The 143367-nt window shown below is 48.8% G+C and overlaps 1 protein-coding gene and 1 pseudogene across 3 annotated transcripts; one reads left to right on the forward strand and one right to left on the reverse strand.

Moving 5' to 3' along the window:
* Positions 1 to 6287: 6287 nt before the first annotated feature.
* On the reverse strand, positions 6288 to 62436 carry SEMA6C (semaphorin 6C). 3 transcript variants are annotated; one of them, XM_028709527.2, is made up of 18 exons: positions 62251 to 62436; positions 61679 to 61793; positions 60623 to 60680; positions 59838 to 59894; positions 58423 to 58524; positions 57414 to 57504; positions 55110 to 55232; positions 54563 to 54651; positions 52224 to 52441; positions 49125 to 49256; positions 45188 to 45343; positions 44489 to 44662; positions 41304 to 41441; positions 37364 to 37441; positions 34482 to 34537; positions 33699 to 33749; positions 29152 to 29310; positions 6288 to 9800 (listed from the first exon to the last, which is right to left on the reverse strand). In XM_028709527.2, exons 1-18 carry the CDS (start codon positions 62348 to 62350, stop codon positions 8563 to 8565), a joined length of 3135 nt encoding a protein of 1044 aa, XP_028565360.2. In that variant the 5' UTR covers positions 62351 to 62436; the 3' UTR covers positions 6288 to 8562. The 3 variants fall into 3 exon arrangements, with proteins under 3 accessions (XP_028565360.2, XP_028565361.2, XP_077776924.1); XM_028709528.2 differs by lacking the exon at positions 29152 to 29310; XM_077920798.1 differs by lacking the exons at positions 29152 to 29310; positions 33699 to 33749.
* On the forward strand, positions 46154 to 47472 carry LOC144325848 (small nuclear ribonucleoprotein E pseudogene; annotated as a pseudogene).
* Positions 62437 to 143367: the final 80931 nt, after the last annotated feature.

The raw sequence follows: 143367 nt of genomic DNA on the forward strand, positions 1-143367 counted from the left end.
GTACCAACCAAACACAAACATAGATATGTGGACCACATGTCTGGAGCAGCACAGGAAGACCGTCCTGAAACCATTTTGACTCCCAAACTGACCAAATGTTTTCTCTGCAAGGAGGGAGGGGGTCAGGAAACCTTTCCATTGTCTCAGGGATTGGGAAATCACCATCTCAAAGGAATGGCCAGACTACCAGGAAAGGCAATCAGATAAGGCATTATCAGATAACCTGGCAAACAGGGGGAAAAACAGCAACATTCAAATTTCTGTTGTAGACCACCTTTTCTGTGGTGTAGGTATGATGTTTGGGGTGGTGGTCTTGGGTTACAACCCTTCTGTGATGCATGTATGATGTATGGAGGGGTGGTCTTGAGCTCCAGGGTAGGAAATTTAAAATGGCTATATAAGGGTAGGCACACCTTGGCTCTGGGTCCTTCTCCTTTTCTGCGTTTTGGGGGAGCAACCTGTTGCAACAGATCAATAAAGTTCAGGCTTACAAGCTGCTTTGCTTCTCAATATTCTCTGCTTATTCTCTGAATGTAATGCTTATTCTCTGAATGTAATGTGTTAGGTCCCATCTTAAAAAGCAGACATCACCTTGCCGACAAAGGTCTGTATAGTTAAAGCTATGGCTTTCCCAGTAGTGATGTATGGAAGTGAGAGCTGGACCATAAAGAAGGCTGATCGCCAAAGAATGGATGCTTTTGAATTCTGGTGCTGGAGGAGACTCTTGAGAGTCCCATGGACTGCAAGAAGATCAAACCTCTCCATTCTGAAGGAAACCAGCCCTGAGTGCTCCCTGGAAGGACAGATCCTGAAGCTGAGGCTCCAAGACTTTGGCCGCCTCATGAGAAGAGAAGACTCCCTGGAAAAGACCCTGATGTTGGGAAAGATGGAGGGCGCAAGGAGAAGGGGATGACAGAGGACGAGATGGTGGGACAGTGTTCTCGAAGCGACCAGGATGAGTTTGGCTGAACTGCGGGAGGCAGTGGAAGACAGGAGTGCCTGGCGTGCTCTGGTCCAGGGGGTCACGAAGAGGCGGACACGACTAAATGACTAAACAACAACAACAACAACAGCAACTGTAAAAGTATGTACAAGACAAATAATAATATTTTATTTAAAAGAATCTTCCAGCGTCCAGTTTCACCTGATGTCCTGAATTCAAGTGTTAACACATCGGGGCATCTGCAGGGACCGCCGAGTGAGCTGCGAGGATGCCGGATTTGAGAGGTTTTGGGCCTGATCCGGCACATGACGCCCTTTCGATAAATTTTATTAAAGTGTGGCAGAAAGCATGCAAAGGTCTCCCCTCTGTTTTGTGTTTCCAGTGAGATCGGTTTCTTTTTATCTTTGATAACAATGATATTGAGTATTTAATATTAACAGGCACGGCCGTTATCCACCCGAGTTTGCCTGAATCTCCCCGTTTTTTCCGAAGGGAATGAGGCCATCAGAGTAAATAAACAAAGAAAACGATGAGAGGAGGAGGAGGAGGAGGAGGAGTGGTCACCAATGGCATTGGGCACCCATCGCTTTCTGCCCTGCCTTAGGAAATTAATTGAAAAATCCACTTGCCGTGGAACGGTGGGAGATTGGATTGTCGAGGGGGGGGGCGGGCAGAGATGGAACGCTTCGCGTCCCCCGCTGGAAGGTAATCACTGAGCAGAGAAAATCTCTGCTGGGTAATTTTCTGCTAAATCCTCCAAAAAGCCGAGGAGAATTACATATCCCGTCTCCTTTATTATGTGTGTAGACACACACACACACACACAGGCGCGAACACAGGCGCTTGCCTAGGCCAGATATTTATATACACCTATCTTTCTATATATGGGGTTTTTAAAGGTGTTGTTGCTCCTTAAAAGTTATTTCCAAAGGAAAGATCTCCGGAGGATCATCTCGGCTAAGTGCCGTGTATCATCTTGTAATGGGATTGGCAGATCACCCAGAACTCTCGCTGGAGGGGAAAAAGCAATTTCGCAAACATCGGCGTAAACATTGGCGTCAGGATGGCATTTTGAGAGAGAGAGGAGGGAGGAGAGGGGGGAGTTTGGATTAAAGCCCCCTTTCAGGTTTATTTTTTTGGGGGGGCACTGAGACCCCAACAGTTTATTTTATAAATTGCATTTATACCTCCCCTCCCAAGTGTGGTTCTCCCTCTTATTTAACCCTCTCTACAACCCTGTGAGGTAGGCTGAGAGAGGCAGGGACTGGCTGAAGGTCACACCCTATGAACTCGGATGGCTGTGTCAGGATTTGAACCTGAGTCACTCCCAGGTCCTAGTCCGGCACTTTCTAACTGCTACACCACGCTAGTAAAGGTAAAGGGACCCCTGACCATTAGGTCCAGTTGTGGCCGACTCTGGGGTTGCAGCGCTCATCTCGCTTTACTGGCCGAGGGAGCCGGCGTATAGCTTCCGGGTCATGTGGCCAGCATGACTAAGCCGCTTCTGGCGAACCAGAGCAGCACACAGAAACACCATTTACCTTCCCACCGGAGTGGTACCTATTTATCTACAGTCACAACTCTGGTTACAGATGCTTCAGGTTGCGTTTTTTCAGGTTACGGACTGCCAAAACCCAGAAGTACCAGAACGGGTTACTTCCAGGTTTCGGCGGTCGCGCATGCGCAGAAGTGCTAAACCATGCTTTGCGCATGCACAGAAGCACAAAATCGTAACCTGCACGTGCGCAGACACACAACTGCGGGTTGCGAATGTTCATCCCACACGGATCATGTTCACAACCCGAGCGTTCACTATAATTGCACTTTGACGTGCTTTCGAACTGCTAGGTGGGCAGGAGCTGGGACCGAGCAACGGGAGCTCACCCCGTCGTGGGGATTCGAACCGCCGACCTTCTGATCGGCAAGCCCTAGGCTCTGTGGTTTAACCCACAGCACCACCCGCATCCCTCACACCACACTGGCCCTCATTTAAAGTAGTTGCCCTGCCAGCCCCAAGGGGACGGGATTGTGCCGCGTGACCTGCCACGGCCAACCCCAATGTGAAAAACCTTAGACCAGGCATATCCTTTCCCCCTTCTCAAACCTCTCTGTCTTCCTTCTGCTCACTCGATAGCCAGAGAGGCAAGCTGGTGGAGTAAACGAGGGAGTCAGCCTAGACTACTGCAATGGCATTGACATGGGGCTGCCCTTGGAAGCCGCACTGGGAGACCCGGGTTCGAATCTTGCACACAGTGATGAAAGCTCAGCAGATGTGACCTTGGGCCACACGCCTCTCAGCCTAACCTACCTCATAGGGATGTCGTCGGGATTATTTGAGGAGGGGCAGAACCACCTACACCCCTTGGAGGGGGATAGAAATACAGGAAATAATTATTTTGTAAAAAATACGCAAAGGGCCTTTGTGATTTATTATGGCATCGGCTTTCGGGAAGCACGGCCATGGGTGATAAACTGTAATAAATCTGTTACGGTCAAGCGATAAACAAATTATATTGCGTTCTAATAAACCTGTCTGATTTCCGGACGGGCTGGTTTCCCAAGCCTGCTGCGTTCTCAGCCTTTTCCACCTGCAAAAATAACACCCCCCCCTTTAACTAATTCAAACAATGAGTTCATCAATGGCCGGGAGATCAGGTGTTTCCTTGGTGGGTCGGGGGTCCTTCCTTACCCACCGGCCACCTGGGACGGTGTGGGGAGAAAGAGAGAGACAGACAGAGTGTGTGTGTGTGGGGAAAGCCATCTGTCAGTGGGAAACAGGAAGGAACAGCAGCCACCCCCCCAAAAAAACCCCCATGGAGTCTCCGGCTCACAGCCATCAATTCTTCTTGCAGTCAACGAAAGTCAAGGGGGAGGAAAGGAGAGAGAAAATCTCGCCCAGACGTCTAGCAGGCGGCCCGATCAAACGGCATGGTGGTTGTGGAGGTCGTAGCAATCCACCAGATGTTCAGCGAAGAGTTGGAACTCGCAAGGAGAGTGTAGATTCCCCAAGAGCATCCGGACCGAATTTTGCAAAAGGACCACAGTTCCCAAACAAGACAACTTGCATCGCCCCTGCTAATTGCATTATTATTAGGCTAACCTGCAAAGCTGTCAACTTTTCCCCTTTTCTTGCGAGGAATCCTATTCGGAATAAGGGAAAGGGTGGGTGGGAAATCCCATCAATAAAAGAATGGCAAATTCGACTTTGTGAATATATAAATTTGGCAAGATTTGCAGAATTCTTAAGGGGAAATTCGGACCAAAAATTAGCAGAAGAATGGGGCTGTGTCAGCAAACTTTTTCAGCAGGGGGCCGGTCCACTGTCCCTCAGAGTTTGCGGGGGCTGGACTATTTTTTTTTTGGGGGGGGGAATGAACGAATTCCTATGCCCCACAAATAACCCAGAGATGCATTTTAAATAAAAGGACACCTTCTACTCCTGTAAAAACACGCTGATTCCTGTACCGTCCGCGGGCCGGATTGAGAACGTGATTGGGCCGGATCCGGCCCCCGGGCCTTAGTTTGCCTACCCATGTTCTATAGTAAGTACCGTATTTTTCGCACCATAGGGCGCACTGGACCATAGGGCGCACCCAGTTTTTTGGGGGGGAAATAAAGGGGAAAAAATTATTTCCCCCCCCAGGCGCGGGCTGGGGAAGCTCGAGCTTCCCCCAACCCCAGCCCCCAAACAGGTAGCTCTCTGCAAGCCGTGGGAGCCCAGCGCTGGCTCCCGCTGCTTGTGGAGAGGTCTGCGAAGCCTGGACGCGCTGAGCTCAGCGCGCGCAGGCTTCGGCATGCTGGCAACCCTGCGCAAACAGCGGGAGCGCTCCCGCTGCTTGCGGGGAGGTCCGGGAAGCCTGGATGGGCTGAGCTCAGCGCGCGCAGGCTTCGGCATGCTGGCAACCCTGCGCAAACAGCGGGAGCGCTCCCGCTGTTTGCGGGGAGGTCCGCGAAGCCTGGACGCGCTAAGCTCAGCGCGCGCAGGCTTCGGCATGCTGGCAACCCTGCGCAAACAGCGGGAGCGCTCCCGCTGTTTGCGGGGAGGTCCGGGAAGCCTGGACGCGCTAAGCTCAGCGCGCGCAGGCTTCGGCATGCTGGCAACCCTGCGCAAACAGCGGGAGCGCTCCTGCTGTTTGCGGGGAGGTCCGCGAAGCCTGGACGCGCTGAGCTCAGCGCGCGCAGGCTTCGGCATGCTGGCAACCCTGTGCAAACAGCGGGAGCGCTCCCGCTGCTTGCGGGGAGGTCCGGGAAGCCTGGACGCGCTGAGCTTAGCGCGCGCACGCTTCGGCATGCTGGCAACCCTGCACAAACAGTGGGAGCCCTCCCGCTGCTTGCGGGGAGGTCCGGGAAGCCTGGACGCGCTGAGCTCAGCGCGCGCAGGCTTCGGCATGCTGGCAACCCAGCCCTCTCACTCTCCAGGCTTCAGCGAAAGCCTGCATTCGCACCATAGGACGCACACACATTTTCCCTTCATTTTTGGAGGGGGAAAAGTGCGTCCTATGGTGCGAAAAATACGGTATATTGGTATGTAACTAATGAAGCTGTGTAGGGTTAAAGAAATGGAAAAACGGTGCAAAAGGTATAAAGATCGAGGTAATTTACATTAGACGCAACAATTCAGAAAGATTAAAAACTTTGAGGTCTCAAAACAGAGGAAGGAAGTCAATGTGTACGTGTATTTGTACGTAAAATTTGTTAAGATAATATGGTTTTCTTTGTAGGTTTGTTTTTTGTCCTTTTTGTTTCATTCCCCCCTTCCTTTTTTGGGGATTTTATGTTTGTAATTTTTGTTGTAATTTCGCTTCTAAAATAAATAAAAATAAAAATAAAAAAGGAGGGGAGGGTTGATCCTGTGTTCGAATCCTGCTTGTAGGTTTTCCACAGGCATTTGGTTGGCTGCTGTGAGAAAGAAATGCTGGACTGGATGGGCCCCCTCTGGCCTGATCCAGCAGGGCTTTCCTTATGGAATCAAATAAGCAAGGAGAGTTGAGAGCCCACCAACTGCTTTATAGATTTCTGTGCAATTCTAGCCAGAGGGGCGTGTATATTAAGGGTGCAGTTTTATGTACCAGAGACTGGGAGTATCTGTCCCCCCCCCCCTTTCAGGTGCTGCTGGTCTCCCTCCTCCTTTGCTCATCCCCTGTGGTCAGCATGACCAATGGTTAGAGCTGATGGTGGGAGCCGGGAGTCTTTCAATATCTGGAGGTTCCCCCCCCCCCCAAAACCAAGATATAACCCAAACTGGCAACTCCGGAGAAAACTCGCAAAACAGGGTCTCCACAGACGTCCCCGTTTCCAAAATCCCGCGAGCAAAGAACGCAAAGAAACGGTTCTTCAAGACACAAAGAGATTATACATATATTTCAAGCATCGACTTGGGACAGATAATTCTGGATACCAAATGTACAGGTCCTCAGCTCTGCCGGACAGGGCCTCCGGATTGGTGTTCCTACACAGTAGGATAAATTTATTGTCTCTGTTCTTTTCATATATGAAGTTAAACAAGGAAATATACACATCTATGAATACCTATGTACAACGCTTTTTAAAAAGACCTTCCGAGAGCAGTGTGCCAAACCAACCACCCTCCGTGCGTGTGTTTCCCCCCTCCTTTTTTTGGAAAAAAGATTTGGAACGGAGGTTTTCGACCTCGCCTGACACCCGCTCGGTTTGTATTCGTGGCAGGATCAAGTGTCCTTTCCAAGGCTGCGGAAGCAGACGACGGCTGCTGAATCCCTTCCAAAGGACAGATTTCTCCCTGTTCTGCTTCTTGAATTGCTATCAGACCCAGGAAGAATGCAGCCAACAGTTTTAGGGACTGATGTAAACATCTGCAGAGATTCAAACTGGGGTCTATATTTTTAAAAAGAGAACCCCCCCTGCTTTTTTATATCGTATATATATTTTTAATATGGTTGCATCTAATCAATAAGGGAAATGGGGCTTTAGCCAGGCTTTCCTTGATCGCCTCTGGCGAGTCAGAAATGTTTCCAGGTGACCAAGCTGAACTTTTTGTAAACTGGGGAGCTAGCCTGTCCTTCCTGTGTTTTGCTTGCTAGTCACCAACCCATGCATGTTCTTATACGCGGGGCAAATTCCTCGGAAACGAGGCCGCCAGAGGTCTTGAGGACTAGCGACTTGTGCGAACTTGGTTTGCAAAGCCGGCTTAATTCGGGGAGCTAAAAATGAAAGGAATACAAAAGGAGGGGTTGAGGGCCAAGGGAATAAATGGACGATCTTAACTCCGGTTGGGAAGGTGGCGGTGAAAAGTCGGTGAAGGAAAGATACGAGGTTTAAGGGGATCTCAAATGCTACATTCTGCTCTCCAGAAGGAGGTGGGATCCGCACGGTCCAGAATATTCTTTCCGAAGAAGTAACTCAGAAGCAACTCTTCAAGAGTGAGCCACAAGCTTGTCCCTGTTCCGGCTCCACCTTCGTTCCAAAAGCCAAGCCCAATAACTTGGAATAGTTCTGGAAACTATTTCTCCAGGGAGGCTGTCCCCACCTTTCAGAGTCCGCGACTTCACATTCCCAGGATGGCCGCACCAAAAGAAATAAAATAAACGGACACCATGTTCTGGTCTCGAAGAAAGAAAAGTGCTACAATTTTGGTTTGGGGGACAAGGTCTTCCCTCAATGGGGGGCACCCAACATGCTACATTCTAGACCCAAGGAAGGGTGCCGATAGAATGGCTCCAAAGGCAGGTTTTGTGCCGGAGGCGGCCGTGGCCACGTCAGAGTCTCGTTTCCAAAAGCAATCCTCCTGTGTGTGTATAGGGTAGCTAGCCCCAAAGCTAGCAAGGCCTGGGCCATTGTGGCTTTGCAGCCTGCTCTGAGAATATGGTGAACCTCAAACGAAGATCGGAAGCCAATTCAAGGTGAAAATAGCCTAAATTGGCCAAAGTTGTGAGCCTACCGTAATTTTTGCCTGGAGGCTGCAGAAACCCAACATTCTAGAAAGCTCAAGAGTTTGCGTTCTGCTCTAGCAAGCTTCTAGCCCTCAAGTCCTCAAACGGGGGCGATCTGGACACAGAAGTCGCCTGGACTTCTTCTACAACAACCAATTGCTACTTTCCTTCTCCCTTTATGAACCCCATCTCGGCCATCTACTTCCTGCCCCCCAAACCAGCCTGCCCGAATTTTCAGAAGCAGAATTGCACGAAGGCGAGGCGAAAAGAGCTGCGGTAACCCCTATTGGTGCATCAATTGCGGGTGCCCGGGATTCAGGAATGGCCTTTGCCCCTCAAAGCCACCTGTCTGTGAATGCCTTCGAAGACAGGAAAAAGGACGGAATCTGCTTATTTTGGCAACTCGGCTCAGTGGTCACGGGGAGGACCGGATAGGTCAAAAGAACTGCCCGCAGCAGGAGGCAGCCAATGGGGAGAGAGGAAAACCCAGCGCTTCCCCTCCCACCATTTCCCGTATGCAAACGCCTCCCCCCCGGCGAACCGCTGCAAGGCACGCTGGGAGTTGTAGTCCAGTTGTAGGCAGGTTGGCAGAAGCGGGTCCCTCTGCTTGCCTTCCATCTTGAAACGGCTACGGCGGCAGGGGGCCCCCACTTTAGGCCTCGTTCGCCCCCCAGCACAGCTCCGGGCGACCGCAAAACAAACCCTGGAGGCTCAGTAACTGAACTGCCTGGAGGATTGGGCTGGGGGCGAGGACGGCATGAAAAGCCCCTGGGCGCCCGCTCCTGGCTTGACCAGGGAGACTGAGCGCTTGATGCCCCCGTGGCCGGCCAGCGGGACCTGGTCGCCGTAGCTGTGCTGCCGGGAGAGGAAGATGGCAGGATGGGTTCCCTCGTGGGGCACCGAGGTCCCCGTGGAGTGCATGCGGGTCAGGAGAGACGAGGGCGGCCGGCCCGCCTGGCCCAGGCTGTGGTGGCGCGACAGCACGCCCCCGCCAACGTTCACCAGCTTGGGGGCGGCGCAGAGCGAGTGTCTGTGCAGCCGGGTGCCCGCTTTCTCGCCGGCCGCGGGCGGGTCCGGCGGCACGTCCAGCCTCCGCGGCAGGCTGTCCCTGGGCAGTGTGGAGGAGCTGTAGTACGGGGCGCTCTCCACGTCCGGGATCTGGGGCTGCACCCGGTTGGCGAAGGAAACGGCCGCGGGGGCAAAGCGGGGGCAGGCCAGGCCCTTTGCCGAGGAGCCCTCGGCTTCGTGGAGGTGTTTGAGAAGTTCCTCTAGGGCGGCCACCTCCACCCCTTTGGGCAGGTAGCACTGGGAGTGCCGCACCAGGACCCGTTCTGGGTTCGGGATCTTCTTCTCGTCCAGGTAGCCCGCCAGGGGGGCCTCGTAGCCGCGCAGGTGCCCGGGCCCTGCCACGGCGCTGGCGAACGGGAAAGGGTGGGCGTTGGAGACGGGGGTGTGGAACAAGGGCACCTTCCCCTGCGACTCCTTGGCGTTGTTGAAATTCTGGTTCTTCTCCCACTGGTTGCGAATGGCTTTCATGTTCTTGACGGGAAGCTCCGGGGTGGATTCCGGGGTGGGCAAACCGGACAGCTCCGGGTGGTGGTCCTTGACGCCCGCCTTGGCCGCGACGGAGGTGGCCGGCGGTTCCTTCTCGCTGGGCAGCAAGGTGGTGTACAGCTTGGTGGCGGCGCCTTCGGCCAAGGCGTCTTTGGCCTGCGCCTCCAGCAACCCGTTCATCTTGGCCAGGCTCCGCAGCGAGAGCGGGCGCTGGAGGCCGCCCTCAGAGTCCTTCCCTGCCCTCTTGGCCTTCTGGAAGCTGTGGTTGCAGTAGCAGGAGACCAGCAGCCCTGAGAGGAAAGCCCCCAAGACGAAGGCCACGAAGATGCATCCGATCAGGAAGGTGAAGTGGACCGTCGGGGCGTCCTCGCGACCGCCCGACTCCTGACGCACGCCTGGAGCCAGAGAAACAGAGGGTTAGGGGGCTGGACACCAACGTGGCCGCCTCGCTTTACCTGGCAGGTGTGAGGGCGTCTCTGGCCCTCCAGGTTGGGACAGCCACCTGACCTGCCAGTGATTATTGAGACGTGATCTCTGTGGGTTGGGCTAGATGACCCTTGGAACCCTTTCCAGTTGCCCAATTTTATGATTCGATGTGGCCCAACTACAACTCCCATCAGCCCCAGCATGCATAAGGAAGGATGATGGGAGTTGTAGTTCAACAACATCTGGTGAGGGGACAGCAAATTTGCCTCATTCGTATTATACTGGGTTGTGGCCAATGCAAGTCTTACTCAGAGGAGACCCACTGGAATGACTAAGACTAGAAGTAGAATTGTAGAGCTGAAAGGGTCGATGGTCAACGCAGGAAATGTTTGTCCAACAAGGGACTTGAACCCACAGCCCTGAGATTAAGACTATCCCATGTTCATTAACTTCTATGGGTCTACGCTGAGTAGGGCTTGCGTTGCGTACAGCCCACCGCTCAGGTCCTTCCGAATATTAGGGAAGACTGGGAAGAATTTCAAGGAAGGGGTAGAAATTGTGGACTTGTTCCAAAGTCTTTCCTACTTTCCAGCAGTTGCAGCCAATTTTTTTAAAAATAGAGTTACTACCGAAATTTCACCTCAAGCAGACTTGAAAAAAAGAGCAGAAGAAACAAACCCTCAATGTGGAAGAATCTCATATGAGAAATTTGGAGATCAGCCCAAATGAGAAGAAGGTTTTGCTGTAAAGATTAGCAGAACATCACAGCTAGAAAAAGAGCCGTGGGCGTGTGACTAGCCAAATATCTCAATCTGTCTTGGATTTTTTTCTGTCTATGCATCAAAACAAAACCCACAGGTCACATCCACACCATACATTGAAGGCACATGACCTCCACCAAAGAATTCTGGGAACTGTAGTTTACCCCCTGCAGCGCTACAATTCCCGGCACCCTGAACAAACTATGTTTCCCAGGATTCTTTGGGAGAAGCCAGGTGTGTTAAATGCGCTTCAAACGCGCGGTGTGGGTGCGCCTGCTATTTCTCCTCCGTGGAGAGACAGAACGGCGATGAGGTGGGATGAGGAAGGTTGAGATGGCTGATGGAAAATGGAAATGGCGTCTGGTGGTTCAGCCGGGTGGATTTTGCAGGCGTGGGGAGACGGTGCCCCTCTTTACCCAGCCGTCACAAAGCTTCAAGGCTTCTCCTCCTCCTCTCTGTGTGTCCATGAAAAGAGCCGCTACGATTCACAATGCGGCCCTCTACGGGTCTACTGATGGTGACAGCAGCAACGAAATTAAAAGACGCTTGCTTCTTGGGAGAAAAGCAATGACAAACCTAGACAGCATCTTAAAAAGCAGAGACATCACCTTGCTGATAAAGGTCCGTAGAGTCTAAGCTATGGTTTTCCCAGTCATGATGTATGGAAGTGAGAGCTGGACCATAAAGAAGGCTGATCGCCAAAGAATGGATGCTTTTGACTTCTGGTGCTGGAGGAGACTCTTGAGAGTCCCATGGACTGCAAGAAGATCAAACCTCTCCATTCTGAAGGAAATCAGCCCTGAGTGCTCACTGGAAGGACAGATCCTGAAGCTGAGGCTCCAAGACTTTGGCCACCTCATGAGAAGAGAAGACTCCCTGGAAAAGACCCTGATGTTGGGAAAGATGGAGGGCACGAGGAGAAGGGGACGACGGAGGATGAGATGGTTGGACAGTGTTCTCGAAGCTGCCAACATGAGTTTGACCAAACTGTGGGAGGCAGTGGAAGACAGGAGTGCCTGGCGTGCTCTGGTCCAGGGGGTCACGAAGAGGTGGACACGGCTAAACGACTAAACAACAACAACAGGTCTACTCAGAAGTCAGTCCTGCAGAGCTCCATGGGGCTGACCCCTAGGAAGTGGGGGGCTGGAGCAGGTTGGAGGAATTTCAGTCTATTTCTGGTTTGTGCCAATGTTGCATTGCCCACCCACCCGCAATCTGTGGCCTGATTCGCCCCAGCAACCAGCCTAATCAATAGCTAGAGAAGTTGGGAGTTATAGTTTGGCAGCGCTTGGAGGGCGCAAGGCTCCCAATGGCTGTGTTAATCGAGATCGCCTTCCTTTCCTGCAGAAGGTCCTGGGTTCAGGTCCTGAAATCTCCCGGTGGGTCCGGGGACAGACTGTCTGCTTGAAACGCTGGGCAGCTGCTGCCGGTCTGTGTAGACAATATTAGGCAGACCAGCAGCTCTGACTCAGCGCTTCCAGGCTTTTCGTATGCTCAAAGGTTCACAGAGGCCTTGGCCCTGGACGCACAGCCGCAAAACCTTAACGCAGATTCAAAATGCCTTATGCCTTTTTAAACATTCTTATTTTAAGATACCCTTTAACGAGCCCTTTTAATGAGCTCAAACGGTACAATTAAAAGAAAATGGATCATTTAATATGGCTTTAAAAGGCGCTAATGTGAAATTTCCATTTATACCACACTTTTAATGGACCAGAATAATATATATATTGCTATTTTATAATAATACTAATACTAATAATCTTTATGCTATGGAAGATTGTGTCTCACTTACCCAGGGCACGGGAAAAGTCTAGAGTTTTAAAATACAATATTAATCTCAATTATTTTTAATCTTGCTGCTGCTTTCTTTTTTTTACAGAAAAAGATCTTTAGTGTTGTGTCTCTACTGCAATTTTGCCAGGGAGGAAAAGGCAGAACACTATATGTATTTTAGTAATGAAGTTCATTTATTTTACTGGATTCCTGCTCCCCCCCCCCTCCCCTCGTGCGCTCGGTTAATTATCTTTGATGCTTTCACTTTGGGCTTTTAGAAGTCTGAACGCCCTGATTTAATTAATTTCAGTATTCGAACCCGATTCTGCCTTCCCCTGTGTAAATAACGATCATTGAGGGAAAAGACTTTCGAAAGGCAGAAAATATGCTCTCATTTAATATGGGAGGAGGGGACCCTCAGGGCATTGCTCACAAGCGGCCCTCCACACCTCTCTTCTCTGGCCCTCAGAACTCTTCCATCCTCCTTGAGTGCTTTCGCCTGCCTAGAAGGAGACCTTGAAATACAATCACCTCTCTCTCTATCTGCAAATATCGTGACGGTTTTGTGGGCGGAGCCTACTATGCAACAGGGGAGTGGCCTCTTTGGCCACGCCCACTTTGGCCCTTGACCCCGCCCACCGGATTCGGGGAGTGTGTGCGATGGAGAAAAGAGCACAAAAGCTCAGGAGAGCGAGAGATGGGCATTCTGCACATGCTCAGAGGCTTTTCATGATTCGGCCTTCTATTTTCCTAGAATTCCCTTTTAACTGTTCTGCTACTTTAATGGGTTGCGTTGCGCTTTTTTAAATAGCAGACGCTCATTTCCCTGTTTCAATGCAATGGTTTGATTGTGTGTTTTAAATGCGTGGCTTATATTTTTGGGGGCAGGTGATTTTCCGCTTGCAAACGACTTGGGAGTCACCTTGACAATTAAACGGTAATATAATATATGATTATTAATGATGGTGATGATAATACTACTACTAATTACATTTATGTACTGTTCAATTATTAGGGTGACTTCCAAGCAAATAATAATAATAATGATGATGATGTTTAGATTGAAATAATAATAATAATAATAATAATAATAATAATAATAATAATAATAATAATAATTAGATTGATATCTGGCACTGCCAGCAAGTTCAGAAACAATAGTTTGTCTCCAACTGAGTTTTACTCAGAGTAGAACCTATTGGAACCAATGCACGAAAGGGAGCAATGTCAATTCACCTCAAGGGCTCTACTCTTAAGTAGGACTAGCAATGGATCTAACACTCTGGTCCAGTGGGAGCCTAGAACATTAATGGAGTGTTAGGAGAAATTTTTTTTTAAATGTTCTTTTTTTTGAGCGGGATAAGTTAGGGGTGTGTGTGTGTAAAGAATCCACATGCTTTAAATTAATTCAGAACCAGAGGCAAAGACTCAGCCAAATGACTCTGGGATGAGTTTGCTCCTCACAGACCTTGATGATCAGGAAAAGCCATCAAGGAGCTGACCGTTTCGTTGTTAAAAATGTGGAAAAAGAATAAGACTGGGGTTTTTTTTAGGGGGGGGGAGAAGGCGAATAGGGGGGAAAGGAATAAAAGAAAAAACAGATGGCAGGAGGGGGGGAAGGGACAAAGGAAGGCCTAAAAAGCAAAACTCTGTATGTAAAAAAAGGAAAATACTAGGGGAAGATGAGAAGGGAAATGATGGCTGCTGTGTTTTTCTCCCTGAGAGGGTTAGTTCCACCCTGAATTGCGCCCGACAGTTTCTCTCCTTCCCACTTTTGGAAGAGAGGAGAAACGGGCGCTTCAAACTGGCTCAAACTCTGCAAACTGTGTAAGCACCCAGGTTTCACAGAGTTCTGCGTCTCATGAGACAAAGAGCTCTGTGTTACCCAGAAGATTGCATTCAGCGACAGAGGTCCGCATGGTTTTGACCTCACCGCTTTTAGAGGATGGGATCCAGCTGCCTGAGGGGTTGCTGCTTCTGACAAGCCACATGCGCAAGCCTCGGCTGTGACCTTTGCCGACAAGGTGGACCTCAACCGAACGCATATTTCTTCCTTGTTTAGCCTCCCTGCCCCTTCTCCTCCCCTCTCCTCTCTAACATCTCATGTGTGGGTCAATTTCGCCTGCGCAGGCCTGGCCACAACCTGCCGAAATTGGGGGTCCCATTTCGGAATGGAGGCTCCTAGGGGCCAGAGACCTACCTGCCTTGACAAACAACCTTCCTTTAACTATGAATATTTATGCCGTTAAAGGGGAAGGATCTTAGAAGAGGGAAGGTATTCGGGACACACAGCGAGGAGGAGGAGAAACCACGAAGCTTAGGGGCCCAATAATAGTCAAAAGTGATCAGCTTAGGGGGCGGGATTGGGCCCCCCTCTTCTTCCCTCCCCTCCCAATCCTGTGCTCCTTTTTCAGAAGTCTTGATGGTGGCCAGGAAGACACACACAAAAAGAATTAAGCCCGCTATTCACTTGAACCAGACTTATCGGCTGCCGGGGAGAGGGCTGGCTCCAAAATTGAGCCCATCCACGTGGCACCTGGTCTCCTCTGCTCCTCGCGTGAGCAGAAAAGTTGGGGGATTTTTTTGTGATCATGTAAAGGCCACGGAAACCTCTGGACCATGGCAGTTCCAGACACAAAGGCACGTCCGGTGGGTGCCAAAAGAGGGGCCCGCCCCCTCCCTCCCTCCTTGCAAACCACATTTTTTCGTACGATGCACAAGCTGGGATGGGAAGAACAGGGTGAAATATTTTGCGGAATGGGCCAGCCTCTCCTCTCGAGGGTGCGATAAACCATGCGGTTAGTAACCGGGAAAATCTCTTTCAGGAGAAGCGCAGACTCTTAGCCCCTGCTTTTCACCTCCTCCCCCCCCCCTCAAGGTTACCCGGAGCAAACGTGCACAAGTGTGTTAACACGAGGGTCGTGAGACACGTGCGGAAAAGGGGACCCGTTCCACGGGGAAGCTGCCAGGCTGTTAGAGGAGGGTGCAAGGAGCTGAGAGGAAACACGGAGCCACGTCAGACCGGCTGCCACGCATAACCAGACCACGCGCCGCAGGGGCTCACGTTCACCAGCCAGCGGTGTCGCACGATGGTGCTACGGAGAGTCCGTATTATCCAAACAGATCCCATCTCTTCTGCTCATCTCAGCAAATTTCTCTTTCTGGGCCTCCATCTGGGGACGGCCGAATTCGAACCCGGTGCCTTTGTCCCCTATTGCCTTCCCGGCACCAGTCGGATAAACACTACTCAGATAGATGCTTCTAGCATAAAGTCACGCCTGTTAATTGCAAGGGAGCTACCCTCGCACAACGCAGTGCTTCATCCTCTAAACCGGCCTTTCTCAACCTGTGGGTCCCCAGATGTTGTTGGACTACAACTCCCATCACCCCTAGCTAGCAAGGCCAGAGCTCAGGGATGATGGGAGTTGTAGTCCAACAACATCTGGGGACCCACCGGTGGAGAACCGCTGCCTAAACTCTCTTTGAAAACCTCTCCCGCCTTCAATGCTGGAACCTAGAGGGTGATCGGAAGAGTCTTTTCAGACTCAGGAGCGGCTTGGTGATGGAATGCCTAGCAGGATGGAATAAACCTGCGGAACTCCAGGCCACAAGATCCGGCAGTGGCCGAGGGCTTAGAGGGCTGGGGAAAGGATGAAGAGAGGTCGTAAGAACCTAAGAAAAACTGTAATGAATCAGGCCAGTGGCCCATTTAGTCCAGCCAAAACGATGCCGCAATGGGAAGCGAGGGCGAATCTCCCCATTTATGACCCCCAGCAACTGGTATTCAGTGGAGGCCTTCCATGAGCTTGTGTAGTTAAAGCCATCTAAGTTGGTGGCTTCCTGTAGCGGTGAGTTCCACAGTTTTATCCATGCTCTGCGCATGAAGAACTCCTTCCTGAGTCTCCCAAACTTCGGCCTCCTTGGATAACCCTGTGATGGGTGATGATGGGGAGAAAAGCGTCCCTCTGGTCCCTTCCTCAGTACCGCAAATAATTTGAGACGCCCCTTATAGCGTCCCCCTCTCCCTGGATTTATCTTTCGAGATCTCTTCCCCTCCTCTACGTTCATTTGCAGCTTAATAGCCCTAAAGTACGTCAGCCGGCGCAGCAGAGATGATCTCGCCTTCGGATTTTCCCCGCGGACAGACAGACTCTCCCACTGTCTCTGCCCGGCAATTTCTATCTTCTGGACAAAAGGATGCGTCCCCCCCATCGCATTATCCGTGCCTCAATTCCCGCCCCCCCTCCCAGTCCACAGAACAAAGTATGAGGTGCGCAGGTTGGGGGCCCGAATTTTGTTAGCTTTTGGGAGTTGCAAAAATCCCATCATTTGGTCGGAAAGAAAGAAAGGCAAACCATTTCCCAGGGAGAAAACAATGAAGCTCAGAAAAAAAGGGCCTCCATGGAAACTCAATTTCTTTCTTTGCTTTTTTATATTATTATTTTTTTTGTAAAAAGGAAAAACACTGGGCGAGCGGAGGAGAGAGGGACAGAAATAAACAAGGCGGCTTTAAAACCCAATGAATGTCAAGGGCTATATAGCTAGCTAGTACTCCAGCTTTTTCAAAAGAGGGCATTAAAAAAAAACACTACAAGAAAAGGTGCCGCTGCTTTAAAGGAGTAGATTAACCAACTATTTGTCGAGTTGATTAATCTGTCAAGACCAATTGGAAGCATGTGGGCAGGAGAGTTTGAAGGACAAAGCTGTCTGGGTTTTTCAGAGGCGGCTTGGGCTTTGTTAACAGGGGAAAAGAGGAATGAACAATATGTCCAGCCAGGCAGCCCTTTTTCTGCTAACAGCCGCCGTTGACCTCATCGTGGGCTGCCCAAAAAGGTCTGGATCGAGCCTTGCTTACTGTCCTGCTTCTCCAGCAGAGGCCAGGTTTGATGCCTTGGGGGGGCGGGGGCTCCAAAAAACAAGAGATGGAAAACACCAGCCCTCTGCTGTTGTTACACCTGCTATACTGCTCCTGGATCTGGAGGCTCCATTTACTGTATTTTTCGCTCCATAGGACGCACTTTCCCCCTCAAAAAACTAAGGGGAAAAGTCTGTGCCCTATGGAGCGAATGCAGGGGGGAGGCAGGCAGGAAAAGCCCCCAAGAGCTGCACACAAGCTTCACGCGGCTCTTGCGGGCTTTTCCCCAGGAGGGAGAAAGGACCGCCGCTCCCCGACCTGTTCTGGGGGCTCGGGCTTTGCCCCGCCCCCAGCCCCACAAGCTCCGAGAGCGGAGGCAAGGCTGCCTGAAACCCCCTGAGTGCACCAGCAGTTTGTGCTGCGCTCCGGGGGCTTCAGGCAGCTATCCGCAAGCCTTTGGAGCGCAGTGGGAGTTCCCCCGCGCTCTGAAGGCTTGCGGATAGCAGCCTGAAGCCCGGGGAGCGCAGTGCCAACTCCTGCTGCACTCCCTGGGCTTTAGGCAGCTATCCGCAAGCTCCGGGAGTGGCGGCAAGGCTGCGCGCAACCTTGCCACCACTCCCGGATCTGTTCTGGGGGCTGGGGTCAGGGGAAGTTTGGGCTTCCCTCGCCCCAGCCCCGCGGCTAAAAACGAAGCCAAGACAGCGAGCGGGATCCATACCTTTTTTTTCTTTATCCCCCCCCCCCCCAAATCCCTAGGTGCGCCCTATGGTCCAGTGCGTCCTATGGAGTGAAAAATACGGTAAGTTCTCAATCCTCTGATTGGCCAACCTGACCTTTCCCTGCTGTTATATCCCTTCAGAAAACCTGAGCGATGCCCCTTGTCTAACTCACTTCCAACCCCCTCCTTGATACCTTGTCTTTTCTGCAACCCTTTCGGCAGAATCCCCTGGTCTCTGCACCCTGCTTTAAAACCAATACCAGTATCTTGGTTCTCAAACTTAATCCGTTCCGGAAGCCAGTTCCAAATCCAAAGCGTTCCAAAGCCAAGGCGCGCTTTCCCATAGAAAGTAACGCAAAATGGATTCATCCGTTCCAGACTTTGAAAAACAACCCCTGAAACAGTAATTTAACATGAATTTTACTATCTAACGAGACCATTGATCCAGAAAAGGAAAGCAATGAACAATGTCCCTCAATCAATCAATCAATCAATCAATCAGTCAGTCGCTGAACTGGGTTCCACGCAGTCACAAAAACAAAACGAAGAAAAGCTGCAAAAACAAAAACCGCAAAATAAATAGCAAAAACAGGCAGACCTCAATGTAACACTCAAAACGGAAGTGTGGCACTCAAATCGGAAGCGTAAATCTCAAAACGGAGCACGTTCGGCTTCTGAAAAAAGTTCGCAAACCGGAACACTTACTTCTGGGTTTGTCGTGTTTGGGCTCCAAGTTGTTTGAGTACCAAGGCGTTTGAGAACCAAGGGACCACTGTATAGCAGAATAGTTGATCCTGGACTTAACCCTGACTCCCTTCCCTTCGCTTTGCACCACCGCATGATATACAGTCGTACCTCGGAAGTCGAACGGAAACCGTTCTGAAAGTCCGCTCGACTTCTGAAACGTTCAACTTCCTAAGCACGACTTCTGATTGGCTGCAGGAAGCTCCTTGTTCGGCTTCCAAAAGAACGTTCAAAAACCGGAACACTCACTTCCGGTTTTCGATCGTTCGGGAGCCGAAACATATGAGTTCTGGGGTGTTCGGTAACTGAGGTACGACTACACAACTGTAAGCCCTTTGGGGCAGGGGTCTACAGGGTTCCCCATTGTAACGCCACCGTGTGCAGAGACCGTGCTACGTAAGCAAGTAAAAATATATATTTTTCTAGCTTTGCGTATATATATTTTGTGGTGTATCATCCTCTCCCCTAAATCTGGATGGGCGTGGGGTTTAAGCCCTACTGAAACCTTGCGACAGGAACATAATATTGCTAACTATTATTTCTCGACTATTTGAATTAACAAACAGGACTAGCCTGTTGAATTGAATTAACAAACAGGACTAGCCTCTTTGGATTCTGCAAACAAAATCCAGCTGTTGGGCTGGTGGGAGTGGGGTTTGAGGAAGAATATCTAACCATGGGACGCGGGTGGCGCTGTGGGTTAAAATGGGACGTGGGTGGCGCTGTGGGTTAAAGCCTCAGTGCCTAGGACTTGCCGATCGAAAGGTCGGCGGTTCGAATCCCCGCGGCGGGGTGTGCTCCTGTCGCTCGGTCCCAGCGCCTGCCAACCTAGCAGTTCGAAAGCACCCCCGGGTGCAAGTAGATAAATAGGGACCGCTTACTAGCGGGAAGGTAAACGGCGTTCCGTGTGCTGTGCTGGCTCGCCAGATGCAGCTTGTCACGCTGGCCACGTGACCCGGAAGTGTCTTCGGACAGCGCTGGCCCCTGGCCTCTTGAGTGAGATGGGCGCACAACACTAGAGTCTGTCAAGACTGGCCCGTACGGGCAGGGGTACCTTTACCTTTTTTTATCTAACCACCACCCTCCTGGGAAAGTCTGATTTCTCTCTCCCCCCCCGTACTTCAGTCCACCACTTCCTGTATAAAAATGGATTTTTTTACTCCACGGTTTTCCTGGGACACCCCCCCCAAAAAAACCCCTCAAATTTTGGAGGAATTTAGCAAGCAAAGCCCAGAATCCATTCAGATGCTGCAAGGTCCACAAGCGGTTTTACAGGCAAGGTGGGTGGAATCTGTGGCCCTCCAGATGTGGCCGGAATCTCAACACCAGTCCTGACCATTGGTCATGCTCAGGGACGCGGACTTATAAAAAATATTGGGGGGGCCCGGGAAAGCTCATGAATAATAAATAAGCTCATGAATATGCAAATAAAGTGGCACCGCCTCCTCGTGAGCGAATAGGGGAGAGCGTGCTGCGCCTATTAATCAGCTCCAAAGGAAATTGGGTGGAGCTTTTGCTCGGGAGGGAGGGCAGGAGGCATGCAGCCCGCCCCTCCCTGTGCATTTTGGGATGGGGGAGGGGCGGCGATGGCGCTCTGCTGGAGGGGCGCTGGAGATTATTGGGGGGGCGGAGCCCCCCCAAACGAATTTTTGAGGGGGCTCGGGCCCCCTCAAGCCCCATGGAGTCGGCGCCTATGGTCATGCTGGCTGCTATGAGCTGGACCACAGCAGCAACATCTGGAATGCCACAGATGTTCCCCAACTCTGCTCATTCATAAAACCCTGGGTGAATTTATTTTGTTGACTATTATGGCTCTGCACTAATTCCAAACCACTCCCCCCTTCTAAGGTCCTAATTAGAGTCTGGTTTCTGGATGAGGCCAGATCAATCAAGTTCAGTATCCTATTCTCACATTGGCCAATCAGACATCTCTTTCGGGAAACTCAACATTTTGTTCGTCTTTTTCGGGCAAAGGGGAGAATGTCATCGCAAAATTCGGAGAGGTGTGAATTTCAAACCTGCCGTGTTATTATTGAATTCTTTCTGGGAGAGCGAATTACCGTATTTTTCGCCCTATAGGACGCACTTTTCCCCCTCCAAAAATGAAGGGGAAATGTGTGTGCGTCCTATGGGGCGAATGCAGGCTTTCGCTGAAGCCTGGAGAGCGAGAGGGGTCGGTGCACACTCCAGGCTTCAGGAAGCTATCCACAAGCCTGCAGAGCCCGGCGGGAACTCCCGTGGGCTCCGAAGGCTTGCGGATAGCTGCCTGCAGCCCGAAGCCCGGGGAGCGCGGCACTGTGCACCCCGGGCTTAGGGTAGCTATCTGCAGGCTTGCGGATAGCTGCCCTAAGCCCGGGGTGTGCAGCGGGCTACAGCGCCGTGCTCCCTGGACTTCGGATAGCAGCAAGCTCCGGGAGCGATGGCGAGGTTGAGCGCAACCTCGCCATCGTTCCCAGACCCGTTCTGGGGTTTGGGGAAGCTCGGGCTTCCCCCGCCCCCAGCCCCGCAAGCTCTGGGAGCGATGGCGAGGTTGAATGCAACCTCGCCATCGCTCCAGGACCCGTTCTGGGGGCTTCCCCCAGCTCGGGCTTCCCCCACCCCCAGCCCAGCAAGCTCGGGGGGGTGGGGATAATTTTTTTCCCTTTATCCCCCCCCCCCCAAATAAGTGCGCCCTATGGGCCGGTGCGCCCTATAGGGCGAAAAATACGGTACTTTTAAACACAGAATTAACTGAATTCTTTCCCCATCACTAAGCCCTGCCTTGTTTTATAACGGGAACAACCTGGTGCTCTTTGGAATGCTAAAATTATTTCGGAGGTGCTTTTGAACGCAGCCCTCGCTTTTGAAAGAAGATTGACAAGCCAGCGGTTCCTTCGATAAATACTCTCTCTCTCGGAGACCCCTTTTCTTTCTCCTTAACCCCCTTCATGGAAAACAGGAAGTCTCAAGTCTGGCTTATTTTTCCTGCCTTTTCAAAACTTCACAATAAAAGTCTCCCTGGCTACAAGCCCAGATAGCAGCAACCAGCGGTCTTATTTTACTGCCTCCAAGTCGCAATGTGTTTCTCGAGCCGTAATTTAAACCAGAGAGGCTTTTGCCTGGCTAAGCTCTACTCAGAGTAGACAAGTTGAAATTAATAATAATAATAATAATAAATTTAATTTATACCCCGCCCTCCCTGGCCAAAGTCAGGCTCAGGGTGGCTAACAACAGTAAAAATACAGTAAAAACATAATGGGGGGGGGGGAACCAATTTAAAATACAGGTTAAAATGCAATTTAAAATGCAGCCGCATCAAAACCATAAGGCGAGGGAAACATAAGGGTCAGACTGAGTCTGAACTGAAGGCCTGGTGGAACAGCTCTGTCTTGCAGGCCCTGCGGAAAGATGTCAAGTTCCGCAGGGCCCTGGTCTCTTGTGACAGAGAGTTCCACCAAGTCGGGGCCAGTACTGAAAAGGCCCTGACCCTAGTTGAGACCAATCTAACCACTTTGCAACCTGGGACCTCCAAAATGTTGTCATTTGTGGACCTTAAGGTCCTCCACGGGGCAGACCGGAGAGGCGGTCCCGTAGGTACGAGGGTCCTAGGTCGCATAGAGCTTTAAAGGTCAAAACCAGCACCTTAAACCTGATCCTGTACTCCACCAGGAGCCAGTGCAGTTGGTAAAGCACTGGATGAATGTGATCCCATGGCAAGGACCCCATAAGGAGTCTTGCCGCGGCATTCTCCACCCGCTGGAGTTTCTGGGTCAGCTTCAAGGGCAGCCCCACGTAGAGCGAGTTACAATAATCCAGTCTGGAGGTGACCGTCGCGTGGATCACTGTGGCCAGATCAGGGCGAGAAAGGTAAGGGACCAACTGCTTAATACAGCAGAGATGGAAAAAGGACTTTTGTTTGTCATGCCTGCTAATTTCAATGGGGCTACCCTGAGTAGGGCCCTTGTGGGACGCAACCCTCCAAAATTCTCTTTGCAAAAATCTCTCCCTTAGAGGATACTAGAACTTGCGGATTGTCTTGGAGAAACTGTTTTGCAGCATATTTGGGAGTGGCAAAAAAGGGGAAAGGCTTCATTGTGGAATGCGTAGTAAGATAGAACAAACCTGTGGAACTTCTGGCTACAAGATCCAGCCGTGGCCAGGGGCTTAAAGGGCTGGAAAGAGGAGGAAGAGAGTTCATAACCTAAGAAGAGCCAGCCACCCATTGAGTAGTTCAGCATCTTCCTCCTCCATGATTTATCTAATCCTCTTTCAAAGCCCTCTGAATTGGTGGCCATTACCGTCTCCTGTGGCAGGGAGTTCCACACGGTAACGATGTGCTGCATCTATGGAAACGGAAACTAGAGAGGTGCCGGGATACATTTAGCATTGTAATTGTACAGGCCGCAGAAAACCGCTTTCCTCAGCTCAGGATTTCATTGTTTGGGAGCTTTTTTTGTTTTTTTAAAGTGGTGTGGGGTCAAATAATTAAAATAACGCCGAACAAGAAGAGCATCTGAAAACGGCATACACAAACACCGTCCCGTTCACACGTCCCAACGAGATCAGCTGAACTGCCTCGGCAAAGGCAGGCCAAATGGAAGGTTTAATGCTGAACAGCTGATCTCCAGAAATAAAAAAAAGGGAGAGCGTCCCTTTTAAAAATAAAATAAAAGACACGTTTGCCCCTTGGCAAGAAGATTGCAAGCTAATTAGCGGCGGGCCTCTGCCAAGACGGCCTTCCTCTCCCCGCCCCAGTCAGGGCTGTGCAACGGTTTGATGTTTTGTTCCTTGAAAGCTGTTCTGTGGGTTGATGTGCTTTCCTTTGCTCTGAATAGGAGGAAGCCCGCGTTTCGTTCAGAGGTTTCCCCCCTCTAACTGCATCCCTGTTTCCTCGAGTGTCGTGGGGGCCTGCGTGTTTGGATCCGCACGCCAGGTCAATAAATTAAGCAGAACCCAGAGCTAAGGGTTTGGCAGCTCCAGGGCGGCTGCCTGACCCTTGGAACTACATCCAGGCCATTCGCTTTCTCTCTCTCAACCACACCCTATTTGCACCCCAAATATTATTTGCCTTTCTGGGACACGTCCCTGCACTCTGAGCAACGCCTCTGGCCTGCCTGGGTGGAAGGCGGAGGGCGGGCAGGAGCTAGCCTGCAAAACACTACTAAACCTTAGGTAAAGGTAAAGGGACCCCTGACCGTTGGGTCCAGTCGTGGTCAACTCTAGGGTTGTGGCGCTCATCTCGCTTTACTGGCCAAGGGAGCCGGCGTACAGCTTCCAGGTCATGTGGCCAGCAGGACTAAGCCGCTTCTGGCGAACCAGAGCAGTGCACAGAAATACCGTTTACCTTCCTGCCGGAGCGGTACCTATTTATCTACTTGTACTTTGACGTGCTTTTGAACTGCTAGGTTGGCAGGAGCAGGGACCGAGCAACCGGAGCTCACCCCATCATGGGGATTCGAACCGCCGACCTTCTGATTGGCAAGTGCTAGGCTCTGTGGTTTAACCCACAGCGCCACCTGCGTCCCTACTACTAAACCTTAGGTTACGTAAATACAATCCTGGTAAGAACACATACAACATAGAAGGCCGTTTTTGACTATGTAACTTCTATTTCAAACACAATTCAACCTATAATATCTCACAAAGTGTAATTCCATAGACCAGCACATCATGCAAACAGAGACCATCCATTGGACTTTAATTTCACTCAACATGTTCTGCTTGCATGATGTCTTGGTCTATGGAATTATACTTTGTGAGATATATAATAATAATAATAATAATAATAATAATAATAATAATAATAATAATTTATTTATACCCCGCCCATCTGGCTGGACTTCCCCAGCCACTCTGGGCGGTTTCCAACAAAATATTAAAATACAGTGGTGCCTCGCATGACGAAATTAATTCGTTCCGCAAGTCTCTTCGTCTTGCGAGTTTTTCGTCTTGCGATGCACGGTTTCCCATAGGAATGCATTGAAAATCAATTAATGCGTTCCTAGGGAAACCGCCTTCAGACCAGGTCCGGGGACAGTCTGTCACCGGACCTCTTCTGAAGGCTGGGGGGGGGGGCAAGGGCTTTTCTTCCCACCCCCAGCATTTTAAAAAACCCCGGGACAGCGGAGGGCTTCTCCGCTGTCCGGGGCAATCTTAAAATGCTGGCAGGCAGCATTTTAAAATCGCCCCGGGACAGCGGAGGACTTCTTCGCTGTCCGGGGCGATTTAAAAGCCCCTGGGAAGGCAGGCAGGGGGGACAAAGACTTTTGCCCACCGCCAGCCTTCAGAAGAGGTCCTGGACCTCTTCTGAAGGCGGGCGGGGGGCGAAAGTCTTTGCTCCCCCCCGCCTGCCTTCAAAAGCCCTCCAGGACAGGCAGGCAGGGGGGAGCAAAGACTTTCGCCCTCCACCCGCCTTCAGAAGAGGTCCAGGACCTCTTCTGAAGGCGGGCAGGGGGCGAAAGTCTTTGCTCCCCCCCGCCTGCCTTCAAAAGCCGTCCGGGACAGCGGAGAAACACGCTGTGTTTCTCCGCTCTCCCGGGAAGGCAGGCGGGGGGGAGCAAAGACTTTCGCCCCCCGCCCGCCTTCAGAAGGTGTTCCCTCCCCGCCGCCCAGCTTCGGAGCATCGTTCCGAAGCCCGGCGGCGGGAGGAGGTGTTCCCGCCCCGCCGCCCGGCTTCGGAGCATCGTTCCGAAGCCCGGCGGCGGCGGGAGGAGGTGTTCCCGCCCCACCGCCCGGCTTCGGAGGAGCCTTCCGAAGCCCGGCAGCGGCGGGAGGAGGTGTTCCCGCCCCGCCGCCAGGCTTCGGAGGAGGTCCGAGGACAGTGGGGAAGACGCGCTGCGCTTCCCCGCTGTCCCGGATATTTCCCTATGGGCTGTCGTCTTGCGAAGCAAGCCCATAGGGAAATTCGTCTTGCGAAGCGCCTCCAAAACGGAAAACCCTTTCGTCTAGCGGGTTTTCCGTCTTGCGAGGCGTTCGTCTTGCGAGGTACCACTGTACAGTAATGCATCAAACATTAAAAGCTTTCCTAAACAAGGCTGCCTTCAGATGTCTTCTAAAAATCTGATAGTTGTTGTTCTCCCTGACATCTTATGGGAGGGCGCTCCACAGGGCAGGCGCCACCACCGAGAAGGCCCTCTGTTGAATTGTGCTTGAAACAGAAGTTACATAGTCAAAAACAGCCTGTTATGTTGTGTGTGTCGTTACCAGGAGGTAGCCGGCGGCAAGAAAGTAACCTCTCCATTAACTGGACCACTCCCTTTTGCCTCTGGATCCATCCCCCATCAGAATGCGGCCCACAGGAGGTTTCAAAGAAGGGAAAGTGGCTCTTGGAGCAGTGTCAGCCGTCAAAACGTTTCGACAAGCCAGAAATTGCTTTTGCTTCCAAGGGTCTGGAAACCATACCGGATGAGGAACGGTTGAAGGAGCTGGGTTTGTTTAGCCTGGAAAAGTGGAGAGTGAGAGGAGATACAACAGCCATCTTCAAATATCTCAAGGGTCTTCATCTTGTTTTCTCCTGCTCCAAAGGATAGGGCTTGCAAGAAAGGAGGAGAGGGCCTTCTCGGTGGTGGCGCCCACCCTGTGGAACGCCCTCCCACCAGATGTCAAGGAGATAAACAACTATCTGACATTTAGAAGATAACTGAAGGCATGTGGGTTGTTTTATGAATGCCACAAAACCCCTGGGCCTGTTCAGTCGGGTGAGCGTATGGCTCTCACCACTCCAAACCGAGGATTTTCCTGGCAACCAGAGAAACGCTGCCCTATTTTCACAAGACCCAGACATGTGGGCAGGTGCGAGGGTGAGAGAAGCTAAAACTGGCTGACCCAGTTTTGCCTTCCCAAAATAAGGATCTAGTCCTCATGGTGTTGAGGAGAAGTAAATGGCTGCCATTTATGGCGACGGGACAAAAAGCTGGAACAAGCCAGTGAGATCTCTCTCGTTATATATACATATAAAGGAAGATGAGCTATGTCCCAAATGCCTTACAGGCTGTGTGTCCCGTCCCCCATTCTGCTTTATTTAGGATTACCGGAACGTATACTGACTCAGGCACTTAGGCCTGTCTAGATCAATATAGCCCACACTGACTGGCAGGAGCTCTCTAGGTTTTCAGACATTCTCAGCCCATCCAGAGAGGATGGCGATTGAACCCCTGTTCTGCTGCTGAACTAGGTCCCTTTCCTCCTTGCAGAGATATAGCAAGGCCATATTTCTGCTAGAGGCGAAGCCTGCAGATTCACACCAAACGGATCAATCCATTTTATTTAATCCTTATTTTAAAAAGCCCTTTAAAGTGGTGGTCATTACCATTTCATGTGGGAGGGAGTTTCACCGTTTAACTATGCACCATGTGAATAAATCCTTTCTTTTATCGGTCCTGAGTCTTCCAAAGTTCAGCTTCGCTGTACATGCCCAAGTTCCAGTGCTTGGAGGGAGCAGGAGACAAAATTTCCCCCTCGCCACTCACTCTGTGCCATGCATAACTTTATAATTTTACAAAATGGAGATTACCACGTGAGCTTCCTTCAGGCGGTTTGCAGCACGTCTGCCTTAAATACCGATAACTGCAACCCTCATCCTAGTCTCTGCTAGACCAACCCTCTGCGATTCTTCTCTGGTTCAAAAATGAAGAGACATACAGACCCATATAATCATAGCAATGGCTCCCACTGCCCTGCCGTGTGGGAAGGGAACCTCTGAGCATGTACAGAGAAGGACCTGGACTCAGAAGAGGAAACCACTCCAAAATCAGATTCTGCCTGGGGTTTGGGAGGAGAGAATGCTCACAAACCACCTTCCCAGGAGACCTGCTTCTCCCTAAATTGAAAAACAAAATCCAGCTTATTTTTGGCGGCTGTTCTCTCCCCTCGCACACCTTTATCTTCCCTGCCAGCTTAATTCTCTCATTTCTACACAGCTGTCTGGGGGCATTTTGTTTGCAATTTGAGGGCTATTTTCTCCCCCCTGCCAAAAACCCATCTCCTCACATTTTGCTTCGGAGTGGGGGCAGAAATATATTGTGTTGTGTTCAGGAGAGAGCGTGTTTGCAATACGCATTACGCCTAATTCTCCCAAAATGGATCAGCTCTTAAGAGCTATTTCCGCTGGGGGCCGTTTCTCTGTTTTTTCTCTCCTGCTTCATCAGGGTTATTTCCCCCACCCTGACGTACAGAAAGCTGGCGGTTCCCTTCCTCTCCATCCCATCAAGTCCTCCTCAAACTCTGCCTGCCAGCCAGGCGATAGTGCCCACCACACAGCAACCCTGAGAGGCGGGACACACCGATCGCCCCAATTTAATGTATTTTTAATCTTTTGTTGGAAGCCGCCCAGAGTGGGAAACCCAGCCAGATGGGCAGGGTATAAATAAATTATTATTATTATTATTATTATTATTATTATTATTGTCATACCTCTTGTTACGTTTGCTTCAGGTTAAATCTTTTCAGGTTGCGTCCTGCGGCAACCTAGAAGTACCAGAAAGGGTTACTTCCGGGTTTCGCCACTCGCGCATGAGCAAACACACAAAATGACATCATGCGCATGCACAGAAGCGGTGAATCGTGACCCGCGCACACGCAGACGTGGGTTGCGTTCTGCTCATGTTGCGAACGGGGCTCCAGAATGGATCCCGTTCGCAATCAGGGGTACCACTGTATCATTATTATTGTTGTTATTATTATTATTATTTACAGATGGGAAGACTGCAGACGGGACTCATTCAAAGCCTCCCCATGCCTCGCTTTATTGGCCGAGGGAGCCGGCGTACAGCTTCCGGGTCATGTGGCCAGCATGACTAAGCCGCTTCTGGCGAACCAGAGCAGCACACGGAAACGCCGTTTACCTTCCCGCCGGAGTGGTACCTATTTATCTACTTGCACTTTGACGTGCTTTCGAAGTGCTAGGTTGACAGGAGCAGGGACCGAGCAACGGGAGCTCACCCCATCGCGGAGATTCGAACCGCCGACCTTCCGATCGACAAATCCTAGGCTCTGTGGTTTAACCCACAGCGCCACCCGCGTCCCTTTTTGCATCCTAATGTCTCAACAAATGAAACTGACCTATGGAAAATGTAACTTGAAAAAAGAGACGTTGCGCGCATACCTTTGTAGACCAAGAAAACGTAAATGAAATATTATGGAAAAAATAATAACAGAGAGACAAAGCTTTCGCTTCCGGTGAGCGCAATCGCATCTCCCACCCAGGATCCTAAATAAGACTCTTTGTCCTTTGCTCAGAGAGAGGCGACCGTGCGCGGCTTGCGCAACCCCTGCTCCCCGACGTGCAAGACACAGCGACGCAACCATTTCGCATGCCTCTGCATTCCACCGCCAGGCCCTCCCCGCACCAGTTAGTGGTTCTTGCACAGCTTGCTGTTATCACGGGGGTGCCATACTGCGGGGACGGGTCGTGGGGACACGGCGCATGTGTCTGTTTGTGCGCATGCGGGCAGAGAGGGTCGGGGGTCAGGTGATCGGCCCCTTCTTACCCTGCTTGCTCACAGCCACGTGGAGGGTGGAGCGTGGCCCTCCTGCGCCCGGGGCCAGGCGGGCGTCGGGAGCCAAGCTAGCGGGAGGAGACCCAGTGGGCGCTTCTGGGAAGGGAGAGGAGAGAGTGGTGGTGGCGGCGGCGGAGGTCTGCGTCTTTCCTGCGTTGCCGGTGATAAAGACAGTGTCAGGAGGAGGAAGCAATAAAATGATGACATTTTGGGGGGGGGTGGCCAGTTGGGGGGTAATGGGAGGAGGGCCCCCTCTAAAGAGCCACAGCGAAGGCTGCAGACCCAGGAAAGGTCTCCGCAAACACTGTACAATCACACCTTATGCAGGGGATCAGTTCCAAGGTTTCCTCAAAAACACCACACCGTATTTTTCCGTGTATAAGACGCCCCCCATGTATAAGACGCCCCCTACTTTTTTTTGAGCCCCAAATTAAGAAACAAATAAATGCAACATTCCGTGTATAAGGCGACCTCCAATTTCAAACTTTAATATTTTTTTTTGGGGGGGGGGAGAAATATAGTCTTATGCACGGGAAAATGCATATTTAAGCCACTCCTTTGGTTTGTGCCACCATGCAAGGATTTCTAGACTTCCATAGTTGGCACGCTAAGCGGGCCTCGCAAGGCCGAGAGCTCAAAAGCTGTTCTTTTTGCGCAGAGTAACTCATAGGGATCAGGTGTGGAAAGAGCTTTTATCCCTCACCTGCCAAGGCATATGGGGAAACCGTTCTGAAAGGGTTGGTTGGTACCCAACTCAGTTCTACTCAAGAGTAAACCCACTGAAATGAATGGGCCGAAGTTAGTTGTATTCATTCATTCCATGGAGTCTGCTCCGGCCATGACTAATGTTGGGTAGTATCGCTGAGAGGAGCCCCACTGAAAATAAATCAACACGACTAAGTTCCATTCATTCCAGTGGGTCTACTCTGAGTAGGGCACACACCCTATGTTTAGGCACTCTGATATGGCTTTAAATCAGCCTTTCTCAACCTGTGGGTCCCCAGATGTTGTTGAACTACAACTCCCATCACCCCTTGCTAGCAAGGCCAGAGCTCAGGGATGATGGGAGTTGTAGTCCAACAACATCTGGGGACCCACAGGTTGAGAACCGCTGCTTTAGATGGTCAGGGCCTCCCCCAGAGAATTCTGGGAGCTGCAGTTTGTTGAGGGTGCAGAGAGACCCCTATTTCCCCTCCCGGCGCTACAGATCCCAGAGGGGTTTAGTGATTTCCCCGGAAGAGGGATCGCGCTGGGAATTGTAGCGCCGGGAGAGGAAATGGTGAGCAGCCCTTAACCAGCACCCTTAACCAACTACAGCTGCCAGAATTCTATAGGGGAAGCCATGATGGTCGAACGTGGAATTATTGCGCTTTAAACATAGGCTGCGAATACGGCCTTCGTCAGATATCACCCAAAAAATGTCCCCGTGTCTCTCTCTCTCCTTCCTCAAATGTGTCCTGGGCTTTATGTAGGCGATTAAGCCGCCCCCCCCAAAAAAAAAACTGATCGGCAGAGTTTGTGCAACTGTTTTGCAATCCGCAGAGCCTCCGTCTGCTTGCGTGTCAGCCCCCCCAAAAAACGCCGAGCCAGCCAAGTTGCCTAATGAATCCCAGACACGTGTCCCCCCCCCCACGTCCCCCGCCGGCCCCACAGTCCTCGCAGGAAGTGGCGAGTGGAAGCGGCCAAGATTTGCAGCGAGACAGGGATAAGAAGCGGGGAGGAAGGGGGAGGCCTGTTGCTCCAGAAGACCACCCCCCCAACAAAAATCACCTTCAGCTGACCCCGGAGCCCTACTCAGAGCAGACCTGAGTCAACCACGTCTGTTGCATTTCAATGGGTCTACTCTAAGTAGGACTGAGATCTGAGACGAGCCCGGAAAAGGACCGGTCTCAGGTCAGGAGAAAGGGGAGGCTTGAGAGGGGCCAGGAAATATGTGCGCACCCCCAAATTTTGCCCTCATCCCCCCCACAAGCGATGCTCACGGAACACAACAGCCTCCTGTTCCTCCTTCTTCCCGCTCCTTCCTCCCCCCACCCATTAAATCAAGAGATTTCTCCCCTGCTGGGTAATTAATGGAGTCGCTTCGGTTTTAATTTCCTTCCAGGCGCCGGATTGGCTCTGGAGCTCTCTTGCTTGGGGGAGCTGGACTCAGGGGGTGAGGTGGGGAGGGCAGGGAAGCAGGGCCTCCTGCAGGGAGCTGATTGCCTGCGCAGAGAGCTTCATCGCCAGAGCTGCTCGCCCCATCTAAGCTCTGGAGTGTGTGCTTGTCGGCATGCCAGGACGCCTGGGTTCCACATAGCCCGGATGCCTGGGTCCTGTATTCCCCAGGTGTCTGGATTCCCTACCCCCCAGACACCTGGGTCCCATATTCTCCAGGTGCCTGGGTTCCTCACACCCCAGATGCCTGGGTCCCATATTCCCCAGGTGTCTGGGTTCCTCACACCCCGGACGCCTGGGTCCTGTATTCCCCAGGTGTCTGGGTTCCTCACACCCCGGATGCCTGGGTCCCATATTCCCCAGGTGTCTGGGTTCCTCACACCCCAGACGCCTGGGTCCTGTATTCCCCAAGTGTCTGAGTTCCTCACACCTCGGACACCTGGGTCCCGTATTCCCCAGATGTCTGAGTTCGTTACCCTCCGGACGCCTGGGTCCCGTGTTCCCCAAGTTTCTGAGTTCCTCACCCCCCAGACACCTGGGTCCTGTATTCTCTAGACACCTGGGTTTTGTATGCCCTGGACTTACTTATTTAACTAGAAGGTGTGCTTGTGTGTGTATGAAAAGGTCTTTTCTACCCTACAAGCTCAAATATGAGATAAGAGGGGAAAATACGCTTTTTTAAAAGGTTCTGAGATATGGGGCACTTAGGTGACATCACCAACCCATCCGATTTCAAGTTACGTAAGTGATGAGGAAAGGATTGAGGGGAGATATTTAGAGACCTCCTGTATCCGTTCCATCCTTGACTTTGGCATCTTTTACCCCTCCGGAAAAACCCTTCGCTTAGAGTAGAGGGAGCCTGTGGAGATCAAGTTCCTATTGGTCTCCCCTCAGGCCTGGGATTATTGAGAGGACCATGGCTGAAGATCTAGGAGGACCATGGCTGAAGCTGCAGAAATTGCTCCCTCATCAAATAAACAGAAGCCACGTTTCCACCATGCATCTTGCTTTGAACGGTCATGGCTCCCCACCCAAAGAATTATGGGAACTGTAGTATGTTTTAGGGTGCTGAGAGGTGGAAGAAGGACCCCCCCCCGTATTCCCCTCCCAGAACTACGATTCTCAGAGTGGTTTAATGGCCAATCCCTCTTCACGGGGAACCTTGGGAACCGTAGCTCTGCGAGGGCAAACATGGGTCTCAGCACCCGTATCGAACAACCCGTTCCCAGAATCCTTTGGGAGAAGCCATGACAGTTCAAAGTTGCGTTATAGAGCTTTAAATGGCACAGTGGGAACGTGGTTCAATTTCAACCCTTCGGGCTCGACATAAAAACCGTAGCTGCGTTTGTTAAGGGAGGGTCAAATTCTGCCCCTGGAGAATGACACACGCACATAAAAAAAGAGGAAAGTTTCTTGGTTCGCACGGAGACCATCCCTCTCAAAAGCCATAAAGGGGAGAGTGGGTTTTATACACAGTTTCTGGAAATAATACAAAGAGAGCGGCAGGGGGTTGGTTAACCGTAACAAGACCTTCCGCCGCCCACCTCTGCAGTAAATGATGGGAGTGGGATGTTGGTGGGATGGATGAGGAAATGGCGCTTGACATGACAGGAAGTGAGCAGTGATTTGTCCCTTGTTAGTTTTGAAAGCCAGTTTGTGGGAATTCCCGCGTTCCCCAGACGACAGAAGCGGAGGGTGTGGGGTTCCGCTCTTCCTCCTCCTCCTGTTGCTTTTGAGGAAAGCGTTTAAGAGAATAAACCTTCAATGGACTTGGCCAGCAGCCATCTTGGGCCTAAGCAACAGGAGGCTGGTAACCGTGGCAACGGGGAAAGGCCTTGGACGGAGGCGGCTTTGTCCCAAGGCGGTCTTTTGAGACCCTCGCGATGGAGAAAATAGGAACATCCTGTCATCAGTTCACATACCAGTAGCCTTTTTGCTAAAAAAAAACCAACACCACTGGAAGTTGACTGGATCCTCTCAAGATGGCGCCCTCAATTGGACGTCAACGCGGAGGATCCCAAGATCCAATGGCTTGGTCCTGCTTGGGGCAGACGCGTTGAAATTGACATAGACATGGCTAACACAGAGGTCTATTAATTTCAACGCCTCCACTAGGAGCAGAGCTGAGCTGGCTCTAACCCAACAAATCCAACGTTGAACCGCCATGATAGTCCCATCCAATATGGCGGCCTTCCTCCATTTGAACCTCAATGGCCAAGATGGGCTTTTGAGTGTTGACAAGGCTGACCTCTACGCCACCGCTAGAGCATGGGGCAGCGGGTGATTGGGTTTTTGGGGGCGGAATAAGCGGCGGAAGGAGACTGGAGGGGTAGGAAAGACAATGAGCTTGGGGAAGGAGGGAGGGAGACGAACGTACTGACCATATGCAGAGTCGCTGGTGCCATCGCGGCTCCCGGGGGCCGTTACGACATCTAAAAAGCGAAGGGGGAGACAAGAGACTGGGTAGGGGGAAAAGGCAGAGGAACAGGGTGCTCCTAGGTAGCTAAGCATGGGGCAATCTGGAAAGGAAGAAGCCATTTGCTCGTGGGTGGAGACATCAGCCCTGGCCCTCCAGGTCTCTCCATCTGGCCCTTGGAAGCCTCCTCAGACTACTCGTGGCCCCTAATTCGCGCCCCGGGTGTCTTCTCTGCCCTCGAACCCAAGATAGTGCCTTTTGCCAAGAAACGAGTCCGCTGTGCAACCACTTTTTGCCTACGGACCCGTCCGCCCCAGAATGTGGCCCTCGGGACAGTTGCTTGGAAGGAGATGTGGCCCTCAGGAATTGGTGAAAAGGGCCGGAGAGGCATTTCACCGGAGCGTCAAAAACAAGCTGACTCGGTGGTCAACGTCTCGGAGCTGGGCTTAGTGGAGAAATCTGGAGTGCCGCCAACTCAAGGCAAAAAGGGAGAAAAATCCTCTTTAGGGGATGAGCCGTTATTTCCTACACAAAACGGCTTTTCAGACGCCCGCCAACGGAGCCGATGTTTCTGTGCGCGAGCAACAGGAAAAGGACACACGCCCAGCCATTTTCGTTCGGCTCAGTGAGTTTTATAGCAGGATCGGAACTCGGAGCGAGCGTCGGTTCTCCGTGCGAAAACAGCAACGTGGCTTCCTGGCCGGTCCGGCTGTGCAAAAGACCCCCCTTGCCCCCAGAAGACTCTCACCTTGGCAGTTCCCCACGTACTTGACGGAGCCTTCGACGTCTTGCTCAAAGCCGCCTCTGTGGATGGAGGTGGGGGAGACAAGGGTGGAAGAGAGAAATCTCATTAAAACCGAGCTTGCCGGCTTGATTAAATCCTCCGCTAATTAATCAATTGGCTGGCACTCAGGAAAAAAAAAAAAAAACGAGGTGGGAAATTAAAGAAAGCAGAACCCGACAAGTTACGAGCCCCCCAAAGAGTCAGACAATTCACCCTCCTGTTCCCTTCCTTCGCCAGTCAGAGATGTTTGAGGAAACACGCTGGCATGGAATGGCTGTGGGTCAAGGAGAATATTTAGAAAATGGAGTGTTGTGGGGGGCTGGGGGTTTGCGGAGAGGGAGGAGGGATGGGATAATAATAATAATAATAATAATAATAATAATAATAATAATAATAATGTAGTATTTGTACCCCGCTCATCTGGCTGGGTTTCCCCAGCCACTCTGGGCGGCTTCCATAGAAACCAAAAATACAATAATCTATTAAACATTAAAAGCTTCCCTAAACAGGGCTGCCTTAAGATGTCTTCTAAAAGTCTGGTAGTTGTTGTTCTCTTTGACATCTGGTGGGAGGGCGTTCCACAGGGCGGGTGCCACTACCGAGAAGGCCCTCTGTCTGGTTCCCTGTAGCTTTGCTTCTCGCAGTGAGGGAACCGCCAGAAGGCCCCCGGCGCTGGACCTCAGCGTCTGGGCAGAACAATGGGGGTGGAGACGCTCCTTCAGATATACTGGACCGAGGCCGTTTAGGGCTTTAAAGGTCAACACCAGCCCTTTGAATTGTGCTCGGAAACGTACTGGGATTCGGGGTGAGGGGCAAAACGAAGCTCTTTGCAAAATCAGCCAAGTCCTTCGGTGACCCAAAAGGCCCCTTTGGTTCATTGTTTCCAAGCAACAGAAAGTCGAGTTTCTAGTCCTCATGGTGATTCAGAAAGGACGCTGGGACAGAGACAGTTGAGGATGCTCAAACTGACCGGGCAGGGGGTGTCTTGGGGGTTCTAGGAAGCACCGTCAGATCCAAAAGTGGGGGTAGAAGAAGTGAGAAGGAATTTGGCTTTATCTGTTAAATAAATCTTTACGTAGCCTGCTTCCCCAAGTGCGCATTCAAAATGGTTCGCAACAGAGGGAACAGCAAACTTGCATGTACATCAGCTACCGAGATAGGAAATCATTAAATGCAGGAGGGGAAAAAAGCGAAAGGATATATAGTATTAAAAAAAAAACCTTAAGAAAATGCATCTGTCAGCTGGAAGAGAATCTCTTCAGGAGGAGTTTGGTTCAATTGAGAGAAATAGGATGCTTTTACAGCCCTTATTTATTTAACAGAATGTGTAAGGCCACTGAATCGTAAAAACTTCTAAGCGGCTTGCGCAAAATATGAAATATACATTAAGGCGATCATAAAAGATTCATTAAAATGATTGATAAAGAGTCACAAACAAGTTCACCCAAAAGCAAATTATAAATGTAACCAGTAGTTGAAATGTACATCGTAAAATGAAATTACGTATTAAAATGCGCAGTCCTGACATATCTAAATAGGTTATGCTAAATCATAAGTTTTTAGTAGGCGCTGAAAACAATGGAGTGAAGGCTGGTGTCAATTGGCAGGGAGTTCCAAAGTCTAGCAGATACCACACTGAAGAAGAAGAAAAGATCTCTGGAAGCAGGTGTGGGAACTGTCGTCCTTCCCTATGTGGCCGAACTACAGCTCCCATCATCATCCCTGGCTGCTGGCCATGCTTGCTAAGGCTGATGGGAGACGTAGTTCAAAATATCTGGAGGGCAGAAGGTTGCAGGCGGTGTAAGAAAGAGGGAAGAGGGAGTCGGAAGCCAAAGAAAGAATGAGAAAACAGGATGTTAGAAAAGGAAGGAACGAAAGGAAAAGGGGTGTCAGAGGGATAGATGTAAGATATATGTTCAAAAATACAGTAAAGGTTCGCTATCTATGCTAGCATCCGATTGACGTTGGAGAGGAATTGAGTTGAGAAATAAGATTAAGGGTACATATTGTTATGGGAATGTATTAGATAAAATGTAAAGAAATATACAATAATAAGAGTACATTCATTTGTAAAAAAGGAATATACAACAGGTTTGTCAGGAAGTCCAAAGTGTTGGTACATATATGATTTTGGAATACCTTTTTGTCTCCCCCCCCCCCTTTTCTTTCTTTCTTTCTTCAGGTATATAAATTTTGTATATAAACTTTGTATGCATTTTGGAAATTATATTATAATAAGCTCTGTAATGTAATATGACAAATGTATGCAATATGTAACGTAAGAATGTTAATAAATAAATAAAATGGAAACGAAACAAACAAAAAAGGAAATATATGATTTTGGAATAGCTTTTTGTCTTTCTTTTTCCTTTCTTTAGGTATATAAATTTTGTATATAAACTTTGTATACACGTTGGAAATTATATTATAATAAGTCCTGTAATGTAATATGACAATGTATGCAATATGTAATGTAAGAACGTCAATAAATAAATAAAATGGAAACAAAAACAAAACAAAAGGAAAAGCGGTGTCAGAAAGAGTGAGGAAAGAAAGAAAGAGAGAAAGAGAGAAAGAGAGAAAGAGAGAAAGAGAGAGAAAGAGAGGAAGGAAGGAAGGAAGGAAGGAAGGAAGGAAGGAAGGAAGGAAGGAAGGAAGGAAGGAAAGGGGTATCGGGAAGAGTAAGAAAAGGGAGGTGTTAGAAAAGGAGGAGGAGAGAGAGGAAGAGGGGTGGTAGAAAAAGAGAGAGAAAACAGGGCAATTCAGGAAAAAATTTGGAGGGCCAAAGATCCTTGCCCACCTGCTGTGTAAGAACAGGGATGGCTGCCCCCCCCAAACCACCTCACCTGATCTCGCTGCTGAACGCAACACAGGCCCCTGTGCTCAGCCAAACGCAGTACGGATCGCAGGATCCCAGGCAGCTCCTGCAAACGGAGAAGGAAATAAACGTTTTCGCTCGGAAAGCTGGAAGGTCAAAGGCCTCTGCCGACCCTCCCCTTAAATGAGTTGGAGTTCTTGTTATTAAATATACCAAGGAAAAAAACACACCATGCAATTATTATTAATACTGATCATTTTCAGATGTTATACCTGAGAAACGTAGAAAATAACAGGATATATCTATCCGAAAGTCTTCAAACATAAAGGAAAAGGTAAAGGGATCCTTAAAGGACACGGGTGGCGCTGTGGGTTAAACCGCAGAGCCTAGGGCTTGCTGATCAGAAGGTCGGCGGTTTGAATCCCCGCGACGGGGTGAGCTCCCGTTGCTCGGTCCCTGCTCCTGCCAACCTAGCAGTTCAAAAGCACGTCAGAGTGCAAGTAGATAAATAGGCAGGAAGTAGATAAATAGGCACTGCTCTGGCGGGAAGGTAAACGGCATTTCCGTGCGCTGCTCTGGTTTGCCAGAAGTGGCTTAGTCATGCTGGCCACATGACCTGGAAGCTGAAGGCCGGCTCCCTCGGCCAGTAAAGCGAGATGACCGCTGCAACCCCAGAGTTGTCCGCGACTAGACTTAAGGGTCCCTTGACCATTAGGTCCAGTCACAGACGACTCTGGGGTTGCGGCACTCATCTCGCTTTACTGGCTGAGGGAGCCGGCCTTCAGCTTCCGGGTCGTGACTAAGCTGCTTTTGGTGAACCAGAGCAGCGCACGGAAACGCCGTTTACCTTCCCGCCAGAGCGGTGCCTATTTATCTACTTGCACTTTGATGTGCTTTCAAACTGCTAGGTTGGCAGGAGCAGGGAGAAGCAGAAATACGCTTGAAAATTGGCCCCAGAAGCCCCCGGCCACTGGGAAGTGGAGCGGATTCCTGAGCCGGACTGGAGACTTTTTTTTTAAAAAAAAATTATTTGGTGTGCGTTGGAAGAGGGGCAGTCTTATACGGCGAGTATATCCCAAACACTATATTTTAACTGGAAAAGTTGGGGGGATGTCTTATACGCCCAGTCGTCTTATACGTCGGAAAATACGGTATTTGTGTGTGTTTGTCAGGGGAAGTGGGATATGAATGCAAGAAACACACACACACAGGCCAGCTTCCGTTTTGCTCTAGCCACTAGTCACCGCTTCCCTGCCCCGATTTCTGCAGAGCTGACGGGAAGGCAAGCCAGGATGCCGCCCTCTGTTGGCGCAGAGGCTGCTTCTCTCCCTCCCTCTCCACCCCTAGAGATCTTTGGGTCCCTGCCACGCTGGGATTTAGAAAGGGGGACGTGGCCTTTAGGAGAGCGAGATCGCAGCTGGCTCAGTTGACCATTAAAGGAAGTGGGCAGCTGCGGCCAGAATATCACGGCGCGCGGCATTTCCTGGAAGCGGCAAGGTCCGGCACCCCACACCTGTTCGGGGCAGGAGGGGGTGGGTGGGACGGGTCACGCAAGGTGAATCAGGGGGCCGTAGGCAGCCCCTTGTAAGGACCTTACAAACACACACACACACAACACACACACACAACACACACACACAACACACATAGCCTCTGTTGCCCTGTCGCAGCGTGTCGAATGTTTCAGCTATCAAATTCCAAAAAGGAGGGGTGCTAAAAAAATTGTAGCATGCCTTGGGAATTCAAAAGACATTTCGGTTGAATATATATATATTCAACCGAATATATATTGCCCCTCTTCCAACGCTCTGTTCCAGTAACAAGAAGCCGAAAGCACCAGCCTGAAGATGACGAGTGAGACCTCGTCGAAACGTCGCCTAGACACCCCATCTTTTACACGGGAAGACACCCGAGGACACCAAAACCTGCATTCCTGTACCCGTGAAAATCTACGAAAGCAAATATATATATATATATATATATATATATATATATATATATATATATATATATAAATTTATTAGTATTTTCCACACAGCAGCAACAAAAAAAATAATGAAAAATAACAATACACAAAACACAAAAACAAGCATACAAACACACACACACACAAATCCAAATCTTACAAATTAATAATATAAACACGAAAAAGAAAAACAAACGTTGACTTCCACCAATCCCTCCTTGACCTCTCATTGTGTCTTCCTGTTTTCCTGATCATCTCCACGCTAACATCTAGATATAAATCCCTCTTTCTTATCCTTTCACTTCACAAGGTTATTCCAGACTCAGCCAGATTTCTGTCCTCGAACCTTGGCTTTTAAGGTATTCATTTAGACACTCCCATTCCTTTTTCACTTCGCTTTTTGGGTTTTGGTCTTATTATATCTGCCAATTTGGCTAATTCTAAATATTCTGAAAGCTTACATAATATAATTCCGTTTCGCTTGTTAAGATTGCACAGAAGTCATTAAAGAGGATTGCCAATGATAACTGCAGTCAACTTCCATGCAAAAAAAAAAAAAAAAAAAAGCCTGCAAACACTCTCTAAAACTTTAGAAACCCTTGCAAAACCCAAATTACACCAGAGAGGGATGCTGGACTAATCGGCCTCCCCCCTTTGGCTGGTTTTTAGGAAGCCTTGGAGAGCCGGGTAGCATACAGACAAACAGGCTGATTTGGTGTAAGAGACCTCCCTAGGCTCCTGTTTCAAATGAGCCCATCACTTGGAATCCTGAGGACCAGAAACTTGACTTTATTTTTAGGGAGAGCACCTGCTTTGCTGGGGGCGGGGAGAGGCTCCAGGTTCAATCTGCAGGTATTGGGCTGGGAGAAAGCGTCCTCTATTGTATAATAATAATAATAATAATAATAATAATAATAATTTTATTTATATCCCGCCCTCCCCAGCCAAAGCCGGGCTCAGAGCGGCTAACCACAATAACACCCTCCAATCAGATGTCAAAGAGGAAAATAACTACCAAACTTTTAGAAGACATCTGAAGGCAGCCCTGTTTAGGGAAGCTTTGAATGTTTAATAGACTATTGCATTTTAGTGTTTTGTTGGAAGCTGCCCAGAGTGGCTGGGGAAACCCAGCCAGATGGGCGGGGTATAAATAATAAAAAAACTTCTTCTTCTTCTTCTTCTTCTTCTTCTTCTTCTTCTTCTTCTTCTTCTTCTTCTTCTTCTTCTTCTTCTTTTCTTCTCATCATCATCATTATTATCATCATCATTATTAAAAAAGTAACACAGCATTCTAAAATCAATTCATTCTAAAATCAATTCAGAAATTCAGAATCAAATTAATGGCAACCATTGGGCTAGAGTGCTATGAGGATTACAGAAGGAGAGAGGGGGTCAGGCTGTGCCTTGGCCAAAGCAGCTCCATCTTGCAGTCCCCGCGGAAAGATGTCAAGTCCCACAGGGCCCTAGTCTCTTGTGACAGAGCGTTCCACCAGATCGGGGCCACAACCGAAAAAGCCCTGGCTCTGGTCGAGGCCAGCCTAACCTCCCTGTGGATCTCCAAGACGTTTTTGTTTGAAGACTGTAAAGTCCTCCGTGGGACATACCAGGAGAGGCGGTCCCATAGGTACGAGGGTCCTAGGCCATATAGGGCTCTAAAGGTTAAAACCAGCACCTTAAACCTGATCCTGTACCCCACCGGGAGCCAGTGCAGCTGGTATAGCACCGGGTGAATGTGATCTCGCAGCGAGGACCCCGTAAGGAGTCTCGCTGCAGCATTCTGCACCCGCTGGAGTTTCTGGGTCAGTCTCAAGGGCAGCCCCACGTAGAGCGAGTTACAATAATCCAGTCTGGAGGTGACCATCGCGTGGATCACTGTGGCCAGATCAGAGCGAGAGAGGTAAGGAGCCAACTGCTTAGTGAGTTGCGGCCAGTCAGTGTAGACAGGCAGAGTTAGGAAAGAAGGAAGTGGCAGAAAGCAAAAAAGTTAGGTCATCCCACTAACCTGCGGCAGGTGCTGTAGGCAGCGCAGCGACTGAGAGGGACTCGCACCACGCACCCAGAGAAGGCCACGTAAACGGCGTGGTTGGCTTTGTCAAGTTCGAGCCCCAGGACGCGCCGGTCTTCCCTCCTGACGCTACACCTGGGATGGGGGCGGAGAGGGGAAGAGAACATCAAAGAAACGCAAGATTATAGAAATCCAATCAAGCATTGCAGCAGGTTGGGCTGGGTGACCCCTGGGGTCCCTTCCAACTGCACAGTTTGATACGATAATCTTTATTGTTATTGTCCCATACAGAACAACGAAATTGAAAAAATCTACATCAGACATTCAAAAACCAACAAGCCTGCTATCCCAGCTATCCCAGCCTGGTTGGCCCCCTAAAAACTCTGATACCCCACAATTAAATACAATATACTCCCATAGAGACTCCTTACACTGCGATTAAAACCAAAATCGCATTTGCATAGAAACTGTTTCTCAGGCGGCTAGTCCTGGTCTTTATAACCCTGGACCTTCTTCCAGAAGGCAGAGGCTGAAAGAGATCATTTCTGGGGTGCGCACTATCCTGCGCTATCTCTGCCTCTTTCTTATGGCACCTGACAGCATAGATTTGATCTAAGGTGGGAAGAGTGCACCCAATTATTCTCTCCGCAGTTTTACAGCCCTGGACGGCATTGTTTTTTCCCTGACCATGAAGTTCCCAAACCTGTGTTATGTGATTCTCAGTCCATCTCTCTACCAGGTGTCCAGTCAGAAAATTTCCCCTACGGGAAATTTCCCAAGACATCTGGAGGGCCAAGTTTGGGTTAGGTCCGCAGCCTTTCTCAACCTGTGGGTCCCCAGATGTTGTTGAACTACAACTCCCATCACCCCTAGCTAGCAAGGCCAGAGCTCAGGGATGATGGGAGTTGTAGTCCAACAACATCTGGGGGCCCACAGGTGGAGATCCGCTGGGTTAGGGTCTGTAGAGTTTGCCACGTAAGAGGAAATGGTCATGTTTTATTAGGCATTTTAGCTGCGGTTTCAGAAAATTCAGGGAATGTGGGGGTCGGGTGACTGGGGTCGTGAATGGGTGGGCAGGGGGCACCCCGGGGAGATAAGGAAATGGCGACAGGAAGTTGCGCAGAAGGGGGGTAGGAAACGGCTCTCCTCTCAAAACTCCTTGAAGCGCAAAGAAATTTAAAATGCTAAGACAGAACCCTTCCCCCCCTCCAAACTCCGATAAGATAAGGATGTTATTGCCAATTAAACTAGCTGTTCTATTTTTGCCTCGGTGGCTCCTGCCGATAATATTTAGAAGGCTAAAAACAGCACAATTAAGGGGAGTTTGTTTAATACGTGTGTGTGTGTATCTGGAAGCGTTGGGGGTAACACCCCCCCAAAAAAAACTACCCTCCATGCCCCTTTGCTGAGACGGGAACCCGAAAGAGACCTTTTACGCCTCCTCAGATGCAGTAAATTTTCCCATGCTGGAACACCTGCAAATGTGGTTAGTAAGGCTGGGGAGAAGGTTTCAAATTCAAAATAAAACAGGTTCCTGCTGCGAGAAGAAGCAGCCTAATTGAAAAGATAGTGTGGGTGGGGAAGGGCAGAGTTGAGCTTGCAGGAGGCGGGGAGGTTCTGCCAGGCTTTTAAAAATATTTTTTAAGAGAAAGACTTGAAAGCCATGCGATGAAAGCCACCATTTGCTGGGACATGCCCAGGTTATTATTTTCCCCTGTCTTGGTCAAACAGGTCCAGCTGGCTTCTGAGAAGCACGACAAAAACCTGCTGGACCTGATGTAGTAGGAAAACAAAACTCGGGAGGTGGACAGGTTGCTGTTCCCTTTCAGTCGCTCTCACATTTCTCATTGTTTCCTTGTTTTTAAGTTCAGTTTGCTACAATTTTTCTCTCCCAAAAGTCCTTACAAAAAAACATCAGTGGTTTAGTTTGTGCATGGTGCAACGGACAGTTTTTTTTGCAATCAGTTTCGCCCCCTCCTCACTGTAATGTGTGGGTTTTCTTTGTTTTTTTCATGACCAATGCATTTTTAATGCTCCCTCTTCCCCAAGCTGAGCAGTTTTGTACGCATTTTTCCCCAGAGTTGGCGAAACTCTATTGCAAAATTCAGAGAAGCGTGGATTTCAAAGGATAGCTGTGCCACAGTTCACATATTGCTGTGAATTGGGCAAAGGCACATTAATATACCAAGCAAATAGAAATGTGCATTCAATTCCACATTACACTTCGCATTGAATGTGCATTCAATTCCACATTACGTTTTGCATCGAAATGTGCATTCAATTCCACATTACGTTTTGCATCGAAATGTGCATTCAATTCCACATTATGTTTCGCATTGAAATGTGCATTCAATTCCACATTACGTGTCGTATTGAAATGTGCATTCAATTCCACATTATGTTTCGTATTGAAATGTGCATTCAATTCCACATTATGTTTTGCATTGAAATGTGCATTCAATTCCACATTAAGTTTTGCATTGAAATGTGCATTCAATTCCACATTGTTTTGCATTGAAATCTGCATTCAATTCCACATTAAGTTTCGCATTGACATCTGCATTCAATTCCACATTAAGTTTTGCATTGAATGTGCATTCAATTCCACATTATGTTTCGCATCGAAATGTGCATTCAATTCCACATTAGGTTTTGCATCGAAATGTGCATTCAATTCCACATTATGTTTTGTATCGAAATGTGCATTCAATTCCACATTACGTTTCGCATCGAAATGTGCATTCAATTCCACATTATGTTTCGCATTGAAATGTGCATTCAATTCCACATTATGTTTTGCATTGAAATGTGCATTCAATTCCACATTAAGTTTTGCATTGAAATCTGCATTCAATTCCACATTAAGTTTCGCATTGACATCTGCATTCAATTCCACATTAAGTTTCACATTTCTCTAATTAAATGGGCATTAAAATTCACATTAAGATCGGCACTTCACACTGAGATATGCATTGGATTTGGCTTTAAGATTTGCAATTTGCCTTCAAATGTGCATCAAATTTTGCAATAGAATGCAGACCAAACCAAATTCTGCCCCCATCCCAACTGTTGACGCTCTGGAAGGAAACAGTGGCTGAGCTCCAATCCTGCAAGCTGAAGGCCTCAGGTTCAGCCCCATATATCTCCAAATTAAAGGATCGAAATAAAAGAGCAGGACTCACAGTGATGGGTTGTAGACGGACATCTCCTCCAGCAGCAAAGTCTCGACCGTGGAATTCTCAGTGGCGGCGGAAAGGACCTTCAGCACCGTGCCATCTTCTGAGCCCAGAAAGAGGACCGTGTAATTTCGAAAGGGGCCGGCCGTTGTGTCCACAGCCAGACGGGTCAGCTTGTACCTGGGAGGGGAATGGAAGGAGCCAGGAGAAAAGGCCACACTTTGTAGATTTTGCAAGGTGTTGCAAGGCTTGTTTTAAAGAACTTGCAAAGGGGACAAGGCTTTCAAAAGCTAGCAGTTCAGGTTGTACGATGCTTCATTAAAAAGAAGGTTTCGCATGAGAATTTTCCCAGCCGCTAGCTAGCAGCTCAGGTTCTGCAAAGCTTTTTTTAAAGGCGCTGGTTCACAAGGGGAGATTTCTGCCTAGCTAGCAGCTCAGGTTCTGCAAGGCTTGTTTTCAGGTGACCTCTTCCCTTCAACTAGCAGCTCAGGTTCTGCGCAGGTTGTCTTCCAAGAAAAGGAAAGCTCAGGTCTTGCAAAGCTTCCCCCAAAATGGCTACTATCAAGTGGAAAGCCAACCTCATTGGAAACAGAGCTAACTCAAGAGAAAGGAATTCAAAAGTATACCAGGAGCAGAGGGGGAAATTCAGCAGAACGGCACATGAGCTCCCAAACCTGGCTGTATCCATGACTGGCAAACATTTACCTGCTGGTGGTCTTCGTAAACCAGGGCTGCTCCATGACCGAGGGCACAGCTTCATCAAGGAGAGGAAAGGACTTGATGAAGCCAAGCATCTCGTCCGGGAAGCTGTTGGAGGTTTTGAAGCCCGACGCTTTTCCGATACCAGCACAGCAGCCCGGTCTGGAAGGGAAGTGCATTGGGAGATCAGGAGCCAAGACGGGGTGGGTGTTGTAGGAAAAAACAGATAAATTGAAGAACCACACACATATCTAACCTCCAAGCCCAACTCCTGCTTCTGCACACGGCAGATTTATACACACCCTGCCTACATGTTTGGACAATGAGGACTAGAATCTTGCTGTTTTATTTTAAATTGTGATGTGTGTGCAGGCCTGCGTGCATGTTTATGTGTGTGAGAGTGTCAACAACTATTTGAAATTTTGAGAGACAAGACTGATGGTGCATGTTCAGTTCTGGGCATGGCTGATTTCTTTACACTCCCTGCCTTCCGAACATTTATTTACAGTGGTACCTCGGGTTACATACGCTTCAGATTACAGATGCTTCAGGTTACAGACTCCGCTAACCCAGAAATACCACCTCGGGTTAAGAACTTTGCTTCAGGATGAGAACAGAAATCGTGCTCCAGCAGCGCGGCAGCAGCGGGAGGCCCCATTAGCTAAAGTGGTGCTTCAGGTTAAGAACAGTTTCAGGTTAAGAATGGACCTCCGGAACGAATTAAGTTCTTAACCTGAGGTACCACTGTACTTGTACCATGCAGCTTAAAAAAACTAACAAAAAACCCTGATCTTTGGGGGAATATATACAGTCATACCTCGGGTTGCGAACGCTGCGGGTTGCGAGTTTTCGGGTTACGGATGTGCCGAACCCAGAAGTACCGGAGTGGGTTACTTCCGGGTTTCGGCGCTTGTGCATGAGCAGAAGCACTAAATTGCGCTTTGTGCATGCGCAGAAGCTCTGAATCACATCATGCGTGTGAGCAGATGCGGCACTGCGGGTTGCGAACGTGCTTCCCACACGGATCACGTTCGCAACCCGAGGTTCCACTATATATATTCTCCTAGTAATGAAGTTCTGTAAACCAGAAAGTGAACAGCGCTGCTTACAATTATTTAAAAGAGTGGGAGAGGAGGTTAGCGACGGCTGAGGATGCAGTTTCAAAAACAGGTGCCATCTGCTCCTCAAATTCAATTTAAAAAAAAGGAAAAAAGGCCACGTGTACCAGAGAGAAATCTCTCTCTCTGCATTGCATGACAATCTGCACTACTCCGCCCCCACCCTAAAATTAAAGTTTGCTGCCCAGGTGACCGAAACTCTGCATGCTCTGCCCAAATGATGTGAAGAATTGCTACTGCTGCTTCTGCGACTCTGAGCAGCTAAGGACGTCAGGAGAGCTTGCGGGATCAGGCCCCTTCGAGTCCAGCATCCTGTTATCACAGTGGCCAAGAGGATGCCTTTTTGGGAGGAAACCTGCAAGGCAGGATTCGAACACAAGACCACTCTTGCCTCCTGCGGTTTCCAGCCACTGGTATTTAGAAGCAATTGCTGCTTCGACCGTTGAGTCAGACCATAGCCATGGAGGCTAGTAGCCATACCGGTAGCCTTCTCCTCCTCCCTGAATTTGTCCAATCCTCTTTTAAAGCCGTCCAATTTGGCTGCCATCACTGCCTGCCTCCTGTAGCAGCGAGTTCCACAGTTTAACGGCAAAGATTTCTGCAAGGGCTCCGGCTAATTTCGACCCCCAGCCCCTAGAAAACCTTATTTGCACCCTGCTCTACGCTTCTCAAATTTCGGCAGGCCTTCAAGCCTCCTTTCCCCCCGAACGACACGGCCAGGAGCTAGATGTTAGGGACTAGAAACCTGATCTGTTATTTTTAAAGATGAAAGCAGGGCGGTTGGCTGCCCTGTCCTGCCTAAGTCGGCTCGTCCTGTCAGGGTCGTTCCCAGCCCAGCTGCCGGCCCTGGCAAGGCCAGAAGGTGCAGAAAGTGACGGTGCAGCCCATCAACCTCACCTTCAGACACCTACAGAATAGGTCCAGAATTCAGGTGTGGCTGTACAAACAGGTGAACATGAGTACAGAAGGCTGTATTATTAGATTTGATGAATATATGGACTTGGTTCTGGATGATGCTGAGGAGATTCACTCCAAGACAAAATCAAGGGAACAGCTGGGTCGAATCATGTTAAAAGGAGACAATATTACTCTTCTACAGAGTGTTTCTAACTAGAAATAGCTATTGAGTCTGTTTTGCTTATTATTTTAATCTTTAAACCTATGGAAGAAAATATGCAGCGCTTTAATGGTATCACTCCCAATTCTACCGTTGGTGTCTGAAGAGTGTAGAATGAAGCCAGTTAATTAATTTGTGCTTGCATAATTTTGAATAACTTTTCTACATTGGTGCTGAATTGTAAGGTAAAGGTAAAGGCACCCCTGACCATTAGGTCCAGTCGTGACCGACTAGGGTTGCGGCGCTCATCTCACTTTATTGGGCAAGGGAGCCGGCGTACAGCTTCCGGGTCATGTGGCCAGCAGGACTAAGCCGCTTCTGGCGAACCAGAGCAGCGCACGGAAACGCCGTTTACCTTCCCGCCGGAGCGGTACCTATTTATCTACTTGCACTTTGACGTGCTTTTGAACTGCTAGGTTGGCAGGAGCTGGGACCGAGCAACGGGAGCTCAAACCGTAGCGGGGATTCGAACCGCCGACCTTCCGATCGGCAAGTCCTAGGCTCTGTGGTTTAACCCACAGTGCCACCCAGTTCTTTATAAATAAACCTTTTTGTTAGTACAAAAATTAATAATAATAAAGATGTAAGCAGGGTTTCTCAGAAAGGAGGAGAGGCAGAAAGGGAGAGAGGAGTGAAAGGGGGAGTGACCACCTTCCTTTGGCTCTCACCAGGGCCGTCTTAACCCGTAGGTGCTAGGGGTGCGGGGCACCCGGGCGCCGGGCTCTCGGGGGCGCCAGGCCGAGAGTCCGGGGCCCGAGAGTTCAGTTCAGGGAAGAGCCCGGCCGTCGGTCAGAGCGCCGCGACGGCCTCTTCTACTGCAGGCGGCTCTGCGGCGCGAGTTCGGGGGTGACCGAGCCAGCGAGACGCTGAGGTGGGCAGCTGGTTCCACCCTCCTGCGTGCCTGGGACTGGGCAACCGGGGGGGGGGGGCGCTGAGCAGATCTTTGCACCCCGAGCAACATGGTCCAGCTCCAGTCCCGAATCCAAGGGTTCTGCGAGGAGTCAGTCCAACAGGGCTGAGACAGGAAACCAGGCAAGGTCAGGCAAAGGATCACAGGCAGGTTTGGGCAAACAGCAACGTTGCTCCCACAACCTGGGGCGGGGTCCGACAGCCTTTTATCTCTGTCGGGGTAACGGCCAGTCCTGATCCCCTGGCGACTCACCTCCCTGTCTCGCTCAAAGGCGAGCACTCCTCCTGCAAGTACTCAGGTCCCTCCTTCTCTCAGACCTCAGTCTCTGCGGCTCAGGAGACGTTGGTGGGTTACTAGACCCAGAGGCCGCCTCAGCTTCTCCTGACCCAACCGGTAGTGGAGCAGCTGTAAGTGACGGCCCAGCTGGACGCAATGAGGTCATCCCTGCATCTGGAGCCAGGGCAGGATCAGGCCCCTGACTCGGCCCAGCTGGTGCTTGTTGCAGGGGAACCTGTGCAGACTGGGGCTCTTCAGAATCAGGCCCCAGGCTCGGTTCAGCTGCTGCCTGAGGCAAAGGATCCGGTGCGGACCGAGACTCCTCTGGTTCCGAGTCCGAACCCGAGTCCCAGGCCATCACACCAGCACTGCATATGCCTAAACCCTGCTCACATCTGGCATGAGGCCTGACAGAGATTAACCCCTGTGGGAATGCCACCCTTGACAAGGAAAAAGAGCTTCTCTGCCCCTGATCAGTCAGTTCCAGGGGTGGGTGGGCGGGTGGGCAGGGGTCTTTCCTACCTGGGCTGTGGTACTTTCTCCTCTGGGATGGGGGTCCAAGCCGCATCCACGTTCCTCTGCTCCTTGAACTTGCCGTTGAAGACCCTCTCTATTTCATCCATGTAGAAGGCGCAGACAGCTGAGCCCGTGATGCTGGATGCAGAGGAGAGAGCAAGAACAGGGCAATCGGTGAGGACTAGCAACTTGCGACGTCTTCCCCCCCCCCCATTTATATTTTACTACATTTCAAAAATTTCACATATGCACACAATAATGATTTCTTTTGTTTTGTCGACTTCCCACCCCGTTTTCCATGGTGTTTTGTTTTTTTAAAATTCCTCCCCCTTGCTTCACCCTGTCTTCTCTCTATCATAACCACAATACAATAACAATAATGTTTTAGGGAAGTTTTTAATGTCTGATGCTGTATTGTTTTTAGTATTCAGTTGGAAGCCGCCCAGAGTGGCTGGGGAAACCCAGCCAGATGGGTGGGGTATAAATAATTTATTATTATTATTATTATTATTATTATTATTATTATTATTATCATCATCATCATCATCATCATCATCATCATCTCTAACGCCTTCTGTAGCTCAGAGTTCGAATCCTGCTTGTGAATTCATCATGCTATAATGTTTCTTTAAATATTAAAAAAAGGAAAAAAGCTTCCAGTCTTCCACAATTAATCTTCATTAGGTTCTCTTATTTTGGCTAACTTTGCCAATTCTGCATAGCTCATCTCTCTAATTATCCATTCTTCTTCGGTGGAAATTTCTCCTTCCTTCCATTTTTGTGCATAAAGGATCCTAGCTGCTGTCGTTGCATGCATAAACCATCTGCCGTCTTTAGGAGGAAAAGCTCTCGGTCACAAATTCAATTTCCAGGAATGACCTGGGAACATCCCCTGGACAGCTGCTGCCAGTCAGTGTGGACAATATTGTTGTGATGGCCTGGGATTCCAATTCAGAGAGTGAACCGGAGGAATCCCAGCCGGCACAGGAGTCCCCGCCTCCAGGGCCGGCTGAACTGGGGCAGGGCCTTGATTCTGAGGAGCCTGCACCTGTGCCGGATCCTCAGGAGCAGGCACCAGGTGAATCCATTCTGGCTCCAGAGGTGGTTGAGGACTCAGTGCCTACAGGTGAGTCTCCCCCTGGGCCCAGTAACCCTTCAGCCTCTCCTGAACTGCAGAGGCTCAGGGCAGAGAGGCGAAGGGAACTGGTTTCTCCCAGGAGGAGTGCTCGCCTTAAGGCCAGGAGAGGCGGGGCTCCTGGGGGCCGGGACCGCCCCTGGCCTTAGAGAAGATAAAGGCCAGTCAGCCCGGTCCCAGGTTGCGGGAGCAACGTCGTCGCTGAGTACCTGCTCCTGTCCGGACCCAGACCTGACCCTCCAGTGTTCCTGTTCCCCGCCCGGCTTCCTGCTTCTGATCTTCGAGTGTCCCTGTCCCCGCCCGGCTTCCTGCTTCGGACCTCGCCTCGCACCTTGTGGACTATTTCCAGGCTAGTGACTCAGGACTGAACTTTGACTACAATAACAGTAACCTTCCCCCCGGGACCAGCACAATTGTGCTAGATGAACCAACGGTCCGTCTCCCTCTAAGGCAGCTCCCTATATCTCTCCGAAGCAAAGCAGCCTCATCTTGTCGCGTGTTACAGCCGCTAGGATGCAAACCTGCAGCTCAGGTCCTGCCAGAAAGACGAGATTTGCTACTGACGAAAGAAGAATGGAGGATGAAACTGATGGACTATGCAGAATTAGATAAGCTAACAGGAAGGATTTGAAGCCTGCGGGACCAGAGATTCTCATAGACTGGAGTAAATTTACGGACTATTTGAAAAGTACCGTATTTTTTGCTCTATAAGACTCACTTTTTCCCTCCTAAAAAGTAAGGGGAAATGTGTGTGCGTCTTATGGAGCGAATGCAGGCTGCGCAGCTATCCCAGAAGCCAGAACAGCAAGAGGGATTGCTGCTTTCACTGCGCAGCGATCCGTCTTGCTGTTCTGGCTTCTGAGATTCAGAATATTTTTTTTCTTGTTTTCCTCCTCCAAAAACTAGGTGCGTCTTGTGGTCTGGTGCATCTTATAGAGCGAAAAATACGGTAATTGTGATGAACAGATTACGCTAGTAAGTTTGCAAGAAGTTTGGTAAGGTGAATTATTTGAAATATTGCAAAAAAGACAATGAGATGAATTATTAGTTAAGGATAATCAAATGTAATATGGAAATTAAGAAATGCATAATAAGTGACAAAGAACGGAAAATTGTCAGAGGCGGTGATGGAAGTCCAAAATATTGCATAAGATGAGAAGTTAAGCTGTATGAATGTTGGAATTAATATGTTAAATTTTTTAAATAAAAATGTATATATAAAAAAAGAAAGACAAAATTTGCACAAGCCAGCGGCTCAGCAAAACTTACTGACCACCTGTCACATTTGTACCCTTCCTTTCCACCAAATGGTGGCTAATAGCGAGGAAGCCTATGTAAAAACAACGATCAGCTCAGGTTCTGCAAGGCTTATTTTAAGGCTGCTGGAAAAGAAGCAAGACTCATGCAAGCTAACAGCTCAGGTTCTGCAAGGCCCGTTTTAACCGCCTGAGCTCAGCGCAAGGCCCTTTAATTCCTTCTTGCCAAAAGAGAGAAGCGCTCAGGTTGGGCAAAGGGCATTTTAAGGACCCGGACAAGCTAGCAGCTCAGGTTCGGCAAAGTTTGGGGGAAGGCAAGGCTTTGCAGGGACGCGGGTGACGCTGTGGGTAAAAGCCTCAGCGCCTAGGACTTGCCGATCGAAAGGTCGGTGGTTCGAATCCCCGCGGCGGGGTGAGCTCCCGTTGCTCAGTCCCAGCGCCTGCTAACCTAGCAGTTCGAAAGCACCCCCGGGTGCAAGTAGATAAATAGGGACCGCTTACTAGCGGGAAGGTAAACGGCGTTTCCGTGTGCTGTGCTGGCTCGCCAGATGCAGTTTTGTCACGCTGGCCACGTGACCCGGAAGTGTCTGCGGACAGCGCTGGCCCTCGGCCTCTTAAGTGAGATGGGCGCACAACCCTAGAGTCTGTCAAGACTGGCCCGTACGGGCAGGGGTACCTTTACCTTTACCTTTAAGGCTTTGCAGCAGCGGTTACCTGTTGGACTGAGTGGCAAAGACCCCGAAGATGGCCGGCCGGCCGTTCACCTGCATCACGTCCGTCACAGCCTGAAGGACGTCGAAGTAGAAAAAGGAATCTCCAGGGACGGAGCAGTTGAGGCGAGCTTTGAGGAAGGAGGTCCAGTATTTTTCCAGCACTCGGGGAGAGCCCCCCATGTCGTTCTTGCACACCCGCCCCACCCGGGAGAAGATAACCTGGAATCGGAGACGGAGGGGAGAGAGATCAGGGCGGGTTGTTTTCCCAGAGGGATAAAATATATCTCTGCTGGAATAGCTAAACAATGAACCTTTGGATATTTAATAATGTTATCAAGTAGCTATTGCTGCTCATTAGGCTTCATTCGTCCCGTGTGCTATCATATCACAATCAAACAGCGTCATCATAAATTTGCTTTGATTTTATACTGTCATGATCCACCTTGTAATAAAGAACGCCCTCCCCCCCAATTTAATAGTCTATACATTTAATAAGGGGACGCGGGTGGCGCTGTGGGTTAAACCACAGAGCCTAGGACTTGCCAATCAGAAGGACGGCGGTTCGAATCCCCACGACGGGGTGAGCTCCCGTTGCTCGGTCCCTGCTCCTGCCAACCTAGCAGTTCAAAAGCACGTCAAAGTGCAAGTAGATAAATAGGTACCACTCCGGCGGGCAGGTAAATGGCATTTCCGTGCGCTGCTCTGGTTTCACCAGAAGCGGCTTAGTCATGCTGGCCACATGACCCGGAAGCTGTACGCCGGCTTCCTCGGCCAATAAAGCAAGATGAGCACCGCAACCCCAGAGTCAGCCACGACTGGACCTAATGATTTTTAACACTGGACCTAATGATTTTTAACACTGATTGGGAGCCGCCCAGAGTGGCTGGGGAAACTCAGCCAGATGGGCGGGGTATAAATAATAAATTATTATTATTATTATTATAATGGTTAGGGGTCCCTTTACCTTTTACATTTAATAAGCTACTGTATAAGACACACTTTTTTCTTCCTAAAAAGTAAGGGGAAATGTCTGTGCATCTTATGGAGCAAATGCGTGGTCCCTGGAGCTGAATTGTCCAGGGGCAAAAAGCAGATCATGCTTTTTTTTTTTTTTTGAAAGAGGGAAGGGGGTGTTGAAACAAAGCCACTGATCGTTTGCCGATCGGGGAGAGAGATAAGGGACGCTAGAGATAAAGGAGGCTGCCTGGGAGGGGGGAGGTAAAGACAGCAAACTTGCAAAGGGGGGAAACAGGAAGACTAAAGCAATAAGGAGAGAAATTAGAAGAAAAGGAGGAGCAAAAAACTGCTCCAGCTAAGGAGAAGACACTAAGGCGAACAAGGGAGCGTTGAAAGGAAACAGCTGATCGGTGGGATCGGAAGAGAGATAAGGGACGCTAGTGGAGGCTGCCTGGGAGGGGGGAGGTAAAAGCCCATGGATCCTCAGGATTTTTGCATTGGGTCACCCCAAATTCACCATCAGATCACATGTCTGTGGCCACAGCATGAACCACAAAAATCATACATCCACTGTTTCGTTCAGAATATTTTTTTTCTTGTTTTCCTCCTCTAAAACGGTCGGGTGCGTCTTATGGAGCGAAAAATACAGTAACACACCAATGCTCCCAGTTACAGGAACAGACTATTTCTCCCAACCAAATCTCCTAAAAATGCAGTAAGGTTCCAGACCTCATGGTCAGAATAAGAGAGGAAGCCACCTTATTTTGCATAATTACAGAGTTGGAAGAGACCCCAAGGGGGAATTTTTAAAATATTTAATTTTTTTTATTTGCTGCTTTTATATCCCACCCTTCCCCCCCCAAGAATTTTCTGTCTCCCCGCTTTATCCCCAAAACATCCCTGCTAGGTCGTCCTGCCCCAAAGTAACCCAGGGAGTGTCATGTCTGAATGGGGATATGAACCCGGGTTTCTCTCCCAGGTCTGACATCACAATAGTCTTACGGCAAAGCTACGCAATTCCCCCAGAGAGAAGAAGCCACGGCTGTTAAAAGCCACTCGAGGTTGGGGCCCGAGCATGTGGCCCTGTCGAACGCGCACACTCGAAACCCAGAAAACTCAAGCGCACTGTCTGCCATCTTGGATACTCCAGAAAACTCAAGCGCACTGTCCACCATCTTGGATACCCCAGAAAACTCATGCGCACTGTCTGCCATCTTGGATACCCCAGAAAACTCATGCGCGCTGTCCGCCATCTTGGATACCCCAGAAAACTCATGCGCGCTGTCCGCCATCTTGGATACCCCAGAAAACTCATGCGTGCAGTCCGCCATCTTGGATACCCCAGAAAACTCATGCGCGCTATCCACCATCTTGAATACTCACCCGTCCCAAAGTCGTGTATTCCATGGAGATCTCCCGGAAGAAGAAATAGACGTAATTGCCGTACTCGAGCGCATGCAGGAAATGTGGTTCTGGAGGGGGGAAAGTTGTTTTTAAAAACGTGGGCGCCTGGTGGTTTCTCAGTAGCGCCGGGCCGTCCCGCCAGACACCATTTCGTTTATCAAGGAAAAGGGAGCAGAAACCGAGCCGTTACCCCTGTTCTTCCCGCAGGAGACTTCGTTCATTTCCCCCTCCACCGCGCCATCTCCCCGCATATGCGCTGAGCGGCGCATGTTTCCCTCGCAGACGCATTTCCGCCAGAGAACCGCACTGCAAAATTTGGGATTTTTGGCCTTCCGGTTGGCAGACTGCTTCGGAAAGCGGAACTTGGGTCGGTTCCCCTTCCGTTGGCGAACCGAATCGAGCTCTTCCCCGTCACCTGAACTCGCTCCCCCTTTCGCCGTCTCCGGAACGAAAAAAGAGGACTCACTAATCGTATCTGTTGGTCACACTCTGCCACCAACAGTTCTCGCTGCACACACCCCCTCACCTCTCAGCCATTTGGAGTCGTATTTGACGGTCCTCAGCACCGGACTCCTCTCGCCCAGACTTCGGTAGATGACGGTGTCGCTGGCTTGGAAGTCTGCCACCGTGGCGGAATAGAGATTCCCTTCTGCGAAGGAGAGGAAAAAGAGGGAGGGGCACACCCCCAAATTTCCCATGAAGAAGAAGAAGAAGAGTTTGGATTTGATAGCCTGCTTTATCACTACCCTAAGGAGTCTCAAAGCAGCTAAAAATCTCCTTTCCCTTCCTCCCCCCCCCCCCCAACAAACACTCTGTGAGGTGAGTGGGGCTGAGAGACTTCAGAGAAGTGTGACCGGCCCAAGGTCACCCAGCAGCTGCAGGTGGAGGAGCAGGGATGCGAACCCGGTTCCCCAGATTACGAGTCCACCGCTCTTAACCACTACACCACACTGATTCCCATGAGGCTGCATTCAACCGTGCCATAACCCCAAGTTATTAACTCCTGTTATTAACTTCTTTCATAATATCAAAACAGAAGTGGGAACTTCAGCAAAGACGTTCAAAGGCACACAACATCACAAGCATGGGACCAAGCGGGAGCTGCAACCGAGTGTTGCAGCATAGAGAGAGCTTTTGTTCAGATGCTCCATTCAGATGCCACCTTGAGCTGCCTGAACATCATGTCAATGTAATGTTCTTTTTCAGGGTGGGGAGGAGACTTTTATTCCAAACCATGAGGACTAGAATCTTGCTTTTAGGGAATCTTTTTGGCCTGCCGGGCCAGATATTTTACCCTACACCCCACACCCCACCACGGACCAACTTTGACAGGTAGGTGGGACCACCACCCCTGTCCGTCACCTGCTGTCAGAATGATGCCAGGTGATTGACACCTGTCAAAGCACAAAAAGAGGTCGCTAAAAATGGAGTGTTTTCCCCCTTCGCAGAAAAAGCAGCTTGTATTCAAATGGAGCATCTTTTCCCTTTTTAAAAAAAATATGTATCTTTATTGACTTAAAATAAATAGATTTATGAAAAAACAGATGGACAAACGAGTAAACAAACAAACAAACAAAAACAAATAACAGAAGAAGCAAACAAACCACCACACTGTAAGATACAACAAGATTAATATAACTGTCATCGTATATACTCCTGGTACTGAAAGCAATTATAAAACTTATAAAGAAGAAAACTAAAAATGACTTCCACTTAATCTCACTGTTCTTTATCCATCCATTACTTTATACCGCACAGTTACATATTTCTTATACATTTTTTTCCTTCCGTAGAAATTTGCAGAGATCTTTGCACAATGCTTCCCAGAGCCCCTCACTAGCCAGATGTGGAAGTCCGGTGGGTCAAATTTAGCCGGTGGGCTGGAGGTTTCCCGTCTCATTTAGGGGGGGAAACCACAACTCACTCGGCATCTTTCAGGCAAGTCTAAGATCCCAAGGATGAACTCTTAAATATTCCATCCCACCTTTTTCTCCAAGGAGCTCAAAGTGGCGCACATGGTTATCTCTCTGTCCTCTTCACCCTCACAACAACCCTGCGGTATAGGTCACCACATTGAGCTTCATGATTTGAAACCTGGTCTCTCCTGTGTCCTTGTCATATACAGTCATACCTCGGGTTACAGACCCTTCAGGTTGCGTTTTTTCAGGTTACAGACCGCCGAAACCCAGAAGTACTGGAATGGGTTACTTCCGGTGGTCGTGCATGTGTATAAGCACTAAATCGTGCTTTGCGCATGCACAGAAGCACCGAATCGCAACCCAAGTATGCACAGACGCAGGTTGCGAACGCTGCGGGTTGTGAACGTGCATCCTGCATGGATCACGTCCGCAACCCGAGTGTCCACTGTACACTCTAACCACGACACCACACTGGCTTGAAGCTGGAGACCTGTAGTCCAGGTGGGACGCTGGTGGTGCTGTGGGTTAAACCACAGAGCCTAGGACTTGCCGATCAGAAGGTCGACGATTCGAATCCCTGCCACGGGGTGAGCTCCTGTTGCTCGGTCCCTGTTCCTGCCAACCTAGCAGTTCGAAAGCACAAAGTGCAAGTAGATAAATAGGTACCACTCGGGCGGGAAGGTAAACGGTGTTTCTGTGCGCTGCCCTGGTTCGCCAGAAGCGGCTTAGTCCTGCTGGCCACATGACCCAGAAGCTGTACGCCGGCTCCCATGGCCAGTAAAGCGAGATGAGCGCCGCAACCCCAGAGTCGGCCACGACTGGACCTAATGGTCAGGGGTCCCTTTACCTTTACTAGTCCAGGTACAAAAACACACACCCTGAAACGCACCGCACAAGTTTCAAAGATGTACCTGCGAAAAGCGCCACGTTGTTCTGCTTTGCGTCAAAGGGACACCGCGCTTGTCCGTTCAGCTCCTCCCCTTCCTGCTCCAAGTTGCTGATCTGGGGGCCACGGAAATGGGGGTGAATTTAGTCAAAGGCTGACACCCTAAGCCACAAACCCAAGAAAGATCCCCACACGCTCGGTTGCGCAGTGCCACAACGTCCCAGCACGATTCCACCCAATTTGCGACAGGAAGGTGTCTCCCTTTGCGGGTGAGGTCTCTTCCTTAGCGCAAGGGCCGCAATGACTGCTGAGGGCCGCATGCCAGAGGTAGGCGAGGCCAAAGGGGGTGGGACAAAACACATGCAAATTTCGCACGTGCAAATGCATTTGCAAATTTCACCGGTGTAAATTTCGGAAAGGCAAATCTCCCTGTTGTATGGCAGGTAGGGTTTCCATCTTGTCTTAAACCTATTTGTTGTTGCCGCGTTTAGTAATCTTATGCGTCAGTTGCCTTGAGGTGGTTTGTTAAGAAGGCGGTTAAATAAGCCCATGACAGTGAAATAAAATAAAATAATTAAAATAAAAAACAAAACAATAAAACAAAACAAAACAAATAAATTAAAAAACAAAACAAAAATAATTAAATTTAAAAACTAAACAATAAAACAAGTATATTACGTTACATTAGAAAACTAAACAAAACAAAAATAAATAAATAAAATTAAAAAACTAAAATAAAATAAAATAAAATAAAATAAAATAAAATAAAATAGGGGCTACTTTTGTCACCCTCTCACATCCCCTTCTCCATTCAGAAAAGCAAGAGGCATTATCAGATATTATCCAGCTGGTGAAAAACACTCTGGGAGGGTGTGGCTCAAGGTCAGTGGAGGGGCGTGGCTTGGTGACAGGGGGCGTGGCTAGAGGCGTTGCTAAGGAGAGTTCTTTGGAGCAGAGACAGGTGGCCGCATTTGGCCCCCGTGGGGTTATGGTTCCCGACCAACCCATCACCTGGTCCCAAACCAGCTCCATACCTTGTAGGTCCGGCACATGGGGTTGAAGGCATTTGTCCCACAGGCCAAGAGGGTTTCTTCGTTCTTCTGAACCAAGACTTTGATGTAGTTGTAACATTCATTCTGGAATCGGGGCAGAGCGAGAAAGGTCAAGGACTTACCCCAGAGTTGGGGGAACACTCAGAATAATTTTTTATTTTCATATTGTGATTTTATGTTGTAACTGCCCTGAGACCTGCGGGTATATTTAATAAATAAGTAAATAAAATAATAGAATAATAGAACCATAGAGTTGCAACCCCCTTCGGTGCCAGGAGGCGGTTGGAGGATGGATGGCGGCTAACAGATTGAGGTTGAATCCTGACAAGACAGAAGTACTGTTTTTGGGAGACAGGGGGCAGGCGGATGTGGGGGACTCCTTGGTCCTGAATGGGGTAACTGTGCCCCTGAAGGACCAGGTGCGCAGCCTGGGAGTCATTTTGGATTCACAGCTGTTCATGGAGGCGCAGGTCAATTCTGTGTCCAGGGCAGCTGTCTACCAGCTCCACCTGGTACGCAGGATGAGACCCTCCCTGCCCGCAGACTGCCTCGTCAGAGTGGTGCATGCTCTGGTTATCTCCCGCTTGGACTACTGCAATGCGCTCTACGTGGGGCTACCTTTGAAGGTGACCCGGAAACTGCAATTAATCCAGAATGTGACAGCTAGACTGGTGACTGGGAGCGGCCGCTGGGACCACATAACACCGGTTCTGAGAGATCTGCATTGCCTCCCAGTATGTTTCCAAGCACAGTTCAAAGCGTTGTGCTGTCCTTTAAAGCCCTAAACGGCCTTGGTCCAGTATACCTGAAGGAGCGTCTCCACCCCCATCATTCTACTCGGATACTGAGGTCCAGCTCCGAGGGCCTTCTGGCGGTTCCCTCCCTGCGAGAAGCTAAGCTACAGGGAACCAGGCAGAGGGCCTTCTCAGTGGTCGTGCCCGCCCTGTGGAAGGCCCTCCCACCAGATGGCAAAGAGATAAACAACTATCTGACATTCAGAAGACATCTTAAGGCAGCCCTGTTTAGGGAATATTTTAATATTTAATGCTGTACTGTTTTTAATACTTGAGTGGGAGCTGCCCAGAGTGGCTGGGGAAACTCAACCAGATGGCCGGGGTATAAATAATAAATAATAATAATAATAATAATAATAATAATAATAATAATTATTATTATTATTATTATTATTATTATTATTATTATTATTATTATTACTTCAGTGCAGATTTCTTTCACACCATGTGGAGCTCGAACCCACGACCCAGAGATGAAGCATCTCATGCTCTGCCCACTGAGCTTTCCCACCTCACACAGGCAAATGCCACTGTCAGTCCCAAGGATAATCAGGACACAGAAACGAATACAGATCCTAGAACCGAGACCCTTGCGGTTCTTACCCGGAGCTTTCCTCTCATTGCACAATTTTCCATGTCTTGCGTCTTCCATGTGAGGTGCTGAGGGTACGGTGGAGGAAAGAGAAATCAGAACAGGGCAATGGTTAGAGGGTGGTGAAATCGTGTTCTAGGTGATACATGATCTAGAACAAGCAAGGCAAGGGACTGGTTCTCAACGTTGCAGACATTTCGCAGAATTCTTTCTAGGTAGTATGCTCTTCTCAGTGAAAGAGCGGTACGAGGCAACACACAAAAGATCCCACTGAGAATGTGGTCTAGGTTCCTCATAGCAACAATGGCAGGTTCTAGGTAGCACAACTAGGTTCTAGGTAGCTGGACTATAAAGAAGGCTGATCGCCGAAGAATTGATGCTTTTGAATTCTGCTGCTGGAGGAGACTCTTGAGAGTCCCATGGACTGCAAGAAGATCCAACCTCTCCATTCTGAAGGAAATCAGCCCTGAGTGCTCACTGGAAGGACAGATCCTGAAGCTGAGGCTCCAAGACTTTGGCCACCTCATGAGAAGAGAAGACTCCCTGGAAAAGACCCTGATGCTGGGAAAGATGGAGGGCGCAAGGAGAAGGGGACGACAGAGGACGAGATGGTGGGACAGTGTTCTCGAAGAGACCAGCATGAGTTTGACCAAATTGTGGGAGGCAGTGGAAGACAGGAGGGACTGGCGTGCTCTGGTCCAGGGGGTCACGAAGAGGCAGACACAACTAAACGACTAAACAACAACAGGTAGCACAACCAGGTCTTAAACCATTGGGTTAAAAAACAACAACTCACCCTTTTTGGAGAGAAGTCGTCTTTGGTCCGTCGGAGATCAAAGGCATAGACGTGGTCTCTGATGGCCGGCAGGGTGGTAGGGAGAAAAAAGAGAAAGAGATAAATAATTTCCTCACTTGTACAACTCAAGCACTGCTGAGGAAGGTAAAAGGTGAGAGCCACTTTGCATGTGAACAGTCTGGGATCCGGTAGGTCCTCCATCTTGGAATCTCTGTATCCTGACTTTATTACGGCTTCTGCTGGTCCATGGCTGGTTCTCAGCATCAAAGGGCAAGATCCTAGCTCAGACCAGATCCCGGGACCTCAAACGTTGGAAATGCAAACAGAAGAAAAGAAAGAGTGTTGGAGATGTGAAAGAGAAGCTCCGTTCTATCATATGTGGTGGGATTGTAAGAAGGTAAAATCCTACTGGGAAATGATATACAATGAATTGAAGAAAATGTTAAAAATAACTTTTGTAAAAAAAAACCAGAAGCCTTTTTATTAGGTAATTTAGGTCAAGACATACCAAAAGAAATGGGGACTTTATTTGTGTATGTCACTACAGCAGCAAGAATGTTGATTGCACAAAATTGGAAGACTGGAGAAATACCAACTAAAGAACAATGGCAAGAGATGCAGAACTGGCAAAAATGACAGAAAGACTAAGAGAGAAAGACAACAGAGCTTTTGAGAAAGATTGGGAACCATTCACACTATATTTGCAGAATATAAGGCAATAGACTTGATGGCAGGATTTAAATAAACATCCACATTATCAGCATCAGAAAATGTTTGGAAGATAGTGAAAATGATGGTGTATTTAATTTTATTTTTATGTTTTTAAGGTGTGATGTTATGTGATTAATAAATTTTTCTGTTGAGAGATAGCAAAGCGGGTGAGAATAGAAACAAACCAGAAATACAAGTTGGGGGAGGGGAAGGAGGGAGGAATATATAGTAAATTTGAGATGTATGTAATGAATGAAAAATGAATAAAATAAAATAAAATAAAATAAAATAAGGAAACGCAAACACAATGGCCGCCAACACCACCTTCCCTGCCCTGTCACTTACCGCGCGGCAATGAAAAGGGTTTGGTTGAGTCTCAGCATGCTCTGGAAATCCAGGCCTAGCTGGGCAGTGTCATTGTCCCCTGCGAGGCCACGGAAAACAGGGTACTGGGATGTTCCTGGTGGGTAGAGAAAGAAAGAATGCCCTATTAGAAAAGAAAAGGCCTCCTTCTACAGGAAAAGCATCCTCGGGGCCAGTTCTCCCCTCTTCCCTCCATTCTCTCCAGTCAAGGGAGGAGGGGGGAAGCAACACCTGTTGAACACCTGCCTGCCTGTTAGAAAGACTGCTAACTTCCTTAGGAGACGCACCTTCAAACAGAGCCAATAGTTTTCCCATCCTCCATTCCCTCCAGTCAAGGGAGGGTGGGGGAAGCAACACCTGTTGAATACCTGTCTGCCTGTTAGAAAGACTGCTTCCTTCTTCCTTCCTTAGGAGACACACCTTTAAACAGAGCCAATTGTTTTTTTACTCCCCAATCCCTCTGCTCAAGGGAGGATGGGGGAGCAACACCTGTTGAATACCTGCCTGCCCTGGTTTCACTGTGCAAATAGTTTGAAAGCGGGCTGCACACTCACCTGCCCTGCCGACGGTGCTGAGCGGAGTCAAATCCTTAGGGAAGGAAGTCGCAGACGCCAGGAAGAATAAAAGGGCAGGCTGGAGGAAGGGAAGGATCATTCTCAGGACTTTCCCGTGAGGAGAGGAGAAGCGAGGGAGGCGGGTCCTAGGAGCGAAACATGCTTCCCTTGGCAGGCCCTGGAAGACAGCAGGAAAGAGGAGGGTTAATAATAATAATAATAATAATAATAATAATAAATTTTATTTACAGTGGTACCTCGCAAGACGAATGCCTCGCAAGACAAAAAACTCGCTAGATGAAAGGGTTTTTGGTTTTTTGAGCTGCTTCGCAAGACGATTTTCCCTATGGGCTTGCTTCGCAAGACGGAAACGTCTTGCAAGTTTGTTTCCTTTTTCTTAACACCGTTAATACAGTCGCGACTTGACTTCGAGGAGCAACTCATAGCACGCGGTGTGGTAGCCTTTTTTGAGGTTTTTAAAGACTTTGGTGATTTTTGAAGCTTTTCCAAAACTTTCCCGACACCGTGCTTCGCAAGACGGAAAAAATCGCAAGACGACAAAACTCGCGGAACGAATTAATTTCGTCTTGCAAGGCACCACTGTATATCCTGCCCTCCCCAGCCAAGACCGGAATCAGGGCGGCTAACACCTGATATAAAAACCAATTGATTGAAATACAACTTAAAAACAAGATTAAAATACAACATTAAAATACAGCCTCATTTCACCGGAAACTCAAAACTTTTCGGGGGATGAAAACGTCAAATCTTCACCAAGGCTAACTATCCAGACTGGCCAGAAAAAAAGCCAGGGAAGTCCCCAAATAGAAGTTCCATCACAGGAGCAGAAAGGAATGGGTTCCAAAATCTGTTTTCTTTTTTAAAAACCTCCCTCCCCATTTATTTTGGAGGAATGAATTATCTATACTTAAAAACAAAAACCATTGCAACCTCCCACCTCAAATTTCACCAATAGTTCCCACACCAAATTCAACAGATTTTTTTTTTTTGTAGCTTTAAAATCTGTGTGTTTTTTTTTAAAAAAAATCTATTATTTCCCTATTTTGGAGGAATGACTGCTATTTGCATTTTAAAAAACAACTGCAGGGTAGACGGGTCTTCAGCCCAAATGGTCCCCACACCAAATTTAGTGGAGATACTTCTTTTTCTAAAGTTTTAGTGCATTTTTTAAAACACAAAACACATTTTTTTTGCACATTTTTTAAAACACATTGCACGTACTTTTGTAAACCAAGAAATTTTAAATAAAAAATTGGGGGGGGGGGGAGAGATATAGCAGCGAGAGAGTTTCCTATCTCCTTTCTTTTCTTCTAATTTCTCTCTTGTTATTAGACCTTTTAGATTCGTCCGTTCTTTTTATTTTATCATGGGAAATTTCAATAAAACTGGATTCCCAGCAAAAATTCATGCAGGCAAAAATTCATGCAGGCATGTGCGTATTAGGAGAGATTTGCGGATATATTTTCACGAGGATTAAAAAAACCACAACTTTTCCAGAGTGATGTATGATTGCTAATAGGTGGAATGAATGAATGAATTTTATTATTTCGGTCACAGACCAGTTCCAGCCCACATACAAAATCAAAGAAGTCATAAAACATGATAGGGATACATTTGAATTTGCAATTAGGTATAACAGGGACAATACAGTTAACAATACAATACAGTTAAAAATATATAAATATATATAAATTAAAACTTAGCTAATAGGAGGAACAGCCCAAACGTCAGAAATTAGGTGGCAACGATTGGATAAAATAAGTTCAGACATTGATATATCGGCCCATTCCTCTCCAACTGCAGTCAAGCTGTGGGAAGGTAAATGAACTCTGTGCATGCTCAGATGCACCCAACACACTTGCTGGAGCAGAGCTGAAAAACTGAAACAGCTTTTTGGGGGCAGGGAGGATGAACCCACAGATTTTGGGGGGCAGCTGCGGCTGCAATCGAGCCCCCTAAAATTTTCCTGCCTACCTGGAAAGAAAGGCAGGTGCAAAGTCTGTTAAGAGAGCCTCAACACTCACAGAACCAAACACTATAAATATCTAAGGTTTGCCCCCCCTGATTCGTTTAGTGAATTAACAGTGTGTACAATTAGTCTATTTCTGAAAGCGCAGCCACGAATCGGCGTAGGACAGCTGGCGTCCTGGATCGGATTGCAGTGGAAATCCCCTTCCCCAGAAAGGAAGGAAACAAGCTCCACCCCCCAAAAAAATATTTTGGGGAAATGGGGACATCATCCCCGAGCCCTAGAAGTCAGATTGTGTGGGGAAGGCTGGAAAAGGCAAGGATCAATTAAGGCTCGTAGCGTCTCTCTCTTTTAAGTTCCCTCAACTTTTCTTATATACATTGTATGTCTATAAATAGTTATTTCCTTAAACAAACAAGGCAATTGCAAATCAGCACCTCCAACACATAAGCAACAGGTGTAAATTGGCATTCCCATTGCTATTACGCTATGCTATGGTTTTCCCAGTTGTGATGTATGGAAGTGAGAGCTGGACCATAAAGAAGGCTGATCGCCGAAGAATGGATGCTTTTGAATTCTGCTGCTGGAGGAGACTCTTGAGAGTCCCATGGACTGCAAGAAGATCAAACCTCTCCATTCTGAAGGAAATCAGCCCTGAGTGCTCACTGGAAGGACAGATCCTGAAGCTGAGGCTCCAAGACTTTGGCCACCTCCTGAGAAGAGAAGACTCCCTGGAAAAGACCCTGATGTTGGGAAAGATGGAGGGCACAAGGAGAAGGGGATGACGGAGGACGAGATGGTGGGACAGTGTTCTCGAAGCTACCAGCATGAGTTTGTCCAGCTTTTTGGGGGCAGGGTATAAATAATAAAATTAATGATAAAATTGTTGTTGTTGTTGTTTGAGAATACGATGTTCCTATCTTCATTGGAGAAATGTTGGAGGGTATGTAATAATAATAATAATAATAATAATAATAATAATAATAATAATACAGCCATCAGTTTTTCAGAGTATAATTCCTCTCCCAAGTTATCGCTCATCTTTTTTTGTAAAGACTACAATGCACAGGCCATCGGCAGAGAAAACAAACAAGCTCTTATTCTCCGCAGCTCCCAGTACTAAATAATTGGCAACTGTGGCATGGACGAAGCTCTTATTACATACAGGCCTTGCGCTAAATAATTAGCATTTATAGTATTATGAAGCTCTCGTTACTTGCAGCTCCATAATAACAAATCAGCACATTTATCGTATTTATGGAGCGCTGTTTCTGTACAGCTCCTAGCACAGAGTAATAATGGGCACGTCTAGCATTTAAACACTTTTTGCTTCCCTCTCCAAGCGCTTAATAATTGGTTAGCTTTTATGAAGCAGTGATTATTACAGAAATTACAGGCTGCTTGATAGCCTGCGCCTCTCTGAGAGGTTTGCAGACCATAAGATAATTATTTTTAAAAAGTCGAAGTGGAAATCAACAAATCAAAGTAACAGAATTGTGTAAAACCCGCAATAAAACCAGCAGCGATGACTATAAAAATCAAATCACATTTCCTACATGGGGATTTCACTTTCCGGACAAACCTATAATGAAACGAAGGGAAAGCATCATCTAAATATTCAGTTCACTGGGTTCGATACCAGCAGAGCGAGAAGCACAGAATTATCTAGGATTTATTACAGCGCAGGCTGAAATTCACAGGATCGGACGAAGTTTCTTACTGGTGCCAAACTGTTAAGACTTCATCCGAAAAGGTTCTACTCAGAGTAGGACTCTAGGCTATCCATTTCAAGCCATCTAGCCTCATCTTTTCTTAGCTGCCCAGTTCTACGCTGTAAGCTCCTTGAGGGCAGAGACTTTCCTCACGAGCCCTGATGAAGAGCAGTTGAGCGCCGCCACAAATTACCGTATTTTTCTGTGTATAAGACTAGTCCCTCCCCTTAAAAATAAATGTCAAAAATTAGGGGGCGTCTTATACATGGATAGTGTATTTAAGATTTTCTTAAACCTGAGTCCCCCAAAACAGGGGGCGCTCTTATACACGGGGGCGTCTTATAAATGGAAAAGTACAGTAATTCAGAATTTTAAAAGGAGTTGTCTCTTAAGGCCTCTCTCTCTCTCTCTCTCTCTCTCTCTCTCTCCTTTCCAGCTCTTCTTCTTCTTCTTCTTTGGCGATCCCTCGTAGCCGATTAAGATTGTCTTCCACAAACACGGTTTTAACAATGAGTCCGTAAGTGACTGTGGAGGCCAATTCTGGATCCACACATCCTACCACAGTGGGGACACTGGTTTCCGGACAGGAGTTGATCCCGGTGTGGATTTGCCAAGCGTGCCTTCCTCTTAGCACATTTATCCCTTGCGTCCTGAGTTCGAGTGTCTTCAAAGCCCATGACACCTTTGGTAAAGGCTGTTCTCCAACTGGAGCGCTCACAGGCCAGTGTCTCCCAGTTGTCAGTGTTTAAGCCACTTCTGCCCTACGGAGGAGGTGGGGCTGTGGGCTTCATGGCCCCTCCACGCGATTGGGGGGATTCCCAGCCGCGTCACCCCCGGCTAGCCAATCGGCTGGCTCAGGGGGCATGGCCTTCTCTATTTAAACCAGGACGCGGCCAGGGATCTCCCTCTTTGCTGCCAGCCAGCTGTTCCTGCTTTTCCCCGCCCTATAAGGTTTTCATTCCTTGACCTTGCTGTGGACCTCGGTTGGTTGCCATTGAGGGGCCTGGGAGGAATTTTTCCGCTTGGCAAATTGGCACCAGCCACTTGGTTTTCGCCTAAAGTAAAAGGGACCCCTGACCATTAGGTCCAGTCGTGGCCGACTCTGGGCTCATCTCGCTTTATTGGCCGAGGGAGCCGGGGTACAGCTTCCGGGTCATGTGGCCAGCATGACTAAGCCGCTTCTGGCGAACCAGAGCAGCGCACGGAAATGCCGTTTACCTTCCCACCGGAGTGGTACCTATTTATCTACTTGCACTTTGACGTGCTTTCGAACTGCTAGGTTGGCAGGAGCTGGGACCGAGCAACGGGAGCTCACCCTTCTGATTGGCAAGTCCTAGGCTCTGTGGTTTAACCCACAGCGCCACCTGCGTCCCTTTGGTTTTCGCCTACCTCGTAGCAAATCGTCACAACTTTCTGGGTATTGGCAGTTAGGCATTGGTATAGTTCTGTAGATGGAAGAGGGGAGGTAGCGCCATCACCTGCCCCACATATTGAAGGGTAGTCCGATAAACGATTCTGGGGGGCGTGGCCCTTTCCAAAGCCTGGGGAGGTGAGGGCCTAAGGCACGCCCCCTATTGGTGACCCTGGGGGAGTTCCTAGTTGATGTGCATCAGCAGAACTCCCCCTACTGGTGGTTAACCCTTCCTGGACTTCAAGCGGATGGGCTGAAGTCGGATATACAGTGGTACCTCGGGTTAAGTACTTAAATCATTCCGGAGGTCCGTTCTTAACCTGAAACTGTTCTTAACCTGAAGCACCACTTTAGCTAATGGAGCCTCCTGCTGCCGCCGCGCTGCTGGAGCCCAATTTCTGTTCTTATCCTGAAGCACTATTTCTGGGTTAGCGGAGTGTGTAACCTGAAGCGTATGTAACCCGAGGTGCCACTTTAGTCGGTTAGGACCAATGCCTAAGCCAATACCAATCATCACCTGTAACCAATAAAGTTGCGGCCTTATTTAGCCCATTAACCTTACTAATTGTGTCATTATTTCCACTGGGGGGGGGGCGGGAACTCGCCACACAATACTAGATTTTGTTAGATTTGCCTTGAGACAGTATTTAAACCTCCAGCCCTGCTTAACCAGCACCCCCCTCTCTCCCCACACGCCCCTGTCTCTCTGGATCCCCAAAGTCACAGAAGAATCGGTCACCGACAGTCTGGTGACGTGAGAGGAAACTCTTGTGGGAACTGTCTGTCTCCTTTCTCGACGTCTACCTGGCGTAGTTTTGCTTCCTTGGGGAGCGCAGTCTCTCTCTGTGTGCGCGCGTGAGCCAGAGGCCCAGATGTTCCTCCAATTACTACAGGGGAAAAGTTGCACCGAGAGAAAAGGGGATGTGTGTGGCAGGATGGGACGACGAGATTCAATCCTGCTTCTCTGCAATATGGGGAGGTATTGTCTAAACAGCGCCTAGAATAGCCCCTTTTAAAAAAATAAAAGAGGGGTTTGTGTGCTGCAAGTTAGGCTGCATATACACACCGTAAAGCACAGCCCTTCTTCTAAGGAATCTGGGAACTGTAGTTTGCCCCTCCCAGACCTACAGTTCCAAGCACCCTTAACATACTATAGTTCCCAGCAATCATAGAATCATAGAATTGGAAGAGACCACAAGGGCCATCGAGTCCAACCCCCTGCCAAGCAGGAAACACCATCAGAGCACTCCTGACATATGGTTGTCAAGCCTCTGCTTAAAGACCTCCAAAGACGGAGACTCCACCACACTCCTTGGCAGCAAATTCCACTGTCGAACAGCTCTTACTGTCAGGAAGTTCTTCCTAATGTTTAGGTGGAATCTTCTTTCTTGTAGTCTGGATCCATTGCTCCGTGTCCGCTTCTCTGGAGCAGCAGAAAACAACCTTTCTCCATCCTCTATGTGACATCCTTTTATATATTTGAACATGGCTATCATATCACCCCTTAACCTCCTCTTCTCCAGGCTAAACATGCCCAGCTCCCTTAGCCGTTCCTCATAAGGCATCGTTTCCAGGCCTTTGACCATTTTGGTTGCCCTCCTCTGGACACGTTCCAGTTTGTCAGTGTCCTTCTTGAACTGTGGTGCCCAGAACTGGACACAGTACTCCAGGTGAGGTCTGACCAGAGCAGAATACAGTGGCACTATTACTTCCCTTGATCTAGATGCTATACTCCTATTGATGCAGCCCAGAATTGCATTGGCTTTTTTAGCTGCCGCGTCACACTGTTGGCTCATGTCAAGTTTGTGGTCAACCAAGACTCCTAGATCCTTTTCACATGTACTGCTCTCAAGCCAGGTGTCACCCATCTTGTATTTGTGCCTCTCATTTTTTTTGCCCAAGTGCAATACTTTACATTTCTCCCTGTTAAAGTTCATCTTGTTTGTTTTGGCCCAGTTCTCTAATCTGTCAAGGTCGTTTTGAAGTGTGATCCTGTCCTCTGAGGTGTTAGCCACCCCTCCCAGTTTGGTGTCATCTGCAAATTTGATCAGGATGCCCTTGAGTCCATCATCCAAGTTGTTGAGAAAGATGTTGAATAAGACCGGGCCCAAGACAGAACCCTGTGGCACCCCACTAGTCACTCTTCATGTGCTTTGAATCTTTGTGCTTTGAGTCTTTGTGCTTTGAATGTAAGGTGCGTATGCAGCCTTATACTACGTCATAACAGAGTGGAAAGTTGAAACTGTAATGTTGTTGTTGTTTAGTCGTGTCCGCCTCTTCGTGACCCCCTGGACCAGAGCACGCCAGGCCCTCCTGTCTTCCACTGCCTCCCGCAGTTTGGTCAAACTCATGCTGGTAGCTTTGAGAACACTGTCCCACCATCTCGTCCTCTGTCGTCCCCTTCTCCTTGTGCCCTCCATCTTTCCCAACATCAGGGTCTTTTCCAGGGAGTCTTCTCTTCTCATGAGGTGGCCAAAGTCTTGGAGCCTCAGCTTCAGGATCTGTCCTTCCAGTGAGCACTCAGGGCTGATTTCCTTCAGAATATTACAGTTTCCTTAAGAAACTGTAATAAATGCTGACTAATAACAATAATGGGGGGGCGCGGGTGGCGCTGTGGGTAAAAGCATCAGCGCCTAGGGCTTGCCAATCGAAAGGTTGGCGGTTCGAATCCCTGAGGCGGGGTGCGCTCCCGTTGCTCGGTCCCAGCGCCTGCCAACTTAGCAGTTCGAAAGCACTCCCGGGTGCAAGTAGATAAATAGGGACCGCTTACTAGCGGGAAGGTAAACGGCGTTTCCGTGTGCGGCTCTGGCTCGCCAGAGCAGCGATGTCACGCTGGCCACGTGACCCGGAAGTGTTTCCGGACAGCGCTGGCCCCCGGCCTCTTGAGTGAGATGGGCGCACAACCCTAGAGTCTGGCAAGACTGGCCCGTACGGACAGGGGTACCTTTACCTTTACCTAATAACAATAATAATTTCAAATGATATATTGCCCTTTATCAAAAGATCTCAAGACGGTGTACAACATTAGAAACATATTGCGAAGCATCAATGATAAAAACATTTTTTAAAAAATAGCATGCTGACAGGCAGCCTAGTCGTGGTGAAAACTTTGGAAATAGAGCCTCCTAATTCAAGAGCAGTCTATCTCCATTTTGAATCCTAACCAAGCCTGAGCTTCGTGGCTACTGCCACATCGTACGGCGGCTAATCCTAAAACCTATATGGGCTATATGGGGGGGGGGGGAGGATGAATGAATTCTTATGCCCCACAAATAACCCAGAGATGCATTTTAAATGAAAAGACACATTTACTCATGTAAAAACATGCTGATTCCTGGACCATCAACGGGCCGGATTTAGAAGGCGATTGGGCCAGATCCGGCCCCCGGGCCTTAGTTTGTCTACCCATGTTCTAGAGTAAGTATATCGGTATATAATGAATGAAGCTTTGTAGGGTTAAAGAAATGGGAAAAACGGTGCAAAAGGTATAAAGATAGAGGTGACTTACATTAGACACAACAATTCAGAAAGATTAAAAATTTTGAGGTCTCAGAACAGAGGAAGGAAGTCAATATGTACGTGTATTTGTACGTAAAGTTTGTTAAGATATCATGGTTTTCTTGGTAGGTTTGTTTTCTGTTCTTTTTGTTTCATTTCCTCCCCCCCTTTTTTGGATTTGATGTTTGTAATTTTTGTTGCAATTTCGCTTTGAAAATAAAATATAAAATATATGGCCTAGATCAGGGGTTTGCAACCCGCGGCTCCGGAGCCGCATGTGGCTCTTTTACACCTTTGCCGCGGCTCCGGGACGGATACTAGCGAGGGGAGGAGGCGCATTGTGCGCCCTGACACTCCCCACTGTGGCGGGCGCTGTACTGGCTGTGACGTCGCATGGGGGCGGTGCGTGCGTTAGTCATGCACCGTCCCGACGTCACCTTCCCGCCCGCCCGCTACATTGTAAGGGGCATGTACGCTGGTCACTGCATTGAAAGGGGGCATGTACGCTGGTCACTGTTTTGAAGGGGAGTGAAGAACACACACACAAAAAAAGGTAACTTGTTAATTTAACGTTTATTTCTATGAGGAGGAGTAATTCTGAGGGGTCAAACAAAGAAATAATAAAAAAGTGACAAAAAAGTTATTTTTATAATGACGAGTTTTGCGGCTCCCAGTTTTGTTTTTCTTCGGAAACGGGTCCAAGTGGCTCTTTTTGTCTTAAAGGTTGCAGACCCCTGGCCTAGAGGTTTGTAAGCAAAAGACTGGTGGCTGCCTGATTGGTGGGTTTCCTGCGCCGGCGAGGGGGTGGGCTAGATGTCCTTGGGGGAGCCCTTTCGGCTCAACGAGTTGAACCCCAGGTGGCTTCAGCATTGCTGCAATAGTTCAAGCCCCACGGCGGTCACAGATTCATCCCAATTTCGCTTTACTGCTGCGTTGTTGTTTTTTTTAAAAAAGGAATTTGCCTACCTCGAAAGGTCGTTGTGGAATAAGACCCACAAACGGAACGTGAGGAGAAGGAACACGAAGCGGATTCCCAACGCCCTGGGCAACGGGGCAGCCTTCCCAGACCGAGGGGCAAAGCGCCAGCCTTTATAAATAGCCTATGGGTGGTGCACGTTTTAGCCATGCATGGCAAGGAAAACAGCTGTGTGATATTTATGGAGGCAGAATCGCCTAGCCGGGGAGAGGGGAGGAGAGATGGAAAGGGTCTGTGGGGAGAAAAGCACGGGGTGGCCTTTGGAACAAAGAGGTGAACCAACAGGAGTTTCGCACAAAACTGAGAACACTGGACTTTTAATTTATTTTTAAAGGTCAAGTTCATAGTCCTCGTGGCAGAAGAAAACAGATTGCTTTTATGAACAGTAGTTGTAATTAATTATTATTTTTACCCCGCTAGAAGGCCTGGGGGGAAATGGAAAAATTGGGGGGAAACCCAGGTTTCCCCCCGTTTTTTCAAAGCCATTCCCCCCCTTCCCCGCAAAAAATGAAAAATTCAATAGTTTGAATATTCCACACAGCTTCCCCCTCCCAATTTTTCCTGAAAAAAAGTGGCTTTGGGGGAAAACAGGGGGGGGAAACCTGCCCCCCTTTTTTCATCCCCCCCAGGCCTTCCAGTACCCACACTTTTGGTACTCTCACTGTACTCTTTCCGGTAACAGCTCGAAACATTTTCATTATGGCCAGCCCATCTGAACACGTAGAAGCTGCATGCGATTTACTTCCTCTTAACCACTGCTGACTTTAATCACCTTTTGAATACTCTCAAATACCGGCTTTTAACTGTGTTTCATCAATCGTTTTAATGTTCTGTTGTACATTTTTGTAAACTGCTTAGAAGCTCTCTTACCATCAAGCGGTTTATAAAAATTCAATTTAAAACACACACACACACACACACACACACACACACACACACACCCCTTTTCTTTTCAAACAGATTGAGCCTTAGTGCAACATACTATTCAGTAACTAGATGTTGGTACCTTCTGGGCCTGGCATGCAAAAAAATTGCCTTACGCTTTGCCCTGACTGTCCTCAAGTAGAGATGGGAAGAAGGCCTGGGAAAAAGCCGGAATTTTTTTGGGGGGGGGACAGGTTTCCCCCCGTTTCCCCCCAAAGCTGTATTTTCAGAAGTCCATGAGAAAAATGACGAAGAGGAAGAAGAAATGGAAAATGATAGCAGTAGTTCAGAAAATGAGATAGATAGAATAAACTGCATGTATATGTTGTGTTAAGATCATGGCCACTGGTCCCATCACCTCCTGGCAAATAGAAGGGGAAGAAATGGAGGCAGTGAGAGATTTTACTTTCTTGGGCTCCATGATCACTGCAGATGGTGACAGCAGTCACGAAATTAAAAGACGCCTGCTTCTTGGGAGAAGGGCAATGACAGGCCTAGACAGCATCTTGAGAAGTAGAGACGTCACCTTGCCAACAAAGGTCCGTATAGTTAAAGCTATGGTTTTCCCAGTAGTGATGTATGGAAGTGAGAGCTGGACCATAAAGAAGGCTGATCGCCGAAGAATTGATGCTTTTGAATTCTGGTGCTGGAGGAGACTCTTGAGAGTCCCAAGGACTGCAAGAAGATCAAACCTCTCCATTCTGAAGGAAATCAGCCCTGAGTGCTCACTGGAAGGACAGATCCTGAAGCTGAGGCTCCAAGACTTTGGCCACCTCAGGAGAAGAGAAGACTCCCTGGAAAAGACCCTGATGCTGGGGAAAATGGAGGGCACAAGGAGAAGGGGACGACAGAGGACGAGATGGTTGGATAGTGTTTTCGAGGTTACCAGCATGAGTTTGACCAAACTGCGGGAGGTAGTGGAGGACAGAGGTGCCTGGCGTGCTCTGGTCCAGGGGGTCACGAAGAGTCGGACACGACTAAATGACTAAACAACAACAAATATGTTGTGTCTTCTGGTTGTTATTTTTAAATAACCACTGCTGACTTTAATCATCTTTTGAATACTCTCAAATACCTGCTTTTAACTGTGTTTTATCTATCATTTTAATTTTCTGTTGTACATTTTTGTAAACTGTTTAGAAGCTCTCTTACCATCAAGCGGTTTATAATAAACAGGTTTCCCCCTGTTTTCCCCCAAAGCCGTTTTTTTAAGAAGTCCATGAGAAAAATGACGAAGAGGAAGAAGAAATGGAAAATGATAGCAGTAGTTCAGAAAATGAGATGGATAGAATAAACTGCATGTATATGTTGTGTCTTCTGGTTGTTGTTTTTTAAAACTACTCCACAATGAACTTTTTTTCCATTTCCCCAAAATTTCCATTTCCCCCCTGGAAAAAAATGGGGGGGGGGATGTTTCCCCCCATGGCTTCAAAATTTCTGGAAATTTTACATCTCTAATCCCACCCATCTGGCTGGGCTTCCCCAGCCACTCTGGGCAGCTCTCAACAGAATATTAAAAGCACAATAAAACATCATACATCAAAAACTTCCCCAAACAGGACTGCCTTCGAATGTCTTCTAAAAGTCAGATAGTTCTTTATTTCCTTGACATCTGACGGGAGGTGTGAACGAAATCGGTGTGACCTGAAACTGTTTCCATCCCTTTTTGGATGTGCACTTTGCACAAAATCGAGAAACCCTCGGCTTTTTGATTCTAAAGAGCCATGTTCCTACTCCTCATGTTGGAAGGCTGGCGTTAATACCTTTTACAGAGGGAATAGTTTTGAGGTGAATTTGTTCCCCCCACTTTTTAGACGTGCATTTCTTTTAGGGATGCTTTTCGTCGTGTGTTTTTTGGAGGAAGTGATTCACGAACGGAACAAAATAAACAAATACCGTATTTTTCGCTCTATAAGACGCACCAGACCACAAGACACACCTAGTTTTTGGAGGAGGAAAACAAGAAAAAAAGTATTCTGAATCTCAGAAGCCAGAACAGCAAGAGGGATCGCTGCACAGTGAAAGCAGCAATCCCTCTTGCTGTTCTGGCTTCTGGGATAGCTGCTCAGCCTGCATTCGCTCCATAAGACGCACACACATATCCCCTTACTTTTTAGGAGGGAAAAAGTGAGTCTTATGGAGCAAAAAATACGGTACTTTCCCCCACCCCCAGCAACCAACACCCAACGAACTCAGAGGAGACTCACTAAAAACATCTCCCCAAACACATTCATTCCCCAAACTCTTTCTCTCCCTCCCGTATTCCATCACTCCAGGATGCCAGGAACTTGGGCAAACAGCCCCCCACCCTCCCTCTCCATCAGGCCCCCCCCTGCACACACTGGCAATCAAGCATCTGAAATGAGTTTGCCAGTGAACAGAACAGGCAGCCAAGCAACCTTGTTTTGGCTCCCAGCTCACCCCTCCCTCCCTCCCACCCACCTTGCAAACGCCACATATCCTTTTCTCAGGGAGCCTGAAAATTAATTTCCACCAAGATCTCCTTCCTTGAAGTCTCCTTAATCCTTCGATGAGGCGCTCGCTCGCTGGGGTTGTCTGTGGGTTGTTGCAGAGGGTTGGGTTTTTTTTTGGGGGGGGGATATTACACACACACACACACACAAATATATATATACCCCAACTTTTACACGGGAAGACACCCGAGGACACCAAAACCTGCATATATATATATATATATATATATATATTCTCCCAAGACGCGGACGAGGTGAGAAGACTGTGATGTCGGATTATGTTTACACTTGTTAAACTGAACTTTCCAGCTGGTGTATAATTAGAATCCAAGAAGTGAGACGCCAGAGATAGAATTGGTTTAATAATAATTCTATATCGCGTATTTATATATCGTATAGAGAAGGAGGGGAGGATTCTGGGAGAGCACAGATACAGAAGGGATGGTGCACTTCTGGTCGGCAGGCCAAATCCAGCCACCCTGGCTAGCAGAATGCGGCCCCCGGGACCCTCGCAAGGCCACGCCTCTTTTTCACTTCCAAATACAGTGGTACCTTTCGTTCTGAAACTGAATCCGTTCCAGAAGTCCGTTCCAAAACCAAAGCGTTCCAAAAGCAAGGAGCGCTTTCCCATACATAGAAAGTAATGCAAAACGGATTGATCAGTTCCAGACTTTTAAAAGCAACCCCTAAAACAGCAATTTTGCATGAATTTTACTATCAAACGAGACCGTTGATCTGTAAAATGAAAGCTATAGACAATGTACAGTGGTACCTCAGGCTACAGATGCTTCAGGTTACAGATGCTTCAGGTTACAGACTCTGCTAATCCAGAAATATTACCTCGGGTTAAGAACTTTGCTTCAGGATGAGAACAGAAATTGTGCGGCGGCAGCGGGAGGCCCCATTAGCTAAAGTGGTACCTCAGGTTAAGAACAGTTTCAGGTTAAGAACGGACCTCCAGAACGAGTTAAGTACTTAACCTGAGGTACCACTTTACTGCAACAAAACACCACCACCACAAACTGGCTTATAAATATAAAACCAAATTTACTAGAATAATAACTGGAATAGACAATGCACAACTGTATCTCAACATCTTGTACATTTATCCACTCCATGTTTACAGTATCTCCAGGCTTTATTTTGCAAATGGCACCTTAGAATGTTTGTTGCTTGAATGGTTACAAGTCTATCTCTATTCCTGTAGTGGCGTTGCTGTTTTGTTGCATTAGTATTACTGTCACCACATTTGATACTTTGTGCATATACCACTGTACTGCAGTCACACAATCGATCCATCAGTAGCTGAACTGGGTTCCACACAGCCACAAAAACAAAACAAAACAAAGAGCCGCAAAAACAAAAGCGCAAAGTAAATAGCAAAAACAGAGAGACCTCAGCGTAACACTCAAAACGGAGCATGTTTGGCTTCCAAAATACTGTATTTTTTGCTCTATAAGACTCACTTTTTCCCTCCTAAAAAGTAAGGGGAAATGTGTGTGCGTCTTATGGAGCGAATGCAGGCTGCACAGCTATCCCAGAAGCCAGAACAGCAAGAGGGATTGCTGCTTTCACTGCGCAGCGATCCCTCTTGCTGTTCTGGCTTCTGAGATTCAGAATATGTTTTTTTCTTGTTTTCCTCCTCCAAAAACTAGGTGCGTCTTGTGGTCTGGTGCGTCTTATAGAGCGAAAAATAGGGTATGTTCGCAAACCAGAACACTTCCTTCTGGGTTTGCAATGTTTGGGCTCCAAGTTGTTTTGAGTACCAAGGCGTTTGAGAACCAAGGTACAGCTGTATCAGAAATGTTAAGCTGACGCAAGCAGGCATCACTAGCAAACCTTTCCCTCTCTCTCTTCTAATTCTTCAATTAGCACAGGGGTGAAAAACTTGCACTGTGGCTCTAACTATCAGCTTGTGGGCGGCTTTCGCATCCCTCTCTTCAAGGTGACTAAGCGTTGGCATTTCACGCCACACCAGATCAATTATATTATTATACAGAACAGGTGCGACCGACGCCTCCAACCGTGGTGGCCAGATTTGGCACGCGGGCATCTTCGCTCCCCCCCCCCCGGCTCACTGATTTGGGCCGGCAGGAGCAGCAAAATGAATGGGATTCAGGATGCGGCCTGGACTTGGCTGACGCCAGAATCCCAAAGTGAATCGGGTCGGGGGATTTGAATCGCCTGGGCCAGGTGGAGACATCCTGGAATGGCAGAGAAGTCGCTGGAAAAGCAGACCCCCAGCAGGGCCAAATCCTGCACCCACCAGCTGCGGAGTGGAGGATTAAATCCTGCGGGTTGCAGGAAGCTCCTTTGCAAGCACCTTCCGGGGAGACACTGTCTCCTTCTCTCCCCAACCAGCCCCACTCCTGACTGTGCATTAAATTTCGGTTTAAATCCCGAATTAAACATTAGCCCCCAACCCCTAATTGATTTGGGGGCTCGATCTGGGTCAGATGTTCCCCTGGAATCGGGCCAATCTAAGGTCCCCAGTCAGACAGAAATTATAGCCCTGATCGAGATGATGATGATGATCAATTTGTGATGGTTGTTGTTTAGTCGTTTAGTTGTGTCCTCCTCTTCGTGACCCCCTGGACCAGAGCACGCCAGGCCCTCCTGTCTTCCACTGCCTCCCGCAGTTTGGTCAAACTCATGATTGTAGCTTCGAGAACACTGTCCCACCATCTCGTCCTCCGTCGTCCCCTTCTCCTTGTGCCCTCCATCTTTCCCAACATCAAGGTCTGTTCCAGGGAGTCTTCTCTTCTCATGAGGTGGCCAAAGTATTGGAGCCTCAGCTTCAGGATCTGTCCTTCCAGTGAGCACTCAGGGCTGATTTCCTTCAGAATGGAGAGGTTTGATCTTCTTGCAGTCCATGGGACTCTTAAGAGTTTCCTCCAGCACCAGAATTCAAAAGCATCCATTCTTCGGCGATCAGCCTTCTTTATGGTCCCGCTCTCACTTCCATACATCACTATTGGGAAAACCATAGCTTTTACTATATGGACCTTTGTCGGCAAGGTGATGTCTCTGCTTTTTAAGATGCTTCTTTATGGTCCAGCTCTCACTTCCATACATCACTACTGGGAAAACCATAGCTTTATTACAAAAATCGATTTGTAATAAAGAATAATAATTTATTATTTGTCAACTTGAGTTCCCTAGGAAGAGGGTGTGGCTGTTTAATCACTCTGGGAATTGCATGCCCTCCAACATTTCTCTGATGAAAAGGGGGGGTCCTATTCAATAATAATGATGATGATGATGATGATGATAATAATAATAATACCCCATCCATCTGACTAGGTTGCCCCAGCCCCTCTGGGTGGCTTCCAACATATATAAAAACATAAGAAAACATTTAAAAGCTTCCCTATAGAAGGCTGCCTTGAGATGTCCTCTAAAGGTTGCATAGCTATCGATACAAACTGCCCCCTTCCTGATCATCAGATCAATGATTTGATGATGACCTTCCACCTTCGCCAGCAGAGAAAAGGGAGACACTGTGTGTGCAACACACACACACACACACACACACACACAATGTGTGAGAACGAGCGATGACCACATGCACTCCTCGCTGCATCCCCCTGCGGCCCCTGGGCGGGCGAATGCGGCCCTCGCTAGCCCCCCACGATACGCAGCGACCACTTCCTGTGGGAGGAATTTATTATTTCTCCCACTCCTTCCCACTCCCTCTGCCAAGCCTTCCATTAATTAAAACTTGGGGAAAAGGAGGGGAGGGGGAGATGGAGAGATAATCGCAACGGAACAGATGGGAAGCAAGATGGTTCTGGAAGAGACGCCCGTCTAGCTTTCCACGGGCCGACAAAACACAGCCCAGCACCGACGCCTGAGTGGCGTGTGAGGTTTGAAGGACAAAATGCGAATTCGCAAGGGTCGGGGATCTCCTCATCGCCCCGGAAACTGCCTCTGCCTCTTCCTTCTTACCCAGATTGGTGCGGTGGCATTTATTTTGCTAAGTGTGGTATAATGGTCAGAGTGTCGGACCAGGATCTGAGAGACCAGGGTTCGAATCCCCACCCGGTCATGAAGCGCACTGGGTGGGACGGTGGGCCAGTGCCCGCCTCTCACAGCCTAAACCTACCTCACAAGGGTTGTTGGTAAGGATCTGTGTGTCTGACGAGGAGCTGGGTTCTAATTCTACCTCAGCCACGGAGATCACTGGGCGTGATCTTGGGCCGCTGCTGCCCCACAGCCTAAACCAACCTCACAGGGTCATTGTGGAGAATTCAGAGAGGAGCAGAGAGAAGCAATATTCTGCATCATCTCCAGCTCTTTGGAGAAATAGATGGGATTGCAACCTGGGGAAAACAATCCCTGCGTTTCCCATCGGGGAAGAGAAACTGTTTGCATTGCCATGTGTTCTGGAGACTTCTGCGGCTGAATTTTATTTTTTTTGGAGGGGAAACAAGAACCAGAAAAGGGGAGGGGGAGAAGAAAAGACATACAACAACAACAACAAACAGTGCAAAAAGGATAGACCTGTGTTATCGAGTGAGATACTGCTAACACGACAGTGCTTGGGAAAACCATCTGTCCGCATCAAATGCTTCGGCGCTATAAATACAACCACAATCCAGGCGCTTGGCTCTGCGTTTTATCCCAGGATCTCGTTCTACAATAGGAGGATCCACACGCCCAACATGATGACAGATGTGTCCGTGGCGAGGAAGGGAGAGAGTCTGGAGAGGTCTGGTGCAGAACCCAAAACCCCAGCCCTACGAGAGTTACAAGCTCCTAGAAACACACACACACACACACACCTCTGTCCAAGCAAGCCAGAGGTATTGTGCTGGGCCCAGGGGTTAACCCGAGCAACGCGGTCCAAATCCGGTCCTGAAACCAAGGGTTCTGCGAGGAGTCAGTCCAACAGGGCCGAGGCAGGAAACCAGGCAAGGTCAGGCACAGGATCACAGGCAGGTTCTGGCAAACAGCAACGTTGCTCCCGCAACCTGGGGCAGGGTCCGACAGCCTTTTATCTCTGTCGGGGTAACGGCCGGTCCTGATCCCCCGGCGACTCACCTCCCTGTCTCGCCCGAAGGCAAGCACTCCTCCTGCGAGTACTCAGGTCTCTCCTTCTCTCAGACCTCAGTCTCTGTGGCTCAGGAGACGTTGGTGGGTTACTAGACCCAGAGGCCGCCTCAGCCTCTCCTGACCCAACCGGTAGTGGAGCAGCTGTAAGTGATGGCCCAGCTGGAGGCAACGAGGTCATTCCCGCATCTGGAGCCAGGGCAGGATCAGGCCCCTGACTCAGCCCAGCTGGTACTTGTTGCAAGGGAACCTGTGCAGACTGGGACTCTTCAGGATCAGGCCCCAGACTTGGTTCAGATGCCACCTGAGGAAAAGGATCTGGTGCAGACTGAGACTCCTCCGGTTCTGAGTCCGAGCCTGAGTCCCAGGCCATCACAGGTATCATCATGGCTCAAGGAAACATTCCCGACTGGGCAGAAAGGGGGCGTCCCGAGGGCCAGATGGAGACATTTTGAGGGCCGCCTTTGGTCAATCTCCATAAATGGACAGAGCCATTCGGAAGGAAAAGGAGCGGAACGGGGGCAATTCGGCTCATAAACGGTAAAAGCTGCTTTACGAAGCAAGGAGCTCTACGTACCCTCCTCTCTGGGCCCCCCGCTATAAGATTTTTCAGTCGTCTCGTTGCCCCTCCTGTTTCCCTCCCTTCAATTTAAATAATCTGTGCCCCCCCAGCCGTATTGTTCCAAAGGATGTTCTTGAGCCAGCACACGCATCGTTAGCAGAGTTAATTACCGCCGTGCAGCCAGCAGCGTCTCAGCCATGCAAAGGCGGTCGCTTTTAATTACAGAGCAGGCCCACGGCCCCGACAAGGGGCTGCGGGGAAGAGGAGATGAAATTGGAAGGCCGGGCGCCGGAACGGGCCACTTGGACGCTTCCCGCACAAATTGGTCGCGGGCTGGCAGAGCCGAAAGCAGCAAACAGCCCCGTTCGGAAGCAAAAGAGTTCTCAAAGTTGGGAAGATGTTGCCGTTTCATATATATATTGCACAAGACCTGCCGGCCAGCAAGAGGAATGCAAACCAAAAGCTGCGATTGCGGGTTCACGAAGTTTCCCACGCAATGGCATTTGCAAAGGTTGCAATTGCGGGCTCTTGGCAATTTTCGCGCAATGGCAATTCCTCCCCAGACAGAGGGGTGTAGCCGGGGTCTCAGAAAGGCATGGGTGCAAAATTTGCTGGGGTAATTTATAAGAACAGGTGTTCCTGGGGAATTGAAGAGGGTGGGTGATTTCTCCCTAGGGTGGCCCGAAATTCTGTATAACACAGGGTCATATTTCAGTGTAAAATGCCATATCCTGTTTTGATTCAATACAGACCCTCCGAGTGTCCCTATTTTCAAGCGACACTCCCGGATTTACAGAAACCGTCCCGGTTTCTGATTTGATCTCAGAATGTATCGCTTTTCCTTAAGACATCCCTATTTTCATCGGAGAAATGTTGGGGTGTGTGGAATTATCCAACCCCTTGGCCAGGGAGATAAGTAGCTATACAACCTTCAGAAGACATCTGAAGACAGTCAGTGGCGTAGCGTGGGGGGTGCAGGGGGGGCCGGCCGCACCGGGCGCAACATCTGGGGGTTAGGGTTAGGGGGCGCAAATCCACGGGTTAGGGGGCGCAAATTACTTGCCTTGCCCCGGGTGCTGACAACCCACGCTACGCCACTGAAGACAGTCCTGTATAGGGAAGTTTTTATAATGTTTAATGTTTCCTTATGTTTTAATCTATGTTGGAATCCATCCAGAGTGGCTGGGACAACCCAATCAGATGGGTGGGGCCTAAACAGTAAAATATAACAACAACAACAACAACCAGTGCTTTTTTCTAAACAAAATGTTTAGGGGTACTGTACAGTGGACACTTGCGTTGCGAACATGATCCATGCAGGAGGCATGTTCGCAACCCGCAGCGTTTGCAACCCACAGCACTGCGTCTGCGCATGCACAAGTTGACATTCGGTGCTTCTGCACATGCGCGAGTGCCGAAACCCGGAAGTAACCTGTTCCGGTACTTCTGGGTTCGGCATGGTGCGCAACCCGAAAACACACAACCCGAAGCGTCTGTAACCTGAGGTAGGACTGTACTCTCATTTTGACTCAAGAAAATCACCATTTTATAGTTCAAATCGGGGAAAATGAATACAGCAAATGGACAAAAGTACGAAGATTCACAAAATGTTTAGGTGTATGCGTACCTCTGCATCCCCCCCAGAAAAAAAGGACAGATAAATTATAATAATAATAATAATAATAATAATAATAATAATAATAATAATAATAGACTAGGACATCCCTGTATTATCCCTGTTTTCATCAGATAAATGTTGGAGGATATGTCAATACAGGACAGTTTGTCCTGTTTCTCCATCCCAAGTTAGGTGTCCTATCCCTGTGCATGTGTGAAAGGGTATGTGAAAGGCCATGTATTGCAGTTCTGAGTAGCCAAGCACAGACAGATTGACAGATTTATTTGTACGTCTATGCGCATGTTAGGCTGCAATAGATTGCAATGGATAATAATAATAATAATAATAATAATAATAATAATAATAATAATAATAATTTATCATTTATACCCCGCCCATCTGGCTGGGTTTCCCCAGCCACTCTGGGCAGCTTCCAACAGAACACTAAAATCCAATAACCTATTAAACATTAAAAGCTTCCCTGAACAGTGCTGCCTTCAGATGTCTTCTAAAAGTCTGGTAGTTGTTGTTCTCTTTGACATCTGGTGGGAGGGAGTTCCACAGGGTAGGTGCCACTACTGAGAAGGCCCTCTGCCTGGTTCCCTGTAGCTATGCTTCTCACAGGGAGGGAACCGCCAGAAGGCCCTCGGAGCTGGACCTCAGCATCCGGGCAGAACGATGGGGGTGGAGACGCTCCTTCAGGTATACTGGACCGAGGCCATTTAGGGCTTTCAAGGTCAGCACCAACACTTTGAATTGTGCTCAGAAACGTACTGGGAGCCAGTGTAGGTCTTTCAAGACCGGTGTTATATGGTCTCGGCGGCCGCTCCCAGTCACCAGTCTAGCTGCCGCGTTCTGGATTAGTGGATGGCTCCGAAGTCATTTCAGCACCAGATTTGCTCCCCGCAACACCCAACCACCCCTCCTCCAGTCCTGTAATTTGCCAGAGCAAAGGTGGCCGCCCTGTTTTCACCTAACCCTGACCTGGTCCCCAAATCGAACACCTCGGAGGACGAGCCACAGGTTGAGAGGACCACGTGGAGCAGGCAGGGTCCCCCTGAACATGATGCTGAGGGTTCCCTAGAGGGGTCCTGTGGGTTGATGAAACCTGATGAAGAATCTCAGAGGAGGAGGAAGGGGGACATCTGATAGATTAAAAAATCCCCAGTGACCTGCATAAGATGTTTTGCTATGTTTTCATATGTGCTGTAAGCTGCCCAGAGCAGAAGGGAGAAAATCATAAAATTATAATTATAATGTGAGAACAGGGTGCCAGACTAAAATTATGGAAAGAAGGTTTAAAATTTGCTGCATGCAATGCCCTAAAAGAAAATGTGATGAAAATGGTGTATCGATGGTATATAACACCTGTCAAGTTAGCGAAAATGTATAGAGTCAGTAATAAATGTTGGAAATGTAAACAAAAAGAGGGAACATTTTATCACATATGGTGGGAATGTAAAAAAGGTGAAATGCTTCTGGGAGATGATATATAATGAGATGAAAAAAAATGTTGACATGTACATTCATAAAGAAACCAGAAGCATTTTTACTGGGCATTGTGGGGAGTGACATAAATAGAAAGGAATGCAAGCTCTTTTTATATGCAATAACAGCAGCAAGAATATTCCTGGCCCAAAAATGGAAGCAAGAAGAATTACCGATGATTGAAGAATGGAGGATGAAGTTAATGGACTAGATAAACTAACAGGAAGGATTCGAAACCGGCGGGACCAGAAATTCACGGAAGACTGGAGTCTTCCAGTCTTTACAGACTACTTGAAAAGTATTTGTGAAGATCAGACGACGTTTGTAGGTTTGCAAGAAGTTTTCTGAGGAGTATGATTGGAAGTATTGCAAAAATGGAGAAGGGGAAGGATGATTTGTTCAGAGATGCAAAGGCAATATAAAGTTAAGAAATGCATAAGAAGTGGTTAAAACGGTGGATCATCAGAGCTACTGATGGAAGTCTAAAAAGATTGTATAAGTGATAAGTTTTGTGGTACATTTTATAATTTATATGTTAAAATCAATAAAAATTTAATAAAGAAAAAGAAGAGAGAACAGGGTACCAGACTAGGTGGCCCTCTTTGGCCTGGCCCAACTTTCCTAGCTTCTTGCAGAACCTCCAGGTGCAGAGGCAGTCTATCTAGATTCTCTTTGTGGCATTTTTGGGCACCGCGAGGAACAGGAGTCTGGACAGGACGAGCCAGGGGCCCGACACAGCTTCAGGGCTCTCTGTACTTTCTTAAGGACTAGAAACCTGCAGCGGCCTTGCAGGAACTGTCTGACCACGGCTGCTATCATCGCGCCCCTGACCGCTGATGAAGCCGACGGGCGATGGAGACCCACGCTGCCCAGATGCCCACAAGCGCCCCACATTTGCAGGAAGGCTGGGGTCCGTTGCCTCCGTGTTTTTGCAAGGATGCAAACACACGACACCATCGCTTTTCACAAGGCAGTCACCAGGAAAAAAAGGGGTTTCTTTTCCAGTCCTGGGGAGGGAAAAGCAGAGGAGATCTTATCCCACCTGCACTGAAAACACTTGGGAAGGTGGGGGGGGGGGAGCGTTAAGAAGATAATTTTTTGGGGGGTGCCTATCAGAATCCAGAGTCCCCTCCTTCGAAATACAAGCGCTTTCCTGAAAATTGGGCATTTGTTGGAGATGGGCTGGAGTCGCAGATAAAGGCACCAACAGACGCTTCTCTAACCTCGCACCCAGCACAATCCCGGTATCAAAAACTCATTATTATGGTCTTACAGCCTTCCGTGCTTATTACAGGCAGTCATCTAGCGAGATCCACAACTGCTATTTTCTTCCGTCGCCCCCGTCCAGCTTTACCTGAAGGAGAGGGGGCAGCGCAAACACTCCTCTCTCATTCCCCCACCCCCATCTCCATGCCCAGATCTATTTTTTCCCCTCACAGCCCCCAAGCAAAAGCAGAATCCCGCTTGTTGTTCTTTAGTTGTTTAGTCGTGTCCGACTCTTTGCGACCCCCTGGACCAGAGCACGCCAGGCCCTCCTGTCTTCCACTGCCTCCCGCAGTTGGGTCAAACTCATGCTGGTAGCTTCGAGAACTGTCCCACCATCTCGTCCTCTGTCGTCCCCTTCTCCTTGCGCCCTCCATCTTTCCCAACATCGGGTCTTTTCCAAGGAGTCTTCTCTTCTCATGAGGTGGCCAAAGTATTGGAGCCTCAGCTTCAGGATCTGTCCTTCCAGTGAGCACTCAGGGCTGATTTCCTTCAGAATGGAGAGGTTTGATCTTCTTGCAGTCCATGGGACTCTCCAGAGTCTCCTCCAGCACCAGAATTCAAAAGCATCCATTCTTCAGAGATCAGCCTTCTTTATGGTCCAGCTCTCACTTCCATACATCACGACTGGGAAAACCAGAGCTTGAACTATACGGACCTTTGTTGGCAAGAATCCCGCTATGGCTCCCCTATTCTGAAAGAGGGGCTTCGCGGGGTCCTGAGGGAGACGTGGACATGTAAGGAGGCAGCTGGAGAAGAGCAGCAGTACACCTGCTTTGCAGGCAGAAGGTCCCGGGTTCTCATTAGACCTGAGGATGCTTCGAGTCCTCATGAAGAAGGAACGTCTCAAACAAGTTCCTGCATTGCAGGCAGGCATCAGGCATAGGCAAACTCGGCCCTCCAGATATTTTGAGACTACAATTCCCATCATCCCTGACCACTGGTCCTGCCAGCTAGGGATGATGGGAGTTGTAGTCCCAAAACATCTGGAGGGCCGAGTTTGCCTCTGCCTGGACTAGATGAGCCCCTTCCGACTCTACAGTTCTGTGGTTCTAAGTTTGACCTGAGGAGGTTTCTAGTCCTCATGAACAGGGAATGTAGCTTAGCAAAATACAGGCTTGCAGCCAGTTGCTAGCCCTTACAGTGGTACTTCGGGTTAAGAACTTAATTTGTTCTGGAGGTCCGTTCTTAACTTGAAACTGTTCTTAACCTGAAGCACCACTTTAGCTAATGGGGCCTCCTGCCGCCGCCACGCGATTTCTGTTCTCATCCTGAAGCAAATTTCTTAACCTGAAGCATCTGTAACCTGAAGCATCTGTAACCCAAGGTACCACTGTACTGCTCTTGGTGTTAATAAACACGAGCAATTTAGGTTCATTATGTTGCTCAAACTGAGTAAAACTTCACAACCTGTGAACTTTGCAGAATGGATAGGTGGTCTCTCTGCTTTAAGGAAGCCCCAACTCAGCAGTCTTGTTTCCACAGCTCATTGCTTCTTTAAAACACAGAAGCCAACAAGTCGCTAGCCCTCAGTGACTTTGCAGAAGCTGCCAGCATTCAGATGATGCCAAGGATTTTCTGGTGATCCGCTCTCACAGCTTCTGAACTACTTATACCCCCTTATATTAAGGTCTGGATGCTGCTGAGAGATTTTATATTTTATATTAGGAAGCAGAAGGTGTTTAGGACAGGGTAACACAGCACATAGTTTAAGAAAAGAGCATGCTTCTGAATATCGGTTGCTGAAAGGGGAGAGTTTCTACTCAGGTCCTGCATGCCAGCTTCTGGTTAGGGCATCTGGTTGGGCCACTGAGAGACAAAGATCCTGGGCTAGGTTGGCCTGGCCTAATGGAACCTCCAGCTCCAGAGGCAGTCTATCTGGGTACCTAAGTAAAGGGTAAGGGGACCCCTGACCATTAGGTCCAGTCGTGGCCGACTCTGAGGTTGCAGCGCTCATCTCGCTTTATTGGCCGAGGGAGTCGGCGTACAGCTTCCGGGTCATGTGGCCAGCATGACTAAGCCGCTTCTGGCGAACCAGTGCAACTATAAGCCTCTTGTCTTCATCAGTGATCACGTCAGCACACATAAAAGTGGTGACAGCAGCAGCGGTACGTACTTGGTGTAATTAATGCCAATTCATAACTTCCATTATTTTCATCTTAAAGGTAAAGGGACCCCTAACCATTAGGTCCAGTTGTGACCGACTCTGGGGTTGCGGCGCTCATCTCACTTTACTGGCCGAGGGAGCCGGCGTACAGCTTCTGGGTCATGTGGCCAGCAGGACTAAGCCACTTCTGGCGAACCAGAGCAGCGCATGAAAACGCCGTTTACCTTCCCGCCGGAGCGGTACCTATTTATCTACTTGCACTTTGACGTGCTTTCGAACTGCTAGGTTGGCAGGAGCAGGGACCGAGCAACGGGCACTCACCCCATCGCGGGGATTCAAACCGCCAACCTTCTGATCGGCAAGTCCTAGGCTCTGTGGTTCAACCCACAGTGCCACCCACATCCTACCTGGACTATTGCTCAACTCCAACTATGCGCCTCCAGTTTCGAGGCAGTGTGGTGTCGTGGTTAGAGTGTACAGTGGACGCTCAGGTTGCGGACGTGATCCGTGCAGAATGCATGTTCGCAACCCGCAGCGTTCACAACCTGCGTCTGCGGACGCGCGGGTTGCGATTCAGCGCTTCTGTGCATGCGCAACCGCCGAAACCCGGAAGTTCCAGTACTTCCGGGTTTCAGCGGTCCATAACCTGAAAAAAACGCAAACTGGAGCGTCTGTAACCTGAGGTATGATTATATATGGCAATGGTGCAGGAGAGACCAGGTAGAAATCATGAAGCTCAATGTGGTGATCTACATCGCAGGATCGTTGTGAGGGTGAAAAGGACAGAGGGATAACCATGTGCGCTACTTTGAGCTCCTTTGAGCTCACCCTGTTGCGGGGATTCGAACCCACAGCGCCACCCGCATCCTAAGTACTTTGGGGCATTTGGGCACCGCAGGGAAAGGATGCTGTGGCCAGACGGGCCCCCTTTTGGGCCGGATGCTCTTGCAAAGCCACTCCGCCTCTGCGCCCGATATTCACCGCCGAAACGCAGAGTGATTAAGCTCTGCTTCACGGAGCTGCAGCCAAGCAGCGAAGGGGCATCTCCCCTGGGCCGTCTCAGCAGTAATTTTGCTGGCCTCACATCGTAGCCGCCTGCCACTTAAGAAGGACGCTGCCTTTCAGACGCCGGGAGGAACAGGCGGATTTCTTCCTCTCTGAAAGAGGGAATACGCCCCCAAGTTTAAGGCCATTAAGAAGCTGGCGTGACGGAGATGTCGGTGGGTGGCCCGCCAGGGACCAGCGCGGGCGAACAGGGCCGGTCGCCGAGGGAACGGCACACTGGCTCCTCACATCTCACTACCGCTAGGCCAGAGCCTGTCGCCTCAGATTGGGCAGGTGCCAAACCCCCTCAGCCCAGTTTCTGGCTGCGGAAATCCCCGGGGCCGGGCTGTCCTGCGTTCGAATCCTCGGCTCGGCTGGCACGTTCGTGACGGGGAAGGAAGAGGCTGTTGAGGAGAAGCAAATCGTGCGCTTGCCTCGTTCTTGTTTCGCATGCAAAACAGCCTCTGTGCATCGCCAGAGAGAGAGAAAAAAAACGTTCCTATTGAGGACGAAAAAAGTGCTGGCGGTTTTCCCCACGTGCCAAAATGCTATTTGCAGCTGCTGCTTCTCCGCAGAAGCGGAGCATCACTTTGGAGCACTTGCGCCTCCTCTGAACGTGGGGCCACATGGACTCATAGACTCGTAAGATTGGAAGGGACCTCAGGGTTCATCTAGCCTGTTGCTGAGGGAACGGCACGCCAGCCCCTCACATCTCACTACTGCTAGGCCAGAGCCTGTCGCCTCATCAAATTGGGCGGATGCCAAACCCCCTCAGCCCAGTTTCTGGGTGCAGAAATCCCCGGGGCCGGGCTGTCCTGAGTTCGAATCCTTGGCTCGGCAATGCAGGGATCTCGTGGTCCCCATCTCAATTTGACACCAGACTGGACTCTGCTTAGCTTTGCAAACATGCTAGCAGTTTTGTTGCTCTACCATTGAGCTGCCGAGTTTCCCTTAAAAACAAAGTAAGGTCACAGTCCTCATGGTTCGGAAGAAGAAGCTGGTATAAAGGAGAAGCAGCAGACCTAAATGGACAGGTCTACTCAGCTATGGTTTTCTCAGTAGTGATGTATGGAAGTGAGAGCTGGACCATAAAGAAGGCTGATTGCCGAAGAATGGATGCTTTTGAATTCTGGTGCTGGAGGAGACTCTTGAGAGTCCCATGGACTGCAAGAAGATCACACCTCTCCATTCTGAAGGAAATCAGCCCTGAGTGCTCACTGGAAGGACAGATCCTGAAGCTGAGGCTCCATGACTTTGGCCACCGCATGAGAAGAGAAGACTCCCTGGAGAAGACCCTGAGGTTGGGAAAGAAGGAGGGCACAAGGAGAAGGGGACGACGGAGGATGAGATGGTGGGACAGTGTTCTCAAAGCTACCAGCATGAGTTTGACCAAACTGTGGGAGGCAGTGGAAGACAGGAGGGCCTGGCATGTTCTGGTCCAGGGGGTCACGAAGAGTCGGACACGACTAAACGACTAAACAACAACAACAAGAACAACAACAACAGGCAGGATTTGAAACCCGTGGGATCAGAGATTCTTAGAGGACTGGAGTAAATATAGGAACTATTTGAAAAGTAATTGTGATGAACAGATTACGCTAGTAGGACGGCAAGAAATTCTGTAAAGTGGATTATTTGAAATATTGCAAGAAAGACCAAGAAAAGAATTATTAGTTAAGGATAATTAAGTGTAATAGGAAATTAAGAAATGCAGAATAAGCGATAAAGAACGGAAAATCATCAGAGGTGTTGAGGGAAGTCAAAAATATTGTATACGATGTGAAGATATGTTGTATGACTGTTTGAACTGATATGTTTAAAAATCAGTAAAAATGTATATTAAAAAAAAGAGAGCCTGATCCAGCTAGCCGGTCTCCTTATGTAACCAGCGGGGGAGAATTTGTCAAGAGGCAGGGAGAAGCGTGATCGGTCGCCGCCATCTGCAGACCATGCGTGATCTTAAGGCGGAGGAGCGCAGGCTGGGGAAAAAGTTGGCAACCCGGTGTTCGAGGCAGCACCCTGTGAAGATATTGGGGGGGGGGGAGTGTTGCCTGCCCTATTCTATATCCGCCCTCCCGCTCGGAGAGTATGAATACCAGTCCTCGCCGGAGTCTGGCTTCCTCGGCGGGTTTAAGACCTGCCACTTAGCTACCCGCTAAGGAGTTAAAACCTTGTCACCGAATTGATCGCAAGGAGCTAACGGGGGGGGGGGGGCTCCATTATGGGGCCCGGCGCTGCAAAAGATTCCCTCCTCGCATTAAGATTTAAGACCCCGCGATGGCGTGGTCTCCGAAATTAGACAATGTAATTAAATGAAATATTATGCCAATTAAAATCCAGAGCCCCCCACACGCCAGTCTAATCCTTACCCTGGGCCATCTTCGATGTAAATTTAATATATTACTTCTCATCAACTCCACATTATATTCCGGCGCCTCTGAGCAACGATGGGCTAATTTTAGAGAATTCTCCAGCTGTCTTGCTGCCTCCCCATAAAGCAGGGAGAGAGAGAGAGAGAGAAAGAGAGAGAAAGAGGGAGAGAGAGAGATGACTTTAGGGGGGAAAGCAGGGAGTTTGAGAAAACTGTGTCGTCAGGGGTTTTTTGGAGGAGCCGACAGGGTTCCACATTGTTAGGCTTTCTACCTTCTTGGAATCTGAGGGGTTTAAAGCTGAGCAGACTTCTAGTGCCCATGAAATGAGATTTTTGGAAGCCAAGCATTTTAAAGCTCAGCAGGTTTCTAGTCCTCATGAACAGAGATTCTTGGAATCAAAACGTTTTAAAGCTGAGCAGGTTTCTAGCCCTCATGAAAACAGATCTTGGAAACAAAGCGTTTTAAAGCTGAGCAGGTTTCTAGTCTTCATGAACAGAGATTCTTGGAAACTAAGCGTTTTAAAGCTGAGCAGGTTTCTAGTCCTCATGAACGTCCTAAAGCCGCCTGAACTTTGCAAAAGGCACTGCTAGTTTTTCTAGCCTCCAAATCCCTTTAAATCAAGACTCAGTGCTTGCTTACTCCTCGCGCCGCACATTTCGTACCGATCAGCGAATCCAGGAGCCAAGGAAGCTGCCCTTCGCCGCGTCCATTAGCAGCTTTCCAAGTTTGCAGCCTGGGACTCTTTCCTCAGCCCCACCTAGAGAAGCCTTCAGCAACCAAACCTGGAACCAGGCCCTCCCTCACAGCAAACACACAGACATCCTTTATAGCTCTTTTTTATATATAAAAAATTCCCAAACTCACGGCCGACGCCGCAATTCCCCGGACAGAAACGCCTCCCTCAAAACAGGGATCCCAAATGAAAGAACGATTCAACAAGCTTCTTGGGGAAGAAAGAAAGCTAGTGTCGCATTTTTGTCAAATCTGAGGGCAGGATTCGCACTCGTGCCCCTGGCTCCGCCCACCACCGGCATGTGGCCCCCGGGAAGGCGAGGCGGCCCTGGGGTTTCGCCGTTCGTGCCTTACAGTTTTCCTTCAGGTACAGACAGCTCCAGTCCTATTCCGGCTTCTTTTGCAGTGGATCAACTTGCAGGGGGGAACCTGGGGGGGGGGTGGGCCTTCAAGGTGGGAGAACCCCCCACTCCCCCCCCCATGTGTGGGTCCACCTTATTCCGGCCACCAGGGGGCAGCAGCGACGGAATCCGGTCGGCACAGGCCCCCCCACCCTTCCCAGTTCTCCCCCTCTGTCCGCAGGGCTCTGGCGCTCGCATTGGAAATTAAACTATAAATAATTCAGGCCTCGTTGCCGTTGCGAATACGGAATATGGAAGCGACAGGGGGGGGGCTGCCGGAGTCACATACGCAGCAAGCAGAAATGGGGCTTAATACTATTTTTTGGGGTGGGGGGAGAGGAACCAAGACACACACACAAACCCCATCTCTCCCTCTTCCCCACAGGAAGAAAAATTAGCAGCTTGTACGCAGGAGAGCACTATTGCAATGAAATCCAGGGCAGGCCAAAAACAAAAACGCAAGCAGAATGCCAAAATATGCTGACTTTCCTCTCTCTATAAAAAAAAGGCAGTGTTGTGCAGTGGTTAGTCTAGGACCTAGGTGAGATCGGAGTTCGAATGCCCGCTTGAAGCTCGCAAGGGGTGAGACTGGAGGCCAGATCACCGCATGGGGAGGTTGGGGGCCAGAGGGAGAGGCAGCGGCAGTCTGTACTTGCTCAGAGGCTCCGCTGTGGAGGTTGTAGAGGAGGAGTCGTCCCCTGACTGGGCCAGCTCGTTTACGGCGACGGAAAAGTCAGAGACAGGTTGCATTTTTGCTCCAGCTGCCTATTCCTTCACTGGACTATATCAGGGGTCAGCAAACTTTTTCAGCAGGGGGCCGGTCCACTGTCCCTCAGACCTTGTGGGGGGCCGGATTATATTTTGAAAAAAAATAATGAACGAATTCCTATGCCCCACAAATAACCCAGAGATGCATTTTAAATAAAAGGACACGTTTCACTCATGTAAAAACATGCTGGGCGGTCCGGATTTAGAAGGCGATTGGGCCGGATCCGGCCCCCAGGCCTTAGTTTGCCTACCCATCATTATGTAGCTCAATATTTCCAACACGGACTGGCAGCAACTCTTCAGGGTTTCTGGCAGGGCTTCTCTCACAACCCTACCAGGAGATGATGGAATTTGAACCCGGGTCCTTCTGCATTCGCAGAGCTGTGGCCCTTCCCCAAGATTTTGAGCAGATAGTGATCAGAAAGGATGAAGGATTTCCACAAGGATCCCCCAGTGGGGCGGCCTATAGATCACGACCCCGGCCTCGAGTGCGAACGCAGCTAAGAAGACCAAGCCAGAGTTTTATGTATGAATGGATCAATGCGCTCATTCCTGGTTTGCATGTTAATTTTAGCACTCGCTTAGAGGGGAGGGACGTTGCCAAGTAAGTTAACGTGCTCCGGTTTAATCCATCTTTACTATTTGCAACAGAATGTAACAGTTACGTTCCGGGGATTGGCAAATCGAAGCCATTGCCGCTCATTTGGCGGCGGCTTTTTATCCCCGCGTTAAAAAAACCCCAAACAATCGGGGGCTGCTTGCTGACATTTTCCTCTCGGCCTTTTCGCACAAACTCCCTCTTTGCTTTTGAGGCTAGATTACGGCAGGCTTGAAAGTTAAAGGCGGCTTTCCCGCAAGGTGCCAGAGTTCACTTCCTCCTCCTCCCTCCCAATCCGCCTTTCCTTTTGTGCCGTGACTTTTCAAGAGCGTTAAGAGCAAACGGCTGTCTTGTCGACAAAAAGTTGCTCAGGGAGCCTTTGTGGTGGGGGGAGCTGAAGAAAAGGGGGTCAAAAGGCCTTCATTTACCATATTTTTTGCTCTATAAGACTCACTTTTCCCCTCCTAAAAAGTAAGGGGAAATATGTGTGTGTCTTATGGAGTCAATGCACGCTGCGCAGCTATCCCAGAAGCTAGAACAGAAAGAGGGGTTGCTGCTTTCGCTGCGCAGCGATCCCTCTTGCTATTCTGGCTTCTGAGATTCAGAATATATTTTTTCTTGTTTTCCTCCTTCAAAAACTAGGTGCGTCTTGTGGTCTGGTGCGTCTTATAGAGCGAAAAATACGGTATATTATCCTTGGAGTCCCTTCCAGCTGCACAATTTTATAAAGAAAGAAGACAAGGGCTCACGAATGCAGCCAGGGGGTGTGCCAACGTCATTTGTGGATCGGAGTAATGTGGCAGAGGAGAGACCACCCCCAGATTTCCCCCCAGGGAGTCAGGGATGCTCTGCTGTCCCTCTTAAAGGCTGCAAATGAAACCCGGTTGAAATTGCCCAGGTTGACAGAGCCAGCCCTGTAGATTTCCTTCCGAGCAGGGAGGAAGGGGCAGGCAGTTTTCCAGGAAAGCCTCGCTGCCGGGCGGCTCCAAGGCCAGGCCGCAGCTGCCGACGGGGCGTTTTGGCTGGAGAGCGCAGGAGGAAGGTAGCTTGGCGTCTGGGCAGGAAATGGTGTGTATTTAACGGGATTAAGGCCCAGGATCTTCAGAAAAGGCGGTCAGAGGTAAATCTCTGAATCCCAGGCAGCCTGTGGATTCCAGACAGCCAGGCCGTTGGTTGGTTGGCTGGCTGAGTAGACCCATTGGAATCCACGGGCACAGCTGACTCAGAGCAGATCCGCCAGCATTAATGGATGCGAGTAAAATTTAGCCCGCCTGCTTTCTTTCTTTCTTTTCGATCGTCCCCAGATTTTGGAAGATTAATCAGGCCCATCTTAAGTCCAACACCCCATTCTTCAAGCGGTCACACAGTTGCCTCTTGGAAACCACCAAGACACAGGATCCGAGCACAAAAGCTAGTTTCCTGCAACTAGCATTCAGAATCATCGAATTGTACAGCTGGAAGAGACCCCGAAGGACAAATGGGGGTCCCTCTGGGGGTCAAAGTTGGGGCCATTCTCCAGCCTTTCTCTGTCCATTGCTCAAAATAAGAAACTCTTCCCGCTGTGTGGATCTGATGAGACTGGCACGGACGCTGTCAGGCGGGAGCCAAATATATATATATGTTTTCCGCTCGGGTTCCCCCACCTTCGACATCTCACTCAGGGTCGCCTGAGACGAATCTTTCTCCTTTCATTAGGGTGATAAGACACTCCCCTCCTTCCGAGAGCGGAGAGGGGCTGCGAATCCGTTGCTCGTCCGAAATTTGGGGCAGAGAAGGGCAGCCTCAGTAGGACCCAGGGTGGGGGACAAATGCACCCCTAGCTATAAAAAATGGGGTCTCCGCCTGTTTCTCCCAAATGTCTTGGTGCCCCCCAGGAAATCTCAACACACAATGTTGTATTAGTGGGAGGTGGTATCACCCAGCCCTAGTGTAAGAGCTGGGAGATCAGGGTTCGAATCCCCGCTCAGGGCGACTTTGGGCCAGTCTCTGCCTCTCTCAGCTCAACCTCACAGGGGTGTCGCGAGGATAAAATGAAGGGAGTGAGAACTACGGACGCCATCTTGAGCTCATTGGAGGGAAGCTGGGATGGAAATGCAATGAATCCTAATTAATCATCTGGTGCTCTAACCACTACGCGACACTGCCTCTTGGAGACCTTCCAGGCAACCAGTGATTCGTAAGTCAAATCAATAATCATAGTAATGAATGAAAAAGGAGATTTGGGGCGGGAATGCAAAAGGGCCCAGGGACGCCTCCTAAAAAATGTCCCTGCTTGTATTCTTTTAGCCTCAGAACATCCTCACACTTGGAAAGTTTTCATAAATTCTGACAGATGGGGAGGCAAGCGAGCGCCCTCATATTTATTCCACCCCAGGATCTCGAGAAAGCGTTGTCCTGTCCCCGATCAGGGATCTTGCCCATCTGTCACCGGCACGGACCCCGATTCCCAACCAGCCGGAAACCTCGCTCGGCGCGGCCCCTCGCTCTCCGCGACACCTGAATTCAAACCCGCTGCATTTAATAAGGGGGGAAAGGAGTGCTCAGAGGAGCATCGCAGCTGCTTCTGCGACCTGGGGCTGCGCGATGGAACAGGGCTGGTGCTTCGGAGGGGAAACAACTGCCAAGATTTTGCCCGCCACTCAACAAGGCACACTTGGCGCACTGTCTGTAAGCAGGCAGGCAAGCGGGCAAACTTGTAATGAGAGAGAGAGAGAGGGGGAAAAGGGGGACTTTCTCTCTCTCTGCCCCTCCTGACTCTGCCTGTTCATCTCTAAATTGCTTCTTCTTCAACGCCGGCCGTCCCATGCTGGTCAAATGACTCTCCTCTTGACAGGCACACTTCATTTTGGGTGGGGAGGAACAGGGCTGGCGGGAGGGGGCGCGGAGAGGAGAGAAGGTTGAGATATTAAAAGGAGAGCTGTGTCTTGGAAACCAAAAGGAGACGATGTTAGAATGGGAGACAAAAGATGAAGAGGTGAAATCAGTTATGATTAAAGATATAGGTCATAATATTACGTTGGAAGATTGGGAAAGACTATGGAAAACTGACTTGAAATTTACAGATTGCTCTCTTTGCTGAAAGAAAATTACATGAAAATGGTGTATAGATGGTACATAACACCAGTGCAGCTAGGAAGAATGTACAAAACCAGCTCAAATATGTGTTGGAAATGTAAAGAAAAAGAAGGCACCTTTTACCATACATGGTGGGACTGTAGTAAAATTAAAAAGAATTGGGAAATGATATATAATGAGTTGAAGAAAATGTTCCAGCTAAAAAAACCTGAAGCATTTTTTTCGGGATTGTAGGAAAAGACCTGCCAAGGAAATTTAAAAATATTTTCATGTCCGTGACAATGGCGGCAAGATTCTTAATAGCACAAGGATGGAAGAACGAAGAAATCCCGACTAAAGAAATGTGGCAAGAGAAGTTAATTGACTACGCAGAATTGGCAAAACTGACACATAAACTATGAGACGAAGATAACTGTGACTTCAAAGATGAATGGGAACCCTTTACAAAGTACTTAAAGAAACAACAAAATGAACTGGACTCCTTGGCAGGTTTTGAATAAACATCCACAAACTTTTTATTGATAACTTTTAGATAGATGAATCAAGAATTTGTACAATTTTGCAACATGCAGAGAATAACATATGTTGATAAATCAGAGAAAGGAGCTGAGGGAAGTTTGGGGGGGAGGGGGTTATATGTTTGGGGGAGGGAAAAATAGGGGGGAAATTAAGGATGATTTGTTTTTCTTTTGATAAAATGTTATGTTGAAATTCCTAATAAAAAATGTTTTTAAAAAGGAAACTAAAAGGAGATGTTAACCGAATGCAAGGAGCTCTAGGGGAGCTGGAGTTAAATGCAGAGCAGAAAAGACAGGCTGATTCCTCTTTTGGCTACACCCCAGGCCACAGATCATGAACACTGAGATGCACAGATAGACTGCGCTGGACTATGGAGGCTCCATTTAGTCACCGCAACCAAGTGAGGTCAACAGAGCCCCTTCTTCCTCCAAGAATGCGCCAAATCCTTTTTTTTAAAAAAAAGAGTTTGTGGTGTGCCGGCAGGGGACACCAGCACCTGTTGAAGGGTGTTAAAGGACCCTGACGTGAGATCATACGGAGTTGTCGTCTTTCCCACCCAGTCCAGCTTCCAACAGCTGTTCAGACAAAGGGCTTTCGACAAGCCCGCAAGCTTGGGTACAAAAGCAGCAGCAGCGCCCTGCCACTGTTCCCGAGCTGAGTGGCTTTTTGTGGATAGACTGCTCTTGAACCTGGAGGCTCCATTTAGGACTACGACTCATTTCTCAGGAAGAGAGGGGGAGAACACAAATCAGAAAACAAAGCAAAGAACAACAACTATTTATCCTCACAACACGGAAACCACTGTTCCGTCACTAAATAATTAAATCACCAAATCTATCCAGTCATAGGGACGCGGGTGGCGCTGTGGGTTAAACCACAGAGCCTAGGACTTGCCGATCAGAAGGTCGGGGGTTCGAATCCCCGCGACGGGGTGAGCTCCCGTTGCTCGGTCCCTGCTCCTGCCAACTTAGCAGTTCGAAAGCACTTCAAAGTGCAAGTAGATAAATAGGTACCACTCTGGTGGGAAGGTAAACGGCGTTTCCGTGCGCTGCTCTGGTTTGCCAGAAGCGGCTTAGTCCTGCTGGGCACATGACCCGGAAGCTGTACGCCGGCTCCCTCGGCCAATAAAATGAGATGAGCGCCGCAACCCCAGAGTCGGCCACGACTGGACCTAATGGTCAGGGGTCCCTTTACCTTTACCTTTATCCAGTCACACAAAATCTGGTTCAGGGCAGGGATGAGCAGATTTTGAACCGAGCCACCCTGTTTTGAACCTCGCCCCAACTCCTTTCTGACTTCTTAGGTTTTTCATCCATGCACTGCCCAGAAACTCTCCTGGCAATGAGGACTAGGAACTTGAACGCTTTGCATTTCCCTTCCCATCCCAGAACACCGAGACGGTCAAAGTTGCTGAGCGAAGACTCCTGAATCCACGCTGGGCTTGTCCCCGGCTCATCAAATTTTATTTTACATGTAATAATTACAAACGAACACAAAGGACAAATTACAGCGCGGTGCCGGGAGTCTGGAACTGGAAGAGCTCCAGGAACGGCAGGCAGGCAGGAGCGCAAGGAAGAGGGAGATAAAGGGATTCACAGCCTTTGCCGAGATCACGATGCTCACACAGGCAACCAGTTTGCTTTTTAATCCCCTCTCCGTGACCTGCTGCAACCTGTATTGAACCGGCGGGATTACGGCCTGTCTCCGTGCTACAAGGAGAGCTTTGCGGCTTCCTTGCCAATCCTGCCAGTTAGAAACGCCAGAGCGGAAGAAGAAGAAGGGAATAATCATGAAAAAAGCAACAACACCAAACGTGCATCTGCTGACACTTGAAACCGCCAAGAGAGGCAGGGGTGAAATATCAGAGTCCGGTGTGACTCTGAATGGGGACTGCAAAGGAGGAGAGTTGCTGTTGTCCTTTCGGAGTTCCCTTTGTGGCAATTGGCAGGCCATTGTGCCAACAGGATGCTGCACTAGATAGGCCCCCTATGGCCTGATCCAGCAGCCAGGCTCTTCCGATGCTTTTGTGGAACCTCCAGGTTTAGTTGCAGTCTATCTGGATTCCTAGGTTCTTTGGGGCATTTGGTCTCTCTAGCAGAACGAGGTTTCTCATAGAGAAAGGCCTGTATAGTTAAAGCTATTGTTTTCCCACTACAGTGGTACCTAGGGTTACATACGTTCAGGTTACATACGCTTCAGGTTACACTCCACTAACCCAGAAATAGTGCTTCAGGTTAAGAACTTTGCTTCAGGATAAGAACAGAAATCGGGCTCCTGCGGCGCGGAGGCAGCAGGAGGCCCCATTAGCTAAAGTGGTGCTTCAGGTTAAGAACAGTTTCAGGTTAAGAACGGACCTCCGGAACGAATTAAGTACATAACCCAAGGTACAACTGTATAGTTAAAGCTATGGTTTTCCCAGAAGTGAGAGCTGGACCACAAAGAAGGCTGATCGCCGAAGAATGGATGCTTTTGAATTCTGGTGTTGGAGGAGACTCTTGAGAGTCCCATGGACTGCAAGAAGATCAAACCTCTCCATTCTGAAGGAAATCAGCCCTGAGTGCTCACTGGAAGGACAGATCCTGAAGCTGAGGCTCCAAGACTTTGGCCACCTCATGAGAAGAGAAGACTCCCTGGAAAAGACCCTGATGTTGGGAAAGATGGAGGGCACAAAGACAGGAGGGCCTGGCGTGCTCTGGTCCATGGGGTCACAAAGAGGCGGACACGACTAAACGAACTTATCGCGCCTCAGGTCGGTGTCTCCAGTGTCAATAGTGCGGCAGGCCGGAAGGCAGGGGAGCTCGTGCCCATACATGTGCACACACGCTATTTCCGGTGCACTTCCGGGTTGGAGGAGCATCGAAAATAGCTTCTGCGCATGTGCACAGGCCTCCTTCGACACGGATGCGCACTGGAAATAACGCTTGTTGTTGTTGTTGTTGTTTAGTCGTTTAGTCGTGTCCGCCTCTTTGTGACCCCCTGGACCAGAGCACGCCAGGCCCTCCTGTCTTCCACTGCCTCCCGCAGTTTGGTCAAACTCATGCTGGTAGCTTTGAGAACACTGTCCCACCATCTCATCCTCTGTCGTCCCCTTCTCCTTGTGCCCTCCATCTTTCCCAACATCAGGGTCTTTTCCAGGGAGTCTTCTCTTCTCATGAGGTGGCCAAAGTCTTGGAGCCTCAGCTTCAGGATCTGTCCTTCCAGTGAGCACTCAGGTCTGATTTCCTTAAGAATGGATGCGTTTGATCTTCTTGCAGTCCATGGGACTCTCAAGAGTCTCCTCCAGGAAATAACGCTTGCGCATGCGCTAATAATTTTTGCATGCGCAAATAAATTTCCGGAAGTGGGCAGCTGCACAGCGCCACACCGGTAAGAACGGGCGGTGGGGGTCGCCGTGGGCTGGATAAACGAGTCCCTCGGGCCTTATCCAACCCGTGGATCTTAGTTTGGGGACCCCTGCTTTAGCCTGATCTGACATGACTCTTCTTCTGCATATGAAAACCCAAAAAAGGTTTTTTTAACAGCACCAAACCAAGTCCTTTTCACTTCCCCAGACCCAGACTTTAAGAAACTTTTGCGTTTCTCTTTATTTTTAAAATTTCATTGTGTGGTACCAGAACAGGGAGTAGTCAAGATCGACAGCAGCAAACAAGGCTTGCTGGAGCCAGGGGCTGGAGTGTGCAGTCAAGTCATCTACCTTGGGTGCTGTAGCTGAGATTCTTGCATTTTCGGGGGTTGGACTAGATGACCATTGGAACCCATTCCGACTCTATGATTCCAAACTGAGGCAATGGCCAGGATCCAGGGATTGAACCCGGCACCTTCTGCATGCAAACCAGCCCCTCAGCAACTGAGTGACGGCTCCTCGACCCCAAACAAAGCAAAATTCTAGTCCTCATGGTTCATGGAAACTGCCATATCAACTAAGTCGAACCCTCCATGGGGCGTCCACACAGCTCAACGGTCCATCTTGCGAGGGTGGAGGACAGAGTTTATCTAAGGGAAGAAAAACTGCAAATATCTAAACGCCTCCTCTCAGAAATCATGAGACAGCAGATTCAGTCATGGGGCCAAAGAGAAGACGCAAACAAGGTCACTTATCCGTTTTCCTGCCTCTCCTTCCCGAGAACGCCTTGGCCTCAGCGACTTACCTCCTGCAGACCTTGTGACTAAAATAAGATTAAGGACAGGGAGCTGGAAGCAGCAAGGCTGCTCAGCTTCTAAAGCTTTGGAGGGCTCCGTTCGGCAGCAACGGGTTCGGCTACGGGGAGGAGAGGAGCAACAGGCGACTGACCAAGCAGACACCGAGAGATGAGGAAAGGACTGGAAAGGACTTGCCTCATGAGGGCAGTGATGGCACAACAACTTGGATGGCTTTGAAAGAGCCAGCGTGGCATAATGGTTAGAGCATGGGTAGGCAACCTAAGGCCCGGGGGCCAGATCCGGCCCAATCGCCTTCTAAATTCGGCCCACAGATGGTCCAGGAATCAGCGTGTTTTTACATGAGTAGAATATGTCCTTTTATTTAAAATGCACCTCTGGGTTATTTGTGGGGTGTAGGAATTCGTTCATTCCCTCCCCCCAAAAAATATAGTCCAGCCCCCCACAAGGTCTGAGGGACAGTGGACCGGCCCCCTGCTGAAAAAGTTTGCTGACCCCGTGAAAAACTTCTGGGAAATGATATTTAATGAGATGAAAAAGATGTTGAAAGATACATTTATTAAGAAACCAGAAGCATTTTTACTTGGCATTGTAGGAGATTATATAAATAGACAGGACTGCAAGTTGTTTTTATACGCAATGACAGCAGCAAGAATACTATTGGCACAAAAATGGAAGCAAGAAGAATGGAGGGTGAGGTTGGTGGACTATGCAGAATTAGACAAATTAACAGGAAGGATTCGAAACCTGCAGAATCAGAGTTTCTTAGAAGACTAGAGTAAATATATGAACTATTTGAAAAGTAATTGTGATGAACAGATTACGCTAGTAGGACTGCAAGAAGTTTTGTAAGGTGGATTATTTGAAATACTGCAAGACTATGAAGAGAATTATAGTTAAGGACCATCAAATGTAATATAGAAATTAAGAAATGCAGAATAAGTGATAAAGAATGGGAAATCCTCAGAGGTGTTGACGGAAGTCTAAAATATTGTATAAGATGAGAAGATATGTTGTAGGACTGTTGGAAATGATATGTTTAAAAAATCAATAAAAATGTATATATATATAAATAAGAAAAAGTTTGCTGACACGCTCCCCCCCCCCCCCCGGGTTAGAGCATTGGACTAGGACCTGGGAGAGCAGGGTTCGAATCCCCACTCAGCCATGAATCTCGCTGGGGTGGTCCTTCGGCCAGTCCCCATCTCTCTCAGCCGCTCCTACCTCACAGGGCTGTTGTGAGGGTGAAATGGGGAGAAGGAATATCCCACCTTGAGGCCCCTGGAAGGCAAAGGTGGTTTATAAATGCAATACAAAAAATAAAAAGAGGCAAGTTTAACTACGTGAAAGGAGTCCATTCTCTTCTCTGGCCTAAACCTCCCAACATTCAGTGCACGAGGTTTAATTTTATGAGAGGTGGAGGAAAACCATGAAACAATGCCATGAATTGTTTTATAAGCTTGTATCTTGCCTTCTTTTACATGCCTTTTCCCTAGACTAAATAAAGGGTTCCTAAAACTGCAAACCTTGGTCTTTGACAGGCAAGTCAATCAAAAAAATCACAACATTGGGGCTTGTTTAAAAAAAGTTCAACCATTTTGGGGGTTTCCTAAAAAAAACAAAAACTCAACAAGTGGCAATCCTAGAAAATGGGGTGTTGGAAATAGAAGAAGTTTGGATTCCCTCCTTCGCACATTTTCATAGATTTTGGACTGGGGTAGAGAGAAATGGAGGCAGTGAGAGATTTTGCTTTCTTGGGCTCCATGATCACTGCAGATGGTGACAGCAGCCACGAAATTAAAAGACGCCCGCTTTTTGGGAGAAAAGCAATGACAAACCTAGACAGCATCTTAAAAAGCAGAGACATCACCTTGCCAACAAAGGTCCGTATAATTAAAGCTATAGTTTTCCCAGTAGTGATGTATGGAAGTGAGAGCTGGACCATAAAGAAGGCTGATCACCGAAGAATTGACGCTTTTGAATTCTGGTGCTGGAGGAGACTCTGGAGAGTCCCATGGACTGCAAGAAGATCAAACCTCTCCATTCTGAAGGAAATCAGCCCTGAGTGCTCACTGGAAGGACAGATCCTGAAGCTGAGGCTCCAAGACTTTGGCCACCTCATGAGAAGAGAAGACTCCCTGGAAAAGACCCTGATGTTGGGAAAGATGGGGGGCACAAGGAGAAGGGGACGACAGAGGATGAGATGGTGGGACAGTGTTCTCAAAGCTACCAGCATGAGTCTGACCAAACTGCGGGAGGCAGTGGAAGACAGGAGGGCCTGGCGTGCTCTGGTCCAGGGGGTCACGAAGAGGCGGACACGATTAAACGACTAAACAACAAGAAGAAGAGAACACCCATTGGCGTACCACGTGCCTGTTTATTCCCTTCTCTGTTTGCTTTTCAACAAGGCCCAGGTAAGAGGTGGGGGGAAAGCCTGATACTCACCACCACATCGAGGTGGGACATTGATTCCCTCATGATCTGGCGCCTGCGAGCCTTCCGCCCCCCCGCCCAATTCTGCCCCCGACCTTGAGGAGAAAAGTCCCTAAAACAAGGACTTAGTTCACAATCGAAGCAGCAAAAAAACAAGCGCCGTTTCTCCACCCTCAACTTTCGCCTCCAGAACTTTTCGACCCAAGCACAGAAACAATGCGAGGTTTCTTTTTTTAAAAAAAAAAAAAAAGTTAAACGAGCCATCCATCAAAATTATAGACTTTGCGAGACAATGAAGAGGGGGGAAAACAAAGGAGATGAAGGGAGAATTATTGACTTCCTAGATAAGGGGGCAGGGAACAGTTGCCTGTGTAGGCCGTTCGGATATTTCTGGACTACAACGTCCATTGTCCATGACCGCATCGAGAGAGGGCACCAGGTATTCTTTTATACCTTCATCAGGATTTGTGAGCCTGGTCAGAGATTCGCACAATCTCAACTTCAGGTTTCATTTTGCTTTTTAAAAAAACCCCACAAAAAACACTCCCCCCCAAACTCAGCATTTCAGTGCAAATTTCTCCTGGCAAGCAACATATTTATTGCCTCTCCTTTTGCCCCATATATACATTTTTTGAGGGGGAGGGCAAATAATTCCCCTCAATACAATGTATATTGGGAGTATGCATTTTCCAACAAACACATGCATTCTTCATCAAAAATCTTATGCATGTTTTTCAACTGAAGGAAAGTACCACAACAACTCCCCCCCCCCCCCCCCCGAAACTCAAGTTTCAAAGAAGAGCTGGGTTTTCTGTTTGGGGATCGGTTCCTTCAACTGAGAATTGCAAAAAATAAAATAATAAAATAAAATAAAAACCACATAAAGCGACCCCATTTTCTCCCTGGTCCCCACGTTTTAGTCCACAGAAAGGGCTACATCGATCTTGGGATGTCCCAATCTACACCTCCATCTCTTTGGAAGTCCAAAAATGCAGGCTCTTTCGACACCCTGTGCCAAGAGGTCTCTGCCCCGATGAGCATACAGTCTCGGGTCAGCCGGCAGAGAGAAATCAACGGAGACAGGGTTGCTGGAAACCTCATAAGAGTGTAAGAAGAAGCCTACTGGATCAGGCCACAGGATCACATTGGCTAACCAGATGCCTCTTCTGGGAAAGCAGCAAGCAGGATTCGAACTGGCATCCAGAAGCATTGTTGCATCTGATTGTTGAGCAGAGCCATTGCGGCTGGTCGCCACCAACATCCCTCCTTCCTCTGTGAATTTGCCCAAACCTCTTTTAAAGCCATCTAGGCCTGTGGCCGTGACCGCCTCCTGTGGCAAGGAGTTCCGCAGACTAACGGTGAACCTCGTCTGCGTTTATCGCAGAGTTCGACAGCCTCTCCCTTCTTCCAGAGGGCAACAGCTGGGAGAAAACAGAGAGCCGCTTTCAAAATGCTCTGCTGGGCTTTCTCCCTGTCGCAGCGACTTTCCACCCCAGCCACCGTGGCACCGAGAGCTCGCCCCCAGAAAGGCCCCATGGACTCCGTAAACAACAAGCCCTGGAGGATCTCAAATAGATTTCTGCCACCCAAAGCCAAAAGGAAAGAGGAAGAGGGAGGGGGAGAGTAAGTGCAATGAATCCTAAAGAGCAATTGTGGACGGGAGCCAATCTGATCCCTCGACAGGCCATATCCTTCCTTGGGACAGAACTGCTTCTCCGTCGGAGAAAATAAACAGGATTGTGGGAGCAAAAGGACGAAGGCTTTCTACTGGGGTCACCAGGGATGGAAGGCTCCGTCCATTCCTGTCCTCAGGCTCGCTCATTTTCCCCAACCTTAAATTCAATTCTCTGCATTTCTGCAGCAATTTGCAATTAAAAAGAAAAGAAAAGTCCTCATGAATATTTGTCAGCCTCTCCGGGTGAATTTCTCCTAAAATGCACATTCTTTTGCATTTCTGCAAAGCAATTCCTTCAAACAGAAATCGTTTTTGGATGTTATCTTCACGGTTATACGCATCCTTAGGCACGCTTTCCCTCAGTACGTGGGTTTGAGGCAGGAGATTTTCCACTCTGCCCTACCCGGAGACGGGAGGGATGGAACCTGGGAGGTTCTGTGTGAAAAACAGGAGCTCTCCCACTGAACTACTGACGTTCGCCCTAGAAAAAAAGCAAGTTTCTGGTCTTCAGGGTTCCGAATAAAGAGCTGGCTTAAATGAGATCACAGCACAGACTTGCTCCAAGGTAAAAGACTTCTGGGGGGGAAATTATAATGGAAGTAAAAAAAATGATGAAATATACTTTTATGAAGAAACCAGAGGCTTTTCTCCTTGGAATAACAGGTTCTGAATTGCCCAAAAGAGATGTAAAAGTATTTTTGTATGCCGCAACTGCTGCACGGATTTTACTAGCCAAAAAATGGAAAACACAAGAACTACCATCAGTAAAAGAATGGCAGATGAAGATGATGGAGTTTATGGAGCTGGCTGATCTCACCGGGAGAATCCGCGACCAGAAGGAAGAGGAACACCAAGAAGACTGGAAGAAATTTAAAGACTATCTGAATAAATATTGTAATATTACAGATATGTAATCACTTGAAAGAATCAATTAGGCCTAGGACTAAATTGGGATTAAATAAATAAATAAGAAAATGTACGATAAGAAAAGTTGGGAAACATGATTATGACTGTGACATGGTTCTATGAAATAATGATATTGGAAACTGCTACATATAATTACTAAGAAATTCAGATGGAAGAGATTTGAGGGAGTCAAATAATATGTTTATGAAGATGGATCTGAATTAATTAATTAAGTGTTATTGTAGTGATGATTTGTTTTATGTTCTATGTTCTTTTTTCTTTTTCTTTTTTCTATTTCTCTCTTTTTCCGTTATTATTGTTCATTTTTTCTTTTGCTATATTTATGTATGGAAAATAATAAATATTATTGTGAAAAGTGATCCCTGAGATTTCAGGCAGAGGTCATTCCCAGTCCCACCTGGAGCTGCCAGCATTTGAACTCAGGACCCTCTGTGTGCGAAACGGACCCTCTGCCACCGAGCTATGTCCCTTTCCCTGTATCTTAGTGAGATACCTCGCCTATCCCTGAGGTGCTAGATTACTCAATGCAAGGAAGGCGTTTTAGGAAGACCCACGGCCATTTGGCGCCACCTGCAACTCGCATAGCCAGACACAGCCCCTCTGGCGTCACGTGCAGATCGGCATGCGTCAGCCACGACGCGGCCGCCTCCAGCGCCCCGCATTGATTAATCTGTTAGCCGGACCGCTTGACAAATGGTGTCTTCTCCACCTGCCAGCGGGCAAGGCTGAAGCAGGGAGCCGGGCGACGGTGATTAATACGCAGCCAGGCACTAATTCGATTCACTTTGATCGGGGCAGTGGTCCAAAAGCATCCTTAGTCCGTCAGGCCCATCCTCTCCCCGCTGCCAGACAGGCAGATAGAGAGGGAAGTGGAGAGAGAGAGAGAGAGAGAGAGGAAAAAAGAAAGAAAGAAAGAGAAAGAATTGTGGATGGGGTCACAGCTAGGCTTTCAAATCTGAAACTTGCTTTCCTGAAGCACAGAGACTTGGCCCCAGGCAAACAACACAGGAAGCTGTCTTCTATCTTCTACTACTTCTTTTTAAAAAATAATTTTTTTATTTGATTTAAATAATATAAACACACAACGAACGTCAATTCAAAATCCAAATACTGAAATTACTCTGAATCTTTCCCCCATCGCTTCCATGGGTCCTAATAAAAATAATTACAGCTGCATATCAATTTTGTCCACATATTTTTTCTTCTAAATTGTCCATAGTTTCCATTAGGGGACTAACCAGGTTGGGATAGCTGGGATAGCAGGCTTGTTGGTTTTTGAATGTCTTATGTAGATTTTTTCAATTTCGTTGTTCTGTATGGGACAAGGACAATAAAGAGTATCGCATCATATTGTATCATACTTTGCAAGTGGGATTAAAATCCTGCCAGTGTTTTAACTTGCTTGCAGTGGTCTCGTATATACAGTAAAATATAAACTGTCCGCATTCTTTTTTTAAAAAAGTTATTTTCTTCTCGATTTCTGAGCTTCCCAGTTAGTTTTTGCCATTTGGGCATGGAATCATAGAGTTGGAAGAGACCACAAGGGCCATGGAGTCCAACCCCCTGCCAAGCAGGAAACACCATCAGAGCACTCCTGACATATGGTTGTCAAGCCTCTGCTTAAAGACCTCCAAAGAAGGAGACTCCACCACACTCCTTGGCAGCAAATTCCACTGTCGAACAGCTCTTACTGTCAGGAAGTTCTTCCTAATGTTTAGGAGGAATCTTCTTTCTTGTAGTTTGGATCCATTGCTCCGTGTCCGCTTCTCTGGAGCAGCAGAAAACAACCTTTCTCCCTCCTCTATGTGACATCCTTTTCTATATTTGAACATGGCTATCATATCACCCCTTAACCTCCTCTTCTCCAGGCTAAACATGCCCAGCTCCCTTAGCCGTTCCTCATAAGGCATCGTTTCCAGGCCTTTGACCATTTTGGTTGCCCTCCTCTGGACACGTTCCAGTTTGTCAGTGTCCTTCTTGAACTGTGGTGCCCAGAACTGGACACAGTACTCCAGGTGAGGTCTGACCAGAGCAGAATACAGTGGCACTATTACTTCCCTTGATCTAGATGCTATACTCCTATTGATGAGGCCCAGAATTGCATTGGCTTTTTTAGCTGCCGCGTCACACTGTTGGCTCATGTCAAGTTTGTGGTCAACCAAGACTCCTAGATCCTTTTCACATGTACTGCTCTCAAGCCAGGTGTCCCCCATCTTGTATTTGTGCCTCTCATTTTTTTTGCCCAAGTGCAATACTTTACATTTCTCCCTGTTAAAATTCATCTTGTTTGTTTTGGCCCAGTTCTCTAATCTGTCAAGGTCGTTTTGAAGTGTGATCCTGTCCTCTGGGGTGTTAGTCACCCCTCCCAGTTTGGTGTCATCTGCAAATTTGATCAGGATGCCCTTGAGTCCATCATCCAAGTCGTTGAGAAAGATGTTGAATAAGACCGGGCCCAAGACAGAACCCTGTGGCACCCCACTAGTCACTCTTCTCCAGGATGAAGAGGAACCATTGATGAGCACCCTTTGGGTTCGGTCAGTCAGCCAGTTACAAATCTACTGAGTGGTAGCATAGTCCATCATCTTGGTTTGGCCATTCTTCTCTGACTGGGGTTGACTTTCCTTCCATCTCTGGGCAAAGAGCATCCGTGCGGCTGTTGTCACACACACAAACAATCTTTTTGGGTCCTTTAGATTCCCTCTTATCGGACTCCTATCACACCTGTGCGAAGGGATATTGCACCTGCCCTAAGCGCATGAAATCAGGGTTGGCGTGGAGAAAGCCAATGGAGAGACATTTTCTTCTCCCCTTCTCCTAACACCTGAACTCTTGGACATCCAAAGATGGAAGACCCAGGACAGGGGGGAAAGGAAGGACTTCTTCACACAGAGCAGAGTTGAGCTGTGGAACTCACTGCCACAGGAAGGCAGCAACTTGGGATTGCTTTAAAAGTGGATGGGGCAAATATGGATGTCAATGGCTGCCTCTGCTTCCACAGTCAGACGCAGCAATGTTTCTGAATATCAATTGCTAGAAGCCACAGGAGGGGAAAGAGTTGTTCTTGCGCTCGGGTCCGGCTTGTGGGTTTAAACAGATACTACTACTACTACTACTACTACTAATAATAATAATAATTTACTTATACCCTGCCCATCTGGCTGGGCTTCCCCAGCCACTCTGGGCGGCTTCCAACAAAATATTAAGATACAGTAATGCATCAAACATTAAAAGCTTCCCTAAACAGGGCTGCTTTCAGATGTCTTCTAAAAGTCTGGTAGTTGTTGTTCTCTTTGACATCTGGTGGGAGGGTGTTCCACAGGGCGGGCGCCACTACCGAGAAGGCCCTCTGCCTGGTTCCCTGTAACTTGGCTTCTCGCAGGGAGGGAACCGCCAGAAGGCCCTCGGTGCTGGACCTCAGTGTCTGGGCAGAATGATGGGGGTGGAGACGCTCCTTCAGGTATACAGGACCGAGGCCGTTTAGGGCTTTAAAAGTCAGCACCAACACTTTGAACTGTGCTTGGAAATGTACTGGGAGCCAGTGGAGGTCTTTCAGGACCGGTGTTATATGGTCTTGGCGGCCGCTCCCAGTCATCAGTCTAGCTGCCGCATTCTAGATTAGTTGTAGTTTCCGGGTCACCTTCAAATGTAGCCCCACATGGAGCGCATTGCAGTAGTTCAAGCGGGAGATAACCAGAGCATGCACCACTCTGGCGAGACAGTCCGCAGGTAGGTAGGGTCTCATACTGCATACCAGATGGAGCTGGTAAACAGCTGCCCTGGACACAGAATTGACTTGCGCCTCTATGGAGAGCTGTGAGTCCAGAATGACTCCCAGGCTGCGCACCTGGTCCTTCAGGGGCACAGTTACCCCATTCAAGACCAGGGAGTCCTCCACACCTGCCTGCCTCCTGTCCCCCCAAGAACAATACTTCTGTCTTGTCAGGATTCAACCTCTATCTGTTAGCCGCCATCCATCCTCCAATACTGAATCCTCCAATACAGGATACTAGTCTTTATGGGCCATTGGCCTGATCCAATAATCTCATGTTCTCATGGAATCACACTGGCTGCCTATTAGCCACTGGGACTTTTTAAAGCTCCTGCTGGTTATATATAAATTCCTTTTAAAAAATACTTTGGACCAGGTTACCTGAAAAATTTCCTTCCCTTGCATTTCCTGGGAAGGGCATTTTGTTGTTGTTTAGTCGTTTAGTCGTGTCCGCCTCTTCGTGACCCTCTGGACCAGAGCACGCCAGGCCCTCCTGTCTTCCACGACCTCCTGCAGTTTGGTCAAACTCATGCTGGTAGCTTTGAGAACACTGTTCCACCATCTCGTCCTCTGTCGTCCCCTTCTCCTTGTGCCCTCCATCTTTCCCAACATCAGGGTCTTTTCCAGGGAGTCTTCTCTTCTCATGAGGTGGCCAAAGTCTTGGAGCCTCAGCTTCAGGATCTGTCCTTCCAGTGAGCACTCAGGGCTGATTTCCTTCAGAATGGAGAGGTTGGATCTTCTTGGAGTCCATGGGACTCTCTAGAGTCTCCTCCAGCACCAGAATTCAAAAACGTCAATTCTTCAGCGATCAGCCTTCCTGTTCCACCTGGAGCAGGAACCGGCAAGCCACTCCAGTATCCCTGCCAAGAAAACTCCATGGACAAAGACAACAGGAAGGGCATGCAGACCATCAAATCAAGCGCAGATCATTCTGCCGCAGCCTTATCACTAACACAGAGGCAGGCTTTTTCCTTGGTGGCCCCAGCCTTGTGAAATGCCCCCCCCCTATTGAAATACGAAAGGGTCCCATCAGCCTTGGCATCCCGCCAGCTCTCAAATACGCACCTGCATAGACAAACAATCCCCTTATCTCCTTGCTCGTTTCAATTGCTGGTTTAACTCTCTTTAATTGTGCTGTTTTAATGGGCTTTGCTTTATCGCACGTTTTAATTGTGAATGTTTTAACGTTTCGATGAAATTGTTTTATTGTGCATTTCAATTATCCGTGTTTTCGGAATCGGTTTTTATACTCGACGACCGGTTAAAAGCCGTCTTGGCAATTAAGCAACCAATACGGATGATGATGATGGCAGTAATACTAACACTAATATCAATATATCAATATCAATATCATCAATATTAATGAATTGAGTTTTGGAGCGGCCCTTATCCTGAACCTTTATATGCCTTTAACCTGTCGCAGCTCAAAGGAGAAAATGGAAACAGTCCCCGGTCTGTCTCTTGTGGATCGGGCAGCCACACATCCTATAGCTAAACCTCCTAAACTCTGAGGATATACGCTTGCCTGAGAGCCCTGAGAAACGGGCTACTGACTCCCCTGAGGATTGTGAAAACCCCGCTGAGCATCCATGGAGCCAATCTCCACATTCCTGCCACCTAGAATGAGCCAGCAGCTCCGCTTAAGAACAGGGGTAAGGTGCCAGCACTAGAATGCCAGCCAACACTCCGCAGGGAAGTGAAAGGTCTGTTCAGCTAGGGGAAATACCATATTTTTTGCTCTATAAGACTCACTTTTTCCCTCCTAAAAAGTAAAGGGAAATGTGTGTGCGTCTTATGGAGCAAATGCAGGCTGCACAGCTATCACAGAAGCCAGAACAGCAAGAGGGATTGCTGCTTTCACTGTGCAGCGATCCCTCTTGCTGTTCTGGCTTCTGGGATTCAGAATATTTTTTCCCTTGTTTTCCTCCTTCAAAAACTAGGTGCGTCTTGTGGTCTGGTGCGTCTTATAGAGCGAAAAATATGGTAATTTGTGCTTAAGAACGTAGGAACAATGAAAGACTTCTGGGAAAAGATTTATAATGAATTGAAAAAAAATGTTGAAATATACATTTATTAAGAAACCAGAAGCCTTTCTACTTGGAATAATAGGTTTGGAACTGCCCAAGAAAGATGTTAGATTGTTTTTGTATGCCACAACTACAGCCAGAATTTTGCTAGCCAAAAATTGGAAAACACAAGAAGTCCCAACAGTGGAGGAATGGCAGGTGAAGATGATGGACTTTTGGGAGCTAGCCAACCTGACCGGAAGAGTCCACGACCAGAAGGAGGAGGAGCACCAAGAGGAATGGAAGAAATTTAAGGATTATCTAGTTAAATATGTTAAGATAATTTAAATAGAATTACTTGTGAGTAACAGACTGGCCTAGGATTTAAAGATGTGAAATTGTATAATACTAGGGATAGAAGTCAAAAGGAAAAGAAAGAAAGATGTGAATTGAAGAAGTAAATTTTACATGAAAATAGTATTGGAAAACTGCTACAATGAGCTAGATGGAAACTCAGCTGGGGGATTTGAGGAAGTCATTTAGCAATGGTAACAAAAGTGGGACTAGAACAGTTAGGATAAATGTTTGTTTTTTGATATTGTAATGTTTTGTTTGTTTGTTGTTATGCTTGTTATAAACTTGGGGGGAAAAAATGAAGATTAAAAAAAGAACGTAGGATCAAAGCAAGAGTCCCAGGGATCGGGTCCAGCACGCTGTGGCCAACCACACGCCGGCAGAAACATGCAGGCAGGATGTGAGCACAAAATCACAGATGACACTGTCGCTTTAACGGCAGGCTGCAGTGACCCAAGGCGGAGCTTGAACCCGGGTCCTCTGAGCCAGACCATAATGTTCCAGCTGTTGCACTGGGCCAGGCTGGTGCTGAGGCAACATGTTCCCCCTTGCTCTCAGCCAACAGCCGCTGTCCATGGTCCTGAAACTCTCACCCTTGAACTCTGACCCAGCAGCCTTGGCCCTGTCCAGGGTCCTGACCCCCCTCCAGAGTGAAGCCAACTTGGGGAGTCCTGAGCTCCTGAATTCTGAGTCCTGAGTTCCTCCCTGTGATGGCCTGGGAATCGGATTCAGAGGCTGAACCTGAGGAATCCCAGCCTGCACAGGATTCCCTGCCTCCAGGGCCGGCTGAACTGGGGCTGGGGCATGAGCCTGAAGGGTCCTCACCTGTGCTGGGTCCTCAGGTGCAGGCATCAGCTGAGTCTTCTCTGGCTCTGAGGTGATGGAGGACCCATTGCCTGCAGGTGCTCCACTCTCAGCCCCATCAGAGGAAGCTGAGGTTGCCTCTGGGTCCGGTCACCCTCCAGCCTCTCCTGAGCTGCAGAGGCTCAGGGCAGAGAGGCAGAGGGAACTAAGTTCCTGCAGGAGGAGTGCTCACCTCCAGGCCGGGAGAGGCGAGTCACCTGTGGACCGGGGCCGCCCTATGCCTCGGGGCAGATAAAAGCCAGCCAGCCCAGGTCCCAGGTTGCAGGAGCAACATTGTTCGTAGCCTGTTTGGCCGGAGCTCTTGACCTCACCCGACTCCCTGCCTTGGACCCAGCTTCAGCTTTGACAGACAGCCTCCATACTGCACCCTCGACCTCAGACTGGACTCGGACCTCGCCGCACGGTTAACCCTCGGGACCAGCACACTCCCTCTTGTTGGGGTCTTCTTAGCGCAACGGAGGTTGCTGTGAATCAAATCAACTTTTTGGGTTGCACACAGACCAACAGCCGAGAAGCAAACCATTTCATGGCTGAAATGAGCACAGAAGAACTGCATTGGGGGGAGGAGAGAGAAGGAATTTGAGAAAGAAGTGCTGGAAAGGTTTTCAGCAAATCAATGAAAACTTGCTTTGGTTTAGATTTTTTAAATCTAAAAGGTGCGTTCTTTGGAATTTTGCAAAACTGTGAACCACACGAAAGGTGGTCCCTGATGTTAATTTTATATTTAACTTCCTCGTCTTCAAGTGAAGATTTGGACAGATTTTTCTGAGCACTTGGGGTCCAAAGAAAGTAATTTAAAACAACTGTTGTGGAGACATTTCATTCCGAATCTGCTGGAGTCAGACAGAGGATAATAATAATAATAATAAGAAGAAGAAGAACAATAATTTATTTATACCCCGCCCTCCCCGGCCAGAGCTGGGCTCATGGTGGCTAACACCAATAAAATCACAGTAAAAACATAATAGTGGGAAGGGGAAAAACCACAATTTAAAATAAGATTAAAATGCAGCCTCATTTTAAAAGTAGCCATGACCCTGCCGGATTGGAGCGGCAGTCCACACATGACACCTAGTCTCCTGCTTCCAACCGCGTGCAGCAAGCAAGACGCAGGCTGCAAACAGGTGACTTTGGGGTGCATGCCGTGGTGAGAATCAAGGGCACGCCGGCACAAAACATCTCTCGGCGCCTCCAAGGTCACAAGATGCTCCCCAGCAAAAAACAGATAATGTCCCAGGCTGTTGCGTCTAAGTTTGCTGTATCTCTCTAAAAGCGAACAAGACCCTGCCAGGTTCCGCTTATCTTTTGCGCAAGGCTGGGGTGGTTTAATAACAGAAGCTGTTCCTGGAAGGTTAAGGACCGTGTGGCCATCACCCGGTCTCAAGGCTGCCTGGCATTCCTGGAACTGCTCCAACTCTCCTCTCCCACTCTCTTCGGTTTGAGAAGCAGGGATTAAGCGCTCGTAATCACTCCCTAAACCAGCCAACAGGGCTTTTCCTGCCTCTGGGTCTGCCATCCCTCTGAGACATCCGAACGCAGCCCCACGCGGCATAAATTGAGGGGGCCCCGCTTCCCTCTAAGGCAGTGAAAACACACATACCCATGCGCCCTGGCTTGCCAGAATAAATTCGGCAACACATCCGGGGGGCATTTGAGAGGAGAGGAGACCCCCCAAAGAACTGGAAGTTCCAAGGAAGAACTTATGAAAAGTTTCCTGGATCAGGCCACTTGCCCTTCTAAGTCTAGCATTCTATTCCCACAGATGTCAGTGGAAGCAGGACCCGGGCTGAAGAACACTCTCTGCTCCTGCAATTTCCAGGAACTGGGTTTCAGAAGTATTCCTGCTTGCAGAGCACAGGCAACATGGCTAGTCTATAGACTTAATCTCCCTCCATGAATTTGTCTCATCTTCTTCTGAAGCCACCACTGCGTCCTGTGGCAAGGAGTTCCACAGTTTAACTGCATGAAGAAGGAACTTTCTTTAGTGCAACTCAAATCTCCCAACAACCCTATAAGGATTAAGTCACAGGGGTCAGCAAACTTTTTCAGTAGGGGACCGGTCCACTGTCCCTCAGACCATGTGGGGGGCCGGACTATATTTTGAAGGGGAAAAAATGAACGAACTCCTATGCTCCTCAAATAACCCAGAGATGCATTTTAAACAAAAGCACACATTCTGCTCATGTAAAAACACCAGGCAGGCCCCTCAAATAACCCAGAGATGCATTTTAAATAAAAGGACACCTTCTACTCATGTAAAAACATGCTGATTCCTGGACCGTCTGCAGGCCGGATTTAAAAGGAGATTGGGCTGGATCCGGCCCCCGAGCCTTAGTTTGCCTACCCATGGATTAAGAGAACACATATTTCAAGGCACTTCGCTTCCAAGCGGCCCATGACAGTTCTTATTCCGCTCCCAAAATCCTGCCTCAAAATTATCCCCCACTACACAAGGAACGGACTCCGAAGCTGTGACGTGGGGCAGAGTTTTTCCCCAGCACTTCCAGAATTCTTCCCCACCGCAGAAAATGTTCTGTTTCGCGAGTTCTTTAGTCAGGACCCTGGCTGGGCGCCAACTGCCTAGGCGATGATAGCAGGGGGAAAACTGGCAAGCGTCAAAGCTTTTGTTTACTAAATGCAAACATAAAAACCCCAGAGAGGGTCCATTGGAGAACCGCTCTCTGGGGCACCGGACCCCTTGCTTATATTGGGAAATTCCCTACTTTCCAGTAACACCCTTGAGGACTAGCACCTTGCCTAGTGGGTCCGCGTCAATGCGATTCCTATTGGCATGTACAAAGGTCCATATAGTTAAAGCTATGGTTTTCCCAGTAGTGAGAGCTGGACCATAAAGAAGGCTGATCGCCGAAGAATGGATGCTTTTGAATTCTGGCGCTGGAGGAGACTCTTGAGAGCCCCATGGACTGCAGGAAGATCAAACCTCTCCATCCTTAAGGAAATCAGCCCTGAGTGCTCACTGGAAGGACAGATCCTGAAGCTGAGGCTCCAAGACTTTGGCCACCTCATGAGAAGAGAAGACTCCCTGGAAAAGACCCCAATGTTGGGAAAGATGGAGGGCACAAGGAGAAGGGGACGACAGAGGACGAGATGGTGGGACAGTGTTCTCGAAGCTACAGCATGAGGGAGGCAGTGGAAGACAGGAGTGCCTGGCATGCTCTGGTCCAGGGGGTCACGAAGAGGCGGACACGACTAAACAACTAAACAACAACAACAACAACTGAAAGCCAGCCACAACCGTCTTCTTGTCGCTGTTTTTTTAAACAGGAAATCATCCAAATTATCCAGAAATGGAAGAAATTGAGGCCAATATCCCGCAGCAAGCGCATTTTGCTGTAGTGACACCCACCCCTCTCCAGGGCGTTACACCCGCCTCCTCCCCCCTTCCCCAGCTTAGAAGGAAAAAAAGAATGTCTCTAAACAGCTTTAGCTGGTTCCCCCAGCTCAGGGCTGGGTATAAATCACAGAGGAACAGATGTCAGATATCATCGGCTTTACAAATCAACCTCCTTCTCCTGCTAAGATATTGGGATTCGGGAAAGGGGTGGGGAATCAGATAGGAATTTTAGGTGGGTGGGGAGACCTGGCCTGAACAGACCCCCCTCCTTCCAGCACCAAAAACACCTGCTTCAAGTGTCCAGAACTGGAACCGGCCAGCTTCTCTTACACCTGGGGGGACGTCAATTTGGATCAGTCAACTCTTTGTACTTTCAGGAACAAAAAGAGCTGCTTTATACAGAGGCAGAGCTAGCTCAGGACTGTCAACATGGTGGGGGTTGGGGTCAGGATGCTTTTATGTGTCATTATGGTATGCATTTTTGTGCCTTTATATTGCAAACCAGAGTTAAAGCTGTGGTTTTCCCAGTAGTGATGTATGGAAGTGAGAGCTGGACCATCAAGAAGGCTGACCGCCGAAGAATGGATGCTTTTGAATTATGGTGCTGGAGGAGACTCTGGAGAGTCCCATGGACTGCAAGAAGATCCAACCTCTCCATTCTGAAGGAAATCAGCCCTGAGTGCTCACTGGAAGGACAGATCCTGAAGCTGAGGCTCCAAGACTTTGGCCACCTCCTGAGAAGAGAAGACTCCCTGGAAAAGACCCTGATGTTGGGAAAGATGGAGGGCACAAGGAGAAGGGGACGACAGAGGACGAGATGGCTGGACAGTGTTCTCAAAGCTACCAGCATGAGTTTGACCAAACTGGGGGAGGCAGTGGAAGACAGGAGGGCCTGGCGTGCTCTGGTCCAGGGGGTCACGAAGAGGCGGACACGACTAAATGACTAAACAACAACAACAACAAATTGCAAACCACCCTGCAATCTTCGGATGAAGGGAGGGGAGGTATGGAAATTTAATAAACAAATAAAAATTAAACATGGGCTGGCAGCAATTCTCCAGGGCTTGAGTCAAGCCTGACCTGGAAACAGCAGGCATTGAATATAAATCTTTTGCGTGCGATGCAAATGCTCTACTGCTGAGCTCTGGAGCTTTGTAAAAGTAAAGTAAGGTTCTAGTCCTCATGGTCCCAAGTCAAGGGCTGGTTTCAATAAGGGCACTGGAAGCTGCCTTGTACAGAGCCAGGCAATTGTTGCATCTGGAGATGTTGGCGCTGAATCTTTTGTGCGGCGCTTTGGGATGCCCTTTCTAACTTATTTTTAAAAGGGTTAAATCTAGTTTTGGAGGTTCAACAGGGGTAGCCTATATCCTCCAGATGAGGGTGGCAACATCTGCAAAACTGTATGTTAGTTATCCTGGGGCAAAACATTACTTCCCCCTTCAATTTATATCTTCCCAAAGAAGTCCAGGGCAGCAAATAACTGATTATTATTATTATTATTTAAAAAAAACTTTGAAAATGATTCCAGCACAGATGCACTTTAAAAATCAGACATCCACTGTTTCGTTCAGAATATTTTTTTCCCCTCTTGTTTTCCTCCTCTAAAAACTAGGCGTGTCTTATGGTCTGGTGCGTCTTATGGAGCGAAAAGTACGGTAGTGGAGGAGGAGGAGGAAGAGGCTACTAGTCACAATGGTTCTGTTCTTCCTCCATGGTTGGAGGCAGTAAATGTTCCTGGATCCCAATTTCTGGAAGCCACAGGATGGGAGAGGGCTCTGCTGCACGGATCCTGCTTGCAGACTTCTCATTCAGGAATCTGGTCGGCCACTGCGACTCGGATCCAACAGAACTCTTCCTATGCTCTTATGTCGATATTTCAGGGCATTTTTTAGGCCTTCAGTTGCTTTAAATTGTTTTGCAAACGGATTGCAACGAAGCCCAGTAACTCAACCCCTGGGAACTGCCAGATAAGAGATTTGGGCTGAGATTCCTCCTTTTGTCCAGGGAGCAGAGTTACTCAGAAAGTGACCCTTACTGGTCTAACCAGACGGCCTTCTCCCATTGCAAAACAGGAGGATGCGTCTCGGAAGGCAAAACCCGGCAAAAAGCACGTCAGATAAAACCCGCAAGCGAGCCAGAGACGGCTGCAAAAAACGACAACTCGAAAGCATTGCAGCTGCAATTTGTTATGGATTAATAAGATATAGCTGCAATTAACACAACGTAAATAGAAGCAGGAGTACTGTACTGAGGGTGCCCAGACAAGGAAGGGAAAGAGACGGGTTCAAACGCCCCCTCCATCATGAAGAGCTGCTGGATTCCCTTAGGCCTTGGATCCTTTCCCACATGAAGGGCCGGTTTCTCTCTGGGAAAGCTTTCGGAGGCCGCATGCTGGCAGTGGGAGGAGCTAGTTGCAAAACAAGCGGAGCACCATTCTACTAAATTCACCTTTAAATTGACGTCGGCTAGTTTCTTGAGAGTCCCATGGACTGCAAGAAGATCCAACCTCTCCATTCTTAAGGAAACCAGCCCTGAGTGCTCACTGGAAGGACAGATCCTGAAGCTGAGGCTCCAAGACTTTGGCCACCTCAGGAGAAGAGAAGACTCCCTGGAAAAGACCCTGATGTTGGGAAAGATGGAGGGCCCAAGGAGAAGGGGATGACAGAGGACGAGATGGTGGGACAGTGTTCTTGAAGCGACAAGCATGAGTCTGACCAAACTGTGGGAGGCAGTGGAAGACAGGAGGGCCTGGCGTGCTCTGGTCCAGGGGGTCACAAAGAGGCGGACACGACTAAACAACAACAAAGTTTCTACACACCCCTCTAAACCCTCCATCCAGCGACCCAGAGAGTCCCCGAGAGCCAGAAAGAGAGTTTGGGAGGGCTGCCTCCAGCTCTGAGGTTCCCCACTCCAGCGTCATAAAGTTTCCCAATGGGAATTTGCCCCAAAAACCTCCGTCCTCGATCCGTCGCTCAGCAGTCGAGCCGTGTGTGTAGAAGATAACCTAGATTCAACCCCTGGGGTCTCCAGTTAAGAAAATTCTGGGATGTTGAGAATGAGAACGACGCTCCTCTGCCTGCCCCCACCCTGAGACCACGGAGCGGCTGCTGCCAGCCAGAGTAGGGAGGTGGGGCTGTACACACCAACTCAGGATAAGCAAGGATGATGGATTCAACCCAAGAAGTCACGAGTCAGAGTCGGTGGTTTACCCATCCCTCGCCTTACTGCATTCTTGCTTTTACAGGGGTCTCCTGTGTGAGATGGGGGGTTTCAGTTACACCCTGCCAAAACCCACACACAGAGAGAGATATGCATTCCCTCCCCTCCCCTAAAAAGACAAAAGACGACCCATCTGCGTGAAATAGGCACCAGCTAATTAATATGCACGGATGCAAATTGAGAAATAATCACTGTAATTTTGCCCGGAATACAATGCATCGCGCCGCAGGGAAGGAGACTGCGGCCAGGTGACCTGCGGGCGCCAACTCAGCTGGCAGCCCAGGTGCGGAGGACTTGCGGGTGGGCAGCTGCAAGACGCCTCGCGCCCCCCCCCAAGTTTCCCTTCTTGGGGCTCTTGATCCTTAAAGGGGGGGGGGTTGGATGGGACAACTCTTCGGACAGAGCGGGGCTCCCAAGAAAGGGCTGTCCTTTCAGGACAGTCAATCAGAGAGAGGGCTGCCCCTTCGGGGTGGGCAAAATATCTGAAGGAAAAGGGTTAGCGGAATACGACAGCTACACACACACACACACACACACACACACACACACACACACCGCCGAAAATGAATGAAAGAGGACATCCATTTGCATTATATTTGTACATTCTAATTTACAGGCAGGGATGAAAAATTGGAAACAATGGCTCCTGTTTGAAAGGAAAATGCAGCACGTCTCACCACAGTGGGGAGAACAGAGATCAGTTCTGCTGGGCAGGTGTAGACTGTGGAATAATTAATATTAATATTAACAACAACTGGTCTAGGACTAAGGAGACCTTCAAGCAGAGGACTGTTGAGCGGCGCCCAAGCACCGTGCAATGTCCTGACTGCGGGTGGCGTGCTGAATCTTTTAACTCAGACAGGAGAGTCTTTCAAAGACTCTTCAAATACCGAAAGAGAGATCTGGGTTTCGCAAAGGACAAAGAGGAACCTTCTCCCAACTCCTGGCATTTTAGCGCAGTTCTCCCGCATTAGGACTACATACGGAAGAGGAATTGGTTTGAGTTTGCAATCTGAAGGCGATCCTACCTCACTTGTACTTTTTGATACAATGCGAGAACCAAAAACACGGCCATTTGTTGACGTTTGCCCTCCTCTGAATTTTGCAATGGGGTTCCCCAATGGGGGGGGGGGAATGTTCATAGAATGTGCATATTATGGTAAAGCATGCATACAAATGCATATTATTTGTGCAACCAACATATAAAAAGAGTCATATTGGGGGAAAGGGCAAAAATGCGTAGGCTGGGCATGGGAGTCAACTCCAAGAGGCCAAGGTCTCTTCAGTCCCCCTCCAATAAAATTTTTGAGGGGGCTTACCCCCCCCAGTTGATGGGTATTGCCATTCAAATGGCCTCTTGCAGTCGGTTGTGTGGAGCAGAGCTTACGTCCCACCCCAGTATTTAATTCAAGGTGGCACCCCGGCGTTGGGTAAAATTGTATTGAAACCGCTGAGGACATTTTTTTAAAAAAAGTGAGTTGATGTGGATAAACGAGGAGCAGAAATGAATTGGTATGATGCTCTCTAGCTAGTTCACGGTTGAAAAGAAGTGTGTGTGTGTGTGTGTGTGAGAGAGAGAGAGAGAGAGAGAGAGAGAGAGAAAGAAAGAAAGAAAGAAAGAAAGAAAGAAAGAAAGAAAGAAAGAAAGAAAGAAAGACACAGACTGTGTGTGAATGAGAAAGAAGAGGGACAGACAGATACAGCTATCTATTGATAGCTCAATCAATCTTGTTTGTCTGAGAAAGAGACAATGTGTGTCTTTGAGAGAATCAGTGTGTGTGAGAGAGATTTGTGAGTGAAAGAGAAAGAGAGAGAGAGAGAGAAGGAACACAAGAGAAGCCATCACTCCTAGTTCCCCTGTCCTCATCCTATTGTGCTTTGAAGAAAAAACTCTCCCCACAACCCGCACGATGCTTTGTTGGCCTTGCCGATGGAGGGCACACCCTCCCCCAAAACTGCGGCCTCCCAGCGTCCCAGGCAGGCCGTCCTGAGAGTCATGGGAAGGGCCGGAGGTCCGGCGGCTGAGGCTGACGCTGCCATACTTTCGTCCCGCTGCTGCGTCCTTCCCCAGGCCCTCCGGGGAGCTGCCGGCACAGAGCCTCCGTCCCGGCCAAATGTATATCACTGATCAGAGTTCAACACACACACACACACACACACACACACACACACACACACACCTCTCCAGATCTGAAACGCAGAAGTCTGCTTATTTATTGTCTCTTGGCTTCGTGCATCCATTGCTCTGAGTCGTACATCACCTTGCCAACAAAGGTCCATATAGTTAAAGCTCTGGTTTTCCCAGTCGTGATGTATGGAAGTGAGAGCTGGACCATAAAGAAGGCTGATGGCCGAAGAATGGATGCTTTTGAATTCTGGTGCTGGAGGAGACTCTGGAGAGTCCCATGGACTGCAAGAAGATCAAACCGATCCATTCTGAAGGAAATCAGCCCAGAGTGCTCACTGGAAGGGCAGATCCTGAAGCTGAGGCTCCAAGACTTTGGCCACCTCATGAGAAGAGAAGACTCCCTGGAGAAGACCCTGATGTTGGGAAAGATGGAGGGCACAAGGAGAAGGGGATGACGGAGGACGAGATGGTGTTCTTGAAGCTACCAGCATGAGTTTGACCAAACTGCGGGAGGCAGTGGAAGACAAGAGGGCCTGGCGTGCTCTGGTCCAGGGGGTCACAAAGAGTCGGACACGACTAAATGACTATACAACAACAAAAATCGGTTTACGAGGAACGCGAGACAATGGGAACTAATTCGGTTAAAATCTAGGAAGCACCCAGGCAGGCCCTGAGTGCGAGAGCAGCCTGCTTCCCCCCCTCTGTTTGCCAAGCCTTTCAGCTCACCCAACCCATCATAGATGTGCTGAGGCCAGAGATCAAAGAGTCATAGATTGGAAGGGACCCCGAGGGTCATCTAGTCCAACCCACCCAGCACGGCTCTCGAACCCACAACCCTGGGATTAAGAATCTCATCCTCTACTGATTACCATCCTGACTGTGGCTTGCGCCTCAGGCCCAGCGCTCTCCCTCTCTCCCACAGCCGGCGTCCTCTTTAATTGGGAATTCAAGCCACGTGGCGGCGGCAGACGCCGATTCAATTTCTCCCCTCAGTCACCTTTTTAATAAAATTATGATGAACAATCCGAGGCCTTAAAATAGAAAGCGAGGAAGGAGAGGGAGAGGGGGGAGAGAGAGGTGCCTTCTTTCTCACCAAACCGTTCGACAATATTTCTTTTTGGGGGGTTAAGTGCAAGAGAATTTACCCTTCGATTCTACCCCCCCCCTTCCACAATCTCAGCAGACTAACTCTGCAAAGGCTAAGAAGAGGCGAAATATTGAGGGGAGAGAGAGCAATCGCCAGCAGAGAAAGGCCACCCCCACTTTAAAATAAAAATAATATTAATAAAATCTTCCTCCTAAGCTTCACTTTGCCTTTGGCTCATTCTCCTCTTCCCGGTGGGATATTCGTCTGGCTTGATTGGCAATTAACGATGCAGAAATCAGCTGTCACTCGTTAACGGCGCAACTGGAACGAGCCAGTTGAGATGTTCCCTTCTGCACACCAGCTTATTTGTAATTATTTTTGAAAGTGAAAGATAAAAAATGGCTTCCACAGTGAGCCTTGCTGGCGTCAAACACCACCCACCTCCCTCCTGCTGCCTGCACCCACAAACTGGGGCATGATCCGAACTCAGGATCCTTGCTCCCAAGAAAGGGGTTTGGGTTGGAGAACAACTCTGTTCCCGAGTGACCCTGGAACATGCGCAGAGGAGGGCGGGCCAAGACGACTGAGGCTCTGGAAGCCATGCCTGATGAGGAATGGTTGAAGGACGGAGGGATGCTTAGCCTGGAGAAGAGAAGACGGAGAAGTGATAAGATGGCTGTCTTCAAATATCTCAAGGGCTGTTGTGTGGAAGAAGGAGCAAGCTGGTTTCCTCCGGCTCCAGAGGGCAGGATTCGAACCCAGGTTTACAAGAAAGGAGATTCCAGCTAACCATCAGGAGGAACTTTCTGAGGGTAAGAGCTGTTTGACGGTGGAAAGGCCTTCCGTGAGAGGCAGCGGTTGACTCTTCTTCCTTGGAGGTTTTTAAGCAGAGGTGGGGTGGCCATCTGTCATGGATGCTGGGATTCCTGCATTGCAGCGGGCTGGTCTAGATGACCGCGTAGGTCCCCATTCAACTCTATAGTTCTGTGATTCTCAGGTCGCAAGGTGGTTAGATTGGTTTCAACCAGAGCCAGGGCCTTTTCAGTACTGGCCCCGACTTGGTGGAACGCTCTGTCACAAGAGACCAGGGCCCTGCGGGACTTGACGTCTTTCCGCAGAGCCTGCAAGACAGAGCTGTTCCGCCTGGCCTTTGGTTTGGACGCACACTGACCCTTATGTTTCCCTCCCCTTATGGTCTTGATTTATCGGCTACTTTTAAAATGAGGCTGCATTTTAAATTGCATTTTAACCTGTATTTTAAATGGGTTTTTTTCTTTTTCCCCTATCATGTTTTTTACTGTGATTTTATTGGTGTTAGCCGCCCTGAACCCAAGGTATAAATAAAATTTATTATGATGATGATGACCCGATCCCATAGCTGTCCACTTTTCCCTTTTCTTGCGAGGAATCCTATTCGGAATAAGGGAATTTCCCTTAAAAAAGGGGAAATGTTGACAGCTATGCCCGATCCTCAGAACTGCTTTTGAGATGAAGAGGGCTTTTAGGAGCTCAGCAGTGGCGGCATAGGAGAGAGCCTTCTCTGTGGTGGCCCCTAAATTGTAGGAATCCGTCCCCTAGCTTTGCACCAGGTGCCTTCATTTTACAGCTTTCGATGAATGCTGAAGACTCCCCTCTTTGCCCCCTGAGATATGTGTTTTTAGGAAAATACTCTGTTCTCGGGGCTGTAACTGGTTTCAAACGGTTTTTTAATGTTAGGTCTTAAATGGTTGTGACACTCCCTGGGACCTCAGGGTAAAGCATGGGTAATAAATCAAAATAATAATAATCTTGCTCCACCCCCTTTGCCTCTGGCCCCACCCACCACCCACATGTGGCCCCCGGGAGGTTGGCCAGAACAGAATGCGGCCCCAAGATTCCCTGACCTAAGAGGATCACAGTGAGGCGATCACACAGTCAGAGCAGCAAAAATTATAATTAAGGGTTTTGGGCGCCTTGAACGCCAGCAGGGCAGGAGATCTTGTGCAGACTGCAGGCTATTTCAGCACATTTCGGGACGCAGATTCTCAGAGGGCAGGGATGGTTACTTGTGGGGGTTTTTTGGAGGGAGAGCTGCGAATGGAGAGATCATTAGGAAAAGGAAATGCAGAACAGCAGAGACAGAGATATAATTACATAACGAACAGCAATATTTCACTTCTGCTTCAATATTCAAAAGCTGGTTGGCGGAAGGGGAGGGGGGCGAATTTTAGCCTCCCAGGATACTCTGCAAATTTCCTTCAAGTGGCCACCCTGGAGCAAAGGAACTTCAAAGAGAGGCTGCCAAGTGAAACTGCTGAATTATTAAGCACCCAGAGGTTTGGTGTGATCATTTGTGACCTGAGAATGAAGTGTTCTTAGCGTGTTACCTGGGTCAGTTGGCTTACCAATGCCAGGACGTCTGAATTATCAACAACTTTTTTTGTTCGGCGATTATCCCCGCCTGCAATTTTCGGCATGCTCCCTCTGCTTGTCCACCTCAGCCCTGTAACTCAAGATCACACTCCACGCATCTGAAAGGGGCCGTGACCCACAAAAAATTATGAATTTGTCAGGGCTGCGTTCGATGTTAGTGCTGTGGACCCATTGAGAGGCATGGCCATGGCTAACTGCCAGGAGCGAGCCAGCGATAAATCACATGGTGTAATTATTATTATTATTATTATTATTATTATTATTATTATTATTATTTATTTGTTTATTTATTTATTTATACCCTGCCCATCTGGCTGGGCTTCCCCATCCACTCTGAGCAGCTTCCCCCCCCCCAAAAAAAAATTTAAAATACTGTAATACATCAAACATTAAAAGCTTCCCTAAACAGGGCTGCCTTCAGATGTCTTCTAAAAGTCTGGTGGTTGTTGTTCTCTTTGACATCTGGTGGGAGGGGGCCGGATGTGGCCCAATCGCCTTCTCAATCCGGCCCGTGGATGGTCTGGGAGCGTCCGCTGAGACCTTATAACACCAGTCTTGAAAGACCTGCATTGGCTCCCAGTACGTTTCCGAGCACAATTCAAAGTGTTGGTGCTGACCTTGAAAGCCCTAAATGGCCTTAGCCCAGTATACCCGAAGGAGCGTCTCCACCCCCATCGTTCTGCCCGGACACTGAGGTCCAGCGCCGAGGGCCTTCTGGCAGTTCCCTCCCTGTGAGAAGTGAGGTTACAGGAACCAGGCTGAGATGATCGGAGCGGTTCCATCAGCTTTCCAAAACTCAACTCAAGTCCGATCGATTCCCTGACTTTCTGCTCCCCCAACCGCCAGCTGCCCCTCCTCGGTCTTTGGGCCCCTCCTCGTCCTCCTGCCCGAAATCTATATAAGCAACATCAATTGTTGCAGAAATTATTAACCTTGCAGCTCGTTCAACGCATATCGACCCGTAAGCTTGTTCGATGCAGCCTTAATGCTACGAGAAAAGGCACTGGGATTTCCCATCCATTCAAAACCCAGGACTTAATTCACGCCCCGGGTGCGGTTCATGAATCTTCGATGCTCCAGCTTAACCCTGGCCCATCCAGGGATTAAAAGAAGAAGAGGGTCCCTGAGAAAGTGCAGAGTGCACTTCCACTGGAAAACCATGCAGAATTAGGGGAACGGCCCACAGGAGGACCTAAAAGCCTGAGAAAGAGAGAAAGAACTGGGTTCAAATCCCCACTCTGCCATGAAGTTATTTTCCCTGGACCTTCGACTAGTAGTAAACTCTCTCAGCCTCGCCTACCTGACAGGGTTGTTGTGGGAAATAAGGGAGGGAGGGAGGGAGGGAGGAACCATGGAGGAAAAGGCAGGATGTAAATTCAACAAATAAATAAATTATCCCATTTTTGTTTCCGTTTTTCAAGGAACTACGCAATTAAAGCACGCTTTTAAAACTGTTGCACCGCGTACAAAATCTTTTCGCCACGCTCACGGCCCCGATCTTACTCTTTTCTTGGGCGAAAGGGATTTTGAAAATAAATAAATAAACGAATGAGCTGCCGAAACGCCAGCCTTATCCCCAAATTAATCGCGGGAGCGGATAGCGAGCCACCAGCAGCGAAAGCCCCTCACGGCATCTCAGCGTCGCTTGACAGAACGAGGGCAATGGACCCTTCAGATTAAGTGAGGAGCAACAGCCCCACCCCATTTCTCTGCAGAAACCAAGGCGATTAAATTCCCCTCTCGCCCAAATCCCTGCTACGAAACATTCCAGGGGAAAGCTTCCTTAAGTAACCTTTCAAAACTTTAAAACTGGGAGCCTGTGGCCAGCAGGCTCAGTGGTCAGATGGGAGTCCAGCAACCTCTTTTCGGGGGTTATGGGGTCATCATTCCTGCTTTAAAAACTATGACTAAGGCAGACTAGGGGAGAAAATGGACGACAAATAGGATTTAAAAAACAACAACTTTCCAGCTAGTTTTTCCGAGCGCACTGCTAGCAGGAAACAGAGGGATGTTTTCACAAAACTTGCCCGTAAAAATTGTGTGTATCTGTGGGTTGTGTGTGTGGATAGGTGGTTGTGCCTTTGCTGGATCTGCTCACCAAACTTCCTGCCATCCCCCCACCCCATTAACCTCCCCCCCCCCCCGAGTTTCCCCTTCCCACCCCATGCAATTCCCTAAGCTTGCTTTCCACCTTCCCAACCCCACTGCTTCATGCAAATCTGGGACTGTGATGCAGCACTGCATATCCTCCAATGGGGACTGCGTGACGACAGCCTTCAGTTTTTATGCATATAGGAAGATAGATCAATAGACAGAGGAAGCGACTTAGGGGAGCAGTGCCTCGATTTTTTTTCGTTCGTAATTAACTCTCCCTCTCCTAGCAATCTACTTTAAGCAGACAAAATTCAACAGGTGCGGTTTTGCTCGCAAGAGGCTCTGTTCAAGGGAAAAGCTTCACCCACAAGATTTCTTTGGAGGGCAACTGAACTGATGGGAAAGTATGCAAGCACCCAGATCAAACTGCACTCTTCATCATCGCACCTTCTGCTTCCACTTGGCACCCCACCCCTGGAGGAGGGAGAGAAACTGGAGGTTAACCATCTGGAACTGGGACCCCTCCCCTGGCAAAAGACGCCTCTCAAAATACGGCTAAAGTTGGTAGAGCATGAGACCCTTAATCGTGGGTTCAAGCCCCACATTGGGCAAAAGATTCTTCCTCGCAGTGGGTTGGACTAGCAGTGGTGTCCGAACTTTTTTCAAAGAGGGCCAGATTTGATGAAGTGAAGGGCCATGAGGGCCGACCAAAGTTGTTGCTTTTAAGGATATTTTTAGGATTGAAGTTGTTGAGGTTTTTTAAAAGATTTTACCCCAGGAAATCAACGGCCACAGGGGCAGGATGAAACCGACTGGCGGGCCGGATTAGGCCCCCGAAACGGACTTTGGACATGACCCTCATGACCCCTTCCAACTTTACAGTTCTACGGCTCTATGGTCCCCTGATTAAAATAATTAAGTAAAAGTGAAGCTTCATGGATTACCACAGTTTACTAGAGCAGAAGCCGAGAGCTTTGAGTTTTATTTACTTCACAAAATTTGGGGCTCCTTGATTGAAAGAAAACCTCTAAGCGGTTTGCAAGGAAACCTCTCTGGAGGCCAACACAATGGCCCTACTCAGAGGTGACCCACTTAAATAATCAAAGGTGTAACTCTTGGGAACACTAATTTCAATGGGTGATTTCCAACTAAGTTCTGCTTAGCATGAACCCATTGATACGGATGGATCTAAGTTAGTCGTGTTAGTCAATGGGTCTTCTCTGAGCCAGTGGCTTTGCTTTGAATAGAACTTCGTTGGAGACAAATGTAAGTCCCCTTGGGTGAAAATCACAGTCTCACAGCCTAAACTACACCGCAGGGTTGTTGTACAGCTGGAGTGTGGACTATGGCCACTTGGAGGAAATATTTTGAAAGCGAACACTTACAAAAGGGGCTGGTTCTCTATTAACCCTTTAAAGTCCTAAACGGCCTCGGTCCTGTATACCTGAAGGGGCGTCTCCACCCCCATCGTTCAGCCCGGACACTGAGATCCAGCGCCGAGGGCCTTCTGGCGGTTTCCTCATTGCGAGAAGTGAGGCTACAGGGAACCAGACAGAGGGCCTTCTCGGTAGTGGCGCCCGTCCTGTGGAACGCCCTCCCCTCAGATGTCAAAGAGATAAATAATTACCTGACCTTCAGAAGACATCTTAAGGCAGCCCTGTTCAGGGAAGTTTTTAATATGTAACGCTGTACTGTTTTTAACACTGATTGGGAGCCGCCCAGAGTGGCTGGGGAAAGTCAGCCAGATGGGCGGGGTATAAATAATAAATTATTATTATTATTATAACCTTTTATAAAAAATCAAAACCGGAAGGTGCTCCTTGAGGAATTCACTTTCAAGCATAAAAATCTTCGAAGTTTATCTACCGCTCTTTCAAACGCACAGAACATTCCCTTATTCCCATTGACAGCCTTACAAAAACACCCCTGCGAGGTAGGCCTGCGATGTTTGAAGGCATTTGTTCAACAGGTTAAAAACAAACATGGACCACCAACCCCCTAAACACACTTTTCAGGGTGCCCACACCGCCAAGATTTAAGATGAAGAGACAATAGACAACTTGAATTAATAAAAACAACATAGTGCCCCCCCCTCCAAAATTCTTAAAATCTCAGCAAAGTAACAAAACCGCTCCATGGAATCCTAGAATTATAAGGGGCCGCAAGGATCATCTAGTCCAACCCCTGGCGACGCAGGAATCTTTTGGGGCTCAAACTCCCAACCCTGAGATCAAGAGTCTCATGCTCTACCGACTGAGCTATCGCCCGTCAACAACCAGTAAAACAAGTTATTAGAAAGCAGAACCACAAAATGTGGAGCAGAACAAAAACAAGCCTTCAGGGTTCTCCTGAACGCCCATGCAGCGGAGGCCCACACACTTTCCTCCTTTCTAGGGAAGATATTGAAAGCCACAGGAGGCCACCACAGAGAAGTCCCTGTTTTATTTCCCTATGAACGAGAGCCTGTGATGGCAGAGGCAATGGCGGGACCCAGGAGCTGCGGGCAAGGCTAGTCCTACTCAGAAAAGTCCAGTGGCTCCCCAACTTATGGGGGCCACTGCCCCCTTGGTGCCATAAACTCATCCCCTTACCCTATAAAAACCATTATTTGTTGCGTGTTGCCTTGGGCAAGTTTAAGCAATGTACAAATTTAATTAAATAATAATAATTCGGAATAGCAGTTTGCACGACTAACCAGGGAAGATAACAACATGACAACATTCAGAACAATTAACTGCACGTCTGTTCAAAATCCAATTAAAACTATTTAGCTTAGTTCAACAGAACTGATGAATTCGATCCAGTGCCACCAGCTTCTCAAAGTCTGATAGTCATTTAGCAGGAAACTTCCATGTCACATTTAGTAACTGCTGTACTTCAACGCGCGGTAAATTCTTAATGCAATGGTTGGGCTTGATGGAGAAATAGCAGTTTCCCCTAGGTCTGGTTTAAAGCCACATAGCAGGAGACTCGAATCACCACCTCCGGTCCCCCTACTTCAGAGTGCCCCCCTAAATTATCCCACCGCCCCCCACCACAAGGCAGGACTGATCACTCCAGGAACCACTGAAACAGGGCCATCAAAATCAATGGGCATCACCAACTTAGGTTCCTTCATTTCAGTGGGTCTACTTAGAGTGAAACTTATTTGGAGACAACCCCTGGGTCACCCTAGGGGGCTAGGCCTGTGATTGCACCCCCTGCCAAAGGGGTGAGACCACTCCCCCATTTCTCCCATAACTGCCCAGGGACACAAACACCCACCCAGTTCATAACTTCTCTGACAATTAAGAGAGTGCAAATCTGACACACACAAAAAACCCCAAACCACCTGCTGATATGATCTGACAAACCTTTCCAGAAGTTGCCACAGAAAAGACACTCTGCCCGTGCTCAGAGACACTGCCTTGGGTGGTGTACCCTGTATTTCTGCGGCTGAATGCTGTGCTGGGAACTGGGTTCTAACTAAAGTTCAAAGAAAGCCCCATGCTGTCTTATAACATCACCATCATAACAATTTATTATTTATACCCCGCCCATCTGAGTGGCTCCCAACAGAACGTTAAAAACGCGATAAAAGATCAAACATTAAGAACTTCCCTAAACAATGCTGCCTTCAGATTTCTTCTAAAAGTCAGATAGTTGTTGATTTCCTTGACATCTGGTGGGAGGGCGTTCCACAGGGCGGGCGCCACCACCGAGAAGGCCCTCTGCCTGGTTCCCTGTAACTTCGCTTCTCACAATGAGGGAACTGCCAGAAGACCCTTGGAGCTGGACCTCAGTGTCTGGGGTGAACAATGGGGGTGGAGATGCACCTCCAGGTATAAAGTTAAAGGGACCCCTGACCATTAGGTCCACTCGTGACCGACTCTGGGGTTGCAGCGCTCATCTCGCTTTATTAGCCGAGGTAATACAGAGTCCATCTACCTTAGTATTGGCTGCACTGACTGGCAACAGCTCTCCAGAATTCTAAGCATTTCCCAGTTCTACCAGGCGCTGCAAATCACAGGAGGGGGGGGGAGAGTTCTCTTGAACTCGGGTCCGGCCCGGGGGGGCGGCGCTTCCCACAGAGGCATCTTTTAGGGAAGATTTTAACGTTTGACGTTTTATTTTGTTTTTAACGTTCTGTTGAAAGCCGCCCAGAGTGGCTGGGGAAACCCCATCCAGATGAGCGGGGTAGAAATAATAATTTATTTATTTATTTATTTATCATCATCATCATCATCATCATCATCTGGTTGGCCACTGGGAGAACAAGAGGCTGTAGAAGCACACACACACACACACACACACTTTGTCCTGATCTCCAGATTCTTCAACTCAACTCAGGGGAAAAACACATCAAAATTAAAACTCGTTTCATTCTGCAACATTTATATACCGCTCCATTGCATTGAAATACAAAACAAAACCAACTCCCCTCATCTAAGCGTTTACAAACAAAAGATGAACCAAAGTTTGCAGTCTATTTACTGCAAAAGGTCTACTCAGAGTAGGGCTAGCATTGGATTCAACCCTGTGTGTGTGTCTCTCCCCACCACCACCACCACCACTTTTTCTTGGATTCTGGCAGTCCCAGAAGTCAGCTGAGCCTACTTTGTCCAAGATCAATGCCACAAAAAGAGTTTCAGAGCTGGCTCCTTTGACTGCGCCTCCTCCCCCTTTCCCCTCTCCGGCTACGAAGGGAGCTCAGTTACAATTCTCCAGCTGTGTGAGTTTTGGCTTCACTTAATTGTTTCAAAACAATTTTTTGGCCACAGGATGGGAGTCCTGGAACTCCAGCCAACTCCACACACACACACACACACACTTTTTCTCTTTGTGTTGCTTGCCCCCTTCAGCGCGCGCACGCACACACACCAAAATAATAGCCTGGTTATTTGGGGAGGAAAGGAGAGTCCGACTGGAAAACAAGCTCGTGGCTTGATCCCTTGAAAGTAAACCGAAGTCCCCCAAGAAGACAAGAGACCTAATTCGAGGATCTCAGCTCCTGCCCGTAACCACCACTTCCTCCTCCCTGCCTTTCTCGGAGGAGAAGTTTCCAAGCCAAGAGCAACAACGGAGCCGAAAGCCAAAGCAACAGAGCTGGAAGTTCACCAGGTATAATTTCGCCGTCAGCAGCTCTGGGCGAAATTTCTGACCAGGAAATTGACTTACGAGGCGCTTTGGGTTCCAAACAGTGGCGCAAGCTGGGCGAAGTAGTCGTGAGAATAGAATATTAACAGAAACACAAACAGAACGCAGTTTTAAATTCGTGTATTATTCCTTTGACGATTTTGTTTTTGCTTAACACCCAACCAGTTATTGGTTACTATTACGGACACTGCAATTGAAGCTCTGATGGGTTGGTTTTTTTTGGAAAAGTGACGCTTCTTCTTCTTGTTGTTAAACATCTAATGCAAATTATTATTATTATTTTTAAAAAGTGCGTGCGTTTATTTATTTATTTAAAGGGGGTGGGCAATGAAATCGAATAGCTTCTAAAGTTGAAACTGAGGGGGTGGGTTCTGTTTCGCGATCCTCGGAGTGGATCGGAACTGACGCGCAAAGAGAGAGGGCGCGCGCTGGTTTGGGGGCTACAGGAGAACGGTTTGTTGTATTTTGGGAAGGTTGAAGAGGGGGGGTTGAGGGTTTTTTTTCTTTCCTTTTTGGGGGGTGACTAGATGCAAGCCACCCCGCGCGCCAGCCGCCGCCGCCGCCGCAGCGAAAAGACCATCGCCAGAGCGCGCTTGGCAATACAAGCCCCAAGCGCATCCTCGCCAAATGAACGCCACCCGCCTCCCGGATAGAAAGAAAGAAAGAAAAGAAGGAGATATTGCCTTACCTTGGGAATCCAGGAGCTCTTTTCCTCGCCTCTGCAGAGGAGAAGGGATGGGGCGAACCGTCTGAGGGAAGGAGGGAGGGAAGAAAGAGAGTGGTGCTGAAAAGGCAGAGCCAGTACAAAAAATATATATAAAAAAATAAGGATCAATCTGGTGCAAGATTCTCTGCGCGCTTGGAGAGGACTTAAAGAATTAGATGCCTTGCGTGGAGCTCCGATGGCTGAGCTGGAGGAAGGAAAGGCATAAGGCAGGGGTGGGGGGAGAGAGAGGGGGGGAAAGAGGTGGAGAGACGGCGAGAAAGCTTACAAACAAAGCCCCTGGCAAGGCACAGGCTCGTAACTCAACGCCCCAGCGCAGGCCAGCCCGCCCCTTGCAGCAGGGCGCGCCAATCTGCGCCGGGCGCCCTTGCGCGCAGCTCCGCCTCGCCTCGCCCGGCCCGGCCAGGCCCGCCTTCGCCTCCCTCCGCGGCCGCCGCCGCCGCCGCGAAAGCTGGGATCGGGGCCCCGGGCGGCAGGAGGCAGGACCCGGGCACGGGGAGCAAGAGGGTCCGGGTGACCTTCAGGTTCCTCCGGATAGCAGGGAGGGGAGGGCGCAGGATGGAGGAGGGAGACAAGGAAGGGGGAAAAAGACCCAACTCAGCACTTTGCTAATGCAAGGGGGGGGTGGGTTGGAGAGAGAGCCCTGCTCGGAGTAGACCCGTTGGGGTTGGAGGGCGGGGCGGATCCGGCTTGGGGTGGCAAAGTTGCGCCGGGGTAAATCGGCGAGACTTCAGCGTTTGCAGAGTTCAGACGTTGTTGTGGTTGGAGAAGCGAAGCAGCTGAAAAGGAAGGCTCTGATTTTTTTTGGGAGGGGGGTGTTACAGGACTGAGCCCCGCGGCAGGATTTAATTCCTAGGCCAGCCTTCCCCGCGTTAGAAGCTTTTTTTGGAGAATCATGCCGTTCTGCGGAACAATGAGGACTGGAATCTTGACTTCATTTTAAAGAGCAGTGCTGTGGTTGAGGGGTGGAACAGCTGCTTCATGCAGACATCCCCTGTTCAGTCCTCCTTGTCTTCAGATAGGGTTGGGAATGTCCCCCGTCGGAAACCCCGGAGAGCTGCTGCCGGTCCGTGTCAACAGTATGGAGCTATATGGAACATGGTTTGACGCAGGATAAAGCATCTTCCTAGGTTCCTATTTGAAAACATTCTGAAATAGCTGCAGGATAGCTCCGCTGGTAGAGGTCTGGGTCGAGGGTTCGATTCCCAAGTTGGGCAAATGGATTCCTGCATTGGAAGGGGTTGGGCTAGATGCCCTTAGTGGTCCCTTCTGATTCTATAATTTCACGAGCAACACTGCGTGTCGCAGGGGTCACCAAACTTTTTCAGCAGGGGGCCGGTCCACCGGCCCTCAGACCTTGTGGGGGGGCAGACTATATTCTGGAAATAAAATAAAATAAACGAATTCCTATGCCCCACAAATAACCCAGAGATGCATTTTAAATAAAAGCACACATTCTACTCATGTAAAAAACACGCGGATTCCCGGACTGCCTGCAGGCCAGATTGAGAAGGTGATTGGGCCAGATCCAGCCCCCGGGTCTTAGTTTGCCTACTCATGGTTAAGGAGAGCAACAGTCAAATAAAACAGGTCAACAGAAGCTGAAGAATTAATTTGTTTTCTTCTTAAGTGCCTTTCTGGGTCCTGCAGCACTCACCCAAAGAGAGCTCTTTCCCACAGCTGGGCCGCAGTGTGCCTCTGAGCATGGGCAAAGTGCAATTCCTGCATCTTCCAGTAACTGTTGGCTGCCTTTCACCCATCCAGAAATGGGGCTAAGGAAGCTCAAATTATTGGAACAGTTCAGGGCCTCAAAATTGTCTTTAGGCAACTATTCAACACGTTTAAGTGCCCCCTTGGTCAGATGCAGAAGGTTTTTAAGCAGAGATTGGATGGCGTCAGGGGTGTGTGTATGTGTGTGGATATATTGCTGAATTCTCAAAATGTCAGGGAAAGCCCCGATATATGGCAACACAATGGAAAAAGCAGCAGAAATGGCTCCTAAAGCTTAAAAGCACTATTTTGGAAAGGACATTCACTCGATGTCTGATGGTGTGAGCGGAGTCAAGTCTTGTCTGTCTCTCAGTAGCCAAATAAGGAGCTTGAGGACTAGCGACTTGTTTAGTAAAATAATAATAATAATAATAATAATAATAATAATAATAATAATAATAATATTTAAACCCCACCCATCTGGCTGGGCTTCCCCAGCCACTCTGGGTGGCTTCCAACAGAATACTAAAATACAATAGTCTATTAAACATTAAAAGCTTCCCTAAACAGGGCTGCCTTCAGATGTCTTCTAAAAGCCTGGTAGTTGTTGTTCTCTTTGACATCTAATGGGTGGGCGTTCCACAGGGCGGGCGCCACCACCGAGAAGGCCCTCTGCCTGGTTCCCTGTAACTTGGCTTCTTGCAGTGAGGGAACAGCCAGAAGGCCCTCAGAGCTGGACCTCAGTGTCCAGGCAGAACGATGGGGGTGGAGACGCTCCTTCAGGTATACTGGACCTATCTGTTTCACCAGGTGCTGCTCAAGGTGAACAAAGGGACCAGAATATAACATCAAACACAATATAACAGTATCATATATATATATATATATATATATATATATATATAGTAAAGGTAAAGGGACCCCTGATCATTAGGTCCAGTCGTGGCTGACTCTGGGGTTGCGGCACTCATCTCGCTTTATTGGCCGAGGGAGCCGGCGTACAGCTTCTGGGTCATGTGGCCAGCAGGACTAAGCCGCTTCTGGTGAACCAGAGCAGCGCACGGAAATGCCGTTTACCTTCCTGCCGGAGCAGTACCTATTGATCTACTTTCATTTGGACGTGCTTTTGAACTGCTAGGTTGGCAGGAGCAGGGACTGAGCAACGGGAGCTCACCCCGTCGCTGGGATTCGAACTGCTAACCTTCTGATCAGCAAGTCCTAGGCTCTGTGGTTTAACCCACAACACCACCCACGTCCATACACACACACACACACACATATATATATAAAATACACCCCCCCAAACAACATGTGGCGTAGAACAATTCAATTCAACAGCAGGTGGAAATCGCAGGTGAGATTTCAGCTGAAGATCAGGCACAACATCCAAACTCAGCCTTCTGCTAGCTAGCTGGTGGTCAGGCAGATGTTGGGACTACAACTCCCATCAGCCACAGCGAGCACATGCAGAACTGCTGGCTGATGGGAGTTGTAGTCCAAACCTGCAGGCCTCTGGCTTGCAGAAAATCGCACAAAGAGTAGACTGAAATGGCTGGGCCTGTTTACCGTAATTTGGATCCATCAATTTCGCTGGATCTACTCTGAGCAGGACTTAGCTCATCGCCTCCCTTTGTTTCATTCCCTGCTCCTGTAACGCGAGATGGTTTTAACTCTATTAATTTCAGCCAGTTTACTCTGCCAGTCAGTGTAGTACTGAGCTAGATAGGACTAATGTGTTGCTATATCGGGGCTAAGAAATCCCCACAGCACCAGTTCTCAAGGATCCTTGGAAGGATCCACGGCCATTTGAACTGAGGAGGTAGCTGTTGTTGTTTAGTCGTTTAGTCGTGTCCGCCTCTTCGTGACCCCCTGGACCAGAGCACGTCAGGCACTCCTGTCTTCCACTGCCTCCCGCAGTTTGGTCAAACTCATGCTGGTAGCTTTGAGAACACTGTCCAACCATCTTGTCCTCTGTCGTCCCCTTCTCCTTGTGCCCTCCATCTTTCCCAACATCAGGGTCTTCTCCAGGGAGTCTTCTCTTCTCATGAGGTGGCCAAAGTCTTGGAGCCTCAGCTTCAGGATCTGTCCTTCCAGTGAGCACTCAGGGCTGATTTCCTTCGGAATGGAGAGGTTTGATCTTCTTGCAGTCCACGGGACTCTCAAGAGTCTCCTCCAGCACCAGAATTCAAGAGCATCAATTCTTCGGCGATCAGCCTTCTTTATGGTCCAGCTCTCATGACTAGGAGGTTTCTAGTCCTCATGAATTGCAGGTAGGGAACATCACATAGCAATATGGCATTATGTCTAGTGCTAGGCCTGCCCAAAGTAGACCCATTACAACTAATAGGCATGATTAGCTTAGATCCATTCATTTCATTGGGTTTACGCTGAGTAAAACCTCTGTATAATCACTTTTGTGGGTCTCCTGCTGCTATTCTGCAACGCCTAAAGGTTTTGGGTGGCCCTCCATGGCTGACAAAATGTATCCTTAAAACAAAAAAAGGCCACACACAGAGACACAAAATTTAGTGGTATGGCCCTTCGCTATGGGTCCATGTGGCCCCCAGCTTGAAAAATGTCAGCCACTCCATCCCTACCTAATGGTATGATTTGTTTGACAGTGGAACTGCCCGCCTCATGAGGTGGTGGACTCTCCTTTGCTGGGAGCTGTTCCAGCAGGGTCTGTGGGACTTTTTGGCACAATCCTGTACTGCGGCCTGATTCGGGGGGTTGGGATGGATGACCACAAAGGGTCCCCTGCAGCTCTGTGACTTTAGGATGAATGGGTGCCGAGAAAAAGCGTTTGCTTTTCTTCGTTATATGGAGGGAATACTTCTCCGCAGATGGTACTTGCTGTAAAATACATACCACCTTTTTTTTAACCCAAAAATAAAAAAAATAGTACAAAGCCTGCCTTTTTGTTTTCCGTGAAGGCTGTTTTAGTCGCAAGCAAAATTTCAGCAATTAATCAACTGAGGGTTTCTTGAAGGAGGTGACAGCTGTGATCTAGAGAACAAACAGTGGATCTCTCTCTCTCTCTCCGATAATACATTTATTTGCTTGTTTTATTCAATCCGTTTGTCAGCTTTTTATTTGTTGCATTTATACACGTACAGAGTTCTCCCTCATCCTCATTTCATCGTCACAACAACCCTGTGAGGTAGACTGAGAGAATGAGGGATTGGCCCAGGGTCACCCAGGGAGCTTGGTGGCTGAATGTGGAGATTTGAACCCAGGTCTCTCGGGTCCTATTCCGACACCCTAAGCGCTTCACCACAACGGGCTTTGTTAACTGGTTCCGGTTGGAGGGTGGAATCCCCGATTCATCTTTCGTAGGGTTCCCCATCTCTGTTTAAAGTCACAAAGTACCATCAACACACTCACTCCGAATCATAAGTGGTGCTTTTAAGTTAAGGGTTTTATTTTTCAATGAGAGAGCAGCTATAGAGCTTGAAAGCAGAACTGAAACTCTAATAAAATACCTGCCCCTAAATGCCGTTCCTTGCCACACATTAAAATAACTCGGCAGCAAATCCTCAAATATCTTCAGAGCTAAAATATCAAAATTGGGTAGAAAAAAGAGAGGACATCTTCATGCAGAGCATAGTTAGACTGTGGAACTCCCTCCCACAGTGAGGTCCACCAGCTCTCATCAGATGTCAAACAGTTAAATAATTATATGACTTTGAGAAGACATCTGAAGGCAGCCTTGTTATAGGGAAGTTTTTAATGGTTGCTGTTTGATTGTGTTTTTAATATTTTGTTGGAAGCCACCCAGAGTGGCTGGGGCAACGAATTCAGATGGGCAGCATATATTATTATTATTATTACCCAGAGATCCTGCTGGGGATGGAACTGAGGAACTTCTGCATGCATGTGCTACAGCAGAGCTATGTCTTCCTATATAAATAGAAATGTAGGGTGTCGTCACGCATAATCTTTATCAAAAAAACAGAAGCCATGCTTTTAGGGATACTGTAATAGGACTGGACATACCGAAAGACCAGAAGAAATTATTTATGCATGCAGCCACAGGACATTTTATGCGCAGAAATGGAAGGAAGATACCGTCCCAACCAAGGAAGAGTGGCGAGCGAAATTAATGGACTATGCAGAAATGGCAAAACATACGGGAAGAATAAGAGATCAAGAAGAAAAAGAGCCTTAAATAAAGAACGGGGAAGTTATGTAGTTATTTAAAGAACTATTGTCAACAACAACAACAACAACATTATTTATACCCAAGCCACTCTGGGCTGCTCCCAGCAGAATAGTAAAAAGCACAATAAAGCATCAAACATTAAAAACTTCCCTAAAAAGGGCTGCCTTCAGATAAAATCAAGCAGTTAAAAGGTGATTTGGGAGGGGGAAAGTAGAAAGAATCTAAAAAAGAATTCAAGGGGGAGGTGCAGTTTAATTAATTTTCTATGTAACCAGAGAAGGGGGGGAGGGAAGTCGAAAACGAGGGATACACATGTAGAGGAAGATTATTGTTAAACTGAAACTGAAAATAATCTAGATCATGATATAAATAGATGGATAGATAAAAGGTGTTGTCACCAGGAAGTTCAGAGTTGGCCAGCGACATGGGCAAGGGCGGAGCCCCTAGTTCCTTCATAAAAAGGTAAAGGTAAAGGTACCCCTGCCCGTACGGGCCAGTCTTGCCAGACTCTAGGCTTGTGCGCTCATCTCACTCTATAGGCCGGGGGCCAGCGCTGTCCGCAGACACTTCCGGGTCACGTGGCCAGCGTGACAAGCTGCATCTGGCGAGCCAGCGCAGCACACGGAACGCCGTTTACCTTCCCGCTGGTAAGCGGTCCCTATTTATCTACTTGCACCCGGGGGTGCTTTCGAACTGCTAGGTTGGCAGGCGCTGGGACCGAACGACGGGAGCGCACCCCGCCGCGGGGATTCGAACCGCCGACCTTTCGATCGGGAAGTCCTAGGCACTGAGGCTTTAACCCGCAGCGCCACCCGCGTCCCCTAGTTCCTTCATATCAAGGCTCAAATCTTCTACCCATTTCCTGGTAAGAAGCCCCACTGAACTCAGTGAGACTTACTTCCAAGTAGACATTGTGCCATCCAGACAGGTTGTGCTATTGGCCTTTCCAAAAGCTTTCGACAGAGCGCCTCGCCGAAGATTCCTCCGCAAGCTTAGCAGTCGAGGAAGAAGAGGAGAGCTTCTTTTGTGGGCCAGGAATTGGTTCAGTTGCAGGAAGCAAAGGGCAGTTCTCCCGAATGGAGAGAAATAGAAAGTGGAGTCCCCTGAGGATCGGTATTGGGACCTGCGGTTTTTATATTATCCAGAAAGGATGTTTAGATAAGAGCGAGCAGTGAGGTGGCCAAGTTTGCTGAAGTTCAGGGTCGCTAAAACAAAAGCAAAACAAAAGAGAGAGGGAGAGATTGAAGGACCTCTCCTGACTCAGTGACTGGCCTGATCCAGAAAGCTCTTCTTGTGTTGGGCTTGCTGATCGGAAGGTTCGAATCCCCATGACGGGGTGAGCTCCCGTTGCTCGGTCCCTGCTCCTGCCAACCTAGCAGTTCACAAGCACGCCAGCGCAAGTAGATAAATAGGCACCACTGCGGCAGGAAGGTAAATGGTGTTTCTGTGCACTCTGGCACTCGTCACGGTCTTCCGTGCACCAGTAGCAGTTTATTCATGCTGGACACATAATAATAATAATAATAATAATAATAATAATAATAATAATAATAATATTTTTTTATTTATACCCCGGCCTTCCCAGTTCAGAAAACCAGGCACAGGGCGGCGAACAACAAATTTAGAACACTTAATTGATGCTACAACAAACAGCATAATATACAGTATAAAATGTGAATAACAATAAAATAAAAAATCAATTTAGGGGGGAAATCCATCCGATAAACATTAGATGATCACCAGGGCTAGCTGGCTAAATTAGTCCTATTTGGGCAATGAGGAGACCAGGGGAGAATTAGCCGGGAAGCTTTCTGCAGACAAACGCCGGCTCCCTCAGTCTGAAAGCGAGATGAGTGCCGCAACCCCATAGTCGCCTTTGACTGGACTTTACCGTCCAGGGGTCCTTTGCCTTTACCTCTTGTGTTGGAATAAATAAATATATTTATGGGATGATTGGAGGGGAGATGCTCTCAGATGCCTGCTGGAGACCAGAGAGAGGACTGTGGCACAGACACCCCCACCCCCCCAGAGGCCGGCACAACCAGGAAATAACAGGATGAGGAACGCTCCCTGTGGAACAGGCCGACAACCGCATCTTCTTCCCAGGCTGAGCTCATTAGTTCCAGCGAGCGGATCCATTAGTGACACTGGCAATTAAGTGTGCAAAAGCAACGGCAACGTGCGACAGCCTGCCTCTCCCCAGTGGGGGGCGGGGCGGTGAGGCACCCGTAGGAAAAACGGGCCGAGCCCCCGAGCCACCATGGGGTGCGGTCTCCAGGATTCTCATTAAGAAAATAAAGATGGGAGCGAGTTGTTGAACGCCGGTTTCTGAGAATCCCAGACTCTCTGAGCGACAGTTCCAGATTTACAGAAGCCGTCCTGGTTTCTGATTGGATCCCAGAATGTTCCGCTTTTCCTTAGGATGTCCTTATTTTCGTAGAAGAAATGTTGGAGGGTATGGACCTGTGAGCCAAGAATATAAGAAACTATACCACCTTCAGAAGACATCTGAAGGCAGCCCGGTATAGGGAAGTTTTTGAATGCTTAATGTTTTGTTATGCTTTTATATACCGTATTTTTCGCTCTGTAAGATACACTTTTTCTTCCTAAAAAGTAAGGGGCCCCTGGAGCTAAATTGCCCAGGGGTGAAAAGCAGATCATTCTCTTTTTTATGAAAGAGGGAAGTGGGTGTTGAAACAAAGCCGCTGATCAGCAAGCAATCGGGAAGGGAGATAAGGGACGCTAGCAATAAAGGAGGCTGCCTGGGAGGGGGGAGGTAAAAGCCCATGGATCCTCAGGATTTTTGCATTGGGTCACCCCAAATTCACCATCAGATCACATAGCATGTCCATGGCTACAGCCTGCACCAAAAAAATCACGCATCCACTGTTTCGTGGGGCCGCAATGGCGCAAAAACGTGGTTACAAAGCACGGATCCACATGGATTCTCAGGATTTTTGCATTGGGCTACCCCAAACTCACCAAAGTGTTGGTACTGGCCTTGAAAGCCCTAAACGACCTCAAAGGCCCAGTAGACCTGAAGGAGCGTCTCCACCCCCATCGTTCTGCCCGGACGCTGAGGTCCAGCCCTGAGGGCCTTCTGGTGGTTCCCTCATTGCGAGATGAGAGATTACAGGGAACCAGGTAGAGGGTCTTCTCGGTGGTGGCCCCCACGCTGTGGAACGCCCTCCCATCAGATGTAAAGGAAATAAACAACTATCTGACTTTTAGAAGACATCTGAAGGCAGCCTTGTTTAGGGTTAGGGTTTTAAAAGTTTTAAATGTTTGATGTTTCATTCTGTTTTTAATCTGTTGGGAGCTCCGCAGAATAGCTGGGAAAACCCAGCCGGATGGGTGGGGTATAAAGGGACCCCTGACCATTAGGTCCAGTTGTGGCCGACTCTGGGGTTGCGTCGCTCATCTTGCTTTACAGTGGTGCCTCGCAAGACGAAATTAATTCGTTCTGCAAGTTTTTTCTTCTTGCGAGTTTTTCGTCTTGCGATGCACGGTTTCCCATAGGAATGCATTGAAAATCAATCAATGCGTTCCTATGGAAACCGCCTTCAGACCAGGTCCGGGGACAGTCTCTCCCCCGACCTCTTCTGAAGGCTGGGGGGGGGCTTTTCTTCCCACCCCCAGCATTTTAAAAAACCCCGGGACAGCGGAGGACTTCTCCGCTGTCCCGGGGCGATTTAAAAGCCCCCGGGAAGGCAGGCAGGGGGGAGCAAAGACTTTTGCCCCCCGCCCGCCTTCAGAAGAGGTCCAGGACAGCGGAGAAACGCGCTGCCCGGGGCGATTTTAAACCCGCTGTCCCGGGTTTTTTTAAATGCTGCCGGGCGTCAGCGCTGCAGCATTTTAAAATCGCCCCGGACAGCGGAGAAGTCCCCCGCTGTCCAGGGGTTTTTAAAAAACATCTCCGCCCCCCCCCCGCCAGGCTTCGGAGCAGCCTTCCGAAGCCTGGTGGCGGGAGGAGGTCCGAGGACAGTGGGGAAGAGGTGCTGCGCTTCCCCGCTGTCCCGGAGATTTCCCTATGGGCTTTCGTCTTGCGAAGGAAGCCCATAGGGAAATTCGTTTTGCGAAGCGCCTCCGCGACGGAAAACCCTTTCGTCTAGCGGGTTTTCCGTCTTGCGAGGCGTTCGTCTTGCGGGGCACCACTGTATTGGCCGAGGGAGACAGCATACAGCTTCCAGGTCATGTGGCCAGCAGGACTAAGCCGCTTCTGGCGAACCAGAGCAGTGCACGGAAACGCCGTTTACCTTCTCGCCAGAGTGGTACCTATTTATCTACTTGCACTTTGATGTGCTTTTGAACTGCTAGGTT

Source organism: Podarcis muralis, chromosome 16 (genome assembly GCF_964188315.1).
Source record: "Podarcis muralis chromosome 16, rPodMur119.hap1.1, whole genome shotgun sequence".
Taxonomy (NCBI): domain Eukaryota; kingdom Metazoa; phylum Chordata; class Lepidosauria; order Squamata; family Lacertidae; genus Podarcis; species Podarcis muralis.

Excerpts from the sequence above, each read along its gene's own strand:
- SEMA6C (XM_028709527.2), bottom strand. The coding sequence starts at position 62,350 with ATGATCCTTCCCTTCCTCCAGCCTGCCCTTTTATTCTTCCTGGCGTCT. Across the intron at positions 58,525-59,837 it reads CAATGAGAGGAAAGCTCCGG|AATGAATGTTACAACTACAT; the intron begins GTAAGAACCGCA and ends CCCCGATTCCAG. Across the intron at positions 41,442-44,488 it reads TCCGTCTACAACCCATCACT|GTGTAGCGTCAGGAGGGAAG; the intron begins GTGAGTCCTGCT and ends CCCCCATCCCAG.